At 43.0% G+C, this 144,179-nt stretch overlaps 4 protein-coding genes and 1 pseudogene across 37 annotated transcripts; 1 reads left to right on the top strand and 4 right to left on the bottom strand.

The window, feature by feature from the left end:
* The first annotated feature begins 11,875 nt into the window (after window positions 1-11,875).
* On the top strand, window positions 11,876-43,447 carry LOC139581759 (TNFAIP3-interacting protein 1-like). Of its 30 annotated transcripts, none has more exons than XM_071411867.1 (19): window positions 18,788-18,848; window positions 19,339-19,396; window positions 22,286-22,484; window positions 27,566-27,715; window positions 28,133-28,227; window positions 28,971-29,030; window positions 30,566-30,766; window positions 31,806-31,900; window positions 32,356-32,503; window positions 33,669-33,764; window positions 34,078-34,143; window positions 34,523-34,675; window positions 39,008-39,151; window positions 39,611-39,730; window positions 40,142-40,267; window positions 40,509-40,562; window positions 41,771-41,989; window positions 42,323-42,417; window positions 42,623-43,447. In XM_071411867.1, exons 2-19 carry the CDS (start codon window positions 19,361-19,363, stop codon window positions 42,669-42,671), a joined length of 2,106 nt encoding a protein of 701 aa, XP_071267968.1. In that variant the 5' UTR covers window positions 18,788-18,848; window positions 19,339-19,360; the 3' UTR covers window positions 42,672-43,447. The 30 variants fall into 30 exon arrangements, with proteins under 30 accessions (XP_071267976.1, XP_071267996.1, XP_071267994.1 ...); XM_071411868.1 differs by having other exon boundaries at window positions 18,789-18,848; window positions 41,771-41,983; XM_071411864.1 differs by having other exon boundaries at window positions 18,789-18,848; window positions 42,323-42,507.
* A 1,562-nt stretch (window positions 43,448-45,009) lies between these two features.
* Window positions 45,010-57,840, bottom strand: LOC139581760 (glutathione peroxidase 3-like; annotated as a pseudogene).
* A 13,751-nt stretch (window positions 57,841-71,591) lies between these two features.
* LOC139581758 (E3 ubiquitin-protein ligase synoviolin-like) lies at window positions 71,592-84,826 on the bottom strand. 2 transcript variants are annotated; one of them, XM_071411863.1, is made up of 16 exons: window positions 84,660-84,826; window positions 83,604-83,749; window positions 83,408-83,500; window positions 82,927-83,079; window positions 82,711-82,759; window positions 82,171-82,274; window positions 81,890-82,016; window positions 78,594-78,693; window positions 78,337-78,402; window positions 78,052-78,168; window positions 77,711-77,871; window positions 73,319-73,468; window positions 72,927-73,064; window positions 72,546-72,729; window positions 72,352-72,455; window positions 71,592-71,842 (listed from the first exon to the last, which is right to left on the bottom strand). In XM_071411863.1, the coding sequence occupies exons 2-16, from the start codon at window positions 83,733-83,735 to the stop codon at window positions 71,658-71,660; spliced, it is 1,863 nt and encodes a 620-aa protein (XP_071267964.1). In that variant the 5' UTR covers window positions 83,736-83,749; window positions 84,660-84,826; the 3' UTR covers window positions 71,592-71,657. The 2 variants fall into 2 exon arrangements, with proteins under 2 accessions (XP_071267964.1, XP_071267963.1); XM_071411862.1 differs by lacking the exon at window positions 84,660-84,826 and adding an exon at window positions 84,346-84,632.
* Window positions 84,827-85,237: 411 nt separating this feature from the next.
* On the bottom strand, window positions 85,238-104,470 carry LOC139581757 (mothers against decapentaplegic homolog 5). 3 transcript variants are annotated; one of them, XM_071411860.1, is made up of 9 exons: window positions 104,309-104,470; window positions 99,879-100,197; window positions 99,525-99,722; window positions 99,134-99,349; window positions 97,452-97,730; window positions 95,675-95,776; window positions 90,856-91,077; window positions 86,856-87,112; window positions 85,238-86,548 (listed from the first exon to the last, which is right to left on the bottom strand). In XM_071411860.1, the coding sequence occupies exons 3-9, from the start codon at window positions 99,709-99,711 to the stop codon at window positions 86,405-86,407; spliced, it is 1,407 nt and encodes a 468-aa protein (XP_071267961.1). In that variant the 5' UTR covers window positions 99,712-99,722; window positions 99,879-100,197; window positions 104,309-104,470; the 3' UTR covers window positions 85,238-86,404. The 3 variants fall into 3 exon arrangements, with proteins under 3 accessions (XP_071267961.1, XP_071267960.1, XP_071267962.1); XM_071411859.1 differs by having other exon boundaries at window positions 100,106-100,197; XM_071411861.1 differs by having other exon boundaries at window positions 97,458-97,730; window positions 100,106-100,197.
* An 11,275-nt stretch (window positions 104,471-115,745) lies between these two features.
* On the bottom strand, window positions 115,746-143,563 carry LOC139581756 (transforming growth factor-beta-induced protein ig-h3-like). Of its 2 annotated transcripts, XM_071411857.1 has the most exons (17): window positions 143,374-143,561; window positions 142,967-143,065; window positions 129,905-129,969; window positions 129,496-129,653; window positions 129,036-129,200; window positions 126,821-126,967; window positions 126,412-126,553; window positions 124,572-124,784; window positions 124,020-124,157; window positions 123,668-123,810; window positions 121,587-121,723; window positions 120,913-121,043; window positions 119,345-119,469; window positions 116,960-117,062; window positions 116,776-116,834; window positions 116,586-116,613; window positions 115,746-116,501 (listed from the first exon to the last, which is right to left on the bottom strand). In XM_071411857.1, exons 1-17 carry the CDS (start codon window positions 143,487-143,489, stop codon window positions 116,440-116,442), a joined length of 2,031 nt encoding a protein of 676 aa, XP_071267958.1. In that variant the 5' UTR covers window positions 143,490-143,561; the 3' UTR covers window positions 115,746-116,439. The 2 variants fall into 2 exon arrangements, with proteins under 2 accessions (XP_071267958.1, XP_071267959.1); XM_071411858.1 differs by lacking the exons at window positions 115,746-116,501; window positions 116,586-116,613; window positions 116,776-116,834; window positions 116,960-117,062 and adding an exon at window positions 117,106-117,227 and having other exon boundaries at window positions 143,374-143,563.
* Window positions 143,564-144,179: the final 616 nt, after the last annotated feature.

Raw genomic sequence — 144,179 nt, 5'->3', positions numbered from 1 at the left:
AGTGAGATATACATGGAGGAGGTTTAATATCCTGACCTAGTGAGATATACATAGAGGTTTAATATCCTGACCTAGTGAGATATACATGGAGGTTTAATATCCTGACCTAGTGAGATATACATGGAGGAGGTTTAATATCCTGACCGAGTGAGATATACATGGAGAAGGTTTAATATCCTGACCTAGTGAGATATACATGGAGGAGGTTTAATATCCTGACCTAGTGAGATATACATGGAGGAGGTTTAATACCCTGACCGAGTGAGATATACATGGAGAAGGTTTAATATCCTGACCTAGTGAGATATACATGGAGGAGGTTTAATATCCTGACCTAGTGAGATATACATGGAGGAGGTTTAATACCCTGACCTAGTGAGATATACATGAAGGAGGTTTAATATCCTGACCTAGTGAGATATACATGGCGGAGGCTTAATCAAGCTAGTCACCTTGATTACTTTCTTGTCATTCTCTCTGGCACCAAAAGTTTAAAAAGTGTTGATAGGGGACAGAATGCGGTCGGACCATCACATAATTGGTATACACATTACTCTTACAGAATTTCCACAAGGGCGAGGATATTGGAAATGTATTCAAAGCCTACTGGATGACAAAACATTTTTTAACCAAGACAGAATAATTCATAACTGACTTTTTTCCTACATAACATAGGTACAGCAGATCCCCTTCTTGTAAGGAACGCTTTTAAATGTGCTTTTAGAGGCCTTGCAATGCAACACTCATCTTTAAAACTGTCACGGAATTCTAGGAGTGGTGTAGAGTCAGGCGCAGAGAGCAATACTTCCAATGGGTGCGTTTATTTCGCTTGGTCTAGCCAACAATCAGGCAATGACCATAAATCAAGTATGTCTCCAAAAAAACAGGAAATAACATACAACAAAATTACGCAGGAGGAAAACAACTTCACCACTGACAGTAGGAATAAGCCCGCACAAAAGCAGGCGCGCACTGGAAGTTTAAATAGACAATTGATGAACCAAAATAAGCAACAAGTGAAAACAATCAAGACAAAACCAACAGAAAAGAAAAAGGGATCTGTGGCAGCTAGTAGACCGGTGACGACGACCGCCGAGCGCCGCCCGAACAGGGAGAGGAGCCACCTTCGGTGGAAGTCGTGACAAAAACAAAACAATTTAGGTCAAAAGAACTCAGTCCAGAAATATAGCAACAAAACTGTAACATAGAGGTTCAGAATAAGTTTAGAGCAAAAACAAAAAGAACTGGAAGAACTTATTCAAGAAAGATCCAGTGTAATATATTATAAAAAATAAAGCGAACTGGATGGAAAATGGGTAAAAAATGCACCAAATTATGTTTTGATCTTCCAACATAGAAATGCTAACAAAAATAATTTACAGAAACTCATCCATGATTTACCAAACAATATTTTTTGAAAGAGGAAGCAATCAGTCTCCTCCATTTCCACTAATTGAAGTTACTCGTGTTACTTAATTTAGTGTCAAATGAACAGCTGTACAGAAAGACTCATGTGAAGGACTAATTACAGAGGAGGAACTTATAGATTCAATTAAAGCCTTCAAGTCTGGTAAATCTCCAGGGCTAGATGGGAAGTATATCAAATATTTTTCAATGTACTCAAAGGTTCGCTATTAACATGTTTTAACCACTCCTATAAAAATGGTAGACTATCACATACTCAGCAAGATGGTTAGATTTGACTATGACTGAAACAGGACCCTGGTGGTAAATATAAAGATCCAGTCCACCTAAAAAAAACTGACCCCTTACACTGCGGTGTTGTGATACCAACATCAAGGCAAAATGCATAGAATTAAAAAGGTATTGTCGGATATTATTAATCCTAACCAGACAGGTTTTTTTTACATGGATGATACATTGGAGATAATATAACACAAGTACTGGAAACAATAGAACACTATTCAAAATATGTGAAACCAGGCCTGGTATTCATAGCTGACTTTGAAAAGGTCTTTGATAAAGTATGACTGGAATTTATGTATAAATGCCTGGACTTTTTTTTTTTTTTTTTTGAGAATCTCTTATACAATGAGTTAATGTTATGTATAGTAACCCTAGGTGTTAAATAGTAAATAATGGCTACTTTTCAGAAAGTATTAAACTGTCAAGAGGAGTAAAACAAGGTTGTCCACTATCGGCATATCTATTTCCTATAGCCATCAAAATGCTAGCTATTCAAATCAGATCCAACAACAATATCAAGAGGCTAGAAATCCAAGGCTTAAAATCCAAGGTGTCATTGTACGCTTACGATTCATGTTTTCTTTTAAATCCGCAACTTAGATCCCTCCACAGCCTCATAGAGGATCTAGATACTTGTTCTAACCTCTCTGGATTCAAATCTGATTATGATAAATGCAGCATATTACGTATTGGATCTCTAAAAAAAAAAGTATATTTAAATTACCATGTAGAAATGATCTTACTACAATACATTTTAATAGAAAGTTAGCCAAATTAGATAAGATTTTGCTACCATGGAAAGAACAACACTTGTCTATTTGTGGAAAAATCAACCTGATTAATTCTTTACTCATATCCCAGTTTACCTATTTACTTATGGCTCTGCCTATATAATTAATATGAGTCCGGAGTGCAGACATTTTTAAATATTAAAGCATTGGACCTCTCACTAAAGGCTTCAGTCATACAAAAACTATACTTAAATCCGAACTGGTTCAGCTCCAGCTCAGCCCAGTCCAAGCTCTTCTCTGTTTTGGCACCCCAACGGTGGAACGAGCTTCCCCCCTGAAGCTAGGACAACAGAGTCCTCTGTACTGTATGATGTACTGTATGATGTACGATATGATGTCTGATGTACTGTACAATGTACTGTATGATGTACGATATACTGTATGATGTACAATGTACTGTATGATGTACTGTATGGTATACTGTATGATGTATGATGTACTGTATGATGTACTGTATGGTGTAAGATGTACTGTATGATGTACTGTATGATGTATGATGTACTGTATGATGTACTGTATGATGTATGATGTACTGTATGATGTACTGTATGATGTATGATGTACTGTATGATGTACAATGTACTGTATGATGTACTGTATGATGTACTGTATGGTGTAAGATGTACTGTATGATGTACTGTATGATGTATGATGTACTGTATGATGTACTGTATGATGTGCGATATACTGTATGATGTACAATGTACTGTATGATGTACTGTATGGTGTAAGATGTACTGTATGATGTACTGTATGATGTACTGTATGGTGTAAGATGTACTGTATGATGTACTGTATGATGTACGATATACTGTATGATGTACAATGTACTGTATGATGTACTGTATGGTGTAAGATGTACTGTATGATGTACTGTATGATGTACTGTATGGTGTAAGATGTACTGTATGATGTACTGTATGATGTACTGTATGATGTATGATGTACTGTATGATGTATGATATACTCCATGCTGTATGATGTACTATATTATATACTGTATGATGTACTGTGTGATGTACTGTATGATGTGCTGTTTGATGTACTGAATGATGTATGATGTACTGCATAATATATGATGTACTGTATGATGTACTGCATAATATATGATGTACTGTATGATGTACTGTATGATATATGATGTACTGTATGATTTAAAATATATATATATATTTCACCTTTATTTAACCAGGTAGGCTAGTTGAGAACAAGTTCTCATTTGCAACTGCGACCTGGCCAAGATAAAGCAAAGCAATTCGACAAATACAACAACACAGTTACACATGGAGTAAACAAAACATACAGTCAATAATACAGTAGAAAAATAAGTCTATATACAATGTGAGCAAATGAGGTGAGATAAGGGAGGTAAAGGCAAAAAAAGGCCATGGTGACGAGGTAAATACAATATACCAAGTAAAACACTAGAATAGTAGATTTGCAGTGGAAGAATATGCAAAGTAGAAATATAAATAATGGGGTGCAAAGGAGCAAAATAAATAAATACAGTAGGGGAAGAGGTAGTTGTTTGGGCTAAATTATAGATGGGCTATGTACAGGTGCAGTAATCTGTGAGCTGCTCTGACAGCTGGTGCTTAAAGCTAGTGAGGGAGATAAGTGTTTCCAGTTTCAGAGATTTTTGTAGTTCGTTCCAGTCATTGGCAGCAGAGAACTGGAAGGAAAGACGACCAAAGGAGGAATTGGCTTTGGGGGAGACCAGTGAGATATACCTGCTGGAGCGCGTGCTACGAGTGGGTGCTGCTATGGTGACCAGTGAGCTGAGATAAGGCGGGGCTTTACCTAGCAGAGACTTGTAGATGACCTGGAGCCAGTGGGTTTGGCGGCGAGTATGAAGCGAGGGCCAACCAATGAGAGCGTACAGGTCGCAATGATGGGTAGTGTATGGAGCTTGGGTGACAAAATGGATGGCACTGTGATAGACTAATTGGTGCTTCCTCCGGGATGGAAACGCTAGCCAGGAGTGGTCACCCGGGATTGCGGTTAGCTAGTTGCGAAGATCCAGATGAAAATGTTCAGAGTTTGCGGTAGGAATCCAGGGATATGGAGAGAAATAGGTCCGTTATGCTCTGGTTTGAGTCACGTTGTTCGAACTGGCGAGAGCTTTCCGAGCTAAAGGTTAGCTGATGACCGATAGCATGGTTTGCTAACTGATAGCTGGTAGGTAGTTAGCTGGCTAGCTTGATATACTGTATGATATATAATGTACTGTATGATGTACTGTATGATATACTGTATGATATATGATGTACTGTATGATTTATAATGTACTGTATGATATATAATGTACTGTATGATGTATGATGTACTGTATGATATATGATGTACTGTAATATATATGATGTACTGTAATATATATGATGTACTGTAATATATATGATGTACTGTATGATGTATGTTATACTGGATGATGTATGTTATACTGTATGATATATTGTATGATATACTGTATGTTATACTGTATGTTATACTTTATGATATACTGTATGTTATACTTTATGATATACTGTATGTTATACTGTATGATATACTGTATGTTATACTGTATGTTATACTGTATGATCTACTGTATGATGTATGATGTACTGTATGATATATGATGTACTGTAATATATATGATGTACTGTAATATATATGATGTAATGTATGCTGCATGTTATACTGTATGATGTATGTTATACTGTATGATATACTCTATGTTTTACTGTATGATATAGTGTATGTTATACTTTATTATATACTGTATGTTATACTGTATGTTATACTTTATGATATACTGTATGATATACTGTATGTTATACTGTATGATATACTGTATGTTATACTGTATGTTATAGTTTATGATATACTGTATGTTATACTGTATGATATACTGTATGTTATACTGTATGATATACTGTATGTTATACTGTATGTTATACTGTATGATATACTGTATGTTATACTGTATGATATACTGTATGATGTATGATGTACTGTATGATATATGATGTACTGTAATATATATGATGTACTGTAATATATATGATGTAATGTATGATGTATGTTATACTGTATGATATACTCTATGTTTTACTGTATGATATAGTGTATGTTATACTTTATGATATACTGTATGTTATACTGTATGATATACTGTATGTTATACTGTATGATATACTGTATGTTATACTGTATTATATACTGTATGTTATACTGTATGATATACTGTATGTTATACTGTATGATATACTGTATGTTATACTGTATGTTATACTGTATGATATACTGTATGTTATACTGTATGATATACTGTATGATGTATGATGTACTGTATGATATATGATGTACTGTAATATATATGATGTACTGTAATATATATGATGTAATGTATGATGTATGTTATACTGTATGATATACTCTATGTTTTACTGTATGATATAGTGTATGTTATACTTTATGATATACTGTATGTTATACTGTATGATATACTGTATGATATACTGTATGTTATACTGTATAATATACTGTATGTTATACTGTATGATGTACTGTATGACGTAATGTATGATGTACTGTATGATATACTGTATGATGTATTGTATGATGTATGATATACTGTATGATGTAATGTATGATGTATTCTATGATGTGCTGTATACTGTATGATGTATAATGTACTGTATGATGTATGTTAGACTGTATGTTATACTGTATGTTAGACTGTATGTTATACTGTATGTTATACTGTATGATATACTGTATGTTATACTTTATGATATACTGTATGTTCTCCTTTATGATATACTGTATGTTATACTTTATGATATACTGAATGTTATACTGTATGTTATACTTTATGATATACTGTATGTTATACTTTATGATATACTGTATATTATACTGTATGTTATACTGTATGATGTACTGTATGTTATACTGTATGATGTATGTTATACTGTATGATATACTATATGTTATACTTTATGATATACTGTATGTTATACTGTATGATATACTGTATGTTAGACTGTATGTTATACAGTATGATATACTGTATGTTATACTGTATGATGTATGTTATACTGTATGTTATACTGTATGTTATACTGTATGATGTATGTTATACTTTATGTTATACTGTATGATATACTTTATGTTATACTGTATGATATACTGTATGATGTATTCTATGATGTGCTGTATAATGTGTGATGTTTTTTTTGTTTTATTTCACCTTTATTTAACCAGGTAGAACAAGTTCTCATTTACAACTGCGACCTGGCCAAGAAAAAGCAAAGCAGTGCGACAGAAACAACAACACAGAGTTACACATAAACAAATGTACAGTCAATAACACAATAGAAAAATCTATGTACAGTGTGTGCAAATGTAGAAGATTAAGGAGGTAAGGCAATACATGGGCCATAGAGGGGAAATAATTACAATTTAGCATTAACACTGGAGTGATAGATGTGCAGATGATGAATGTGCAAGTAGAGATTAATTAAATTTTTTAAATGTTTTATTTAACTAGGCAAGTCAGTTAAGAACAAATTGTTTTTACAATGATGGCCTACTCCGGCCAACCCCGGACGACCCTGGGACCATTGTGCGCCGCCCTATGGGACTCCCAATCACAGCCAGATGTGATACAGCCTGGATTCGAACTAGGTGACGCCTCTTGCACTGAGATGCAGTGCCTTAGACCACTGTGCCACTTGGGAGCCCATTGGGGTGGGCTGGGGTGCAGAAGAGCAAGAAGATAAATAACAATATGGGGATAAGGTAGTTGGGTGTGCTATTTACAGATGGGCTGTGTACAGGTACAGTGATCAGTAAACTGCTCTGACAGCTGATGCTTAAAGTTAGAGAGGGAGAAATAAGACTCCAGCTTCAGTGATTTTTGCAATTCGTTCCAGTCATTGGCAGCAGAGAACTGGAAGGAAAGGCAGCCAAAGTAGGTGTTGGCTTTGGGGATGACCAGTGAAATATACCTGCTGGAGCGCGTGCTACAGGTAGGTGTTGCTATGGTGACCAGTGAGCTGAAATAAGGCGGTGCTTTACCTAGCAAAGACTTATAGATGACCTGGAGCCAGTGGGTTTGGCGACAAATATGTAGTGAGGGCCAGCCAACGAGAGCATACAGGTTGCAGTGGTGGGTAGTATATGGGGCTTTGGTAACAAAATGGATGGCACTGTGATAGACTGCATCCAATTTGCTGAGTAGAGTGTTGGAGGCTATTTTGTAAATGACATCGCCGAAGTCAAGGATCGGTAGGATAGTCAGTTTTACGAGTATATGTTTGTCAGCATGAGTAAAAGAGGCTTTGTTGCGAAATAGGAAGCCAATTCTAGATTACATTTTGGATTGGAGATGCTTAATGTGAGTCTGGAAGGAGATATTACAGTCTAACCAGACACCTAGGTATTTGTAGATGTCCACATATTCTAAGTCAGAACCGTACAGGGTAGTGATGCTAGTCGGACGGGCAGGTGCAGGCAACAATCGGTTGAAGAGAATGCATTTAGTTTTACTAGCATTTAAAAGCAATTGGAGGCCACGGAAGGAGTGTTGTCTGGCATTGAAGCTCGTTTGGAGGTTTGTTAACACAGTGTCCAAAGAAGGGCCAGAAGTATACAGAATGGTGTTGTCTGCGTAGAGGTGGATCAGAGAATCACCAGCAGCAAGAGCGACATCAATGATGTATATGGAGAAAAGAGTTGGCCTGAGAAATTAACCCTGTGGCACCCCCATAGAGACTGCCAGAGGTCCGGACAACAGGCCCTCCCGATTTGACACACTTAACTCTATCAGAGAAGTAGTTGGTGAACCAGGCAAGGCAGTCATTTTGAGAAACCAAGGCGGTTGAGTCTGCCGATAAGAATGCGGTGATTGACAGAGTCGAAAGCCTTGGCCAGGTTGATGAAGACGGCTGCACAGTACTGTCTTTTATCGATGGCGGTTATGATATCGTTTAGGACCTTGAGCGTGGCTGAGTTGCACCCATGACCAGCTCGGAAACCAGATTGCATAGTGGAGAAGGTGCGGTGGGATTCAAAATGCTCTGTGATCTGTTTGTTAACTTGGCTTTCAAAGACTTTAGAAAGGCAGGACAGGATGGATATAGTTCTATAACAGTTTGTGTCTAGAGTGTCTCCCCCTTTGAAGAGGGGGATGACTGCGGCAGCATTCCAATTTTTGGGGATCTCAGACGATACGAAAGAGAGGTTGAACAGGCTAGTAATAGGGGTTGCAACAATTTCAGCTGATAATTTTAGGAAGAGAGGGTCCAGATTGTCTAGCCCGGCTGATTTGTAGGGGTCCAGATTTTGTAGCTCTTTCAGAACATCAGCTTTTTGGATTTGGGTGAAGGAGGAGTGGGGGGGGGGGGGGCAAGTTGCTGCAGGGGGATTTCTCGGTGGTGAAAGTGTTTCCGAAGCCTCAGTGCAGTGGGAGGCTGGGAGGAGGTGCTCTTATTCTCCATGGACTTTACAGTGTCCCAAAACTTTTTGGAATTAGTGCTACAGGATGCAAGTTTATGTTTGAAAAAGCTATCCTTAGCTTCCCTAACTGACTGTGTATATTGGTTCCTGACTTCCCTGAAAAGTTGCATATCGCGGGGGCTATTCGATGCTAATGCAGAATGCCACAGGATGTTTTTGTGTTGGTCAATGGCAGTCAAGTCTGGGGTGAACCAAGGGCTATATCTGTTCTTAGTTCAACATTTGAATGGGGCATGCTTATTTAAGATGGTGAGGAAAGCACTTCTAAAGAGGAACCAGGCATCCTCTACTTACAGAATGAGGTCATTCTGAACCCATTACGGACGCAGGCAATGAGGCAGTGATCGCTGAGATCCTGGTTGAAGACAGCAGAGGTGTATTTAGATGGCAAGTTGGTCAGGATGATATCTAAGAGGGTACCCATGGTTACGGATTTAGGGTTGTACCTGGTCGATTCCTTGATCATTTGTGTGAGATTGAGGGCATCTAGCTTAGATTGTAGGATGGCCGGGGTGTTAAGCATATCCCAGTTTAGGTCACCTAACAGTACAAACTCTGAAGATAGATGGGGGGCAATCAATTCACATATGGTGTCCAGGGCACAGCTGGGGGCTATAACAAGTGGCAACAGTGAGAGACTTGTTTCTGGAAAGGTGGATTTTTAAAAGTAGAAGCTCGAATTGTTTGGGCACAGACCTGGATAGTATAACAGTACTCTGCAGGCTATCTCTGCAGTAGATTGCAACTCTGCCCCCTTTGGCAGTTCTATCTTGTCGAAAAATGTTGTAGTTGAGGATGGAAATTTCAGGAGTTTTGGTGGCCTTCCTAAGCCAGGATTCAGACACGGCTAGGACATCAGGGTTGGCGGAGTGTGCTAAAGCAGTGAATAAAACAAACTTAGGGAGGAGGCTTCTGATGTTAACATGCATGAAACCAAGGCTTTACGGTTACAGAAGTCAACAAATGAGAGCGCCTGGGGAATGGGAGTGGTGCTGGGGGCTGCAGGTCCTGGGTTAACTTCTACATCACCAGAGGAACAGAGGAGGAGTAGGATAAGGGTACGGCTAAAGGCTATAAGAACTGGTCGTCTAGTGCGTTCGGAACAGAGAGTAAAAGGGCTGGGGGCTCTATAGTGAAATAAGACAATAATCACTAACCAAAACAGCAATAGACAAGGCATATTGACATTAGGGAGAGGCATGTGTAGCCGAGTGATCATAGGGTCCAATGAGTAGCAATAGGTGAGTCAGGGAGACGATTCAGTAGCCGCTAGTACGCTAGGCGAGCTGGAGACACGGTGATTCAGACAGCTAGCAGGCCGGGGCTAGCAGATGGGCCTTCGGCGAAGTCGCAACGGAAGAGCCTGTTGAAACCAACTCGGACGATTACATCAGCAGACCAGTCGTGATAGATTGGCTGGGCTCCGTGGCGGCAGTAAAGGGTCAAGGCCAATTGGCAAAAGAGGTATTGTAGCCCAATAATTAGCTGGTGGACCTCTTCGGCTAGCCGGGAGATGGGCCTAGCTCGAGGCTAGCTCAAGGCTAACTGGTGCTTGCGTCGGGACAGAGACGTTAACCAGGAGTAGCCACTCGGATTGCAGCTAGCTAGCTGCGATGATCTGGTGTAAAGTTTCAGAGCTTGCAGTAGGAATCCGGAGATGTGGTAGAGAAAGCAGTCCGATATGCTCTGGGTTGATATTGCGCTGTACAGACTGGCAGGTATTGACCGAGCTGAGGCTGGCTGGTGTCCGAGCTAACAGTGAAGACCGCTAGCAGTGGCTAACTGACTACTAGCTAGTAGCTAGTTAGCTGGCTAGCTTCTAATGGGGTTTCCCGGTTCTAAAGTATAAAAATAGCAGATCCGTACCACATTGGGTGAGGCGGGTTGCAGGAGAGTATATCCAGTCCATAGATGGAATGTGAGATTAAAATATATACGAAATATATACGAGAAAAAAATGAGGAAAACTATATTTACACAGGATAGGACAAGACAAAACACACGTCCGACTGCTACGCCATCTTGGGTAGACTTTTTTGTATGATGTACTGTATGTGATGAGCTTTATTTGTGAGTGCAGCTGTTGTCAAGCGTCTCAGAGTTAAAAGCGGAAAGAAGAAAAAAAGGGTTTTGAGAGAGGAGGAAATCCCCTACATCAGGCCAAGAGATCCATGGCAACATGAAGACTGTAGACTGAACCGTGCAGCAGCCCAACACTGCTCATTTAAACTGCACCGTGCAGCAGCCCAACACTGCTCATTTAAACTGCACCGTGCAGCAGCCCAACACTGCTCATTTAAACTGCACCGTGCAGCAGCCCAACACTGCTCATTTAAACTGCACCGTGCAGCAGCCCAACACTGCTCATTTAAACTGCACCGTGCAGCAGCCCAACACTGCTCATTTAAACAAAGACTACATAATTACACAACCTCAAAATTATCCCTATTTCATGTTAATTATTATACATTCATAGATTAAGGTAAATAGTAAGCTTTCTTTGCAATGCATTGTCAGATCATCACCTTGTGTTGCAAAACAAAAAGTCATTTCTGACTGCTGTGAAGTAAGACAATTCTTTTGGATTCTCTTCAAGTCAAATTGTACAGTTTAATATAAATGAGATTAAACTTGGTTATTAGGCCTTATGGACATTAATGGCTATGTTATGTAAACTAAATGTGCACAGATACACATGAGACCTCGGCCATTTAATTTCCATCACACTTTAGTTATGATTCATAAAGAGTACGAGGCAAAAAAAAACACTTAAACTGGACAGTTTTATCTCCATCTCTTCATTTAAAGACTCAATCATTGACACTCTTACTGTCCCCCTGCGCTGCTCTGTTCTCTTCTGTTGAGGCTATGAACTGCATCAGACCCTTTCTCTATGTGGGAATTCCCCATGTCTCTCTAAAAACATTGAAATAGCTTCCCCCCTATTCACCAGTTTCCTTATTAAAAAGCGCCTCTCGGAAAGACGCTCAATGTGTCGGTGAGTTCCTTTGCTTTTTTTCTAAATTGTATATAGAGATTTCATTTTGTTAAATGTTATGAGATAGTTTGTCGAGGTTATAAAGAGTTATGTGTTGAAGCTTTTTGACTCTGACTTGGTCATGCTAAATGAATCATCTAATGTGCTTACATGGGCAAATCAAGTTAGTGAACAAAATGCTATTGATTTGTGAATGATTGCTAACATTAAAAAGGTTAATTTTATCGAGAATATAATTCTTAATATCTCAGACAGATACATCATAAATATAAATATGATACTCTTTCTGTAATCTAAAAATCATGTTTTGATGTCATATAATATATATATTTTTAAACATTTAAATCCATTTATGTGATGTAATATAATCTATTTAACTGATTAGGAGAAGAAGAAAAAATGGCAAAACTTTCTCGAGTCATTATAGGTCATATTTGTTCAAAAACACATCAGAAAATATAACATGACATTTCTGTAATCACTCCAAATTAAAAATGATACAGATTTTACAATGGGTGTGCATTAACAGTACAGCTGAGTTATGAATAACAAACCCTATACTGAACAGTGTACACCATGCAAATATCAGTCAGCTTTTCCAGACTTGCCTTCTATTCAGCACATATCCAATCAAGTTACAGTCCAGATGTGGACTTTTCACAGTATTTTGTGCTTGAGGAGAAGCCAAAAGTGAGCCAAGTATTGCGGCAAATTCGTTGATGTTCATTCCTACACAGAAGAAAATAACTTGATATTAAAAGTATATTCGTTAAAATGTTTTTGTTGAAGTTGAATGACCAATGTGCTCGAGACCCGAATGAGAAATTGACAGTCTTCCCGTGACCCAAATCGTCCTCCAATGATTCAAATTAAGAATAAATAGTACCCACCTCTCACATGCCCAGGGCCCACTTTTGGTCCTGACCCATAGTTTAAGAAATCCTGGGCTAGATCAAGGGCCAGTATCCACTGAGACAGATGAAAAAATATTTCAATGGAGATTGGAGACTTGTGTTAGATCTGTTTCCATCTACTTTATTCTACTCTACTATACTCTACTATACTCTATTCTACTGTATTCTACTCTACTATACTCTATTCTACTGTATTCTACTCCACTGTACTCTATTCTACTGTATTCTGCTCTACCGTACTCTACTATACTCCATTATATTGTATTATACTCTACTGTATTCTACTCCACTGTACTCTACTCTACTGTACTCTATTCTGCTCTACTATACTATATTTACTCTATTATACTCTATTCTACTCCATTCTAATGTATTCAACTCTACTGTTCTCTATTCTACTCTATTATACTGTATTCCAATCCACTGTACTTCATTCTACTCTATTATACTGTATTCTACTATACTGTACTCTGTTCTACTCTATTATACTGCATTCTACTCTACTGTCCTCTATTCTACTGTACTCTATTCTACTCTATTAAACTGTATTCTACTCTACTGTACTATGTTCTACTCTATTCTACTGTATTCTACTCTACAGTACTCTATTCTACTGTACTCTATTCTACTGTAGTCTATTCTACTGTATTCAACTCTACTGTACTCTATTCTACTCTACTGTACTCTATTCTACTCTACTGTACTCTATTATACTGTATTCAACTCTACTGTACTCTATTCTACTCTATTATACTGTATTCTACTCAACTGTACTATATTATACTCTATTATACTGTATTCTACTCAACTGTATTATATTATACTCTATTATACTGTATTCTACTCTACTGTACTATATTCTACTCTAGTATACTGTATTCTACTCAACTGTACTCTATTGTACTCTATTATACTGTATTCTACTCTACTGTACACTATTCTACTCTATTATACTGCATTCTACTATTTTGTCCTCTATTATACTCTATTATACTGTATTCTACTCTACTGTACTCCATTCTACTCTATTATACTGTATTTTACTCTACTGTACTCTATTCTACTGTATTCAATTCTACTGTATTCTATTCTACTCTATTATACTGTATTCTACTCTACTGTACTCTATTCTACTGTATTCTACTCTACTGTAGTCTATTCTACTCTATTATACTGTATTCAACTCTACTGTGGTCTACTCTACTCCACTGTACTATATTATACTGTATTCAACTCTACTGTACTCTATTCTAGTCTATTATACTGTATTCTACTCAACTGTATTATATTATACTCTATTATACTGTATTCTACTCGACTGTACTATATTCTACTCTATTATACTGTATTCTACTCAACTGTACTATATTATACTCTATTATACTGTATTCTACTCAACTGTATTATATTATACTCTATTATACTGTATTCTACTCTACTGTACTATATTCTACTCTAGTATACTGTATTCTACTCAACTGTACTCTATTGTACTCTATTATACTGTATTCTACTCTACTGTACACTATTCTACTCTATTATACTGCATTCTACTATTTTGTCCTCTATTATACTCTATTATACTGTATTCTACTCTACTGTACTCCATTCTACTCTATTATACTGTATTTTACTCTACTGTACTCTATTCTACTGTATTCAATTCTACTGTATTCTATTCTACTCTATTATACTGTATTCTACTCTACTGTACTCTATTCTACTGTATTCTACTCTACTGTAGTCTATTCTACTCTATTATACTGTATTCAACTCTACTGTGGTCTACTCTACTCCACTGTACTATATTATACTGTATTCAACTCTACTGTACTCTATTCTAGTCTATTATACTGTATTCTACTCAACTGTATTATATTATACTCTATTATACTGTATTCTACTCGACTGTACTATATTCTACTCTAGTATACTGTATTCTACTCAACTGTACTCTATTATACTGTATTCTACTCTACTGTCCTCTATTATACTGTATTCTACTCTACTGTACTCCATTCTACTCTATTATACTGTATTTTACTCTACTGTACTCTATTCTACTGTATTCAATTCTACTGTACTCTATTCTACTGTATTCTACTCTACTGTACTCTATTCTACTGTATTCTACTCTACTCTATTCTACTCTACTGTACTCTATTCTACTGTATTCTACTCTACTGTAGTCTATTCTACTCTATTATACTGTATTCAACTCTACTGTGGTCGATTCTACTCTATTCTACTCTACTCTACTGTACTCTATTATACTGTATTCAACTCTACTGTACTCTATTCTAGTCTATTATACTGTATTCTACTCAACTGTATTATATTATACTCTATTATACTGTATTCTACTCGACTGTACTATATTCTACTCTAGTATACTGTATTCTACTCAACTGTACTCTATTCTATTCTACTCTATTATACTGTATTCTACTCTACTGTCATCTATTATACTGTATTCTACTCTACTGTACTCCATTATACTGTATTTTACTCTACTGTACTCTATTCTACTGTATTCAATTCTATTGTACTCTATTCTAGTCTATTATACTGTATTTTACTCTACTGTACTCTATTCTACTATATTCTACTCTACAGTACTTTATTCTACTCTATTCTACTCTACTGTACTCTATTCTACTGTATTCTACTCTACTGTAGTCTATTCTACTCTAGTATACTGTATTCAACTCTACTGTAGTCTATTCTACTCTATTCTACTCTACTGTACTCTATTATACTGTATTCAACTCTACTGTACTCTATTCTAGTCTATTATACTGTATTCTACTCAACTGTATTATATTATACTGTATTCTACTCAACTGGACTCTATTTTACTCTATTATACTGTATTCTACTCTACTGTACTATATTCTACTCTAGTATTTTACTATATTATACTGTATTCTACTCTACTGTACAATATTCTACTCTATTCAAAACCAGCGAGCCGATGTTCAAGATAAGCAATACAACTAAATTATTCCTGATTAGCAAGACAACATTTTGCAGTTTTTTTTTTGGTTTCACAATATAAACATGTTTTGTTGGTTATGTAACACCAAATGTAAAAGTTTTGCAGAGCTAGAAAATGTATGTTTCTGAAAAACAGATTTCATTAAGCTTTAGCTCAGCAGGCTAAAACTGTCTTTAGTTTCAACTGGGTTAGAACTTAGGTTGTCTGCGTGCCGTCCGACTGGGTTTGATGGAAAGGGAACAATAGAAAGATAGCAGAGTGCCACGTTTTAACCATTGTGATGGTTACCTGGCCTGACATGAGTGAACTGTTGTGTCGTCCCCCATACCGGAAACAAAGCTTTTCAGTCTTTGTAGGTCTAAGGTTGGCTCGGAGGGCTGGTTATCTCCAGGGTTGCCTAAGTTACTTTCTAAATGTAATCCGTTACAGTTACCTGTCCAAAATTGTCATCAGTAATGTAACTTTAAAATCGGATTACTTTCAGATTACCTTAAAGAGGCATTAGAAGACAAAAATGATAGATCAAATGCCTTAGGTTTGTCATCATAGTGGTTTCTGTGGTCAGTCTCACTCAGATGGAACAAACTTAAACTTGTGCTTTATTTCAATGCTGAATTGAATGTCATTGGAAAAAAAACATACTTTCGGAATTTAAAAGTAATCCAAGAAGTAATCATCCAGTTTTTCAAAAGTATCTGTAATCAGATTACAACATTTTTGCTGGTAATGTAATTGATTATAGTTACTGTTTTTTGTAATCAGATTACATTACTCCCCAACCCTGAATATGGTGTCCAATGGGTCCTACAGACCATAGAGAATGAGAGAGGCCTCTAGTAGCAAAAATACTGTATTAGCATGGGCATCGCCATTGAGGGCTTCCACCATTTTAATGTAGTCAAATGGGTGGGACTTCCCACTTCCTTGTCTGATCCCTCCTAGTGACACTGTTGGACTCATGTCCAACTGAGTCATCAGGAGAGATCAGCCAATCGTGAAGAAGAAATTGACTACTTCAAAGTCAGTGGAGGCTGGTGAGAGGAGCTATAAGGAGGACAGACTCTGTGTAATGGTAGGAATGGAATTAATGGAATGGATTCAAACATGTGATTTCCATATGTTTGAGACTGTTCCATTTAATTCCATTCCAGCCATTACACAAGAGCCCGTCCTCCTATAGCTCCTTCCACCAGCCTCCACTGGTCAAAATGGAGCCTATGCTGTCACAGACGCTTTAATGGCACATATGCAGAGGTGAGTCATCTATCTAACTCTATGGTAAAGACACAGGTCTGCACTGTGTCTCATTTATTTTAGTCAATAGCAGTTCATGTTTAGGTATTCTTATATTTTCCACAAGATGTCTCTATTGGTTTAGTTGCATCTAGTGTATGGAGGTCATCCATCATGAGATTACTATCTTTGAAAATAACAGAGCAGAGCAGAAGAACACATTTTGTTGATCATAGGCCTATCAGCAGTAGGCCTATGCATTCTGGTGTTGGCACTTGTATCAAGGTTGTCCCAGAGTTCATATGTGCATAGATAGAACATCGTGGAAATAGTCATTCGTCCTGTAGAGCTTTTAAAGGAGTAGTGAAGTCTGTGACTGTACCTCAGCCTCTGCCTAGAGGTGCGGAACTATAAAGGAGTAATGAAGTCTGTGACTGTACTTCAGCCTCTGCCTAGAGGTGCGTAGCTATAAAGGAGTAGTGAAGTCTGTGACTGTACTTCAGCCTCTGCCTAGAGGTGCGGAGCTATAAAGGAGTAGTGAAGTCTGTGACTGTACTTCAGCCTCTGCCTAGAGGTGCGGAGCTATAAAGGAGTATTGAAGTCTGTGACTGTACTTCAGTCTCTGCCTAGAGGTGCGGAGCTATAAAGGAGTAGTGAAGTCTGTGACTGTACTTCAGCCTCTGCCTAGAGGTGCGGAGCTATAAAGGAGTAGTGAAGTCTGTGACTGTACTTCAGCCTCTGCCTAGAGGTGCGGAGCTATAAAGGAGTAGTGAAGTCTGTGACTGTACTTCAGCCTCTGCCTAGAGGTGCGGAGCTATAAAGGAATAGTGAAGTCTGTGACTGTACTTCAGCCTCTGCCTAGAGGTGCGGAGCTTTTAAAGCAGTAGTGAAGTCTGTGACTGTACTTCAGCCTCTGCCTAGAGGTGCGGAGCTATAAAGGAGTAGTGAAGTCTGTGACTGTACTTCAGCCTCTGCCTAGAGGTGAGGAGCTTTTAAAGGAGTAGTGAAGTCTGTGACTGTACTTCAGCCTCTGCCTAGAGGTGCAGAGCTTATAGCTAAAATCCTTAGTTGCTACATATTTTGGTGGACTTATAAATTAATGACATATACCCATTGATTCTTGAAGAATATAATTTATAAACACTTAATGAGATTAGTTCAACAGTCGTACCCCATCTCAACCCGAAATATACATTTGTTTAACACCAATGTTTGTAAACGACATACATTTAAACACACACTGTATAGCCTCATAACATGGTTCAAATCATAATCGTGGTATCATGGACAGTCAGTCCTTAGCATCTATAGCTCTGTCTATGAATTTGAGAGTGGTTTCATGTCTCCAGGTCCATCCCTCAGCTTTTTACCAAACCAGAGGCGGGTGAACGGCTTTGTTATTGTTTCAACTAAGGATTCTAGCTTTAAGATCACCGGTTCAAGCCGTGCTCTGGCTGCAGTCATGCATGCCCCCCAATCTATCCCTGAGCTACCAAGGTTTGGAGCAAAACACTGCACTGTTTCTTTAAAGATTAAACTAGCCTGTGTCAAGCTTCTGCATTGGTCGGCCCGCTTGTCAACCACAACTGTTTACAACATCAAACGACAGCGAGGTGGAATTTCCCAGGTTACAGCAGAGACCACTTCCGCAATTGGTGTCTGGGTAAATCGATGGGAGCCACTGAAGCAGAAAGGTAGCTAACGTAAGCCAAAGATCTCTTTGTTTACCATGAAATTGATAGAAAGTTGGCTAGCTACGTTGTATGGAATCAGACACTGGTTTTGATGCGTAGCAAATGACTAGTTAGTTTGCTATCCAATATATATTTTGTCATGTTAGCTATAATTTGCATGACTTTGTTAGCCAGGTCGTTATCATGTAGAAATACTTTCACTTAGATGTATAACTAACGCGAATTAGCTATCGTTCAAGTAAGCAAAATGTTAGCTTGCTATACAGTCCGATTTGCTACTTTGTTAGCTGACGTTAACTAGCTAATGGTTTTTCGGCATCTTAGCATAGCAACTGAAATGACTAACGTTAGGTAGCTAGCTTCATGGCTAGCCATAATTGTATCGTTAGCTAAGCGAGCAGTGTAACTATCGGATGTCGCTCCTAACAACTGAACCGTGAGAAATGTTGTTCTCGCTTGTCATCTAATCAGTGACTCTTTTCTGGACACGATACTTTAGCCACCTCTTCTTCTAATCAATAATGAACGAAGAAAGAAAGAAAGGCCGAAAAGACAGAGTGAGTTGGGTCATGTTGTGGTGTTGTCGTGACTCTCGGTGGACGTCATCACAACTCATGACAACATCCGGTTTGAATGAGGACGTTTTCTAAAATAATATATTGTCTTTAATTTCATTATTCTATTTTGCAACTGAGATCAACTGCACTAGTTAGTGTTTATCTAATCGTCTGGTTACTACTGTACGATGTCTTTGTTTCTCATCTGTCTGGCTGGAAGTAGAGTTTAATATTGCATGGTCATTTTTCAGGCATTCTCCAGTGTGGCATTTTAATAGCATTTTTACAACGTTGTTATCACTCAATGACTTGACCACATCAGTGTTTGTAAGTTACACATTTAAATTATTGTGTCCTGAAATAGCTTTTACAGAAGTCCCCTTTGATGGTGACATTCAAATGTGACTCTTTGCATTGTAAATGGTTTAGAGTGGGAAATCAAAACAATACTTTTTATGTAACCAAACGTCTCCTCCTACAGCACATTCGGAAAGTATTTAGACCCCTTGACTTTTTCCACATTTTGTTTACGTTACAGCCTTATTCTAAAATAGATTACATTGTTTTTTCCATTATCAATCTACACACAATACCCCATAATGACAGAGCAAAAACTTTTTTTAGAAATCTTTGCAAATGTGTATGAATTTATATATTTTTTTAAAGACTAACATACCACATTTACATAAGTATTCAGACCCTTTACTCAGTACTTTGTTGAAGCACCTTTGGCAACGATTACAGCCTCAAGTCTTCTTGGGTATGATGCTACAAGCTTGGCACACCTGTATTTGGGGAATTTCTCCTATTCTTCTCTGCAGATCCTCTCAAGCTCTGTCAGGTTGGATGGGGAGTGTCGCTGCACAGCTATTTTCAGGTCTCTCCAGAGATGTTCGTTTGGGATCAAGTCCAGGCTCTGACTGGGCCACTCAAGAACATTCAGAGACTTGTCCCAAAGCCACTCTTGCGTTGTCTTGGCTGTGTTCTTAGGGTCGTTGTCCTGTTGGAAGGTGAACCTTCGCCCCCAGTCTGAGGTCCTGAGCGCTCTGGAGCAGGTTTTCATCAGGGAGCTCTCTGTACTTTGCTCCGTTCATCTTTCCCTCGATTCTTACTAGTCTCCCAGTCCCTGCCGCTGAAAAACATCCCCACAGCATGATGCTGCCACCACCATGCTTCACCATAGGATAGTGCCAGGTTTCCTCCAGACGTGACGCTTGGCATTCAGGTCAAAGAGTGCAATCTTGGTTTCATCAGACCAGAGAATCTTGTTTCTTATGGTCTGAGAGTCCTGTAGGTGCCTTTTAGCAAACTCCAAGCGGGACATCATGTGCCTTTTACTGAGGAGTGGCTTCCGTCTGGCCACTCTACCATAAAGGCCTGATTGGTGGAGTGCTGCAAAGATAGTTGTCCTTCTGGAAAGTTCTCCCATCTCCACAGAGGAACTCTGAAGCTCTGTCAGAGTGACAATCGGGTTCTTGGTCACCTCCCTGACCAAGGCCCTTCTCCCCCTATTGCTCAGTTTGGCCGGGTGACCAGCTCTAGGATGAGTCTTGGTGGTTCCAAACTTGTTCCATTTTAACAATGATGGAAGCCACTGTGTTCTTGGAGACCCTTCAATGCTGCAGAAATGTTTTTGTAGCCTTCCCCAGATCTGTGCCTCGACACAATCCTGTCTCTGATCTCTACGGACAATTCCTTCGACCTCATGGTTTGGTTTTTGCTCTGACATGCACTGTCAACTGTGGGACCTTTATATAGACAGGTGTGTGCCTTTCCAAATAATGTCCAATCAATTGAATTTACCACAGGTAGACTCCAAGCAAGTTGTAGAAACATTTCTAGGATGATCAATGGAAACAGGACACACCTGAGCTCAATTTCAAGTCTCATAGCAAATGGTCTGAATACTTATGTAAATAAGGTATTTCTTTTTTTTATTTTAAATTTGCAAATATTTCTAAAAACCTGTTCACTTTGTCATTATGGGGAATTGTGTGTAGATGTATTTAATAACTTTTTTTCTAAATCAATTTTAGAATAAGGCTGTACCGTAACAAAATGTGGAGAAAGTCAAGAGGTCTGAATACTTTCAGAATGCACTCTATGTGAGGGAGTAGGAAGTTGGTACTTCTCCTCCTGTAGGAAGTTGGTACTTCTCCTCCTGTAGGAAGTTGGTACTTCTCCTCCTGTAGGAAGTTGGTACTTCTCCTCCTGTAGGAAGTTGGTACTTCTCCTCCTGTAGGAAGTTGGTACTTCTCCTCCTGTAGGAAGTTGGTACTTCTCCTCCTGTAGGAAGTTGGTACTTCTCCTCCTGTAGGAAGTTGGTACTCCTCCTCCTGTAGGAAGTTGGTACTTCTCCTCCTGTAGGAAGTTGGTACTTCTCCTCCTGTAGGAAGTTGGTACTTCTCCTCCTGTAGGAAGTTGGTACTTCTCCTCCTGTAGGAAGTTGGTACTTCTCCTCCTGTAGGAGGTTGGTACTTCTCCTCCTGTAGGAGGTTGGTACTTCTCCTCCTGTAGGAGGTAGTATGAGGTTTGCATTTTGTAATATCAGGCTAAAGATCATCTCAATGTCTATTAGTTTCCCCCTTAGCCTTGTGTGCTAGAGCTATTGACTTAGCCTGGTCCCAGATCTGTTTGTCAACTGTCAACTCCTTGTCATTCATTGCCATGCCATGGAGTTGACATGATAGCACAAACAGATCTGGGACCAGGCTACTAAAGTCTAGGTCCTCCCATCACAAACAGGGAACATGACATGGGCCTATTTCCCCGTACTGTAACAAAAGTTACTGAGCACAGTCAAAACACATTCCCTAACTGAAACCTCCCACACAGCCCCTCTTTTTCTATTGGTTCTTTCCTATTGACGTTTCTGTTCTGTTGTTCCAGTTCCCAGCACCATGCCTGGTAAGTGAATCAGTGGCGATGGAAGGAAAAGGTCCCTATCGTATCTACGACCCAGGCGGGGGCGAGGCTAAGGCCAGAGAGGCCAGGGAGGAGGGCAGCAGCGTTGGAGAGAGCAGCTATAGACTACTACTGGAAGAGAACAGCGTGCTCAGAGATAGGATGAAGGGACTCAAAAGCTTAGGTCCGTACCTGCTTTTGTGACATATCCTACCCCTCTGGTCTAGATCACCAGCTCTTTATTTTATGATATCTTGTGGACAGAAAACATAGACACAGTGGGGCATCTGGCCAAATTACGCCATATTTTAGTTATGGGTTCATTTTAAATGATTATACTCCATGTAAGACAACATGTCTTTAAACAACAACCCCCCCATCTACCTGTATTATTGTAGGGACTTGTGACATTGCATCCCCCTCATCTACCTGTATTATCGTAGGGACTTGTGACATTGCATCCCCCTCATCTACCTGTATTATCGTAGGGACTTGTGACATTGCATCCCCCTCATCTACCTGTATTATCGTAGGGACTTGTGACATTGCATCCCCCTCATCTACCTGTATTATCGTAGGGACTTGTGACATTGTACCGATGCCACAGTACAGCAGTAGATCTGGGTTAACTACGGTCAAAAGTTTTACAACACCTACTCATTCAAGGGTTTTTCTTTATTTGTACTATTTTCTACATTGTACAATTAATAGTGAAGACATCAACTATGAAATAACACCTATGGAATCATGTAGTAACCAAAAAAGTGTTAAACAAATCAAAATATATTTGAGATTCTTCAAAGTAGCCACCCTTTGCCTTGATGACAGCTTTGCACACTCTCTTGGCATTCTCTCAACCAGCTTCATGAGGTAGTCACATCGAATGCATTTCAATCAACAGGTGTGCTTTCTTAAAAGTTCATTTGTGGAATTTCTTTCCTTAATGCGTTTGAGCCAATCAGTTGTGTTGTGACATGGTAGGGGTGGTATACAGAAGATAGCCCTATTTGGTAAAAGACCAAGGCCATATTATGGCAAGAACACCTCAAATAAGCAAAGAGAAACGACATTCCATCATTACTTTAAGACATGAAGGTCAGTCAATACAGAAAATGTCAAGTTTCTTCAAATGCAGTCGCAAAAAACATCATGCGCTATGATGAAACTGGCTCTCATGAGAACTACAGCAGGAATGGAAGACCCAGAGTTACCTCTGCTGCAGAGGATATGTTCATTAGTTACCAGCGTCTGAAATTGCAGCCCAAATAAATTCTTCACAGGGTTCAAGTAACAGACACATCTCAACATCAACTGTTCAGAGGAGACTGTGTGAATCAGGCCTTCGTGGTTGAATTTCTGCAAAGAAACCACTACTAAAGGACACAATAAGAAGAAGAGACTTGCTTGGGCCAAGAAACACGAGCAATGGACAATAGACTGGTGGAAATCTGTCCTTTTGGTCTGGAGTCCAAATCTGAGATTTTTGGTTCCAACCGCCGTGTCTTTGTGAAACACGCTGTGGGTGAACGGATAATATCTGAATGTGTATTTCCCACCGTGAAGCATGGAGGAGGAGGTGTGATGGTGTCGGGGTGCTTTGCTGGTGATACTGTCAGTGATTTATTTAGAAATAAAGGCACACTTAACCAGCGTGGCTACCACAGCATTCTGCAGCGATATGCCATCCCATCTGGTTTGGCCTTAGTAGGACTATCATTTGTTTTTCAACAGGACATTGACCCAACACACCTCCAGGCTGTGTAAGGGCTATTTTACCGAGAAGGAGAGTGAATGGAGTGCTGCATCAGATGACCTGGCCTCCACAATCCCCCGACCTCAACCAAATTGAGATGGTTTGGGATGAGTCGGACCGCACATTGAAGAAAAAGCATCCAACAAGTGCTCAGCATATGTGGGAACTCTGTTGGAAAAGCATTCCGAGTGAAGCTGGTTGAGAGAATGCCAAGAGTGCAAAGTGGCTATTTTGAAGAATGGCGTCTGGTAGACAAGGGGCGGGTGACTATGTATTTTTGTAAATAACAGCTGATGCACGATATCAGAGAGCTATTGCTCGCCTGAGTATCTCATTATAAGCTGTAGACCACACTACCTACTGAGAGTTTTCATCCGTATTCTTCGTAGCTGTTTACATTCCACCACAATCAGAAGCTGGCACTAAGACAGCAATGAATGAGCTGTATTCCGCCATAAGCAAACAAGATAACGCTCACCAAAGGCGGTACTCCTAGTAGCCGGGAAACTTAATTCCGTTTTACCAAATTTCTATCGGCATGTTAAATGTGCAACCAGAGGAAAATAACTTTGGACTACCTATACTCCACACACAGAGACGCATACAAAGCTCTCCCTCGATTTGTCAAATCTGACCATAATTCTATCCTCCTGATTTCTGCTTACAAGCGAAAATTAAAGCAGGAAGCACCAGTGACCTAGATCAATAAAAAAGTGGTCAGATGAAGCAGATGCTAAGCTACAGGACTGTTTTTCTAGCACAGACTGGAATATGTTCCGGGATTCCTCCGATGGAATTTAGGAGTACACCACTGGAATATGTTCCGGGATTCCTCCGATGGAATTGAGGAGTACACCACATCAGTCATTGGCTTCATCAATAAGTGCATCGACGACGTCGTCCCCACAGTGACCGTACATACATACCCCAACCAGAAGCCATGGATTACAGGCAGCATTCGCACTGAGCTAAAGGCTAGAGCTGCCGCTTTCAAGGAGTTTGACTCTAACCCGGAAGCTTATAAGAAATCCCTCTATGCCCTCTGACGAACCATCAAACAGGCAAAGCGTCAATACAGAACTAAGATCGACTCGTACTACACCGGCTCTGACACTTGTCGGATGTGGCAGGGCTTGCAAACCATTACAGACTACAAGGGAAAGCACAGCCGAGAGCTGCCCAGTGACACGAGCCTACCAGACAAGCTAAACTACTTCTATGCTCGCTTCAAGACAAATAACACTGAAACATGCATGAGAGTACCAGCTGTTCCGGAAGACTGTGTGATCACACTCTCCGCAGCTGACGTGAGTAAAACCTTTTAAACAGGTCAACATTCACAAGGCCACAGGGCCATACGGAATTACCAGGACGTGTACTGCGAGCATGCGCTGACCAACTGGAAAGTGTCTTCGCTGACATTTTCAACCTCTCTCTGTCCAAGTCTGTAATACCAACATGTTTTAAGCACACCACCATTGTGCCCAAGAACACTAAGGTAACCTGCCTAAATGACTACCGACCCGTAGCAGTCATGTCTGTAGCCATGAAGTGCTTTGAAAGGCTGGTCATGGCTCACATCAACACCGTTATCCCAGAAACCTTAGACCCACTCCAATTTGCATACTGCCCCAACAGATCCACAGATGATGCAATCTATATTGCACTCCACACTGCCCTTTCCCACCTGGACAAAAAAACCTATGTGAATGCTATTCGTTGACTACAGCTCAACACTATAGTGCCCTCAAAGCTCATCAATAAGCTAAGGACCCTGGGACTAAACACCTCCCTCTGAAACTGGATCCTGGACTTCCTGACGGGCTGAACCCAGGTGGTAAGGGTAGGTAACAACACATCCTCAACACAGGGTCCCCTCAGGGGTGCGTGCTCAGTCTCCTGTACTTCTTGTTCACTCATGACTGCACGGCCAGGCACGACTCCAACACCATCATTACATTTTCCAATGACACAACAGTGGTAGGCCTGATCAACGACGAGACAGCCTATAGGGAGGAGGTCAGAGACTTGGCTGTGTGGTGCCAGGACAACAATCTCTCCCTCAACGTGATCAAGACAAAGGAGATGATTGTGGACTACAGGAAAAAGAGGACCAAGCATGCCCCCATTCTCATCGACGGGGCTGCAGTGGAGCAGGTTGAGAGCTTCAAGTTCCTTGGTGTCCACATCACTAACATGGTCCAAGCACACCAAGACAGTCGTGAAGAGGGCACGACAAAACCTATTCCCCCTCAGGAGACTGAAAAGATTTGGCATGGGTCCTCAGATCCTCAAAAGGTTCTACAGCTGCACCATCGAGAGCTTCCTGACTGGTTGCATCACTGCCTGGTATGGCAACTGCTCGGCCGCCGACCACAAGGCACTACAGAGGGTAGTGCGAACGGCCCAGTACATCACTGGGGCCAAGCTTCCTGTCAGACTCCAGCCACCCTAGTCATAGACTGTTCTCTCTGCTACCGCACGGCAAGCGGTACCGGAGCGCCAAGTCTAGGTCCAACAGGCTTCTAAACAGCTTCTACCCCCAAGCCATAAGACTCCTGAACATCTAGTCAAATGGTTACCCAGACTATTTGCATTGCCCCCCCCCCCCCCCCCCCCCCTACATCACTGCTACTCTGTCATCTATGCACAGTCACTTTAATAACTCTACCTACATGTACATACTACCTTAACTAACTAACCAGTGCCCCTGCACATTGACTCTGTATTGGTACCCCCCTGTATATATTGTTATTTTACTGCTGCTCTTTAATTACTTGTTACTTTTTTTTCTCCCAATTTCTTTTTAACTGCATTGTTGGTTAGAGGCTCGTAAGTAAGCATTTCACTGTAATGTCTACACCTGTTGTATTCGGCGCATATGACTAATAAAATTTGATTCGATTCACTATTGCTCTACAATGTAGAAAATAGTAAATATAAAGAAAAACCCTTGAATGAGTAGGTGTTTGTAAAACTTTTGACCGGTAGTGTACATGTGATCTGTCTGACAGATCTCAAGACCATACCCCCCGCCCCCTCAACCCTCATCACACTCCTCTGTCGAGATTAGTGTTGTGACCTATACATTATAGCTACATATTCTATTCTCATAGCCTTGTAGGAAGAATGTGGTTAGACCTGATTCCATTCTTGTGTTATGTGCTGTAATGGTTGCAGGGAGTTTCTCTAGTGACTAGTACGTTTTTGTTGAGTTGGTGTGGTCCATTCTTTGGTTATGTGCTGTTTCTCTGTAATGAGTAATGTTCTCAGGGTCGGCATGATTTTAGTTGTTAGTCATCAGAAGCACTAGCTACTGTCTATCCTTCATGTATTATAGGTCATGTAGACTGTGAATAACATATTCAGCTATATGCCACAACCCAAAATGAACAAGTGACTACTTAAAATCAAGATGTTTCTAACCGTCTGTCTGTCTGGTGTGTAGGAGCTGTTTGTTACTACTGTAAATACGGTTGTTGTTACTGATGGTTTGTCTGTCTGGTGTGTAGGAGACCTGTTGGAGGAGTCTCAGTGGGAGGCTTCTAAGTTGCGTCAGCGTGTAGAAGAGCTGGTCAGAGACAACGAGGCCCTGAAGTCTTCTACCTCCAGCTTCGCTACCAGTCTGTGTATGGGAGGACCTGTTCAGACTGAGACACGGGGTATGCGATCAGAGATGGAGTTTCCTACCTGATTATTCATGATTTACAGCAGTATGTTATCCAATGGCCTAGTGCAGTCAAAAACGTGATTGTCCTGTTTTAAAAAAATATATACATTTCCACACTGAGGTTGGCGTAATATTGTGAAAATGATAATGTCATTTTAGTGTAAGAGCTGATTGAAAAGACCACATGACATGTCATGCCTGTTTTGGTGGGACGGAGTTTTGGCCTTGGTGACATCACTAGTTAATAGACCAATAGGAGGTCCTAATCTCTCTCTGTCAATAACAGCTCATTTTCATACCCTTCCCAGACACTCCTAGCAAAATTCTTGCTTGAGAAATTGCCCTTTTGATAAGAAGCTATTTTTAATTTATTTTTGACCCTATAACCGTGGTGTGACTCCTGTTTCAGGTCAAGGGAAGCTTCACCGCCAACCCAGTATGGACCAGAGACCGAGTCAGTCGTGTCTCTCAACGGAGAAGGCCCTACATCATGATCAGCCCAGCGTAAGTAAACAGAGATTTACTTTATAGCTATATAGTACTTTATATTTGATAGATAATGTGCTGGGCTGCTCAGCCTGCTCAATAATAAGTACAGCCTCATATCCTACATCTGAAACATGTCTTTACATGTCCCGTGGTTGTGTGCTTTTTATTAAATTACATTTATTTATAAAGCCCTTCTTACATCAGCTGATATCTCCAAAGTGCTGTACAGAAACCCAGCCTAAAACCCCAAACAGCAAACAATGTAGGTGTAGAAGCTGTCCCAGCAAACGCTAACTGAAAGTAGTTTCATTTTAAACGGTTCACTTATGTTCAACACATTGTAGCTACAAGTGTCAAACCATATTGGTTAACTAAATAGTCGTATTGGTTTACTTAAAAGGATAGTTTGGGATTTTGGCAATGAAGTTCCTTTTTCTTTCCCAGAGTTGGGTGAACTTGTGGATATATTTCTTTTGGGGGGGAGGGCTCTGTGTGTAGTTTTAAGGAAGTTGCTAACTGGCATTAGTGCAGCATGCTAGCTGTTCTCATAGACTTCCAGGCATTGCGCTAATGCTAGTTAGCCTTGTTTCGGGAAACTCCTCTAACTTCCTCCTTACTGGATACAAAGGCATAAAAAAAAGGTATCCATGAGTTCATCTGACTCTGGGGAAGTAGTATAAAGGGCTTCATTGCCAAAATCCTGAAGCATCCCTTTAATACTGACCAGTCTGGATCGTTGTCCTCTTTGGTGCTTGTAGGAAGGTCTGTCCGAGTTTGAAGTGGTGAATATGGAGGAGAAGACCTCTGATACCCAGACGGTAAGTACTAATTTTCACACGAGGCTAGCTAACAATAACGGGGCAAAAAATGGGATGTTTAGAAACGATCCAGGTTCTTTATGTAATAGGTTCAGTTTCATCCATAAAGGTGTGTGTGTGTAGCCTACATTCAGGACCTCAATGCATCTGTTTGTGTCTAGAAGGCTCAAGTTCAGCAAGACTGTACTCTGTGTGTGTGTGTGTGTGTGTGTGTGTGTAGTTATAACTTCTAGTCAACACCGTTAACCTGTTAACCTGAGCGGTTGTTTTTTTATGCCCTGTACAAGGCCAGACAAGACCTATAATATGATCAGAAAATAGAAAGTGACATATCATTTAAAAGCTACACCTCTCCCCCATAAACACCATAAATCATGCTCTATGTTCTTATTCATAGACTATACAATATAGGTCAAGTCACCAAAGATGCAATTGGTGTCATATTTTATTTCAAATCTCTTATTCACCAACATGGGGACAATTGTCAGTTTAGTTTTTTTGGCCATCTCTGTAGTAGACACATTTTTGTTTTTGGACACCTTCATCAGAATTCCTCTGTTACCTTTTCTAACAGTACTAAAACAGATCCTTCGTACCGCCATACTGACTGGACAGGACTGTGTTTGTAGGACTTAAGAGTTCTGAAACCCCAAAAATGTGTTTTTATGAGGGTAGGATACAATATTCATATGTCGTTAGAAAATGCCACCTAGAGTTGAGAGATTTAAAAACCATTGAACGTGGTCGTTATACCTGGTGAATAATCTTAAGAGCAGCTAATTTAATTTCCTTAGCTGTCGGTTGTCTTTTCTCTTCTCTAGTCAACTAACAGCCAGCCAACTAACTCAATACTGGTAGCTAGACATGCGTCAGCACAGGGAATGTCCACCATTATTACTGACCACACACACACACACACACACACACACACACACGCCTGCAGTTAGGGAATGCCTGACAGGGAAGAATGTCAGTCACAGAATATTCCAGACTGATATGGTATAGAATCAAATGACTTGTCACTGATATCATGCATCATCACCCAAATGTATAGGAAAACTGTGACACATTTTCACAAGTCTATAGACGGAGCTTCTTCTAAATGTTTCATCAGCTCGGAGTCCATCTTAATGGGGTTTTGCTTCATTGTACAATATTGCACAACATGTGTATAGTACTGCATTGCATATAGGATATGGAGCGTTACTTGCATGATCGATCAATCGATACAACACGGAGGGATAGTCTTCCTTTGTGTGTGTCAGTCTATCTACAGGCTGTATGATTCAGATGGGATTTGTCATTTATATACATCTAGTGTCCATGAAACTGGAGAACTAGAAATATGTTGCTTTGACATGACTCTGTGTCCAGTCAGTATGGCAGTACAGAGCTTCTGACTGGTGTTTCCCAGGTCCTCTGTTTTACTATTGTTTAACTCAAATCTTATTTATTTTTTTATCTTGATGTCATATTTGTCTAGAAATGTATTGTTTTGGAGGTGCTATATAAATAACGTTTGATTTGATCTCCAGGCTGGTGCAGGAACAGGACAGTTCCCTCAGGAGAACCAGGAGTTAACCAGCCAGCTGCAGCGTCTAGAAAGCTCTTTCAGTATCTTTGCTGAGGCGTCCAACCCCAACCAGCTCCTAGCCCACCTGGGACGCATGGCCGTCGAGTTCCACCACCTCTCCTCCAAGGTCCAGAAGAACGAGCAGAGGACGTCCCTCCTGCAGGTAACTGACAGGGGAGAGAGGCAGGTAGACAGTTGTGTATTTTGTCATTCCTGATGCTGAACCAAATTATGTTGCAAAACCAAGGCAGCGTCTACTCTTCCAAATAGGAAACAAAACACAACAAATAAACACAACAAATAAAATGCCTAACACAATACATCATATAATTCAAAATACAATTTAAAAAATATATTAAAATGTGTGTCTCTTCACAGTCCCCGTCGTGCCATAAGGTGTTCTTTTATCTGTTTTTATTGCCTGCTTGAGTTACCTGGGTTACCAGAGTTCCATGCTACCGCACGGCAAGCGGTACTGGAGAGCCAAGTCTAGGACCAAAAGGCTCCTTACCAGCTTCTGCCCCCAAGCTATAAGAACTGCTGTAAATAGTCCGGCCACCCAGACTATTGCTTATTATGACAGGGGGGACTGGAGCACTAGCATAGCGGTTCACTATGTTGAAGGAGATCATCCTGGAACCACTGTGGTTAGGGAGAATCCCCTCTCTTTTAAAGACTGTTTGTTTCTCCCACAGTAAGTCAAAATTGTCACAAACGGAGGCATTCCTGTCTGTGCAAAGTTTCTTCAGGAACTCCTTTAGGGCAGTGAGGCGGCTGTAATTTTCCGAACCCATTCTATAGTACGGCATCGGGCCAGATATGATTATTCACTTCCCTGTGCCAACAAGGGTGTTCAAGACAATGTTGTAGTCCTTTTACGGTTCCTCAGATTGCCGAAAGCGATTGTCGTTAAAGCCAACGTGAGTGACGATGGTGCCAGTGTTAGAGTAGTTGGCTAGAACAGTGGGCAGAAGGGAATTGATGTCTCGGACACGGGCGCCTGGGTGACACTGGACCTTGGTCAGCCCACAGGCCAAAGTCTCTCACCATCGAGCGTCCTATGATGACTGTGGTCGTGATGGAGTCCGATGGGGAAGGAAAAGGGGGAACAGAACAGGACTGCCTCGGTCAGGGGGGAGGTGTGAGTCTTGGTACAGGAGGAGAGTGCTGTGTTACTAATGCTTGTCCCTCTGTTTGTCTAGACTCTTTGTGAGCAGCTCAGACAAGAGAACAACGAGCTGAGAAAGAAGATGGAGGAGGACCTTCAGTACAGAAACGGAGACGTGGAACTGCTGAGGTGAGTTTTGGTATTTTCTCTGGATTCAGTTTCATCTCTCCAGGGGAGAGAAGGAGTTTACATTTATTATTGTGAATTTTAAACTGAAGGTTGGCTTTATACTGTTTTTCTGCTCCTAAGTCAAGTTTAGTACTTTGTTGAAGTTTATTGAGCTTAAATAAAGGCAATAAACACTTGGTAGTAAATTTATAAGTGGACTTTCACTTTTCTTTTTCACAATGATTCTCTGTCCAGCAACTACAACGCTTCAAGTGAAGTGACAGTTGGTCAAAGTTTTGTTTTTGATGTTTCCTGGAATTGCCCTAATATTCTCCCTACCTCAGTGGGGCTGCAGGGTCTTCCCAGAGGATATGCTAGGGCTCTGCCAAGCTGCACATTACTCTACTAAACACTGCGATACATATTCTAGATATCTCTAGAACTGCATAGTAACACTAACCCTGCTTTCACTGCAGACCAGAGAACCTGAAGCTAAAAGAGCAGGTAACGGGAGCAGGAGAGACCGCAGCAGAGAGCGAGGGGCAACCAGAAGCCAAAGAAGAAGTGGTGAAAGAGGAAACTGCCAGCGTTAGATCCAAGATGGAAGTCAGCACACCACAGAAGGTATGTAAAATCCTTCCCCAGAATGGATGGAATGGCACCTGTCTGATTCAGAGGACATTTAAAAGCTGGGGGAGAGAGAGGGACATGGATCAGCATAGACGTCTAGGAAGCAACAGCATCATTTTAATTTAACACCCTTACTGTTACAGTAAATACTCCAGTTTTAAATACTCTAGTTTCCGTATTGAGTATTGGCAGTATGAGGTCATTGCCAGGCATCGCAGTAGTGGAATAGTTACCATGACTGATGTCTCATCCTAACGTACTGTACAGTATGTCTCATCCTAACGTACTGTACAGTATGTCTCATCCTAACGTACTGTACAGTATGTCTCATCCTAACGTACTGTACAGTATGTCTCATCCTAACGTACTGTACAGTATGTCTCATCCTAACGTACTGTACAGTATGTCTCATCCTAACGTACTGTACAGTATGTCTCATCCTAACGTACTGTACAGTATGTCTCATCCTAACGTACTGTACAGTATGTCTCATCCTAACGTACTGTACAGTATGTCTCATCCTAACGTACTGTACAGTATGTCTCATCCTAACGTACTGTACAGTATGTCTCATCCTAACGTACTGTACAGTATGTCTCATCCTAACGTACTGTACAGTATGTCTCATCCTAACGTACTGTACAGTATGTCTCATCCTAACGTACTGTACAGTATGTCTCATCCTAACGTACTGTACAGTATGTCTCATCCTAACGTACTGTACAGTATGTGGATGTGATTGACTCTAGTACTACTGTAATGTTGCTGTGTGTGAAATCCTTTTTTTATATTGTCACATTGGTCAGTGTAGAATGTCTGAGAGACTTCCCCAAAAAAGCAAGTTGTTTATTTTTATGACACGACTTGTATAAATGGTGATCTGTGCTAGTACGGGGAATATAAGAGCAATGTTTCATATCCTTGTCCTGTTGCAGAGTGGGCTCTGAATGAATTACGTTTCAAATCATTTATTGCGAAATGCATCATTGTGATATTTTGACAGTTAGCTTTTTGAAAGTCCTATGTCTTGAAAATGTGATTGCTGACATATGGGGGGGCACTGTATCAACAGTGGACTAATGAAAACAAATATTTAAAAAAAAAACAGGTTTGGTGTGGATTTTTTTTTTTTTATCATCATCATATCCCTGTCCCACAGCGGAGGGGGAATGCCACAGAGAAAGCCCCTGCCAAGCCCTGTGACCCAGAGGCCTATGAGAAGAAGATCAAGCTTCTAGAGAAGCAGAGGAAAGATGTGAGTCCCTCTCAACGTTACATCAGGTGTCCTCTTGTCACGTAGAAAAAGGTCTTTTGTTATAAATGTGTATGAGTACATCCCAAATGACACCCTATTCCCTTTTTATAGTGCACTAGGTTTGACCTGCGTCCATACATAGTAGTGCACTAGTTTTGACCTGCGTCCATACATAGTAGTGCACTAGTTTTGACCTGCCTCCATACATAGTAGTGCACTTTTTATAGGGAGCCGTTTTGGGACAGTCTGTGCAAAATGTGTACGTGACGTATTGGTTTCAGTCATATTTCTGTTGTGATGATGATGATGACAGGTACTGGACGTGAACAAGCAGTGGGATGTCCAGTGGAACTCTATGAAGTCACAGTTTGAACAGAAGGTATGTTCTATCTCTCACACACACACACACACACTGTGTTCATATAGTAACCTGTGTGTGTGTTGATGGAAAAGTTGCAGTGGTGTGTACTTGGATGGCACCCAGGCTGTGTGTGTGTGAGTCAACCCACATGTTCTAGTGATACATCTGTCAGAAATCCCCTCACCTCTCTGGGTACTCACTGTTCCTGCTGTGGTCCACACACCCACACACTGAGACGCACACACTTTGAGACACACACACCTACACGCCCACACACACTTCCACGGCTCGGAGATTTGGGGCTAACCCTAAACTGCGCCACATCATTCTGCTGAGTCTGAAATGATGATTCTGATCATCCGTCTCGTTGAAAAGACATACTCCCTGTTTTTTTAAGAGTTTGAACCCCCCCGATCAGATCACAGACCTGCGTCAGCGGCTAGCGGACTCCCAGAAGGCCGTGCAGGAGTTAGAGGCGGAGCGAGAACAGAGGCAGCGGGACTACGATAAGAAGCTGCTGCTCGCCAAGTCCAAGATCGAGAACGTACAGGTGAGAACATACAGAAACCTAGTATAGACCCAACAATGTCCTCAAGACGTATACAAACCCAACAACGTACACAACATTTTTGCTGTGTTGGTGAGTGTGGGGTCTTTACTGCTGGGAACAGGTCTGTGTCAGTGTGGAGGAGAACCGCTCCAGCCCACTCAGCCACGGTCCAATGAGTGTTTCTCACCTGTCTGTTGTGACACAATGACTGTATAATGGACTCAAAATAGCTCATTTGAAGCCAAGGAAATCAAATATGTATGTAGACATAACATGCACAGATTAAGCTACTCCAGGAAGTGACGTTGCAGGCTAGCTCAGTGCTGCCCCCTTTCATTGAGTATCTCAAGTTGAAGGCCAACTGGGGTACTGCAGGCTGCAGGTAGTGCTTCTGTGTGCAAAAAAATGTTTTTATTCAAATGTTGGTTCAAGGACATGCATCTGGTGTAATGTAATGTATAACAATCATTGTAAAATTACATTTTGTCACATGCGCTGAATACAACAGGTGTAGACTTTACTGTGAAATGCTTACTTATGAGCCCTTTCCCAACAATGCAGAGTTAAACAGTAATGTCATATATATGTATATGTATGTATGGAGAACCAGTACTGAGTCAATGTGCAGGGATACCAGGTAGTTAAGATAATTGATGTAATATTTGCATGTACAGTGCCTTCAGAGTATTCATACCCCTTGACTTATTCTACATTTTGTTGTTACAGCCGGAATTCAAAATGGATTTAAAAAATCTCACCCATCTACACACAATGGCTCATAATGACAGTGATGCCATGTGTTTAGAAACATTTGTAAATTAACATATTTCATGTATACAGTTGAAGTCGGAAGTTTACATACACCTTAGCCAAATACATTTAAACTCAGTTTTTCACAATTCCTGACATTTAATCCTAGTAAAAATTCCCTGTTTTAGGTCAGTTAGGATCACCACTTTATATTGAGAGAATGTGAAATGTCAGAATAATAGTAGAGAATGATTTATTTCAGCTTTTATTTCTTTCATCACATGCCCAGTGGGTCAGAAGTTTACATACACTCAATTATTATTTGGTAGCATTGCCTTTAAATTGTTTAACTTGGGTCAAACGTTTCGGGTAGCCTTCCACAAGCTTCCCACAATAAGTTGGGTGAATTTTGGCCCATTCCTCCTGACAGAGCTGGTGTAACTGAGTCAGGTTTGTAGGCCTCCTTGCTCACACACACTTTTTCAGTTCTGCCCACACATTTTCTAGAGGATTGAGGTCAGGGCTTTGTGATGGCCACTCCAATACCTTGATTTTGTTGTCCTTAAGCCATTTAGCCACAACTTTGGAAGTATGCTTGGGGTCATTGTCCATTTGGAAGACCCATTTGCGACCAAGCTTTAACTTCCTGACTGATGTCTTGAGTTGTTGCTTCAATATATCCACATAATTTTCCTGCCTCATGATGCCATCTATTTTGTGAAGTGCACCGGTCCCTCCTGCAGCAAAGCACCCCCACAACATGATGCTGCCACCACCGTGCTTCATGGATGGGATGGTGTTCTTTGGCTTGCAAGCCTCCCCATTCTTCCTCCAAACATAACGATTGTCATTATGGCCAAACAGTTCTATTTTTGTTTCATCAGACCAGAGGACATTTCTCCAAAAAGTACGATCTTTGTCCCCATGTGCAGTTGCAAACCGTAGTTTGGCTTTTTTATGGCGGTTTTGGAGCAGTGACTTCTTCCTTGCTGAGCGGCCTTTCAGGTTATGTCGATATAGGACTCGTTTTACTGTGGATGTAGATACTTTTGTACCTGTTTCCTCCAGCATCTTCACAAGGTCCTTTTGCTGTTGCTCTGGGATTGATTTGCACTTTCCGTACTAAAGTACGCTCATCTCTAGGAGACAGAACGCGTCTCCTTCCTGAGCGGTATGACGGCTGCGTGGTCCCATGGTGTTTATACTTGCGTACTATTGTTTGTACAGATGAACGTGGTACCTTCAGGCATTTGGAAATTGCTCCCAAGGATGAACCAGACTTGTGGAGGTCTACAATTTTTTTCTGAGGTCTTGGCTGATTTATTTTGATTTTCCGATGTCAAGCAAAGAGGCACTGAGTTTGAAGGTAGGCCTCGAAATAAATCCACAGGTTACACCTCCAATTGACTCAAATTATGTTATTAGCCTATCAGAAGCTTATAAAGCCATGACATCATTTTCTGGAATTTTCCAAGCTGTTTAAAGGCACAGTTAACATCGTGTATGTAAACCTCTGACCCACTGGAATTGTGATACAGTGAATGATAAGTTAAATAATCTGTCTAAACAATTGTTGGAAAAATGACTTGTGTCATGCACAAAGTAGATGTCCTAACCGACTTGCCAAAACTATAGTTTGTTAACAAGAAATTTTTGGAGTGGGTGAAAAATGAGTTTCAATGACTCCAACCTAAGTGTATGTAAACTTACGTAAATTAGATATAGTTGAAGTCGTAAGTAGTCACACCCCTGAGTCAATACTTTGTAGAAGCACCTTTGGCAGTGATTTAGAATTTTGAGTCTTTCGGGGTAAGTCTAAGAGCTTTCCACACCTGGATTGTGCAACATTTGCCCATTTAAAAAAAAAAAATATATATATATATATTTATTTTATAAATTCCTCAAGCTCGGTCAAATTGGTTGTTGATCATTGCTAGACAACCATTTTCAGGTCTTGCCGTAGATTTAAGTCAAAACTGTACCTCGACCATTCAGGTACATTCACTGCCTTCTTGGTAAACGACTCCAGTGTATATTTGGCCTTGTGTTTTAGGTTATTGTCCTGCTGAAAGGTGAATTCATTTCCCAGTGTCTGTTGGAAAGCAGACCGAATCAGGCTTTCCTCTAGGATTTTGCCTGTGCTTAGCTCCATTACGTTTCTTTTTTATCCTGAAAAACTCCCCAGTCCTTTGACTGACCATTGGCCAACGACAAAAAATCTAAACGTAATCCATTTAAAATTCAGGCAGTAACACAACATGTAGAACAAGTAAATGGGTGTGAATACGTTCTGAAGGGAATGTAGGTACGGGTAAAAGTGACTAGATAATAAACGTGTGTGTGTGTATATATATATATATATATATATATATATATATATATATAGTCTGTGTGTTGGGACTGTCAGTGTAGTATGTGTGAGTAGAGTCCAGTCAGTGTGCATAGAGCCAGTGCAAATAATAAAGGAGCTCAATACAAATAGTCTGGGTAGCCATTTTGATGAACTGTTCAGCAGTCTGATGGCTTGGGGGTAGAAGCTGTTCAGCAGTCTTATGGCTTGGGGGTAGAAGCTGTTCAGCAGTCTAATGGCTTGGGGGTAGAAGCTGTTCAGCAGTCTTATGGCTTCGGGGTAGAAGCTGTTCAGGAGTCTAATGGCTTGGGGGTAGAAGCTGTTCAGGAGTCTAATGGCTTGGGGGTAGAAGCTGTTCAGCAGTCTTATGGCTTGGGGGTAGAAGCTGTTCAGCAGTCTAATGGCTTGGGGGTAGAAGCTGTTCAGCAGTCTAATGGCTTGGGGGTAGAAGCTGTTCAGCAGTCTAATGGCTTGGGGGTAGAAGCTGTTCAGGAGTCTAATGGCTTGGGGGTAGAAGCTGTTCAGCAGTCTTATGGCTTGGGGGTAGAAGCTGTTCAGCAGTCTAATGGCTTGGGGGTAGAAGCTGTTCAGCAGTCTAATGGCTTGGGGGTAGAAGCTGTTCAGCAGTCTAATGGCTTGGGGGTAGAAGCTGTTCAGCAGTCTAATGGCTTGGGGGTAGAAGCTGTTCAGCAGTCTTATGGCTTGGGGGTAGAAGCTGTTCAGCAGTCTAATGGCTTGGGGGTAGAAGCTGTTCAGGAGCATTACCCTCTGTAAAGGTTAAGCGAGGCGTGAGAGAGGGGAACGGGGGGAGGGTAAGAGACTGAAGAGGGTGGAGGAGGGGGAGAGGGTGGAAGGAGGGGAGAGAGAGAAGGAGGGAGAGAGAAGAGAGTGAGGGGAATAAGGAGGTAGAGACAGACATGAGATTAAATGAGAAGTATGTCAACCCTGTGACACATCTTTTCCCATTGACTGAAATGTACTGAGAAAAACATCAGCTATTGTGACATTTGACATTTTTGCAAAAACATGCCAGGATGACTATGATATGATGTTGGTCATTGTTAGGTCACCATCAGATGAACTTTAACCTGACAGTCTCTGACATGTGGAACATTACTCATCAGAATTTCACATCCTTCAGTCTGGTTTAAACTGTGAATGAACTCTGGAAAAAAGTGGAGTTGAAGCAGGTTGTGGTAATGGTTGTGGTAATGTTGTATGAATGTTTTCAGGGGGAGAAGGAGTGTCTGAACTCTGAGACCACAGAGTTGAAGAAGAAGGTTCGTTACCTGCAGGATCAGCTGCTGCCCCTCAGTAAACAGAGAGAGTACCAGGAGAAGGAGATACAACGCCTCAACAGGGTCTCTATCGTCTGCGTGTGTACTGTGTGTGTACTGTGTGTGTGTGTGTGTGTACTGTCTGTGTGTGTGTGTACTGTCTGTGTGTGTGTGTGTACTGTCTGTGTGTGTGTGTGTGTGTGTACTGTCTGTGTGTGTGTGTGTACTGTCTGTGTGTGTGTGTACTGTCTGTGTGTGTGTGTACTGTCTGTGTGTGTGTGTACTGTCTGTGTGTGTGTGTACTGTCTGTGTGTGTGTACTGTCTGTCTGTGTGTACTGTCTGTCTGTGTGTACTGTGTGTGTGTACTGTGTGTGTGTACTGTGTGTGTACTGTGTGTGTACTGTGTGTGTGTGTACTGTGTGTGTGTACTGTGCGTGTGTGTGTGTACTGTGTGTGTGTGTGTACTGCGTGTGTGTACTGCGTGTGTGTACTGTGCGTGTGTACTGCGTGTGTGTGTACTGTGTTCTAATTTACTGTCTCCCTCTGCCACCCTTCAGGCTCTAGAAAAGGCCCTGAACCTGCACCCTCCCCCCTCCTCCCAGCAGCCACCGCGCCAGGGCACCAGTGGTAACCATGACGACAGGCCTAGTGACTTGATAACGGTGTTAAAGGAACAGGTCAGTTAGACACACTTAGTACCTGAGGTAATCATCCTCCTCCCTCGCCAACTTAGTACCCGAGGTGGTAATCATCCTCCTCCCTCGCCAACTTAGTACCCGAGGTGGTAATCATCCTCCTCCCTCGCCAACTTAGTACCCGAGGTGGTAATCATCCTCCTCCCTCGCCAACTTAGTACCCGAGGTGGTAATCATCCTCCTCCCTCGCCAACTTAGTACCCGAGGTGGTAATCATCCTCCCTCACCAACTTAGTACCCGAGGTGGTAATCATCCTCCCTCACCAACTTAGTACCCGAGGTGGTAATCATCCTCCCTCACCAACTTAGTACCCGAGGTAATCATCATCCCATTGCTGTAATCATCATCCCATTGCTGTAATCATCATCCCATTGCTGTATCTACTCTCTCAGGTGAAGATCTTTGAGGAGGACTTTCGGAAAGAGCGGAGCGACAGGGAACGAATGAACGAGGAAAAGGAGGACTTGAGGAGACAGGTGGAGAGGCTGCAAGGTCAGGTGACCAACCTCACCAATCAGGTTAGGAGCTGCTTTCATCTGCTTCCTAAATGACACCCTATTCTCTATGTAGTGCACATACCTATGGGCCCTGGTCAATAGTACACTGTATAGGGAATAGGGTGCCTCTTGGGACGCAGACTGTTTCACAGCACTTTGCATTGAATAGGGAGGTTCTCATCTCCTCCACCTCCCATGTGTGGGTTTTCCTGATGTGTGTTCATCCATTTCTGTTGGTTTGTTCCTCTGTCATCTTGTCCAGGCCCAGAGGGAGAGAGGCAAGCTGGAGAGACTACAGATGCAGCATCATAAACAGGTACTGTAGTCACCGGGCCTCAGTCCCTTCTCATCTCCCGCTATAGACGGGTACTGTAGTCACCGGGCCTCAGTCCCTTCTCATCTCCCGCTATAGACGGGTACTGTAGTCACCGGGCATCGGTCCCTTCTCATCTCCCGCTATAGACGGGTACTGTAGCCACCGGGCCTCAGTCCCTTCTCATCTCCCGCTATAGACGGGTACTGTCGTCACCGGGCCTCGGTCCCTTCTCATCTCCCGCTATAGACGGGTACTGTAGCCATCGGGCCTCAGTCCCTTCTCATCTCCCGCTATAGACGGGTACTGTAGCCATCGGGCCTCAGTCCCTTCTCATCTCCCGCTATAGACGGGTACTGTAGTCACCGGGCATCGGTCCCTTCTCATCTCCCGCTATAGACGGGTACTGTAGTCACCGGGCCGCAGTCCCTTCTCATCTCCCGCTATAGACGGGTACTGTAGTCACCGGGCCTCAGTCCCTTCTCATCTCCCGCTATAGACGGGTACTGTAGTCACCGGGCCGCAGTCCCTTCTCATCTCCCGCTATAGACGGGTACTGTAGTCACCGGGCCTCAGTCCCTTCTCATCTCCCGCTATAGATGGGTACTGTCGTCACCGGGCCTCGGTCCCTTCTCATCTCCCGCTATAGACGGGTACTGTAGCCACCGGGCCTCGGTCCCTTCTCATCTCCCGCTATAGACGGGTACTGTAGCCACCGGGCCTCGGTCCCTTCTCATCTCCCGCTATAGACGGGTACTGTAGTCACCGGGCCTCGGTCCCTTCTCATCTCCCGCTATAGACGGGTACTGTAGTCACTGGGCCAGACAAGACAGGTTTACCACCACAGTCATGTGAAGACAAGCCCTATCAGTCTAGTTCCACATAGCACTTAAAGACATCCCTGAAGTAATGACAGCAATAGGATGGACTTTCTCCTGATTTAGATGTAGTACAAACGGCTGTGTGCTTCACTTCCTGTCTGTTTTGAGGAGCACCAACTAGGACTGTGCTTTACTCCAGTTATATCTCAAACTACTGGAACATTCCTCTGCCTGGCTGAAAACAACCCCCTCTGTATTTCCAGACGTAGATAAACTAGACATGTTGTATAAATCCGAGTGACTGGGCGCTGTGCTTCCTCTACCTGCCTGCTTGCCCTGCCTTACTCTGACCGGGGTTACTGAGGTGTGTGTCCCTGTGTTCCCTGGTAGGGCCAGCAGCAGCAGGAGAGGCGTACCTCAGACCCCCCCTCAGGCACCATGAACGGCCCCCTGAGCCCTCACTACTGTGGTCCCTTTACGCAGGTGGCTCCAGGAGGAGGGCCGGGGCAGGACGTCCGGACAATACACCACCAACCCAGGATACTCAACATCGCAGCGGCCGCTGACAGTGTAGCGCAAACGGGACATGGCGACTTCACACCGGTAAGGGTCCGTATCACAATAGATTTATTAGTGGAAACTGTTTAGCAATGGAAAACGAAAATAAGCGTTTTCTTATTGGACTTTTTCAGGTTGTCTATCCCTATTTTGGTTTGTTTTCTTTCCGTTTTGGTTCCTAGTGAATATGATCCAATCCCAAATGGCCCGCGAGCCACTACCCCTAGATTATAGCTACTGACAGAGAAGCGCTTTCCCCTTGCCACTAAGCAGCTACTTGCTGTTTGGAGGCTTAGGCCGGGTTACCGTAAAGCACTTTGTGACAATTTATGTAACAACGATATGAATAAAATGTGATTCCCGGTGCTGTCATCGTTCCCCCAGCCCAGAGGCTCCAGGTGGGCCAGTGCCGGAGATGGTTCCAGACCACCACCAGAGAACATGGGTACGCTGACACAACAGATGGCTACGAAAAAAAGGTTGCAAACTTCTGGAAAACCTGGTTGGAAGATCACCCGGAATCAGGATGCATAAGCAGGAAATTCTGGATCCTCCAACCAGGATATCTGGTTGGGAAAGTTATCTGAATATTTTTTTATTTTTTTTTGCAAAACTCTCTCTCGTTCTGAGTGGCTGATTGTGTGATTGCTTAGAGTTACACCTTTTCCTCTACTCTGTCTATAGATCAGTCCACCGCAACTGGATTTGGAAGAAGAGAGCGATAGAATATTGACCCTGGAAAGCACTAAGGTCCTCTTTGTTCCCTCACCGTGGAGCCAGCTGGGTGGTAGCAGCATGAATCAGTTTGTTTTCAGTTGACCAGGTGTGATTTGAACTATAATTTTCCTACTGAACTGTAGATATCCTGTTGTAATGTTGTTTATACTTGCCTTTTTATAAGCCTACTTGTGAAACACTGTTTTCGCTCTTCAGAATTATATTATAATTTAGATGTTTCTTCTTTAACCTCATATCTTTTGGGAGATTCAATATCTGCTTCATATGATTCTATGCAGGAACTGAAGTCATTTGTGTGTAATAGGTTGAAATGATCAAAATGTAATATTTAAGACAATATACCTACGTGATTATCGGCTATTGACGATCGGCCCACTGCAAAATATGTAACATTTTTACAAAGCTGTTTTTTTATTTACTCGTAGGGTCAAGGGGTCTATTATCCCATGTCAATAACAACAAATACTACTTGTATTCATTCCAACGATATATAATTGATATAGGTAAATTGCCTTGGAATTGGAATCCATAGAAACCGTAAACGTGGATGTTTTCATTTCTGAGAATGTTTTCAGTACCGTTGGTGTTCTAGAACTGTACTGTAAGTATAACTGTTCATACAGTGATTTGTTACAATACATTAAACTTGGGAAGTGAATTTAGCTGGTATGTCACGCCAAAAAAAAAAAACATGATTGTGGTGATCATTTATTTATAATCTACTGTTTTGATGGTTGCATTGACTGACTAAATGTAAATCACTTGTCTTTAGTAATGCTGTTCTTTCTGTTAGTGTACTCCCAATATATTGTAGCTATTGACGTCGTATGTTGGTTACGGCATACATGCGCACGTACCCTCACAAGAGTACCCGATTCGCCAAAAAATTAGCAATGTAATTTCAATGCAACACCTTTATTTATTTAAATATTTGATAATCGATTGCAATATGTGTTGCTATCCTAAGGTAGACAAGTCCTCAACATATTTACCCCCAAAGCTGTCCAGTCATATGTCTGGAGGATTGGTTCATAGTTCGTAGTATACCCAGGCTTTGTCCCAATAGTCTTGAATGGCTTCCTTCCCTGGCTTCCTTTCCTGGCTTCCTTTCCTGGCTTCCTTTCCTGGCTTCCTTTCCTGACTTCCTTTCCTGACTTCCTTTCCTGACTTCCTTTCCTGACTTCCTTTCATTCCCTAATGCTGACAGTTGATAGCACTACTGTAGGCTGGTTCTGGTTAGCCTACCTGAGCGCTCTGCTAGCAGTCTATGGTCAGTATACTGTAGGAGCTGTAATATGTGAATTTTATATTGAGTTAACAGGGTACGATTGGTCTCCATCATATTGCTTTAACCTGTCCGTCATGTCTTCTTTTTTTTTTTGCATCAGAGGAGAGGAAACAAAGCTTTTTTTTTTAAATAATCTTTTTTTTAAACGGAGACTCGGCTAACCCCCAAGGATCAGTCAGTCAGCGATTTACCTCAGTGATAAACCACCTCAGCCAGACTCCCGGCCCTGGTCAAAAGTCCCTTTTGCTGTTGGGGCCACATCCCTGACTCCGCTGGCTTCTGTCTCAATCCTGTAAGACCAGCAGCTCCATACTAATGCCTATCTATCAACAGTATCTATCCGGCAGAACCTCTGTGATACCGTCAAGAGCCGTTTTGAATTCCAAACCCAGCCTTGTACCTTACCCCCAGGTACTTCTGTTGATCAGAGGATTGGATAGGTGTTGATAAAATGGTGCAGAGTTATTACTATATTGCTTATACTTTACCGATGCTTTGATATCTCCACTAGTGTCTGGAGATTCAAGGGGCGAGGGGTTGGTCACTACCCTAGAGCTCCAATCCTTCTGATGTGTGATTTGGTTTGGTGGTGAACTAGTCTTCTGTATCTCCTGAATCAAAGCTACATAGGATTGCATATGTATGGGTATTATAAACCTTTTGTGTATGTTGCATTCAGACTGGTAAAGATGGGTGTTTTATTCACAATGTTCACTGTAAATCCACTTGGATTTTCAAAGACGTTAGATTCCAGAATGGTCCAATAGTTGAATTGCACTTTGAAAGGAATGTTTTGTTTTTTCCCCCTCTGGCAGTTGTCTTTTTCTAGTTTGGAGTTCTGGAGTTTTGCAGGAGGCAAAAAAAGCACAATACCTTTTTGTATTTGACTGGCTTAATAAACATATCCTAAATGTCTTCGTACATCTTACTCTGGTGGTTGTCATTTTAAAGTTTTTCTTTGTTGACCTAGACATTTTGTGAAAACATTTGAGTGGCCACAAACACCACAGTTCATCATCGTTTACAGGAAGAACTTGGCACGATGTTGCACTGACGTGATTTATTGACATGAATTAGTCAGGCAACAGCAGTGGGTAACCAGGCGTCTGGTCTGGGTGGCAGGACCAGGAGGTAACATGGCTCCCAGGGTTACCAGGCCCAGCCTGAATGCACTGAAGGACTGGCCTGGACCCTAGACTCAGGTTTGGCACCACAGACTCACTGTTTTCAAGCCTCACCTTCATACAACATGCCACCTCCTCTACGACCAGCGACCCTTACCCACTACCACCACAGCCAGCCGTTCATTTGAATTGATTGACATTTCTTCTACAAATCAGTTGAATGATGTTCTATTCTACACATACATGGCTTGTCAGAGGTTTTTTGACAAGGATTGGGAAAAAAGGTGTTGTATGACATTGGTTTCCCTGATCCAGATTAAGCCTACTCTTGGAACACAATGACAGCATACTCATTGGAGAATTTCCATTGAAAGTGCTTTTTAGTCCAGAAAGAAGAGGCTTAATCTGGACACTGGAAACCAGTCCACTGTGTTTTCATGTATCTAAAAGGTAAATCTAATAAATCTGTAGGCTGAATTTGAACTTTCCATCAAGGTTTGGATGAATTCCAATTCAATTCAGGAATTTACTCCACTGAAATGGAATCGTCCCCAGCCCTGATAACACAGGCGGCATTCCAAATGGCACCATGTTCCCAATATAGTGCACTACTTTTGACCAGAGCCCTATGGGCCCCGGTCAATTGGAGAATTTCCAGTAGTGCACTATATTGGGATTAGGGTGCCATTTGGGACACGCAGGCAGTAAAACCTTAGTCAATGTTCTGCTGGGTGGACTGGGAGAAGAGTTGACGGAGGTATTTGAGGATGTCCTCCCGAACCTCAGACACTGGGACCCGGGGGAACCACCTCATCACGGGCTTCCCGTCCGGTCCGACCAGGAACTTCTCAAAATTCCACTTGATGTCGTTGATCTTCAGGGGCTCCCAGAACAGCCTGTTGGTGGGGTTCCCAAAGCTGTCCCCTACCGGCGGGCAGGAGTTCTAGAAGACAGGGTTATAGTGTTAGAACAGTTCTAGAAGACAGGGTTATAGGGTTAGAACAGTTCTAGAAGACAGGGTTAGGGTTCGAACAGTTCTAGAAGACAGGGTTAGAACAGTTCTAGAAGACAGGGTTATAGGGTTAGAACAGTTCTAGAAGACAGGGTTATAGGGTTAGAACAGTTCTAGAAGACAGGGTTAGAACAGTTCTAGAAGACAGGGTTAGAACAGTTCTAGAAGACAGGGTTATAGGGTTAGAACAGTTCTAGAAGACAGGGTTAGAACAGTTCTAGAAGACAGGGTTAGAGGGATAGAACAGTTCTAGAAGACAAGGTTAGAACAGTTCTAGAAGACAGGGTTAGAGGGATAGAACAGTTCTAGAAGACAGGGATAGAACAGTTCTAGAAGACAGGGTTAGAGGGATAGAACAGTTCTAGAAGACAGGGATAGAACAGTTCTAGAAGACAGGGTTAGAACAGTTCTAGAAGACAAGGTTAGAACTACCGTTGGGCAGGTTGTGTTGTCCTATCAGAAGGATGTTACCGGAAGGATCCCAAGTCATACTCTTTTTGGACAGAGTGCATCAGATACATAGGCTAAATATACTGGGACAAAGGGGCTCTGTTTCGCTCGCTAGGACGTTTTTTTCTTGTTCACATTTTTGGTGAAGCATGTCTTCCCTTGGCAACCATGAATACAGCCAGTGTTGTAGGCCTAATGACACCTGCTGAATGTCCATAATAAACCACTTCTCTACTTTCTTAACAACACTATCAGCAAGGCAGGTCCTACAGACTCTAATTTTGTCCCACCTGGACTACTGTTCAGTAGTGTGGTCAGGTGCCACAAAGAGGGATCTTTGTCTCAGAACAGGGCAGCACAGCTGGCCCTTAAATGTACACAGAGAGCTAACATTAATAATACGCATGTGAATCTCTCATGGCTTAAAGTGGAGGAGAGATTGACTTCATCACTACTTGTTTTTGTAAGAAGTGTTGACAAGCTGAATGCACCGAGCTGTCTGTTTAAACTACTAGCACACAGCTCAGACACCCATACATACCCCACAAGACATGCCACCAAAGATATACTCACAATCCCCAAGTCCAGAACAGACTATGGGAGACACACAGTACTACATAGAGCCATGACTACATGGACTATTCCACATCAAGTAACTGATGCAAGCAGTAGAATCAGATCTAAAAACTTATGGAACAGCGGGGACTGTGAAGAAGACACACACACACAGGTACAGACACGCATAAGACACGTACTCGACACACACGTACACATGGATGTTGTATTGTAGATATGTTGTAGTAGAGTAGTGGCATGAGGAAACACACTAAATGTGTTGGGTAAAATGTTATGAAATGTCATGTAATATTTTAAACTGTATATAACTGCCTTAATGTTGCTGGACCCCAGGAAGAGTAGCTGCTGCCTTGGCAGGAACTAATGGGGATCCATAATAAACCCCAGGAAGAGTAGCTGCTGCCTTGGCAGGAACTAATGGGGATCCATAATAAACCCCAGGAAGAGTAGCTGCTGCCTTGGCAGGAACTAATGGGGATCCATAATAAATACAAATACAAATGACCCTGTTTGTAACAGATGTCTCTTTCCATTCATTAAATGGCGCGTGCACAGTGCACTGTTTGGAGGCTGGGATTATTTGGAGTGGACGAACGTGAGCAGCCGGAGGTAACCTACTTTTTGAAGTGATTTGTTTGACAATCAGATGAAAACATAATGACTGGTTGTGTTCATGCCACAATAAAAATGTAATACATTTGTACCATTAAATGGCATGTCTTTACTATTAGACCTATTAAAAACAATGTCTGTACCCAATAGACCCAGTGAATGTCACGGTATAATTCTCACTGTGTAACACAGTTGCAAATGTGTTATAGAGTGATTTTGCCAGCTGTCACATCCACAGTATCTGTCCAATAATTCAGTCAGGATTATAGTGGGAAGTAAGTCGCCCACAAAGTGTTATTGGCTCCGCTGTACACTAGGATGACAACAATCTGTCACTTGTAGGATGGCAGAATTCTGATAACTTTTTTTTTTAAATGTTGAAGTTTTCCAGAAGTCCTGGTTGGAGGTTTTCGGGTTTCTGTAAAACCTGGGAATATTGAGTGCGTTTCCCGATTTTTTTTCAACTCTAATCACTTGCTTACTTTAAGGAAAGTGTAGACTCCTTGTTCTGTGTCTCCGTTCACATCCCCCCTTTGGAATAGCAGGAAGTTTGGAACGAATCCATTTCCTGGTCGGACATGCCTGGAACCCAAGGAGAGAGAGATCCACTTATCACTGGGCTGCCTCCCAAATGGTACTCTATTCCCTATATAGTCCCCTACTTCTGACCAGGGCCCATAAGGCTCTGACCAGGGCCCATAAGGCCCCATAAGGCCCTGACCAGGCCCCATAAGGCTCTGACCAGGCCCCATAAGGCCCTGACCAGGGCCCATAAGGCCCTGACCAGGCCCCATAAGGCTCTGACCAGGCCCCATAAGGCCCTGACCAGGCCCCATAAGGCCCTGACCAGGCTCTGACCAGGCCCCATAAGGTTCTGATCAGGGCCCATAAGGCTCTGACCAGGCCCCATAAGGTTCTGACCAGGGCCCATAAGGCTCTGACCAGGCCCCATAAGGCTCTGACCAGGTTCTGACCAGGCCCCATAAGGCTCTGACCAGGCCCCATAAGGCTCTGGTCAAAAGTAGCACGGTATTTAGGGAATAGGGTGCCATTTGGGACACAACCACTGGCTAGACATGCTTTTGAGAACTTAAAGGACCTTTTTAATGGGTGCGCAAACTCACTAAGCTATTGCCCTAGATAGACAGACTATGTGACACGAACACGAACCACAACACTGTTAAGCCTCTTATGCATACAAACTCTGCTTTTACTAGAGGTTAACAACCCAGGTTATAAACCCAAATATACTGAAGGCAGACACTGGTGAAACCAGGGTTTCTAGTCTGGTGTCTGGTATACATGGGGTTTAAGCTGACCAGGAGTAGAGTCTAAGGTGACCTAGAGGGACCAGATACCATAGGAATGTTGTTTTTTCTTCTCAGAGTGAGCTATAACTTAGGGATCTGTATATCGCTTCTCAGAAACTGATCTCCCGATTCTGGGATGTTTTTCCCAAACTAAATGAAGCTCTGTTGATTGACAGAGGATTTGCCTTTATTGGCATGCAAGACACTTGCATTAGTTTCAGGTTTATTTCACCTTCATAATAAAAACATTGGTAATGTACAGTATATCATATACATTAGACCACTTTATATGTATTTTAATGACTGTTCAATTGTTAACGGGTCTTTGAGATAAACAATACTTACTTTAGAGTGGCCAGAATCTCATGATTGTCTCCTGGCTCCTGTTTTCCAAACTGATTGGAGGGGAACCCGAGAATGGTAAACCCATAATCCTTCATCTCCTCGTGTAGTGCATTCAACTCTGATTAGATAACACACACACGCACACACACACACACACACACACACACACACACACACACACACACACACACACACACACACACACACACACACACACACACACACACACACACACACACACACACACACACACACACACACACAGCTGGATTAAAGGTTTTATAATAGAAAGATGACAACAACAACAAGATCAATCTGATAAACCCTTGGGTAACTTGAGGTCAAAATCAGATTTCTAAACAACGTACAGTAAGTATGGCGTAATACTACAGTTTTCCCTGTTGTGGTCACATATGGACTAGCCTTCGTGTTTGTTGCAGAGCACTCTAGGGGCTCTAGCCTTTGTGTTTGTTGCAGAGCACTCTAGGGGCTCTAGCCTTCGTGTTTGTTGCAGAGCACTCTAGGGGCTCTAGCCTTCGTGTTTGTTGCAGAGCACTCTAGGGGCTCCATTCCTAGGATCAGCTTTAACCGACAGCTGCATTGCGGTTGTTTTGAAATGTGTCGGGAGTTGAAACTGCGTTAGCTCTGTCAAATCCGCAAGCGGCTCCCGGCATTATACCTAAAGCGGACATTGCCATTGGCTGCACAGAGTCGCATTAACAGACTTTGTTTACAAGCTCCAACACTGGAATGTGAGATGTAATCTGCACCTCCATTAGGCTGATAGAAATCCTCATTATTTAGTTTAATGATTTTTCTATTTGAGCCTCATTATTTCTATATAGCCTACACTTCCTCCTTCTGGGTGTGGCTTCGTGACAATGATCACAAGAGCAGCAGCTCACCGATCTGACAGCTCCAACGCAGTTCCCACCTCCAACACAGCCAAAACGTCAGCTTTGCGGGTGACGGCTATCGCCGGTTAACACTCGATCTGATTGAATCTAGGCCTCAGTCAGTCAAGCCTGTTAGTCTATGTATGGACTTGCTCATTGTAAGAGGGATTTACAGGGTTTTGGGGATAAACTAAGTGTGGGTAAAGTTGGGCTGTATCCAGATGTTCATATCGTCGTACCGTTTTCTGTACCATACCAGGGTATACGATAGTATCGAATTTGCACACAAGCGGTGCTATTAAAAAAACAATTTAGGCAACAGGCATGTTGATCCAGGAGGGGATTGAATGTCTGCTATAATAATCAAGAACCTTGATCTTGACATCTAGCAGGTTAGCAAAGCAGATGCATAGCTGGAGCCCTGAGCTGGATATAATAGGATTTGATTATATCTATGATTAGATTTATTAGATTTCTTAGTTATAAGCAGTGGCGTAGCACGCACGCCGGTATCGAAAATCATACAGCCTGGTATTTAGAAATACCCCGGTATAAATGTAACAGTATAACGTCCCCTCGCCCCAACCTCGGGCGCGAACCAGGGACCCTCTGCACACATCAACAACAGTCACCCACGAAGCGTCGTTACCCATCGCTCCACAAAGGCCGCGGCCCTTGCAGAGCAAGGGGCAACACTACTTCTAGGTTTCAGAGCAAGTGACGTAACTGATTGAAACGCTAGTAGCGCGTACCCGCTAACTAGCTATTTCACATCCGTTACACTCACCCCCCTTTCAACCTCCTCCTTTTCCGCAGCAACCAGTGATCCGGGTCAACAGCATCAATGTAACAGTATAACTTTAAACCGTCCCCTCGCCCCGACACGGGCGCGAACCAGGGACCCTCTGCACACATCAACAACAGTCACCCACGAAGCGTCGTTACCCATCGCTCCACAAAGGCCGCTGCCCTTGCAGAGCAAGGGGCAACACTACTTCTAGGTTTCAGAGCAAGTGACGTAACTGATTGAAACGCTAGTAGCGCATACCCGCTAACTAGCTAGCCATTTCACATCCGTTACATAAACGGTATATCGCCCAAGACTAAGCGTGGGGACAGTTTACTGTGAAGCCTCGAGTTAGCCTACTGCAGTTAGCTAACTCCACGGTTAGCCTACTGCAGTTAGCTAACACCACTGTTAGCCTACTGTAGTTAGCTAACTCCACTGTTAGCCTACTGCAGTTTGCTAACTCCACTGTTAGCCTACTGCATTTAGCTAACTCCACTGTTAGCCTACTGCAGTTTGCTAACTCCACTGTTAGCCTACTGCAGTTTGCTAACTCCACTGTTAACCTACTGCAGTTTGCTAACTCCACTGTTAGCCTACTGCAGTTTGCTAACTCCACTGTTAGCCTACTGCATTTAGCTAACTCCACTGTTAGCCTACTGCAGTTTGCTAACTCCACTGTTAGCCTACTGCAGTTTGCTAACTCCACTGTTAGCCTACTGCAGTTAGCTAACTCCACTGTTAGCCTACTGCAGTTAGCTAACTCCCCTGTTAGCCTACTGCAGTTAGCTAACTCCACTGTTAGCCTACTGCAGTTTGCTAACTCCACTGTTAGCCTACTGCAGTTTGCTAACTCCACTGTTAGCCTACTGCAGTTTGCTAACTCCACTGTTAGCCTACTGCAGTTTGCTAACTCCACTGTTAGCCTACTGCAGTTTGCTAACTCCACTGTTAGCCTACTGCAGTTAGCTAACTCCACTGTTAGCCTACTGCAGTTAGCTAACTCCACTGTTAGCCTACTGCAGTTAGCTAACTCCACTGTTAGCCTACTGCAGTTAGCTAACTCCACTGTTAGCCTACTGCAGTTAGCTAACTCCACTGTTAGCCTACTGCATTTAGCTAACTCAACTGTTAGCCTACTGCAGTTTGCTAACTCCACTGTTAGCCTACTGCAGTTTGCTAAGTCCACTGTTAGACTACTGCAGTTAGCTAACTCCACTGTTAGCCTACTGCATTTAGCTAACTCAACTGTTAGCCTACTGCAGTTTGCTAACTCCACTGTTAGCCTACTGCAGTTTGCTAACTCCACTGTTAGCCTACTGCAGTTTGCTAACTCCACTGTTAGCCTACTGCAGTTTGCTAACTCCACTGTTAGCCTACTGCAGTTTGCTAACTCCACTGTTAGCCTACTGCAGTTTGCTAACTCCACTGTTAGCCTACTGCAGTTTGCTAACTCCACTGTTAGCCTACTGCAGTTTGCTAACTCCACTGTTAGCCTACTGCAGTTTGCTAAGTCCACTGTTAGCCTACTGCAGTTTGCTAAGTCCACTGTTAGACTACTGCAGTTTGCTAACTCCACTGTTAGCCTACTGCAGTTTGCTAACTCCACTGTTAGCCTACTGCAGTTTGCTAACTCCACTGTTAGCCTACTGCAGTTTGCTAACTCCACTGTTAGCCTACTGCAGTTTGCTAACTCCACTGTTAGCCTACTGCAGTTTGCTAACTCCACTGTTAGCCTACTGCAGTTTGCTAACTCCACTGTTAGCCTACTGCAGTTTGCTAAGTCCACTGTTAGCCTACTGCAGTTTGCTAACTCCACTGTTAGTATACTGCAGTTTGCTAACTCCACTGTTAGCCTACTGCAGTTTGCTAACTCCACTGTTAGCCTACTGCAGTTTGCTAACTCCACTGTTAGCCTACTGCAGTTTGCTAACTCCACTGTTAGCCTACTGCAGTTTGCTAACTCCACTGTTAGCCTACTGCAGTTTGCTAACTCCACTGTTAGCCTACTGCAGTTAGCTAACTCCACTGTTAGCCTACTGCAGTTTGCTAACTCCACTGTTAGCCTACTGTTACAATGTTAGTCTTAAACCAGACAGTCTTACCCAGGTACTGGAAGGTGAGTCCTCAGTAAGTGGCTACGTTGATGAAGAGGACGGTCTTCCCCATGTACTCACTGAGGGAGACAGAACGACTCCCATTCAGTGTCTTAGCTTTGTAGTTATAGATGGTGCCACCTTTGGATGGGTCACACACCTGAGGATCAACACACACACATTTAAACGGGTTATGCATATTCTCTGCTGTATAGCCATTTTCCCTGAAGTGTGTTTATTTATGCATATACTTTCTTGTGGTGCTATCAGCTGTTTGTCTTAAGAAAATTGGTCAAAGCACATAGAACCAGTTTTCAATCTTCAACAAAAATCGAAATTAATCAATGACATCCAATAGTGATATCTGTCCCTCCTAATTGACCAAGAATGTAGCCACTGGTATTCTACTTGCTTGACATAATGAATCATGTGTATTTATCTGTCTAGGGTACATCTTGGTCAACCGAGTGCCGTCTGTTCTTTCGACCAATAGATTTTTCCATTCATATATATACACACACCCTATGTGTTTTAATTTATATGCACTGAGCTTGTCTGATGCTTTAAACCAGGGGTGTCAAACTCATTCCATGGAGGGCCTAGTGTCTGCTGGTTTTTCCTTTCAATTAAGACTTTATTTTATTTTTATTTTACCGTTATTTTACCAGGTAAGTTGACTGAGAACACGTTCTCATTTGCAGCAACGACCTGGGGAATAGTTACAGGGGAGAGGAGGGGGATGAATGAGCCAATGATAAGACTTAGACAACCAGGTGATTTCCTTACTAATCAGTGACCTTAATTCATCAATCAACCGAAAACCCGCAGACACTTGGCCCTTGACCGAATAACACGCGCTTTCAGCACATTTGATGAAATAATGAACACAAAAATGACTCAAGAGAGAGCCAGAGATCAAGATAACCAGAAAAAGAAAAAGGTATTCCCAACCCCCCCTCCTCCCGCTGCTGCTGGCCTGTCAATACGCTCCTGAAGGTGCGGGTAATAGGCATGTGGAATGCCAATTTACCTTACCATTTAAATCAGTTATGATTTTCATATGCACATTTTCATGGAACAATTTAATTTCAATTCTAATAACGTATTTGTGTTCTATTGCCAACTAGGTAAAATTAGCCTACATAAAGCCAACAAATAAAAACATTGTAAGTAGAAAATATATCCTATAAATCACATTGGCTAAGCATGGGGGTTTGCATAACTATTCACCCCCCCAAAGTCAATACTTTGTACAGCCACCTTTTGCAGCAATTACAGCTGCAAGTCTCTTGGGTATGTCTCTATAAGCTTGGCACATCTAGCCACTGAGATTTTTTCCCCATTATTCAAGACAAAACTGCTCCAGCTCCTTCAAGTTGGATGGGTTCCGCTTGTGTACAGCAATCTTCTCAATTGGATTGAGGTCTGGGCTTTGACTAGGCCATTCCAAGACATTTAAATGTTTCCGCTTAAACCACTCGAGTGTTGCTTTAGCAGTATGCTGAGGGTCATTGTCCTGCTGGAAGGTGAACCTCCATCCCAGTCTCAAATCTATGGAAGACTGAAACAGGTTTCCCTCAAGAATTTCCCTGTATTTAATGTCATACATCATTCCTTCAATTCTGACCAGTTTCCCAATCCTTGCCAATGAAAAACATCCCCACAGCATGATGCTGCCACCACCATGCTTCACTGTAGGGATGGTGTTCTCGGGGTGATGTGAGGTGTTGGGTTTGCGCCAGACATAGCATTTTCCTTGACGGCCAAAAAGCTCAATTTTAGTCTCATCTGACCAGAGTATCTTCTTCCATATGTTTGGGGAGTCTCCAACATGCCTTTTGGCAAACACCAAACATGTTTGCTTATTTTTTTCTGCCCACTCTTCCGTAAAGCCCAGCTCTGTGGAGTGTACGGCTTAAAGTGGTCCTATGGACAGATACTCCAATCTCCGCTGTGGAGCTTTGCCGCTCCTTCAGGGTTATCTTTAGGCTCTCTGTTGCCTCTCTGATTAATGCCCTCCTTGCCTGGTCTGTGAGTTTTGGTGGGCGGCCCTCTTTTGGCAGGGTTGTTGTGGTGCCATATTCTTTCCATTTTTTATTAATGGATTTAATGGTGCTCCGTGGGATGTTCAAAGTTTCTGATCTTTTTTTATAACCCAACCCTTATCTGTCCTCCTCCACAACTTTGTCCCTGACCTGTTTGGAGAACTCCTTGGTCTTCATAGTGCCGCTTGCTTTGTGGTGCCCCTTGCTTAGTTGTGTTGCAGACTCTGGGGCCTTTCAGAACAGGTGTATATATACTGAGATCATGTGACATATCATGTGGCACTTAGATTGCACACAGGTGAACTTTATTTAACTAATTATGTGACTTCTGAAGGTAATTGTTTGTGTATGTACATTACATGAAATCCAAATAAAAATACATTTAAATTACAGGTTGTAATGCAACAAAATAGGAAAAACGCCAAGGTGGGTGAATACTTTTGCAAGGCACTGTAGGTTGTGAGCTCAAAAGTGTCCACAATGACAACGGTAAAGGACTGTACACTATATATATATATATATATATATATATACAAAAGTATGTGGACACCCCTTCAAATGAGTGGATTCTGCTATTTCAGCCACACCCGTTGCTGACAGGTGTAAAAAAAAATGCACACCGCCATGCAATCTCCATAGACAAACATTGGCAGTAGAATGGCCTTACTGAAGAGCTCAGTGACTTTGAACGTGGCACCATCATACAATGCCACCTTTCCAACAAGTCAGTTTGTCAAATTTCTGCCCTGCTAGAGCTGTCCCGGTCAACTGTAAGTGCTGTTATTGTGAAGTGGAAACGTCTAGGAGCAACAACGGCTCAGCCGTGAAGTGGTAGTCCACACAAGCTGCCAGAACGGTACCGCCGAGTGCTGAAGCGCATGTAAAGTTCGCCGCCATTGGACTCCGGAGCAGTGGAAACGCGTTCTCTGGAGTGATGAATCACGCTTCACCATCTGGCAGTCCGACGGATGAATCTGGGTTTGGCGGGTGCTCAGGAGAACGCTACCTGCCTAAATGCATAGTGCCAACTGTAAAGTTTGCCGGAGGAATAATAGTCTGGGGCTGTTTTTCATGGTTTGGGCTAGGACCCTTAGTTCCAGTGAAGGGAAGTCTTAACGCTACAACATACAATTACTTACTAGACGATTCTGTGCTTCCAACTTTGTGGCAACAGTTTGGGGAAGGCCATTTCCTGTTTCGCATGACAATGCCCCCATGCACAAAGCTTGGTCCATACAGAAATGGTTTGTTGAGATCGGTGTGGAAGAACTTGACTGGCCTGCACAGAGCCCTGACCTCAAACTCATCTAACACCTTTGGGATGAATTGGAACGCTGACTGCTCGTGGCTGAATAGAAGCAAGTCCCACCAGTAATGTTCTAATTTCTAGTGGAAAGCCTTCCCAGAAGAGTGGAGGCTGTTATAGCAGCAAAGGGGGGGACCAACTCCATTTTAATGCCCACGATATTGGAATGAGATGTTCGACGAGCAGGTGTCCACATACTTTTGATCATGTAGTGTATATTGAAAGCATTAACATAAATTAAGTAACCAAACAAACATTGTAGATTCACACAATTAAGTTATGAAACAATGAATGCGCGCAAAATGGCGGGAGAGAGCGCACTCTGGAGAGAGACGTGCCTTGTGCATCTCTTAGCCACACTCCCCTTTTTGACTCAACATTTTAAATTATACCCAAGAAACATTACCTTCACACACAGGCTTACTGTAGGCCTGAGGAATGCTCTCACAAACGGTGTCAGGTCTAAAGCAGTAGTCACTTATGGGAAACCAATGCAATTGAGAAACGAATGCAATTTCACTTATTTGATCAATTTTATTAAATTGCTTGGCTACCAAGACAAATAGTCTCGCGGCACGCGTGATTTATGGACTGTTCCATACGCAATGGATTAGTCCACTGAGACAAGGCGCAAATCAGACAGGTAAGGTATCTCATGTATCATGAAAAATAAAATAAATTGCGACTGCTTGACAACAACAAAAAATCTCAGTCGGCCAACAGTTTATTGACCAAATAATCAACTAGTCGACTAAACAGGGTCAGCCCTAATTGTATCTATCGGATGATGTTATTATTATTATTTTTAAACGATTCTCAGGTGGCCAGTGGTTTTCTGGAAACGTCCATTCCACCGACGTGTCACTTACAATGATAGTAAGATAACAGGCGAGTTTTGCGTAATGGTTCGCGTGACGCTCCAAGGATAAATCAATATTTAGTCCCCTGATAGAAATAATCAATTTAACAAAAACCACTGGATTGTGAAATAAACAGAATCATTACTGACCACAACAAAACGATCAAAACAAAGTGCCACCTGTAAAATATTAGCCTTGGTAGCAATTTAGTTCTCCCAACCATATTTTTCAGAGGAAATTCTATTGTGTCAATCGTAATATCACTAGGCTATATAATATATTAATCGATTTACAGAAGGGAAATTACCTGACTGAGTGAGTCGTCTGCAGCGCAGGGCTTTAACAGCCCCAGTAGAACCAGAGGTAGGACCCACAGACTCTCCTGCATGCCCCGCATCGTCACAGTGAGAGGGACCTGTCCGCTCCTTCTCCTTCCCCTGGGACCGAGTTAATCATCTATTCAGTGTGATCTTTCCACGCAGTGACAACAAGCTGACGCACATTTCACTCTCAGCCAATACAAATCCAGAGCCCAGTCTCCAATGTTTGTTTTTTTCTCTCTCACTGGGCTTCGTGTTGTTATTTATCACTTGTATAGTGCCGAAGACGACTGCTTTTTGACAGAGTAGACATCCAGAGAGGTCAGTCACCACACACACTGACAAATGACAAAATAGATATCAAGAGAGGTCAGTGACCACACGCTATTCATAGCAACACATCAGCAGTTATTTTTAGTCTTTTAATCAAAATCTGATGTCTATCATCATCACCATGTTTGATGTGGCAGAAATACATTTACAATTATGATAGAATTGATTAATTCTACTAAATAAGCAACCATAATGTGTTATAGGCCTACCAGAATACAAAATGTCACTAATGTCTAGCCAACAAAAAGAGAAATTATATTTAACTGCCTCCTTCAGTTTTCTGCTGTTACCATGGTGAGCTGAGCCTATTGAACGTTTCTAGAACATCTGTTAGGTATGGGCAAATGTTCTCATTAAACAAAAAAACGATCCAGTCACGGTGATGATTATAGATTGTTTGTATAGAACATTCGTCTGTTATTGCAAGAACATTCTTAAAACACATTTAGTTCGGTTCTTTAAAGGTTCCTATAATGTTTCATTAGGTTGTGGGAACCGTTTGGTGAGAACAATGTGGGGACATCACAAAATATATGTTCCCAAAACACAAAAAACGGTCCAGTTTCTTTTAGGGTGCAAAAACATTCACCTGACAAAAACAGATTATTTACCATGTCAGCTCAGGGATTTGATCTTGCAACCTTTCGGTTACTAGTCCAACGCTCTAACCACTAGGCTACCTGCCGTATTCAATAGGCCAGTGCTGATCTTGGATCACTTTAGCTCGCGAAAACCTTTCTTCTTGGTATGTCGTGTTTTCAGCGGTGACATGCGCCCACGGTTGGCTCCATGTAAACTTTAAAAAAATATATATATATATTTCACCAGTTGAGAACAAGTTCTCATTTACAACTGCGACCTGGCCAAGATAAAGCAAAGCAGTGCGACACAAACAACAACACAGAGTTATGTGACATATCATGATCAAGTCTATATACAGTGTGTGCAAATGGCGTGAGGAGGTAAGGCAATAAATAGGCCATAGTAGCAAAGTAATTACAATTTAGCAGATTAACACTGGAGTGATAGATGAGCAGATGATGATGAGCAGATGATGGTGTGTAAGTGGTGATACTGGTGTGCAAAAGAGCAGCAAAGTAAATAAAAACAATATGGGGATGAGGTAGATTGGCTGGGCTATTTACAGATGGACTATGTACAGCTGCAGCGATCGGTTAGCTGCTCAGATAGCTTCAGCGATTTTTGCAATTCGTTCCAGTCACTGGCAGCAGAGAAATGGAAGGAAAGGCGACCAAAGGAGGTGTTGGCTTTGGGGATGACCAGTGAGATATACCTGCTGGAGCGCGTGCTACGGGTGGGTGTTGTTATCGTGACCAATGAGATAAGAGATAAGATAAGGCGGAGCTTTACCTAGCATAGACTTATAGATGACCTGGAGCCAGTGGGTCTGGCGACGAATATGTAGCGAGGGCCAGCCGACTAGGGCATACAGGTCGCAGTGGTGGGTGGTATAAGGCGCTTTGGTAACAAAACGGATGGCACTGTGATAGACTGCATCCAGTTTGCTGAGTAGAGTAAATTCCCAATCTGGCCCTCAAACCATCATGGTCACCTAATAATCCCCAGTTTACAATTGGCTCATTCATCCCCCTCCTCTCCCCTGTAACTATTCCCCAGGTCGTTGCTGCAAATGAGAATGTGTTCTCAGTCAACTTACCTGGTAAAATAACGGTAAAATAAAAAAAAAATTGGAAGCTATTTTGTAGATGACATCGCCGAAGTCGAGGATCGGTAGGATAGTCAGTTTTACTAGGGTAAGTTTGGCGGCGTGAGTGAAGGAGGCTTTGTAGCGAAATAGAAAGCCGATTCTAGATTTGATTTTGTATTGGAGATGTTTGATATGAGTCTGGAAGGAGAGTTTATAGTCTAGCCAGACACCTAGGTATTTGTAGTTGTCCACATATTCTAGGTCAGAACCGTCCAGAGTAGTGATGGTAGTCGTGCGGGCGGGTGCGGGCAGCGAACGGTTGAAAAGCATGCATTTGGTTTTACTAGCATTTAAGACCAGTTGGAGGCCACGGAAGGAGTTTTGTATGGCATTGAAGCTCGTTTGGAGGTTAGTTAACACAGTGTCCAAAGAAAGAAGGGCTAGATGTATACAGAATGGTGTCGTCTGCATAGAGGTGGATCAGGGAATCACCCGCAGCAAGAGCGACATTGTTGATATATACAGAGAAAAGAGTCGGCTCGAGAATTGAACCCTGTGGCACCCCCATAGAGACTGCCAGAGGTCCGGACAACAGGCCCTCCAATTTGACACACTGAACTCTGTCTGCGAAGTAGTTGGTGAACCAGGCGAGGCAGTCATTTGAGAAACCAAGGCTATTGAGTCTGCCGATAAGAATGCAGTGATTGACAGAGTCGAAAGCCTTGGCCAGGTCGATGAAGACGGCTGCACAGTACTGTCTTTTATCGATGGTGGTTATGATATCGTTTAGTACCTTGAGCGTGGCTGAGGTGCACCCATGACCAGCTCGGAAACCGTATTGCACAACGGAGAAGGTACGGTGGGATTCGAAATGGTCAGTGATCTGTTTGTTAACTTGGCTTTCGAAGACTTTATTTATTTTATTTTTATTTCACCTTTATTTAACCAGGTAGGCTAGTTGAGAACAAGTTCTCATTTGCAACTGCGACCTGGCCAAGATAAAGCATAGCAGTGTGAACAGACAACACAGAGTTACACATGGAGTAAACAATAAACAAGTCAATAACATGGTAGAAAAAAGAGAATCTATATACAATGTGTGCAAAAGGCATGAGGTAGGCAATAAATCGAATAATTACAATTTAGCAGATTAACACTGGAGTGATAAATCATCAGATGATCATGTGCAAGAAGAGATACTGGTACTGGTGTGCAAAAGAGCAGAAAAGTAAATAAATAAAAGCAGTATGGGGGGTGAGGTAGGTAAATTGGGTGGGTAGTTTACAGATGGACTATGTACAGCTGCAGCGATCGGTTAGCTGCTCGGATAGCAGATTTTTAAAGTTGTTGAGGGAGATAAAAGTCTCCAACTTCAGAGATTTTTGCAATTCGTTCCAGTCGCAGGCAGCAGAGAACTGGAAGGAAAGGCGTCCAAATGAGGTTTTGGCTTTAGGGATGATCAGTGAGATACACCTGCTGGAGCGCGTGCTGCGGGTGGGTGTAGCCATCGTGACCAGTGAACTGAGATAAGGCGGCACTTTACCTAGCATAGCCTTGTAGATGACCTGGAGCCAGTGGGTCTGACGACGAACATGTAGCGAGGGCCAGCCGACTAGGGCATACAGGTCGCAGTGGTGGGTCGTATAAGGTGCTTTAGTAACAAAACGAATGGCACTGTGATAAACTGCATCCAGTTTGCTGAGTAGAGTGTTGGAAGCTATTTTGTAGATGACATCGCCGAAGTCGAGGATCGGCAGGATAGTCAGTTTTACTAGGGTAAGTTTGGCGGCGTGAGTGAAGGAGGCTTTGTTGCGGAATAGAAAGCCGATTCTTGATTTAATTTTGGATTGGAGATGTTTGATATGAGTCTGGAAGGAGAGTTTGCAGTCTAGCCAGACACCTAGGTACTTATAGATGTCCACATATTCTAGGTCGGAACCGTCCAGGGTGGTGATGCTAGTCGGGCGTGCGGGTGCAGGCAGCGAACGGTTGAAAAGCATGCATTTGGTTTTACTAGCGTTTAAGAGCAGTTGGAGGCCACGGAAGGAGTGTTGTATGGCATTGAAGCTCGTTTGGAGGTTAGATAGCACAGTGTCCAAGGAAGGGCCGGAAGTATATAGAATGGTGTCGTCTGCGTAGAGGTGGATCAGGGCAGAAAGGCAGGGCAGGATAGATATAGGTCTGTAACAGTTTGGGTCTAGAGTGTTTTAACGTTTAGAAATGTCAATAATCATCGCTTTCAAACTGGTTTCCGAAAGCGTTGATTAATATTGAAATATGCTGATATCCCCTTTATCTTTTCAAAATAATCTTTCAAGTAAAAAAACATGACACCAACTGTAGCAGTTTGGCACAGATCCATACACTGTGTGTGCCTCCAGTTGGCTGGCACACAGGTGGACAGAGCACGCTAATTAGCACTGATGGCTGCCTATGTCTTCGGTAAACAAGTAATGTAACATGGAGTTATCGCTGTGTTGGTACACTAACCCTATAAAGATGTAATTGAACCTTTTGCGAATATGAAAGATACGATCCTTATGTTTCCCGAAACCCACCAATCAGGCCTTTATGGTAGAGTGGCCAGACGGAAGCCACTCCTCAGTAAAAGGCACATAACAGCCCGCTTGGAGTTTGTCAAAAGCCCCCTAAAGACTCTCAGACCATGAGAAACAAGATTCTCTGGTCTGATGAAACCAAGATTGAACTCTTTGGCATGAATGCCAAGCGTCATGTCTGGAGGAAACCTGGCACCATCTCTACGGTGAAGCAAGGTGGTGGCAGCATTATGCTGTGGGGATGTTTATCAGTGGCAGGGACTGGGAGACTAGTCAGGATCGAGGGAAAGATGAACGGAGCAAAGTACAGAGAAATCATTGATGAAAACCTGCTTCAGAGCGCTCAGGACCTCAAATGGGGCGAAGGTTCACCTTCCATCAGGAAAACGACCCTAAGCACACAGCCAAGACCACGCAGGAGTGGCTTCAGGACAAGTCTCTGAATGTCCTTGAGTGGCCCAGCCAGAGCCTGGACTTGAACCCGATCTAACATCTCTGGAGAGAACTGAATATAGTTGTGCAGCGACCTTCCCCATCCAACCTGACAGAGCTGGAGAGGATCTGCAGAGAAGAATGGGAGAAACTCCCCAAATACCAGGTGTGCCAAGTTTGTAGCGTCATGCCCAAGAAGACTCAAGGCTGTAATCGCTGCCAAAGGTGCTTCAACAAAGTACTGAGTAAAGAGTCTTAATACTTATGTAAATGTGATATTTCCGTTTTTTATTTTTAATACATTTGCAAAAATGTCTAAAAACCATTTTTTGCTTTGTCATTATGTGGTATTATGTGTAGATTGATGAGGGGGGGGGGAAACGATTTAATAAATGTTATAATAAGGCTGTAACGTATCAAAATGAGGAAAAAGTCAAGAGGTCTGAATACTTTCCGAATGCTCTGTATCTGAGCCTCAATTATTTATTTGTTTAAGAATATGGTTAAAGAATTATGTGGGATGAACCTGTTATCTCCAGATCTGCAGCAAGATTACAAACCCTCTGCGCCGGGGGTTGGATAGCTGTGGCCTTGTGGATGTTCAGTAAAATAGGCTCAATCGGGACACAAAAAAACACTATTTCTGGAGTTCTTAAAATGTCCACCATCCTCTTCATCTTCTGTGTACTTGTAACACTGTATTTTATGATTGTCTTTCTTCATCGCGTGTTGAAAGTCTTATGACATTTTCTCAATTTTTAAATGGTCCAGTTGTTTTCTTATTTAGTTTTAAGGTTCTGAGTTTGTATTTAAGAATCATATGAATAGACAAGAATACAAGTTATTTAAAGGAAACCCTATTAAACTAAAATCACATTTCATAAGACGTTCAACACGTGATGAAGAAAGGAGTACAGAGATAAGAGAGAGTAAAGGGATCAGAGGAAAAGTCCAAATGTACACACACAGACAGAGAGAAAGAAGAGAAGCATTACCACTCCTTACTGCATCCAGCCAATACTCTCGGGTCGTACATACCGGGTCGTACATACCGGGTCGTACATATAGGCTGAGTACGACAGACAAAGGCTCCTCCAACATGCCTTTTCATTTATTTAAAGCCTCATTTCGCTCCGCCCTTTAACAACGCTCCACCCATGTAAGAGAGAGAACTGCCTTCCCCTTGTTGAGTGAAACGTGAGGAATGGGAGCACAGCAGTTACTCTGTCTGGGACCACCCCACCCCCTCTCCTCCTGCTCCAATCCTCCATGTCTTCACTGTCTGATGAAAACCTCCTCTCCTCCTGCTCCAATCCTCCATGTCTTCACTGTCTGATGAAAACCTCCTCTCCTCCTGCTCCAATCCTCCATGTCTTCACTGTCTGATGAAAACCTCCTCTCCTCCTGCTCCAATCCGCCATGTCTTCACTGTCTGATGAAAACCCCCTCTCCTCCTGCTCCAATCCTCCATGCCTTCACTGTCTGATGAAAACCTCCTCTCCTCCTGCTCCAATCCTCCATGTCTTCACTGTCTGATGAAAACCTCCTCTCCTCCTGCTCCAATCCTCCATGTCTTCACTGTCTGATGAAAACCTCCTCTCCTCCTGCTCCAATCCTCCATGCCTTCACTGTCTGATGAAAACCTCCTCTCCTCCTGCTCCAATCCTCCATGTCTTCACTGTCTGATGAAAACCCCCTCTCCTCCTGCTCCAATCCTCCATGTCTTCACTGTCTGATGAAAACCCCCTCTCCTCCTGCTCCAATCCTCCATGTCTTCACTGTCTGATGAAAACCTCCTCTCCTCCTGCTCCAATCCGCCATGTCTTCACTGTCTGATGAAAACCCCCTCTCCTCCTGCTCCAATCCTCCATGCCTTCACTGTCTGATGAAAACCTCCTCTCCTCCTGCTCCAATCCTCCATGTCTTCACTGTCTGATGAAAACCTCCTCTCCTCCTGCTCCAATCCTCCATGTCTTCACTGTCTGATGAAAACCTCCTCTCCTCCTGCTCCAATCCTCCATGTCTTCACTGTCTGATGAAAACCTCCTCTCCTCCTGCTCCAATCCTCCATGCCTTCACTGTCTGATGAAAACCTCCTCTCCTCCTGCTCCAATCCTCCATGTCTTCACTGTCTGATGAAAACCTCCTCTCCTCCTGCTCCAATCCTCCATGTTTTCACTGTCTGATGAAAACCTCCTCTCCTCCTGCTCCAATCCTCCATGTCTTCACTGTCTGATGAAAACCTCCTCTCCTCCTGCTCCAATCCTCCATGTCTCCACTGTCTGATGAAAACCTCCTCTCCTCCTGCTCCAATCCTCCATGTCTCCACTGTCTGATGAAAACCTCCTCTCCTCCTGCTCCAATCCTCCATGTCTCCACTGTCTGATGAAAACCTCCTCTCCTCCTGCTCCAATCCTCCATGCCTTCACTGTCTGATGAAAACCTCCTCTCCTCCTGCTCCAATCCTCCATGTCTCCACTGTCTGATGAAAACCTCCTCTCCTCCTGCTCCAATCCTCCATGTCTCCACTGTCTGATGAAAACCTCCTCTCCTCCTGCTCCAATCCTCCATGCCTTCACTGTCTGATGAAAACCTCCTCTCCTCCTGCTCCAATCCTCCATGTCTCCACTGTCTGATGAAAACCTCCTCTCCTCCTGCTCCAATCCTCCATGCCTTCACTGTCTGATGAAAACCTCATCTCCAGACCAGAAACTTTTCAGGAAATATTTTCACATTAACGAACGTACAATTATGAAACTTCAGAAGCTATTTTGAATACATTTCTTTGGTCCTAGAGTCATGAAATGTTCAGAATAGATTGAGTTGAGTTTACTGCTTTTAATAAATATAAATTAAAATGGGCAAAAATGGAGATACCAGGTTTAATCAGACAGCGACATGCAAACTGTTCAACCAGCTACAATTGTCAAAGGGATGTGCTTAAAAAATACGCTTCCCTTCCACTGTTTCAGCATAAAACTGGGTCGTGTTCATTAGGCGCCAAATGGAAGAATAGAGACTGAAACAGGGAGAGACTCCCTGGACTTGTCCGATAAGAAACACCCATTTCCATAGCAAAACAAATTAAATTGTTTCCCGTTGTGTGTCCTAATGAACACGACCCTACTCTTTCCAGACCCACTCAGGCATCAGTAATACATGGATGGAGCAGGCAGGGGAAAGCCCAGAGAGACAACAGAACAAAAACCCAGAAGCAGAAGACAGGCAACACTGACTGACGGACCCCTCAGGCATCAGAGAGGCTCATTTAGTTGGAATTTGAAATGCCTTTTTTTTAATGATTAGATTTTAATTTGTGTGTTGTGCCTTTAGCTCCCCACCCCCCAAACAAGAAAATAAAAAAATGAATAAAGATTTGGTCACAACAAAAAAAGAAAGGAATGGAAAAAGTTGTCAATGGTTAAATAGGGTAAAACAACATGATATCATAGGAAAATGTAATCCTGCCATGTTTTTGCGAAATTTTTAAATGTTTTTCTCAATAGATTGCAGTCAATGGGAAAAGATGTCACAGGGATTATCTTTTTCCTGTTTATATCATGTATGTCTGTCTCTCTACCTCATCTTTATCCAACCCTCATTCTCTTCTCTCACCCTCCATCCCCCTCCCTCTCTCTTTCACCATCCCTCCTTCACTCTCTCTCTCTGCCCCCCTTCTCTCTCCTTCCTCTGCCTCCCCCTCCTCTCATCTCTCTCTCACTCTCCCCCTTCTCTCTCTCCCTCCCCTCTCCCACCTCTTGTCTGGCTGTTGACTCTCTCTCCCCTCTCACTCTCTCTTGCTCCTTCCTCCCCTTCCCTCCTTTCCCCTCCTCTCTCTCTCCTCCCCCTCTTTCCCCATCCCTCCTTCACCCTCTCCCCCTCTCTCCACCTCCCTCACTCTTCTCTCTCTCCTCCCCCCTCCATTCTCTCTCCCTCCTTTTGTCCCTGCCTCCCCCTATCTCTCATCTCTCTCGCGCTCTCCCTCCTATCTCTCCCACATATAGGCCGACAGATGGACACAGGCAGACACAGACAAACAGGCTGGCAGGCAGACTGAGCTAAAATGACTAATTTCAGTGAGCTAAGATGCTAATATTTGTTTAAACTCTACATATTTGCCTTCTGTGGGTGTTACTGAGTAGGCTAATCAAGCTCAAGCTCCAATAGTCGATGTTTGTTTGTTTGCGGGATGTCTGTAGACACGGCAGAATTCGCGGGCGGTTTTAAAATAGTATTTTTCCCCCAGCATCTTACAAACACTGTCAGCAGCGCCTCTAGGTGCCTAGTTGAACTACCCCAGCTCGGAGTCGGTTCGTTTCACACCTCAGGCCCTCGGCCTGCGCTGCGAGAGGGCGGAGAGAGATGAATGTGCTGCCAACAGACAAATCCGGGAGGAAAATCCGGTTGGCGCAGGCGAACCTAATGATTCCACTCGTTTGGACAGAGGGCAGGTGCTATTAGAAGTCAGATCAAGAATATAAGCGTTCTGAGCTTTGATCAACGCTGGGAGCAATATTTGGTTGTTAGGGAAAATGGGAATAAAAAGTACATACATGTCTTTAGGAATGTAGTGCAGTAAAAGTTGTCAAATATATAAATAGTAAAGTACTACTTAAGTAGTGCTTTAAAGTATTTTTTACTTAAGTACTTTACACCACTCCCCAGTTGGCGTGTTGTGTGTTCTATGCCAGAGAAATATTCCTCTCGAGGCGCATTTAAAGTTACGAGTTCCAAAGGAAGGGAAACCTGCATTCTGACAAGCAGTCGATGCACAACAATTCATGCAATCGCGGGGAAAACAGACGTTTTGATGACCTTTGTTAAAATGTGGGGTTTCCCAGCTTTCCAATACGTTATTTCTCAACTCCTAAATATGCGCGAACTGCACCATTTTAAACCGGGAGTTTATAGCAGCGTCATTTTTAAGCACGTTAACGTTACCACTTGCAATTGGCTGTGAGTGCCTAGGGGAGAGTGGGGCTAAATGTAACACGGGTCAATTGTAGGGTAACATGGGGTAAAACGCCACCCTACCTCCTGAAAATGTTTTGGGGGAGTGACTTAAAAAATTGTGATGAGACAGGTGACATTTTTCGTTGAGCAAGAGTAATGGCAACCAGGGAAAGTGTTGGGGGGGGGGGGAATGGTGCCATTCAGTGGTTTCTGTGAGAAGTACAGGCAGTGGACCTATTACCCTAACAGGTAGACCTACCTAATATTCACTGTGTTTATGCAGGTCTTTTGGGGGGACATAAATTCATCATTGGGATGCTAACTAGTTAAAAGATTACATTTGGGATCTAGCTAATGATTAGCCCAATAGGATGAACACAGATAGACCACCCCATTACTCAGCCTATTTATTCATAGCTACTATGCTGCATCAGTTAGGCTACAGGAAATGATAGTTCTTGCTAACAGCGTATCTGATCATATGGACCATGCACAGGCTATGGCCAAAATATGTCAATTAAACTTTAACAAAGAATTTTACCAATATGTTATTGGGGTTATTTCTGGAGGTGGAAATGATATTTTAGATGGTTGTCAGCAGCATTTTAATTTCATTCATTTTGGAGTTGAATTGAATGAGTAGTTCCAAGTCAATCAGTACTACGTGGAGATTGGTATGTATCTTCTTCCCCCCAGGGAACAACAGTGTGCCAGACTGCAGTACTAGGAGCAGGTGTAACTGCTCTTTGCTAGTAGAGCATGCTACCACCTGGCTGTCCTCATACTGTCCCAGAATCACATAGTTGAATCCAGACAACATCTCTGACCAGGTGAAGAGCTTCATTCATATAGTTAACATACAACAGTGGAGGCTGGTGGGATGAGCTATAAGAAGGACGGGCGCCCCTAAGTGCTCTCTCTCTCTCTCTCCAGTTGCTGACCACTCACAGCTGCAGACAGTCAATACCTCATTCCAATAGACTGATGCATTTTTGCACAACAACAAAAAAAACTATCAGAACATCCTCACTGAATAGAGTAACTATGCAACTTTTAATCTGATCAACAGATGACTGACATCTCCAAAGGGAGGGGTCTTGTTTTATTTTTTATTCCTTTGATTGGTCACAATGTGTTTGTCAACTGACCGGTGTATTCATTAGCTTGATTGTGCGATTTCATGTCAACTCCTTGTCACGGTCAAATGTTTGGCTTGACAATGAACAACAGAGTTGGCAAGAGGACAAACACTGACACTCAGGCTATAAACTTTCCGTAGTGGAATGAATATCTAAGCTTTTGACAGGACCAAAAGTCTTTTATTTTTTATAGGTATTGTTACCTACTTGCCGGCTAGCTAAAAGGAAGTAACGTCGGTGTGACCACTTCTTTAAGTAATGGAGACAACAGTAGATTAGTTTGTCATTTTCTGTTATTGTACATTGAAGTAAGCAAATTTATTTAAATCAGATATCACCTGTTTTAGCATTTATGGACCAAATACCTTTTCCTTCTCACCGGCATCCATTTTATACATGAATTTTCTAGGGGCTTTATAGCTTAAATGGAATAAACTGAGATCCGTGTTAATCTTGTAATTACAATGCGTCTCAACACATCAAATGTGAATGAAAGTTCTGAAGTGGACCATTTCTTCTAGGTTGGTGCGCCTTTCCTCAATTTAGGGCTGGATTCAATCCATAAAAAATAGCTGAAGATCCGCGTTAAAATGAAGGTAATTTCCGTTTGGGCCGACATACGCAGCATCTACCGTGAAAGCGGTCTCTGCGACTGCGGGAACGTTGCCTTTTGTCAAATCGCGCTACAAAGAGGATCGACAAGTGCTACGGATTGATTGAATAGAGCCCCTACACTACCACTATAGTAATTGTGAAAAATTAAGGAGGGGAAACGGAGGCGATGGGTTTTCCTACCAGCTGAGTACAGTTCGTGTTGGTCTGTCGTTCCTAGAAAGCAGAGATTAATATTCCTGATAGTGAACCCATCCATGTAGTACATCCCAAGAAAGACATGCACGCTGAGCTCTGATAACAGCAACGTTACATTTCAATGGTTTATTCTGCAGTATGTACAGATCATCCCTAGTAAAACTATTTTTACAGTATGTACAGGTTAAATCAACCCACTTTCTTATTAAGTTATAATGCTCACGCCTGCAGCAAAGTCTTGATATCCCAGAGAAAGTATTAAATCGTCCATCACTAGGGACGCTACACCCTATTCCCTAGGTAGTGCACTACTTGACCAGAGACCTATGCACTGCATAGGGAATAGGGTATCATTACAGACAAAGCCAGACTGAAATTTAACATTGCTTCCTTTAACTCAATGGGTCAGACCTCCCTGTAACACAGTCTGACAAGCTGGACAATAAGGAGGATAAATTTTACAGTCAAGGAGGAAAAAAAAGTAACCTTTCACAGTTGGAAGGACAAGTACCAGTGACCTGAGATTTAAAAACACTTCACTTTGTTGTCACTGAACAAGAACTCAGGCCAGGTGTGTATTTGAAGGAGTCCGGTCTCAGGCCAGGTGTGTATTTGAAGGAGTCCGGTCTCAGGCCAGGTGTGTATTTGAAGGAGTCCGGTCTCAGGCCAGGTGTGTATTTGAAGGAGTCCGGTCTCAGGCCAGGTGTGTATTTGAAGGAGTCCGGTCTCAGGCCAGGTGTGTATTTGAAGGAGTCCGGTCTCAGGCCAGGTGTGTATTTGAAGGAGTCCGGTCTCAGGCCAGGTGTGTATTTGAAGGAGTCCGGTCTCAGGCCAGGTGTGTATTTGAAGGAGTCCGGTCTCAGGCCAGGTGTGTATTTGAAGGAGTCCGGTCTCAGGCCAGGTGTGTATTTGAAGGAGTCCGGTCTCAGGCCAGGTGTGTATTTGAAGGAGTCCGGTCTCAGGCCAGGTGTGTATTTGAAGGAGTCCGGTCTCAGGCCAGGTGTGTATTTGAAGGAGTCCGGTCTCAGGCCAGGTGTGTATTTGAAGGAGTCCGGTCTCAGGCCAGGTGTGTATTTGAAGAAGTCGTCCGGTCTCAGGCCAGGTGTATATTTGAAGGAGTCCGGTCTCAGGCCAGGTGTATATTTGAAGGAGTCCGGTCTCAGGCCAGGTGTATATTTGAAGAAGTCGTCCGGTCTCAGGCCAGGTGTGTATTTGAAGGAGTCCGGTCTCAGGCCAGGTGTGTATTTGAAGGAGTCCGGTCTCAGGCCAGGTGTGTATTTGAAGAAGTCGTCCGGTCTCAGGCCAGGTGTGTATTTGAAGAAGGAGTCCGGTCTCAGGCCAGGTGTGTATTTGAAGAAGGAGTCCGGTCTCAGGCCAGGTGTGTATTTGAAGGAGTCCGGTCTCAGGCCAGGTGTGTATTTGAAGAAGGAGTCCGGTCTCAGGCCAGGTGTGTATTTGAAGGAGTCCGGTCTCAGGCCAGGTGTATATTTGAAGGAGTCCGGTCTCAGGCCAGGTGTGTATTTGAAGGAGTCCGGTCTCAGGCCAGGTGTGTATTTGAAGGAGTCCGGTCTCAGGCCAGGTGTGTATTTGAAGGAGTCCGGTCTCAGGCCAGGTGTGTATTTGAAGGAGTCCGGTCTCAGGCCAGGTGTGTATTTGAAGGAGTCCGGTCTCAGGCCAGGTGTGTATTTGAAGGAGTCCGGTCTCAGGCCAGGTGGTATTTGAAGAAGTCCGGTCTCAGGCCAGGTGTGTATTTGAAGAAGTCCGGTCTGTGTGTTGAATATGACTCCTCAGTATTGGGTAAACAGGGGGGGGGGGACAAAACCTGCATATGGATCATAAGATGTCAGGCAGTAGAAAAATAAAATAATCTTGCTTTTATGTGTTCCAACAACAACAAGATGTTCCTTCCTCCTCTCTCTTGGCTGTCTGAGTTTAAACAACACAAAACACAGAGCCAGGAGGGGGGAAAGGAGAGAAATAAAATACAGCCATAATTATTAATTGGTCATCGAATGTATTGATTGATAAGTCAGTTCCCAGAATGCACCAGTAGGCATGTTTTAGTGGTCAGGTGGAGGGGGTGTGGTCTCGAGCTTGCGGAGACGACGGCGCCTCAGCTCTGAAGGGTTGGGCTCTCCGTCTTCCCCGACTTCCTCTCCATCCCTCTGGTCTTCACTGTCGCCCAACGTGGTAGAGTCTGGCTGGGAGAAACCTGTGGCCCCATTCACAGCTTCGGGTTCAGTGGCTGGAGAGAAGAGACAAAGGAGCGAAACTAAAGTGAGAAAATGTGTCTACAGTGTAAAAAAAAATGCTGCTTCAAAATCCCACTAACGGCTAGTCCGGATTCCTAACTGAATAATTCTGTTTCACAATATCCGTCAGTCAATAGGCAGACTTACCTGACAGTCATTCTCCTGGGTTTCTGCACTAGTGGAGACTTAGTGCCTTCGCAAAGTATTCAGACCCCTTGACATTTTCCACTTTTAAAAAAATAAATTAGCAACATATTCTAAAAACCTGTTTTCCACTTTGTCATTACTTTGTCATTACTTTGTCGTTACTTTGTCGTTACTTTGTCGTTACTTTGTCGTTACTTTGTCGTTACTTTGTCGTTACTTTGTCGTTACTTTGTCGTTACTTTGTCGTTACTTTGTCGTTACGTGTAGAAAAACACGTTTTTTCTCCATACATTTTAGAATAAGGCTGTAACATAACAAAATGAGGGGGGGGAAAAAAATCAAGAATGCACTGCACCTGTACTGCTCTGAGAGTCTTTCTCCTGGGTTTCTGCACTAGTGGAGGGAGGAGATGATCCACTGGCCTCGCCAGCAGCGCTGCTGGTTTCAGACTGAGGAGGACTGAGGAGCAAAGGAGCAGCGTGATAATCATATGCTAAACAATAAGGGGGAATGTTGACCCACATAAAAATGAAAACAAGGCATCATTACGTGAGCGTGGCGACGGTAGTGAGGTATTGGTCGATGTTGAGCATGGCAGCGTCCAATAGTGTGTGGATGTTGTGGAGACACTGCAGTCTGGCCTCCAGGCCTCTACGGCCCTCCTGCTCCAGCTCCCTCAGCTCAGCCTCTGACATGGTGGACAGGGCCGGGGGAGGAGGGGGCATGGATGACACTGGGACAAAACACACAGCATAACAAGGTTATTCAAGATGCCAGCCTTACAGATTTGTGAACAGCCCTCCTCCCAGCAACTTGGTAAATAAGAACAAATTTGTTGCTTGAAATGTTGAAAATGGTGGCCCATCTACAGTATATCATGATGGAGGCTTCATTTATAAGTGAAGGAGTAAGAATGACTCTAGCTCTTACCAAACGATGGAGGTGGTGGTGGCATAGTCAGCCATGGAGCTGAGGGGAACGGTGGGGGAGGGAAAGAGGGGAAGGGGAACCCAGGCATAGGGCCTCCTGGAGCAGGAGCAGCACCGACTGTACTGGCCCCAGTGGTGCCTGATTCATACAAAGAGAAATGATGACTTCAATGTTCACAGAATGTTAGGATGGACACTTTAGGGCTGGTCTCCCAGACCCAGAGGAAGTCTAGTCCTGGACCAAAAAGCATGCTCAATTGAGAATCTCTATTGAACGGGCCATTTCGTCATCTAGGTCCGGAGAAACAACCTCTTCAATTGGTTAATAGCTAGCTATTATACTAGAATGTCAAAATGCCAGTCTAAGTACCAGAGAGGAGAAACGACACTCACCAGCTCCCTGAGTCTGAGCTGCCTCTGTGGCCCCTACTGCCTCTGTGGCCCCTGGGGCGCCAGCAGCACCAGCAGGGGGGGCCGCTCCAGGGAAGGGGCCCCAGAAAGGAAACAGCCCTGGGGGGAAGTGGGGCATCATTCCAGGGCCAACTAGAGACAAGAAGGAGACGCATGTCAGTCAGCTGCTTGCTTGGGAGTCAACCCACTTTATATCTCGTAACCTAGGTTCCTATAAGATACCTAGTACATTTACATTTTAGATTTAAGTCATTTAGCAGACGCTCTTATCCAGAGCGACTTACAAATTGGTGCATTCACCTTATGATATCCAGTGGAACAACCACTTTACAATAGTGTATCTAACTCTTTTAAGGGGGGGGGGGATTAGAAGGATTACTAGTAACTTCCTGAAACCATTACTGGGTTAGTATCAGATACCTAGTAACTTCCTGAACCCATTACTGGGTTAGTATCAGATACCTAGTAACTTCCTGAACCCATTACTGGGTTAGTATCAGATACCTAGTAACTTCCTGAACCCATTACTGGGTTAGTATCAGATACCTAGTAACTTCCTGAACCCATTACTGGGTTAGTATCAGATACCTAGTAACTTCCTGAACCCATTACTAGGTTAGTATCAGATACCTAGTAACTTCCTGAACCCATTACTAGGTTAGTGTCAGATACCTAGTAACTTCCTGAAACCATTACTAGGTTAGTATCAGATACCTAGTAACTTCCTGAACCCATTACTGGGTTAGTATCAGATACCTAGTAACTTCCTGAACCCATTACTAGGTTAGTATCAGATACCTAGTAACTTCCTGAACCCATTACTAGGTTAGTGTCAGATACCTAGTAACTTCCTGAACCCATTACTAGGTTAACATCAGATACCGTAAAAGCCTTGGTTTCATGCATGTTAACATTAGAAGTTTGTTCTATTCACTGCCCTAGCACACTCTGCCAACCCGGATGTCCTAGCCGTGTCTGAATCCTGGCTTAGGAAGACCCCCCAAAACCCTGAAATTCCATCCCTAACTATAACATTTTCCGACAAGATAAAACTGCCAAAGGGGGCAGAGTTGCAATCTACTGCAGAGATGGCCTGCAGAGTTCTGTATTACTATCCAGGTCTGTACCCAAACAATTCGAGCTTCTACTTTTAAAAATCCACCTTTCCAGAAACAAGTCTCTTACTGTTGCCGCTTGCTATAGACCACCTTCTGCCACCAGCTGTGCCCTGGACACCATATGCGAATTGATTGCCCCCCATCTATCTTCAGAGCTCGTGCTGTTGGGACATGCTTAACACCCCGGCCATCCTACAATCTAAACTTGATGCTCTCAATCTCTCACAAATTATCAATGAACCCACCAGGTACAACCCCAAATCCGTAAGCACAGGCACCCTCATAGATACCATCCTAACCAACCTGAACTCCAAATACACCTCTGCTGTCTACAACCAGGATCTCAGCGATCACTGCCTCATTGCCTGTAATGGGTCCGCGGTGAAACGACCACCCCTCATCACTGTCAAACACTCCCTAAAACACTTCAGCGAGCAGGCCTTTCTAATCGACCTGGCCCGGGTATCCTGGAATGATATTGACCTCATCCCGTCAGTAGAGGATGCCTGGTCATTCTTTAAAAGTACTTTCCTCACCATCTTAAATAAGCATGCCCCATTCAAGAACTGTAGAACCAGGAACAGATATAGCCCTTGGTTCACTCCAGACCTGACTGCCCTTGACCAGCACAAAAACATCCTGTGGCATACTGCATTAGCATCGAATAGCCCCCGCGATATGCAACTTTTCAGGAAAGTTAGGAACCAATATACACAGGCAGTTTGGAAAGCAAAGGCTAGCTATTTCAAACAGAAATTTGCGTACTGTAGCACAAACTCCAAAAAGTTCTGGGATACTGTAAAGTCCATGGAGAATAAGAGCACCTCCTCCCAGCGGCCCACTGCACTGAGACTAGAAAACACTGTCACCACAGATAAACGCGTGATAATTGAAAACTTCAATAAGCATTTTTCTACGGCTGGCCATGCTTTCCACCTGGCTACCCCTAACCTGGTCAACAGCCCTGCACCCCTCAACAGCCCTGCACTTGCCCAAGCCTCCCCCATTTCTCCTTCACCCAAATCCAGATAGCTGATGTTCTGAAAGAGCTGCAAAATCTGAACCCCTACAAATTATCAGGTCTAGACAATCTGGACCCTCTCTTCCTAAAATTATCCGCCGAAATTGTTGCAACCCCTATTACTAGCTTGTTCAACCTCTTTCGTATCGTCTGAGCTCCCCAAAGATTGGAAAGCTGCCGCGGTCATCCCCCTCTTCAAAGGGGGAGACACTCTAGACCCAAACTGTTATAGAACTATATCCATCCTGCCCTGCCTTTCTAAAATCTTCGAAAGCCAAATTAACAAACAGATCACCGAGCATTTCGAATCCCACCGCACCTTCTCCACTATGCAATCTGGTTTCCGAGCTAGTCATGGATGCAACTCAGCCACGCTCAAGGTCCTAAAAGATATCATAACCGCCATCGATAAAAGACAATACTGTGCAGCCGTCTTCATCAACCTGGCCAAGGCTTTCGACTCAATCACCGCATTCTTATCGGCAGACTCAATAGCCTACTTCTCAGATTGAGTTCAGTGTGTCAAATCGGAGGGCCTGTTGTCCGGACCTCTGGCAGTCTCTATGGGGGTGCCACAGGGTTCATTTCTCAGGCCAACTCTTTTCTCTGTATACATCATTGATGTCGCTCTTGCTGCTGGTGATTCTCTGATCCACCTCTACGCAGACGACACCATTCTGTATACTTCTGGCCCTTCTTTGGACACTGTTAACAAACCTCCAAACGAGCTTCAAAGCCATACACTCCTTCCGTGGCCTCCAATTGCTTTTAAATGCTAGTAAAACTAAATGCATTCTCTTCAACCGATCGCTGCCTGCACCTACCCACCCGTCCAGCATCACTACTCTAGACGGTTCTGACTTAGAATATGTGGACAACTAGAAATACCTAAGTGTCTGGTTAGTCTGTAAACTCTCCTTCCAGACTCACATTTAGCATGTCCAATCCAAAATTAAACCTAGAATCGGCTTCCTATTTCACAACAAAGCATCTTTCACTCATGCTGCTAAACATACCCTTGTAAAACTGACCATCCTACCGATCCTTGACTTCGGCGATGTCATTTATAAAATAGCCTCCGACACTCTACTCAGCAAATTGGATGCAGTCTATCACAGTGCCATCCGTTTTGTCACCAAAGCCCCATATACTACCCACCACTGCGACCTGTATGCTCTCGTTGGCTGGCCCTCGCTTCATATCCGTCGCCAAACCCACTGGCTCCAGGTCATCTACAAGACCCTGCTAGGTAAAGCCCTGCCTTATCTCAGCTCACTGGTCACCATAGCAGCACCCACCCGTAGCACGCGCTCCAGCAGGTATATTTCACTGGTCACTCCCAAAGCCAATTCCTCCTTCGGCCGCCTTTCCTTCCAGTTCTCTGCTGCCAATGACTGGAACGAACTGCAAAAATCACTGACGCTGGAGACTCATATCTCCCTCACTAGCTTTAAGCACCAGCTGTCAGAGCAGCTCACTGCACATAGCCAATCTGTAAATGGCCCATCCAACTACCTCATCACCATGTTATTTATTTTGCTCCTTTGCACCCCAGTATCTCTACTTGCACACTCATCTTCTGCACATCTATCACTCCAGTGTTTAATTTGCCATACTGTAATAATTTCGCCACTACGGCCTGTTTGCCTCACCCCCCTTATCCTACCTCATTTGCACACACTGTATATATACTTTATTGTATTATTGACTGTATGTTTGTTTATTCCATGTGTAACTCGGTGTGGTTGTTTGTGTCGCACTGCTTTGCTTTATCTTGGCCAGGTCGCAGTTGTAAATGAGAACTTGTTCTCAACTGGCCTACCTGGTTAAATACAGGTGAAATAAAAAAATGCACAGTAACTTTTTGAAACCATTACTAGGTTACTATCAGATACACTACATGGCCAAAAGTATGTGAACATCCCTTCAAATTTGTTGATTCGGCTATTTCAGCCTCACCTGTTGCTGACAGGCGTATAAAGTCGAGCACACAGCCATGCAATCTCCATAGACAAACATTGGCAGTAGAATGGCCTTACTGAAGAGCTCAGCGACTTTCAACGTGGCACCGTCATAGGATGTCAGTATGTCAAATTTCTGCCCTGCAAGAGCTGCCCCGGTCAACTGTAAGTGCTGTTATTATAATAAAATAAAATAAATAAAAAGTTTTAAAAATCCATGAAACTACATTTGACGTTAGACAATGGGTGTGTTGTTCTGTGTGGTGCTACCCACCGTTCCCAGGTGGACCAGGGACAGGGGCGTTGGCAGGTGCTGCTGGGGCAGGAGGCTGGGCAGGCGCTGGGGCGGGAGGCTGGTTGGGGTTAGAGGCCCGGAGGACATCCATACGACATGTAGGACACGTCTGCTGTCTCTGGAACCAGGAACGAAGGCAACTGAGATACAAAATGAAGGGAAAAGGTTAGTTAGCTACACTGAGCTGGTGACATAAATGGTGATGAAATGTATTCATATGACTAGTCAAATATATATAAAAAAATACATGCATCGTATTTGCTACTTTCTGATACGTTTCTGTCTAAAACAGAACTAGTGAAGACGTATCCATAAAATACCTTGCGTGGAAGATATGGTTGCAAGGAAGTTTCTTGGCTCCAGTCACCATTTCTTCACGACAGATGATACACACGTTGTCTGAAGCCAGCAGATCTTCAGGAGTGGCATCTGGGTAACTGAAGAGATACACACAGAGTTAATAGACCATGGACTAGTCCACCGATGTTTATATCAAAAAATATTAAAAAATATTCCTAAATAATGAATATGGTAAGAGGAATGATTTTTTTCATTGTTGACACACAAAATAACAAATAAAAAAGACAGATGCATAGCACACTCACAGTGTATTCATGTTGCGGATGGCTCGCCGCGACATTACAGCATCCGTAACAGCTTTCTTGAACTGCCTAAAATAATAGAATCCAGAAATTCAACTGTTCTAATGGTTTACGTCTGCCTCTAATAACAACAAAACAAATAGAGAAGACAATCTGTTGGCCGGGTAACATATGGAGGTCTTCAGAGAGCCCTGGCTTCTAGGTCTAAGAATTTAGAATGGTATCTTTATTTTAGGGTTTAGAGCAGCTGTGTTGCTCACCTCATCGCCAGGTACATGGGCCGGATGGCGAATAGGGGGAAGGTGTGCACCTTTATCATGATGGTCATGAACGCCATGTACAGGACGACCTTGATGAAACCTGGGGGGGAGATTTTAATGTCTTAAACATCCCACTTCAGTGTATGTGTGTGACATACACACACTACCATTCAAAAGTCTGGGGTCACTTGGCAAAAACATTTCTCAGGCTATTCCATGCGAGAAATTGCCAAGAAACTGAAGATCTGGTTCAATGCTGTGTCACAGAACAGCGCAAACTGGCTCTAACCAGAATAGGAGTGGGAGGCCCCGGTGCACAACTGAGCAAGAGGACAAGTACATTAGGGTGTCTAGTTTGAGAAACAGACGCCTCACAAGTCCTCAACTGGCAGCTTCATTAAATAGTACCCACAAAACACCAGTCTCAATGTCAACAGTGAAGAGGCGACTCAGATGCTGGTCTTCTAGGCAGAGTTGCAAAGAAAGCCATATCTCAGGCTGTGTTCTTTTCTATTTATTGGCCAGTCTGAGATATGGCTTTTTCTTTGCAACTCTGCCTAGAAGACCAGAATCCCAGAGTCACCTCTTCACTGTTGACGTTGAGACTAGTGATTTGCTGGTACTATTTAATGAAGCTGCCAGTTGAGGACTTGTGAGGCATCTGTTTCTCAAACTAGACACTAATGTAATTGTCCTCTTGCTCAGTTGTGCACCGGGGCCTCCCACTCCTCTTTCTATTCTGGTTAGAGTTTGTGCTGCTCTGAAGGGAGTAGTACACAGCGATCTTCAGTTTCTTGGCAATTTCTCGCATGGAATAGCCTTCATTTTTCAGAACAAGAATAGACTGACGAGTTTCAGAAGAAAGTTATTTGTTTCTAGGTCATTTTGAGCATGTAATCGAACCCACAAATGTTGAGGCTCCAGATACTCAACTAGTCTAAAGAAGGCCAGTTTTATTGCTTCTTTAAATCAAAACAACAGTTTCCAGCTGTGCCAACATAATTGCAAAAGCATTTTCTAATGATCAATTAGCCTTTTAAAATGATAAACCTGGATTAGCTAACACAACGTGCCATTGGAACACAGGAGTGCTGGTTGCTGATAATGGGCCTCTCTACGCCTATGTAGATATTCCATTAAAAATCAGCCGTTTGCAGCTACAATAGTCATTTACAACATTAACAATGTCTACACTGTATTTCTGATCAATTTGATGTTATTTTAATGGACCAAAAAATGTGTTTTTCTTTAAAAAAATAAGGACATTTCTAAGTGACCCCAAACAGCATGTTCAATGAACATGCTTTTCATTCTCAGAAATGTGGCTTAATGTGGATCCAAGAAACTGGACCTTTAAAGTTGTACAGCAAGTGTAGAGTATATTTATTGATACAGGTATCATACCAGTGTAGAGTATATTTACTGATACAGTTATCATACCAGTGGAGTATATTTAGCGAGACAGGCATCATACCAGTGTAGAGTATATTTACTGTCTCTTTTGACGAACATATCAAGACTGTTTCAAGGACAGCTTTTTTCCATCTACGTAACATTGCAAAAATCAGAAACTTTCTGTCCAACAATGATGCAGAAAAATTAATCCATGCTTTTGTTACTTCTAGGTTAGACTACTGCAATGCTCTACTTTCCAGCTACCCGGATAAAGCACCAAATAAACTTCAGTTAGTGCTAAATACGGCTGCTAGAATCCTGACTAGAACACAAAAATTTGATCATATTACTCCAGTGCTAGCCTCCCTACACTGGCTTCCTGTTAAGGCAAGGGCTGATTTCAAGGTTTTACTGCTAACCTACAAAGCATTACATGGGCTTGCTCCTACCTATCTTTCCGATTTGGTCCTGCCGTACATACCTACACGTACGCTACGGTCACAAGACGCAGGCCTCCTAATTGTCCCTAGAATTTCTAAGCAAACAGCTGGAGGCAGGGCTTTCTCCTATAGAGCTCCATTTTTATGGAATGGTCTGCCTACCCATGTGAGAGACGCAGACTCGGTCTCAACTTTTAAGTCTTTACTGAAGACTCATCTCTTCAGTGGGTCATATGATTGAGTGTAGTCTGGCCCAGGAGTGTGAAGGTGAACGGAAAGGCTCTGGAGCAACGAACCGCCCTTGCTGTCTCTGCCTGGCCGGTTCCCCTCTCTCCACTGGGATTCTCTGCCTCTAACCCTATTACAGGGGCTGAGTCACTGGCTTACTGGTGCTCTTTCATGCCGTCCCTAGGAGGGGTGCGTCACTTGAGTGGGTTGAGTCACTGACGTGATCTTCCTGTCTGGGTTGGCGCCCCCCCTTGGGTTGTGCCGTGGCTATACTCGGCCTTGTCTCAGGATGGTAAGTTGGTGGTTGAAGATATCCCTCTAGTGGTGTGGGGGCTGTGCTTTGGCAAAGTGGGTGGGGTTATATCCTTCCTGTTTGGCCCTGTCCGGGGGTATCATCAGATGGGGCCACAGTGTCTCCTGACCCCTCCTGTCTCAGCCTCCAGTATTTATGCTGCAGTAGTTTATGTGTCGGGGGGCTAGGGTCAGTTTGTTATATCTGGAGTACTTCTCCTGTCTTATCCGGTGTCCTGTGTGAATTTAAGTATGCTCTCTCTAATTCTCTCTTTCTTTCTCTCTCTCGGAGGACCTGAGCCCTAGGACCATGCCTCAGGACTACCTGGCATGATGACTCCTTGCTGTCCCCAGTCCACCTGGCCGTGCTGCTGCTCCAGTTTCAACTGTTCTGCATGCGGCTATGGAACCCTGACCTGTTCACCAGACCTGCTGTTTTCAACTCTCTAGAGACAGCAGGAGCGGTAGAGATACTCTTAATGATCGTCTATGAAAAGCCAACTGACATTTACTCCTGAGGTGCTGACTTGCTGCACCCTCGACAACTACTGTGATTATTATTATTTGACCATGCTGGTCATTTGAACATCTTGGCCATGTTCTGTTATAATCTCCACCCGGTACAGCCATAAGAGGACTGGCCACCCCTCATAGCCTGGTTCCTCTCTAGGTTTCTTCCTAGGTTTTTGCCTTTCTAGGGAGTTTTTCCTAGCCACCGTGCTTCTACACCTGCATTGCTTGCTGTTTGGGGTTTTAGGCTGGGTTTCTGTACATCACTTTGAGATATCAGCTGATGTAAGAAGGGCTATATAAATAAATTTGATTTGATCATACCAGTGTAGAGTATATTTAGCGATACAGGTATCATACCAGTGTAGAGTATATTTAGTGATACAGATATCATACCAGTGTAGAGTATATTTAGCGATACAGGCATCATACCAGTGAAGAGCTCGGTGTAGAGCATGTAGACTGCTTTGTTATCCCAGGGGTTGTCACTCTGGAGGTCGACAGTGTGGAGGGTGTACTTGATGAAGGTGGTGAGCACCATTGTCATCAGGATGGCATACTAAAACAACAAAAGTTATTATTTTGGTAAGAAGAGAAGTGCGCTGAATTATTACCAACTGCTTAGAGTCAAGTCAACAAATATTACTGCATATACCAATAAAGCATCACACATGACTGAAATTCAAAAAATGGCAATGTATAGTTTTACAAACCTCAAATCCAAAGACCAGCTGGACAGAGGCCCCTCGTGTGATGATACTGTGACAGGCATGGTTGACAAACAGGAAGTCCAGGACTCCCAGCAACACCATCAGAGCTAGGTGAGAGATGCAATGATTTAGATAAAAAGACAGTCAGTGGGTTTCTGTCCATTCCTACCAGTCATTTTGACTAAACACACTAGTATAGGCCTTGAGGTTCTTGCCTAGATATGCCAGTTCTGTTATCAAGCTACAAGGTCGATGTTTCAGTTTAAATGGTGTGCATCCAGGACCAGGTGCAGCAGTCTGATATATTTGCATATTAATTTAAGAAACACACTTGGTCCTAAAAACACCAGTTTCACATATCTGTGACTAAATCAGTAACACGCCAATAAGTAGTAACAATTACGGTACTAATATACACTGTAGGGTCTATTAAAAGATAGCATAACACATACTGTACTGTAAACCACCGAAGGGCCCATTACAAGATATTGTAAATTACTGAGTGGGCCTTTAACACCTTGAAGAGATATAACCTATACTCACAGAACACCCTGAAGTGGAAGACCCAGGATATATTAGGACTTCTCTCCATCTGAGTGAGAAGGTGGGAAAATACCATCAGAACAGACAAGACACGTGCTTTCCTTTCACATTCCTTGCCACTTCACGGATGGTAAACATGTTTAGGGTAGAGTAAACTCAATGTCTTAAACTATGAAATATCTATACAAATGTGTTTAACATGTAACAGCCTCTCACAAAGTCCACCCTGTCCTCAGCCAGCCAGTGGAAGCACTTGATGAAGAGCAGCAGGGTGAAGAGGCCTACGAAGCGGGGAGAGAAGTCATCTCTAAACACGGTAAAGGCCAGACACGTCTCTGTGACGGCATACCAGGATCGCTCTATCAGATGCTGAACAGAGAGGAAGGTGAATATTAGTGATAACCTTTTAAACACTATCATACTGACCCAACCTGTACTGGCTTTGACATTTTATTTTCATGTTTTTCCTTTCTGGCATGAGTCTAGTAAATATGGTGAATGTGTGACCAAGACAACACAGCTTGGGTCAGCTCAGCTGTGTGTAGAGGGTATAATGGTTGCAACACAGGCGTAAGCATTAACAGCATTACATTACATAGAAGTCCAGTAGTAGTTCATTGAGCAATACAGATATAGTACCCTAGCAAACCAAACAGGAGGTAAACAAATACTGAAATAATATATCATTGGTCCATACCTCCATTTCTGCAGCTCTCAGCTGTCCGAAGAAGACTTTACGCATGAACTTTCCCAACAAGAACACCAACACAAACGCCTGGATGTACAACACCTGACACAAAGAGGAGAGGGGAGGGAAAGCCCCGTTACAGACCATACATCTGACAAACATATCAAACAAATAGGAGAATGTAGAGAACTAGCGTGTTACTCACTGCCATACTGGGGCTACTCTTGGTGAGGTAGACCACAGTGGGGTAGAACTGGTGTTTGAGCAAGTAGGCATGGGCAATCACTGCGCCAGTCAGAGCCAGACTGGTGGCAGTCACCAGGGCTGCACGCACCATTGTGCGGGCAATATCTACAACGATGTGACAGGAAGACAGGGCAACACCGTCAGGCAATCAGAACTTAGAGCAGGTTAGGACCTTGTCATTTCATAATCCTGGTCGTTGGACAATCCAATTTGGAAATGGTCTAATTGTTTCCTTACAACTCGCTAACAGCCAGTGAATATATGCATGCATGTTGACAGCTGCCTAGGGGCAAGTGTAAACAGAGAGCAATGATTGAACTAGATTGACATCAACAAAAATACATATTCACTCAATTTGATTTAGTCTTAATTTCGCTCAAACTAAACCTGCATTGTTGAAATGCCAAGTTGTGTCTATCAAGCTGGGTAGACGTATCGATTGGCAAGTAAATAAGACAGGCTAGTTTGACATACTAGCACCCTATTCAACTCAGTCACATAAAAGCTAATACTTAACGTTAGCTAGTTAAGAATGCAAGATTATAGTTGAAGGGTTGTGTAAACTAATCTGGCCTGGTAGGGGCTGTTCTTTCTCTGCATATCCAGCTAGTTTAGCTAACTACCTAGCTGTACTACTGTCACTGTAGTGCGAAACTAATTTGGACAACTAGCTAGCTACCTAGCTAACGTTAGCTACTCACGGATTCGATGACGTTTTCGCCACGGAATGCACTTGCTGAGCTTGTTCCAAACGCCTTGATTGGGGCGTTCACTAGGATTACAAAATATGTCGGCTCCCTCAACTATATCACGACCAATTACGTTCCCATTCTTCAAGCATTTCGCTGTCTAGTTTACTAACATTTATACCCCAGTCCCAAAGACGCCTGAGTCTCTCGGATACGTGTTTATCTTTGGCTTGCTCCTCCAAGTAGCCACCTCACTTCCGGGGAATTCCAAACTAGGTAACTAACCAGCAATTCAAAGGGATATGAGTTCGATGGAAACCGATTACCTTAGCTGTGGCGCAACGAAGAAAATCTGTTGAATAGCAAGTTAACTGGCGTAGTATTCCAATATAAATTGTGATACTCAAACTGAAGAATTTATGTCAGTGTTGTAGCTAATAGCTCGCTAACTAACGGTCCTCAATGGGAGTGCATGGGTTTTCACACCGGCATACCCCGGTGGCGTTTTGGCATTGGATTTGTACCCTGGTGACTGTTAATAGACCATCTTTTAGTAGACATGCGGTAAAAAAAATACACGGACCAATAGATGAACAAGCATACATATTTTACCTATGGGGATCTGGCAAGTTGACTTCCTACCACCAATCAAATTATGGGTTTTATTAACCGTAATGATTGTAGTGGCGCAACCCTGACATTTCAGCATCATAAAAGTACACACCAATGCATGTTTTTTTTTTTTTTTTTAAATAAAGAGGGCACAAAATGGTTCATTAATAGAATCACTTGAACTAATATGTTGACATTGAGAACTTTCAAAAATAAAGTTATCTGATGAGAAGTGTGATGTTCCTAGCTTGTCACCTGTTCAAAGCATTGAGTAAAGTAATCCACCATATCATATTTGTTAGACATACTTTATTTAAGGCAGTAAATCAGTGTTTTTTTTCTAGCGATAGAAACTATAAAAAGTTAACATTTTGTTATGAGATCTGGGTCTAATAGTGAACATAATGATATCTATACCTTAAGATGGCAAGAAAGGAAAGTTATCAGAGTAAAATCACAAGTAGTTTGACTGTGGTAAAGGCAGAGTAGTGATACATCATTTTCTTTTAACTGAAACATACAGAAAGAAAATCATTACCAAACATTGAAACATTTGTTATGCAAAATCAGAAACATTTAAGGTACATGCTTTCCAGTCCTACTACTCTCAATAGAAGAAGCACATGGTTGGTAGTGATGACTCAGAGCAGTAGTTTGTCCAATATTTTGTGCCGCTACTCTGAATATTCTTCTGTCGGTTTCACGTCTATCTTCTGCTCTTTCTCAACATAATTCTGCTGCTCTGGGTTCAAAATCCCTTCTGCTGTCAGATAGTGGAAACAGTTCAGCCTTTGAAGACCTGCTTTTGCTCATTAAACAATGCAAAACAATTATAAAGTTACGTTTGGGAAAAAAAAATGTGAAAGAATCTCCCAGCCTGGCGGGCCGCCTTTAGGACACTGAAGAGATGGGGTTGAGAGTCTGGTCTGTGGGGTGGGGGGGGTAACCATTAGGACACTGAAGAGATGGGGTTGAGAGTCTGGTCTGTGGGGTGGGGGGGTAACCATTAGGACACTGAAGAGATGGGATTGAGAGTCTGGTCTGTGGGGTGGGGGGGGGTAACCATTAGGACACTGAAGAGATGGGATTGAGAGTCTGGTCTGTGGGGTGGGGGGGGGTAACCATTAGGACACTGAAGAGATGGGGGTTGAGAGTCTGATCTGTGGGTTGGGGGGGTAACCATTAGGACACTGAAGAGATGGGGTTGAGAGTCTGGTCTGTGGGGTGGGGGGGGGTAACCATTAGGACACTGAAGAGATGGGATTGAGAGTCTGGTCTGTGGGGTGGGGGGGGTAACCATTAGGACACTGAAGAGATGGGGGTTGAGAGTCTGATCTGGCGGGGGCCACCATTAGGACACTGAAGAGATGGGATTGAGAGTCTGGTCTGTGGGGTGGGGGGGTAACCATTAGGACACTGAAGAGATGGGGTTGAGAGTCTGATCTGACAGGGGCCACCATTAGGACACTGAAGAGATGGGGTTGAGAGGAGAGCCCATTTGTGTCAGCACTTTATCCAGCCACTGCAGAGGGCCGTGAAGATGAACTTCTATCCAACAGGGGGTACTGGTGACATCTTGTCGGTGATACTCAGCTCCCCAGCCCTGTGGAGAGGGAGAAAGAGATAAAGCTGGGTCATATTCACGAAAGGAAGTAAATGGACAGAAAAGGAATGAAACAGCAAATTGTCCAATAAGAAATCCTCATTTTCCATTGCACAATGTGTATGCTACAATGTGCCCTAATGTTATTCTCAACACTGCAGATTTGCTCTCCCAATGAAATTAAGTTAAGTTAATTGTCATTTCCACAAAAACTTTTTTTTTAAATCAATGGTCAAGATGATAAAAGCAGTGAATTGTACATAGTACTGAAACTAAACGTTCAAATCAAAATGTAATTGTATATCACCTTTACAAAGCTCATGCGGATGGTGCACATCTTGGTCAGTTCGTAGACAGCCTCAAAGCCATGGTTCACAGACTGGGCCAGTAGCTGAGCAAATTCCTGGTTGTTAAAGATCTTCAGACTGCAGCCACTAGGGATCTTACACACCGTTGTGGGGTGGAAACCATGGTGGTAGTTACAGTTACGACTCTGAACGAAGATACTGGTGTCACTCAGACACTCTGCATACACCTCACCTCCTACATAGTACAGGTGGACCCCTGAGGAAAGAAAGAACGAGTTACACAACCCTGAACAAAGATACTGGTGTCACTCAGACACTCTGCATACACCTCACCTCCTACATAGTACAGGTGGACCCCTGAGGAAAGAAAGAACGAGTTACACAACCCTGAACAAAGATACTGGTGTCACTCAGACACTCTGCATACACCTCCAACAGTACAGGTGGACCACTGGGGGGACAGAGAGAACAAGTAAAAAAAGCTAAATACTAGTGTTTCAAGCTCCTACAGTAATACCTAGCTAAATGCTAGTGTTTCTAGCTCCGTTCAAATATTTCTTATTGAGCACACACAAGAATGGTGTATAGGTATAAGACAGGTATACAATTCTTATCTAAACATAAAAGAGCAGACAGAAACAAATAGACCCAGAGTTCTGGGTACAAAACAACAGTAGAGTAATGACACCTAGCTAAATGCTAGTGTTTCTAGCTCCAACAGTAGAGTAATGACACCTAGCTAAATGCTAGTGTTTCTCGCTCCAACAGTAGAGTAATGACACCTAGCTAAATGCTAGTGTTTCTAGCTCCAACAGTAGAGTAATGACACCTAGCTAAATGCTAGTGTTTCTAGCTCCAACAGTAGAGTAATGACACCTAGCTAAATGCTAGTGTTTCTAGCTCCAACAGTAGAGTAATGACACCTAGCTAAATGCTAGTGTTTCTCGCTCCAACAGTAGAGTAATGACACCTAGCTAAATGCTAGTGTTTCTCGCTCCAACAGTAGAGTAATGACACCTAGCTAAATGCTAGTGTTTCTAGCTCCAACAGTAGAGTAATGACACCTAGCTAAATGCTAGTGTTTCTAGCTCCAACAGTAGAGTAATGACACCTAGCTAAATGCTAGTGTTTCTAGCTCCAACAGTAGAGTAATGACACCTAGCTAAATGCTAGTGTTTCTAGCTCCAACAGTAGAGTAATGACACCTAGCTAAATGCTAGTGTTTCTAGCTCCAACAGTAGAGTAATGACACCTAGCTAAATGCTAGTGTTTCTAGCTCCAACAGTAGAGTAATGACACCTAGCTAAATGCTAGTGTTTCTAGCTCCAACAGTAGAGTAATGACACCTAGCTAAATGCTAGTGTTTCTAGCTCCAACAGTAGAGTAATGACACCTAGCTAAATGCTAGTGTTTCTAGCTCCAACAGTAGAGTAATGACACCTAGCTAAATGCTAGTGTTTCTCGCTCCAACAGTAGAGTAATGACACCTAGCTAAATGCTAGTGTTTCTAGCTCCAACAGTAGAGTAATGACACCTAGCTAAATGCTAGTGTTTCTCGCTCCAACAGTAGAGTAATGACACCTAGCTAAATGCTAGTGTTTCTAGCTCCAACAGTAGAGTAATGACACCTAGCTAAATGCTAGTGTTTCTAGCTCCAACAGTAGAGTAATGACACCTAGCTAAATGCTAGTGTTTCTAGCTCCAACAGTAGAGTAATGACACCTAGCTAAATGCTAGTGTTTCTAGCTCCAACAGTAGAGTAATGACACCTAGCTAAATGCTAGTGTTTCTAGCTCCAACAGTAGAGTAATGACACCTAGCTAAATGCTAGTGTTTCTAGCTCCAACAGTAGAGTAATGACACCTAGCTAAATGCTAGTGTTTCTAGCTCCAACAGTAGAGTAATGACACCTAGCTAAATGCTAGTGTTTCTAGCTCCAACAGTAGAGTAATGACACCTAGCTAAATGCTAGTGTTTCTAGCTCCAACAGTAGAGTAATGACACCTAGCTAAATGCTAGTGTTTCTAGCTCCAACAGTAGAGTAATGACACCTAGCTAAATGCTAGTGTTTCTAGCTCCAACAGTAGAGTAATGACACCTAGCTAAATGCTAGTGTTTCTAGCTCCAACAGTAGAGTAATGACACCTAGCTAAATGCTAGTGTTTCTAGCTCCAACAGTAGAGTAATGACACCTAGCTAAATGCTACGCTCCAACAGTAGAGTAATGACACCTAGCTAAATGCTAGTGTTTCTAGCTCCAACAGTAGAGTAATGACACCTAGCTAAATGCTAGTGTTTCTAGCTCCAACAGTAGAGTAATGACACCTAGCTAAATGCTAGTGTTTCTAGCTCCAACAGTAGAGTAATGACACCTAGCTAAATGCTAGTGTTTCTCGCTCCAACAGTAGAGTAATGACACCTAGCTAAATGCTAGTGTTTCTAGCTCCAACAGTAGAGTAATGACACCTAGCTAAATGCTAGTGTTTCTAGCTCCAACAGTAGAGTAATGACACCTAGCTAAATGCTAGTGTTTCTAGCTCCAACAGTAGAGTAATGACACCTAGCTAAATGCTAGTGTTTCTCGCTCCAACAGTAGAGTAATGACACCTAGCTAAATGCTAGTGTTTCTAGCTCCAACAGTAGAGTAATGACACCTAGCTAAATGCTAGTGTTTCTAGCTCCAACAGTAGAGTAATGACACCTAGCTAAATGCTAGTGTTTCTAGCTCCAACAGTAGAGTAATGACACCTAGCTAAATGCTAGTGTTTCTCACTCCAACAGTAGAGTAATGACACCTAGCTAAATGCTAGTGTTTCTAGCTCCAACAGTAATACCTAGCTAAATGCTAGTGTTTCTAGCTCCAACAGTAGAGTAATGACACCTAGCTAAATGCTAGTGTTTCTAGCTCCAACAGTAGAGTAATGACACCTAGCTAAATGCTAGTGTTTCTCGCTCCAACAGTAGAGTAATGACACCTAGCTAAATGCTAGTGTTTCTAGCTCCAACAGTAGAGTAATGACACCTAGCTAAATGCTAGTGTTTCTCGCTCCAACAGTAGAGTAATGACACCTAGCTAAATGCTAGTGTTTCTCGCTCCAACAGTAGAGTAATGACACCTAGCTAAATGCTAGTGTTTCTCGCTCCAACAGTAGAGTAATGACACCTAGCTAAATGCTAGTGTTTCTAGCTCCAACAGTAGAGTAATGACACCTAGCTAAATGCTAGTGTTTCTAGCTCCAACAGTAGAGTAATGACACCTAGCTAAATGCTAGTGTTTCTAGCTCCAACAGTAGAGTAATGACACCTAGCTAAATGCTAGTGTTTCTAGCTCCAACAGTAGAGTAATGACACCTAGCTAAATGCTAGTGTTTCTCGCTCCAACAGTAGAGTAATGACACCTAGCTAAATGCTAGTGTTTCTAGCTCCAACAGTAGAGTAATGACACCTAGCTAAATGCTAGTGTTTCTAGCTCCAACAGTAGAGTAATGACACCTAGCTAAATGCTAGTGTTTCTAGCTCCAACAGTAGAGTAATGACACCTAGCTAAATGCTAGTGTTTCTAGCTCCAACAGTAGAGTAATGACACCTAGCTAAATGCTAGTGTTTCTAGCTCCAACAGTAGAGTAATGACACCTAGCTAAATGCTAGTGTTTCTAGCTCCAACAGTAGAGTAATGACACCTAGCTAAATGCTAGTGTTTCTAGCTCCAACAGTAGAGTAATGACACCTAGCTAAATGCTAGTGTTTCTAGCTCCAACAGTAGAGTAATGACACCTAGCTAAATGCTAGTGTTTCTCGCTCCAACAGTAGAGTAATGACACCTAGCTAAATGCTAGTGTTTCTAGCTCCAACAGTAATACCTTAAACATCCATAAATTAAGAACGGCATGATTCAACAGAACATCATGCATGTTTTTCACCATTCCTTCCCCACACTTTCTCTGAACCTCATATCCACTTTCAACTAATCTATTCATCTCAATGTGTTGCCCTGCTCACCTTTGCCGATGTGGCGGCGCGTGTTCTCTATGGTCGAGTTGCGGTTGACGTTGGAGAGCAACCCCAGGCAGAAGCGGTTCTTGTTGTTGGAGGGGTCGGTGAAGCCGTCCACCAGAACGCTGGTAGAAGAGGCATGGTAGGCCTCACCCACTCTGTTGTTCAACTCATAGTACACAATACTGCACCAGTGGCTCGGTTCCTCATACTCCACTGGCTGCACATCTACAGGGACAAGGTGGAGCAGAGGTTATTCAACACAAAACGGCACCAGTGGCTAGGTTTCTCATACTCCACATCTACAGGGAGAAGGTGGAGAGGAGGTTCAATTCATAGTACACAATACTGCACCAGTGGCTCAGTTCCTCAAACTCCACATCTACAGGGGTCCTTCTGTGTTGTAAAGGAAAAGGGATGCTTAATCTTGAAAATGTACAATTTAATTTGATCAATTCATGAACGATGTGGTGCATTTGTTGTGCTCATGGTTCCTACTCTCACGACAATTACGCCTGACAAGGCCAATGAAATCCACACCTCGCTGGGAGCCCAGCCTTCCACAGGTGATAAGCGTGAGGCTCGTATTCATTACTTAAATTATTCCGCTCGGTGTGAACACGAACGAGTCACGCCATTTAAAAACACACTGGAAAACGAGACAGTCTTACGTATAAACGACAAAGCCTAATGTAGCAGGAACAATTTTCACCTGCATGTAGAGTATTTATATTAAGTTCATCAAAATATTATATTCTCATTCTAAAAGGGAAGGAATTAGAAGATGTTACCTCTCTATTCAAGGCTCATATGCATTGCTCTTATGCCCTCTCCTGGTATGAACTGGTACTGGTCTTGTGTCAAGTTCACCGTTGCCGCCATATTTTTATTTATTTTTTATTTTATTTTACCGTTATTTTACCAGGTAAGTTGACTGAGAACACGTTCTCATTTGCAGCAACGACCTGGGGAATAGTTACAGGGGAGAGGAGGGGGATGAATGAGCCAATTGTAAACTGGGGATTAATTAGGTGACCGTGATGGTTGAGGGCCAGATTGGGAATTTAGCCAGGACACCGGGGTTAACACCCCTACTCTTACGATAAGTGCCATGGGATCTTTAATGACCTCAGAGAGTCAGGACACCCATATTTGAGTTCCCTTTCATTTATGATTATGGCAAAGATGGTACATAGAAAGTTGAGCTCTTTCTTTGATACGAGGTTGAAGTCTCTAATTTTGAACAAAATCAAACGGCTATATCTTGTAATTTAAAATAGTACGGTGGCCAATAACTGCCGATAATACAGGATGTATTTTTTTTTTGCTAAAACGTTCATCAAAAAGTTCATAGTCGTAGTATTTCCACTGAAATGTCAAACATGCTAATTGCTAACCTGTTAGCTACCATTTTTACGACACCAACAATCACAAAACATTGATATCTTGTGATCAAGATTGGTCAAATATTAATTAAACGCTGTTGAATATGCCGATAATACGGGGTGAAACGCTATCTGTATAAAGTTCCTTTTGAATGTTTGAATGTCAGTCCTGCAAAGTAGCGACAGTCAAGAATCAAGGGGTTACACTAACACGCCCTATGAATTAAAAGACTCGCATTTGTTATTTTGTACAGTGCCTTCAGAAAGTTGAGACCCCTTGACTTTTCCCACATTTTGTTACATATCCTCAGCAATCTACATACAATACCCCATAATGACAAAGCGAAAACAGAAATAACTTATTTATATAAGTATTCAGACCCTTTGCTATGAGAGACTTGAAATTGAGCTCAGGTGCATCCTGTTTCCATTGGAGTCCACCTGTGGTAAATTAAATTGATTGGACATGCTTTGGAAAGGCACACACCTGTCTATATAAGTTGATAGTGCATGTCAGAGCAAAAACCAAGCCATGAGGTCGAAGGAATTGTCTGTAGAGTCAGACAGGATTGTGTCAAGGCACAGATCTGGGGAAGGGCACAATTTTTTTTTATTTTTATGGAGCATTGAAGATCCCCAAGAACACAGTGGCCTCCATTCTTAAATGGAAGTTTGGAACCACCAAGACTCTTCCTAGAGCTGGCTGCTATAGGAAGAGCAATCGGGGGAGGTGACCAAGAACCTGATGGTCACTGACAGAGCTCCTCTATGGAAATGGAAGAAACTTCCAGAAGGACAACCATTACTGCGGCACACCGCATAAGCAGGCCTTTATGGTAGAGTGGCCAGGCGGAAGCCACTCCTCAGGAAAAGACAGCCCGCTTGGGTTCGCCAAAAGGCAACTAAAGGACTCTTAGAGCCTGAGAAACAAGATTCTCTGGTCTGACGAATCCAAGATTGAACTCTTTGGCCTGAAAGCCAATCGTCACGTCTGGAGGAACCCTGGCACCATCCCGACGCCGAAGCACGGTGGTGGCAGCATCATCATGCTGTGGGGATATTTTTTCAACGACAGTGAGACTAGTCAGAATCGAGGCAAAGATGAACAGAGAAAGGTACAGCGAGATCCTTGATGAACTCCTGAGCGGTCTGGAGCAGGTTTTTAGACTGGAGCGAAGGGTCACCTTCCAACAGGACAACGACCCTAAGCACACAGCCAAGACAATGTAGGAGTGGCTTTGGGATAAGTCTCTGAATGTCCTTGAGTGGCTCAGCCAGAGCCTGGACTTGAACCCGATCGAACATCTCTGGAGAGACCTGAAAATAGCTGTGCAGCAACGCTCCCCATCCAACCTGACAGAGCTTGAGATGATCTGCAGAGAAACCCCCCAAATACAGGTGCCAAGCTTGTAGCGTCATACCCAAGAAGACTCGATGCTGTGATCGCTGCCAAAAGGTGCTTCAACAAAGTACTGAGTAAAGGGTCTGAATACCTGTGATCTCAGTTTATTTGTATAAAATAGCAAAAAAAAGCTAAACAGTTTTTGCTTTGTAATTATGGGCTAGTGTGTAGATTGATTGGGGAGGGGGGGGTACGATTTAATACATTTTAGAATAAGGCTGTAACGTTAAAAAAATGTGGTCTGAATACTTTGAAGGCACTGCATGTCTCGGCATATGCTCAGGCTGCCCTCGCGCCAATCAGTTTGTGCGCGAGACTAGGGCACAGCTGGCACTGTTTCCCTTACTAGTCCGCAACGCAGGTTCTCTTGACAACCGTGTAGTCACTTCCTCTCCTGGGTGCCCGTACCTCAGCTGAGTCTAAGTTGAAGGATGCGGCGATGGTTTGGGTTGTTGGTCTGGTCGCAGCTCCTGTGAGCTCTGTCATCGGTTATGAGAGGCTACTCAGAGAGAGGGCAACCAGGTTCTGTGAGTATCCCCCCACCACCTGTGTCTGCCTTGGTTAAGCACCGCTTGCCTCTTCCCAGAAGGGTCTGGGTCCAACCTCTGTGATCCGGTCCTACGTAGACTTGAGACCAAGCTAGCTAACAAGCGCTGCATAGCGTGCTAGCCAGTTTAGCCAACTTTCTGAGGCGAGCTAGTTACTGCTAGCTATTCCGGCTTCCTAATGGTGAAATTGCTAGGGTAGCCCACTTGTTTTTTTTTAATCACTTGGTTATTCTAAACGAGCCGTGCTGCAGTCAGAGGATAGCTAACCTAGCTTAGAATCCTTATCATGGCTAACGTCAGCTAGCATGCATAACAGCTAGCATGCCACAGATAATCGAGTTGGGGACCTCCACATGCTATCCGTACACCCTTCCTGTACTTAGTTTGCCCCGGGAGACTAAGGTGTCCAAATGCAGCCTTCGCCCCAAAAGTCATGGCTATGTCCTACAGGTCCTTAGCTTTGAGCTATTTTCCACACCCTCCTTCTCCTTCTCCTTCTGAAGAATAACAGAGGTTGCATGTCCTGTGTCCGGTGCGAGCTTTATGCACATACATTCAACGGACCCAGGATAAACAGTTATGTGACCAGCTGTGTGTCTGTTATGCTAATCCAGCTGGCAGCAGGGCACTCCCTAAGCAGCGTTTCTCCCACTGGATTTTGGAGGCTATCTCCCTGGCATACAGCAGCAAAGGTTAAAGGTTACCTAGCGGTGTATGTGCCCACTCCACCAGAAGTCTGGCAGCGTCTTGGGCAGTTGTTTAAAGAGTTGACTATAGGAGATGAGTTGGGCATCACCACACACGTCCTCAAGGTTATCGCCTGAGTATCACTGCCCTCAGTGTAGTCCATTGTGCTTACGGCTGGGAAAGGGGAAAGGTCACTAAGCAGCGCTCCGTGTGCTCAATAACCAGACTGCCACATCTTGTTGGGTCAGGTATGGATGGTTTGCCATGGGCCGTTTCATTTAGTATCCGTTGGGGTCGGCTTGGGGAGTGAATATATTTCTCCAAGGTATGTTGTAGCGAAGTACACTGACTGAAAGGGAACAAAACGTTATGACTTAACTACTGTTCCCTGAAGGAGGGAAACAAGATACAACACTTGTTTGGCCATTTTCAGACCCATTTCTGGGCTCGGGGAAGAACGGTATTAAATTGAAAGAATTAATCCGAGCCAGGATTAAGGCGGGCTTCCAGCGAGGCGCGGATTTCATTGGCCTTGTCATGAGTGATTGTAGATCCTTCAGACGTCACAAGAGTGTGACTCACCAGAGTAACGTACCTCGTTTCCCTCCTTCAGGGAACAGTAGTTAGTCATAACGTTACGATTTCAATTTGTATTGACTGCTATGTGATCAGGACGACGCAGCCAATTAGGCTAAATCAGTTCCAATGAATGACGGATAATGTCTGAAAGCAGGAATTCCTGTGATCAGAAAAAATAAATAAAGTCATCCCTGTTAAATAAAGTGTAAAGTCCGACTCCTCACCCCCACTAGGCATGTTCCTGGGGCCGATGCTGCTGGTCTCCATGGACCCCTCCTGTCCCATCTGCTCATCGGGGGGCATGTAAGCCGGGGGTGGGGTATCAGCTGGAAGGGAAGACCACAATGGACGGATAGTTAGGAGACCAGCTGCTGCGGATGACAAATGGCTGTCCACACACTTACAGCGGACGGACACACAAGAAGAGTCTAACGCATGCATGCCCACAGTCACACACACTCCGACAACTCCCAAGAGGAGTTAAAAACCCATCCACCACCACAGGATCTTTCTCTACCCGGAAACAGGTGTAGGGTTTCACACATCCGTCACATGGAACACTAATGTATGGCTCTATGGACAGTCCCATTTGTTTTGTATTACACAACCACTTATGGAGGACAGAAATTGAGAAAGTGGGGAGTGGGTGTGGGGACAATTGGTAATGTGTTTTTTTAATGAGAAGGCTAGTCTTCCTACAGACCAAACATTTACAGGTTACCACGTTGCTTAGAGGGTGGCCAGATTTCTCTGGAGATGTATTCGTATTTCTGAAAAATAACACGGCTTCCCAACGTGACAACTCAATCAACACTGCTTTTCATCCTGTTACACCACATAGAAGTGATAGCACTAGCACTGCAGTGTTTCATACCCAGGGGCAATTCACCACAGAAGCAGTGGTGTACAGTACTTAAGTAAAAATACTAATTAAGTTGTTTTTTGGGGGGGTATCTGTACTACTATTTAACTTTTACTTCACTACATCTCTAAAGAAAATGATGTACTTTTTACATTCTCCCTGACACCCAAAAGTACGTTACATTTTGAATGCTTAGCAGGACAAACAATGGTCCAACTCACACTAAACAGAACATCCCTGGTCATCCCTACTGCCTCTGATCTGGCAGACTCACTAAACACAAATTATTTGTTTTTAAATTATGTTTGAGTGTGACCCTGGTTATCTGTAAATAAATAAAAAAGAAAAGTGTCCCGTCTGCTTTGCTTAATATAAGGAATGTTAAATTATCCGTACTTTTACTTTTGATACTTAAGTATATTTAAAACCCAAATACTTTTACTCAAGTAGTATTTTATTGGATGATTTTCACTTGAGTCCTTTTCTATTAAGGTATCTTTACTTTTACTCAAGTAGGAGTATGAAGTACATTTTCCACCACTGCATAGAAGTGAAAGCACCTCCAGTGATTCAATTCAAATTCAATAAAAACAATTAAAAGACAAAGGCTCCAGCCTCTTTTCTGCACTGCCATTCTGCCTGCCTGACTACAACAGCCCATCAATCTGTTGTGGATAAGTGCAGCAGCAAACCTCACTGGCTGGGGATATATTCACCAGAACAGGAGCTGGAGGTCAGACCTATGCTGTGTCCAGCGATGGGCGCACTGACTGACGCTCACCAGTCACCCTGATGCAGACCTTTGGTATACACTTTAGTCGCCATTTTTGACTGTCCCCCTGGCTGGCAGAAGACCCTGGTTTGTATCATCAGAAATTGTTAGAAAATCAAACCAAATTGTTCTCCACAGATTTCTAATCCCATTTTTCATTAAAGAAAAAAGAATACTTATTTTAAATGGCAATATTACTTCCCTTTTACATTTTCACAGAGGCCAAAGGCAGTGTGAGACCAGGTGATGTGTACAAGTGTGAAAACCCAGTGTGAATACATGACATATGCTGTTAGCCTATTATATTGTAATAGCAGCTATCAATAAACACATAAGTGCATGATAAAGGATAGGAGTGTATACTGACATCTACCTGGAAGCTGGAAAGGGCTGGAGGGTCCAGAGCTGGCAGGAGAGTTGGGGTAGGTGCCCACCCCTCCGCTGGAGGCTGGGGAGGGAGGGTAAGGGGAGTTGGGGGAGATCGGGAAGGAGGTGACGCTGCCCCCACTGTGCTGCTGGAAGGACTCTGGGAAGGTGGCGTTCACAGGCATGTGGGGCTCGTTGTGAGTCATGTTCCTGAACTGGACCAGGAGGCTGTGTTGGGGGTTGAACTCACTGTGGCGAGGCACCAACACCGGAGGCAGCACTGGTGGAGAAGAGATTTAAATAAATATACATATTGATTTGAAGCACTCAACAACAAAAAAAAGGAACCTTGGGACACTGTAGTATTTCATTTGAAACCATTGAAAACATAGGCACTACACACTAATAATGGACTCTTCTCATGACCTGTTGTCATTGGTGGCTGTGGTGCATGTGGTGCATGTCCAACTGCACAATATTTACATGTCAATACCAGTTGTTTTTTTCCATTTCATTCTAAAAACATGCCAATATGATGCAGATCCTACTGATCAGGTCATCTGTAACTGCTCTGCGCCGACATGTGACCAACAGCTTTGTTTTTACCAATTCAAGGGCAGATATCACGTCACTCGGACGAGACAACACATCCATCTCTAGGGTAGCAGCCAGATAGCCCCCATATTGTTTTGAGGATATCACCTTGAGACATATTTCTTGGAAATCAAAATAGTATAAATAGTCAAGGATGCAGTACTCTCCTTCAATTGGTTAAATGGTCAGGATGCAGTACTCTCCTTCAATTGGTTAAATGGTCAGGATGCAGTACTCTCCTTCAATTGGTTAAATGGTCAGGATGCAGTACTCTCCTTCAATTGGTTAATTAGTCATGATGCAGTACTCTCCTTCAATTGGTTAATTAGTCATGATGCAGTACTCTCCTTCAATTGGTTAAATAGTCATGATGCAGTACTCTCCTTCAATTGGTTAAATAGTCAGGATGCAGTACTCTCCTTCAATTGGTTAAATAGTCATTATGCAGTACTCTCCTTCAATTGGTTAATTAGTCATGATGCAGTACTCTCCTTCAATTGGTTAAATGGTCAGGATGCAGTACTCTCCTTCAATTGGTTAAATGGTCAGGATGCAGTACTCTCCTTCAATTGGTTAAATGGTCAGGATGCAGTACTCTCCTTCAATTGGTTAAATGGTCATGATGCAGTACTCTCCTTCAATTGGTTAAATAGTCATGATGCAGTACTCTCCTTCAATTGGTTAAATAGTCATGATGCAGTACTCTCCTTCAATTGGTTAATTAGTCATGATGCAGTACTCTCCTTCAATTGGTTAATTAGTCATGATGCAGTACTCTCCTTCAATTGGTTAATTAGTCATGATGCAGTACTCTCCTTCAATTGGTTAAATAGTCATGATGCAGTACTCTCCTTCAATTGGTTAAATGGTCAGGATGCAGTATTCTCCTTCAAGTGGTTAAACGGTAACTTAAGTGAGATTCTCCTTACTGTGTCATGTTCAGTCCCTGCAGAAGGACGTGCGCAACAGCCACAAAACCCATCACGTATAGGCTAGGTCTTTCAATGCATTGGATCAATACTATAGTAGGAACAAACACGATTTAGATGCCAGTATGCACTAGCTACAAGCTAGTTAGTGGTTACGTACCTGGGCTCTCTACTCTCTTGTAGTGGTAGGGGTTAATGCAGACCTCCTTCTGCTTGGAGCCAAAGGGGTATTCACACACCTCCAGAGGTTTGAGCTCATGGTGAGACTGTAGGTCAGGCCACCTCCACACTCTGCAGTAGATAACGTGGGGGAGACCCTTCCTGTGGGACACCTGGAGACGACCGTCCAGAGACCGAGGGATGGTCACACACTTACCTGGCAGGGCAGGAGATAGAGAGACGGGTTAGGGAAGGTTCGAAAATATCTGGACCAAGTATGATGCTGCTATAAAGTAATCTAGCAGACTCTCTGATCCAAAGAGACAGTGTCTCTCTCACACCTGGACCAAGTATGATGCTGCACACAGTACACTACAGGCAGGGACACTCACTGGGCTGTCCTGGGCTGCTGAGGGCTTTCTCCAGGTCCTCCATGGCTCCCTTCTTCTTCTTCAGTTTCTTGACCAGGGCGTCAACAGCCTTCTCAGCCCATTTCTCCTCCTCGTCCCCCTGCTTCCACCCCAGCAGACGCTTCACAGCTGGACTGGTGAAGGAGAAGAGGCTGGACATAGAGGTCATGGTGCTGCTGTCTGTGGTGAGAAGGAGTGGAGGGAGGGAGAGAGAAATTTACCAGAAAGTTAGGTGATTGACGAGTCCTCTTCTTGGATCACAGTCAACAGGGAGGGAGAATGTGTGTGTGTGTGTGTGGTGGGGGGGGTGGAGAGAGGAGGCTTAGCCTTGCACACCAAGGACAGGAAATAGAGGCAGGACGCAGGCAGGACACAGCTGCTCAGGAAAGGAAAGCCTGCCGTGAGGTGGGATGTACCCTGGCACTGGGTCACAACCAACCCCACTGAGGGGAGTGCAGTTTGGGGAACAAGTCCAGCTGAAATCCCACCTCTCTGGGACACAACAGCCCAGAGGATTTACAAACGTAGCTAGTCAATAGGCAGATATAAATAGGAAAAAGGACCTATTCTCTCCTCTTCTCCCTCTCGTTCTGAGTCTCTGGTTTAGTCCATATGATGTGGTGGCCAGCGCCTGGGTTAAGGTCTAGTGTGGAACCTGGAGGAGAAAAGATTAGAAGCTGTTAGAAATATATTGCAAAACAGAATCTTTAGGTTAGGTGACATCTAGGACTGGGACGATAACAATATCACCATACGCCTTAGTATCGTGGCAAGGAAACAAAACACAAAGTGTATTAACATCGACCTGGCCAAGGCTTTCGACTCTGTCAATCACCGCATTCTTATTGGCAGACTCAACCGCCTTGGTTTCTCAAAATGACTGCCTTGCCTGGTTCACCAACTACTTCTCTGATAGAGTTAAGTGTGTCAAATCGGAGGGCCTGTTGTCCGGACCTCTGGCAGTCTCTATGGAGGTGCCACAGGGTTCAATTCTCAGGCCGACACTTCTCTGTACACATCAATGATGTCGCTCTTGCTGCTGGTGATTCTCTGATCCACCTCTACGCAGACGACACCATTCTGTATACTTCTGGCCCTTCTTTGGACACTGTGCTAACAAACCTCCAGACGAGCTTCAATGCCATACAACACTCCTTCCGTGACCTCCAACTGCTCTTAAATGCAAGTAAAACTAAATGCATGCTCTTAAACCAAGCACTGCCCGCACCTGCCCACCCGTCTAGCATCACCATTCTGACTTCGAATGCATGGACAACTAGCTAGGTGTCTGGTTAGACTGTAAACTCTCATTCGACTCACATTTAGCATCTCAAATCGAAAATTAAATGTAGAGTCGGCTTCCTATTTCGCAATAAAGCCTCCTTCACTCATGCTGCCAAACATACCCTCGTAAAACTGACTATCCTACCGATCCTTGACTTGAGGCTACTTTGTAAATGACATCGCCCACACTCTACTCAGCAAATTGGATGCAGTCTATCACAGTGCCATCCGTTTTGTCACCAAAGCCCCATATACTACCCACCACTACGACGTGTAAGCTCTCATAGGCTGGCCCTCGCGTCATATTCGGCACCAAACCCACTGGCTCCAGGTCATCTATAAGTCTTTGCTAGGTAAAGCTCCGCTTTATCTCAGCTCCACTGGTCACCATTGCAGCACCCACCCGTAGCACGCGCTCCAGCAGGTATATTTCACTGGTCATCCCCAAAGCCTATTCCTCCTTTGGCCGCCTTTCCTTCCAGTTCTCTGCTGCCAATAACTGGAACGAACTGCAAAAATCACTGAAGCCTTATATCTCCCTCTCTAACTTTAAGCATCAGCTGTCAGAGCAGCTCACAGATCACTGCACATAGCCCATCCAACTACCTCATCCCCATATTGTAATATATATATTTTTTCCTCCTTTGCACCCCAGTATCTCTACTTGCACATTCATCTTCTGCACATCTATCACTCCAGTGTTAAATTGCTAAATTGTAATTACTTCGCCACTACAGCCTATTTATTGCCTTACCTCATTTGCCCACACTGTATATAGACTTTTCTATTGTGTTATTGACTGTATATTTATTCCTGTTTGTTTATTCCATGTGTAACTCTGTGTTGTTTGTCTCACTGCTTTGCTTTATCTTGGCCAGGTCGCAGTTGTAAATGAGAACATGTTCTCAACCGGCCTACCTGGTTAAATAAAGGTGAAATAAAAATAAATAAAAGCAATGTCATCTAGAGCAGTGGTTCCCAAACTGTGGGTCGCGTCACCTTATTTTTAAATGAACTCAGTCTGGCTTGAAACTTACTCTTGAAAGTTGTAATAGTAAAAATGCACAAGGTGCCATTTCAAAAATTGGGTAGTGCATCATCAGTTCCTTTTGTCATGCTAGTCATTGCAAACCTTGAGAGCTTTTTTATAAAATTGTCAAATGCCCATGTTAAGTTTATTTAACCCATAGATTGTCGGGAATTTTTTTGTCACTCAAATATCACATGAATATACATGAGATATGCCGAAATGTATAGAATTACAAGAATATGTGCTTTAAAACTGCAACATTTTCTTTGCGCCCCTTGACTAAATGTGTAGAATAGCAGGAAATAAGCTTTAAACCTGCTACATTCTCCCAACCAACAAGAGGGGTGTGAACTGTTTGTGTCATGAACAGTGCTTGTTGCCATAGAAATAGACTTGGAGCACACGGGGGCCTTGAGTGAAAATGTTTGGAAACCCCTGATCTAGAATCACATGTATTTATCTACCACGCTATAGCACACAATATTTCACATACAGCAGGTTTTTAAAAGATCAAAGAGTATGGTATGCTTGAGATACAGTTATCTTCACAGCACTAGTGACATCTGTAAGCAACAGCCTCACAATGCCCCAATCTGGGCGATGTATGGATGGGATAGACAGACAGACAGCCTGACGGACAGAGACCTCTGGGTAGGCAGGCAGACAGATCTCTGGGTGGACAGGCAGGGGGAAACCGGCTGATAGACAGGCAGACATATCTGGGTGGACAGGCAGGCAGACAGACCTCTGGGTGAACAGAGGCAGAAAGAACACAGGCATGGCCGCACAGCTGTTGAAAACAGCCCTAGCAGAGGATGTGAGGTCACTGAAAGCTGCTTCCTCTCCCATCCTTTCCCATCATATCCCTCCCTTACGGCACACAGCTGTCCAACAGCACCAGGCAGTTTACCGCTTCATTGGTACAATAGGGAAAAAGCACTAATGGAGCTCTATAGGCAATACAATATACCCTACACTTCAGTCACCAAAGGAAAAAAAAATTAGCTTTGCATTCGTCATGATTAAGTGAGATGACAGGGCATACAAGGAGAACAAAAATGTAGCAGAGGCTAGGTAGGCCATTTACTGACTCTAAAGATGCACGTAGGCCTGTTTCAACCACAAAGATATGGATAACTGGGCTATAAGCTAGGTGGGTAAGCAAGCATGACCAAATAATATGCGGGTTTCTGTGAGGCTGTAATGCCATGTGAGCGATGACAGCAATACAATAACTTTAATGACAGGAAACGTGCACAGATCCCCAGAGTCCAGCAACTGATCACACCTCAGTATTTTCCTGCCTGGCTGTCCTGTAGCAGGGTCAGGAAGCAACACAAACAGTGTCTGGCTGGAGAGACCATAGCAGTCACCATGGGTACCAGGTTTTGAGAGTGCCTCAATTCAGTAAACATTGGGCAGAAAAACAGAATGTTGTTGAGATGAAGTTTAGCGAAAAGTATCGCAACATTCAACGTAGAGAAAATATAAATCACGTTGAGACAATTCTGACATGGCATGCTCTGGCTACACGGTGAAAGTGAAAAGACAAAGGATGATTCAGGTAACTAAACATGAGATGTCTCCCCACCCAAGGTGATACTCAAGAGGATATTGCCTAATTGCCACAAAGGATGATCATTTGACACCAGAAACCCACACTGACATCTTTACTGCAGGATGATAAATCAAAAACTACTTGACCCATAATCACAACCATTATACCACTGAAGCTTGAAACGAGGACAAAAGACATGTCCCGATTCCCATAGAAACAACTTCGTAAACGTAACTAGTTACACTGAACAATGTGACAAAGTAGCTAACGTTAACTTCCAAGGTACACAATCACATGGAATGACTAGCTAGCTCGAAAGTATAGGTAACTAAAATCCCACTTGATGTTTATACACAGTTAGCTAGCCATGTCTTGTGTCAGATACCTATAATTATGTATGTAGCTATGTGATTAGTTATGGCTATGAAGAGTGGAAAATATATAAACTCATCCAATTTCGCTAAAGTGAACTTAGCTAACTATGTTTGTTAGCTAAGCCTAGCCAAGTAACGTTAGCTACCGTTAAAGCTAACGTTAGCTTGCTCAACACGCTACAAGTTAATTAACTAGCTTAGCTAGACAGTTGGTTATCGTTGTTGAACCGAATTGATGTTACAATCAAAGTTATTTGTGTGGTTTCACATGGCTGAGGTTAACACGTCCTATTTTGACCACAAATCTCGTTTTTATCCCACCCCAAGACTAGCTAGCTACCTCTTCCCTCTCCACCATTCCAGAGATAACTTTTGCAATCACTTCTCTAGCTAACTGGCTAGCTACACCCCCTCTGGAAAAGTACCCAAGCCTAACTTCACTGATTAAAACTTGGTAATTTGGTAGCCTTCCCATGGAAACATGCTTATCTAGTAGATAAACTATAATTTCGTCGCATACCTTTGAATAATTGAGGCAGGCTGGTCGCTTCCTTATTATTTTTTTCTCTATTTAAAGCAGTCCGACAATAAGCTGTTTTTTAATTTTCGACTTTTTTCCACCAATGCCTGTTTCCCCCACTCTCCCGACTCCTCTGTCCTGGCGTCAAGACTGGGAGGCGGAGCGCATATCCCTCCGCTAAATGAGCGATTTTACTCTGTTCTTCATCTTTTTACACTTTGTCACAGTCTTCTTCAAATGAGAGCTATTCCACGTTAAAAGAGTGATGCTGAGACTCAGATTTCTCACTTAAAAATGTATGTCAAACAAAAAACAATAATTGCAACCATTACAACTCTATGCACAAGGACTACTTTATACAATTTCCATAGAACATTTTACTAAAACATTTACTTGAAGAATCGCGCAGATGCATGGGAACAGAATGAGTTTGTACTGTTTGTGCCATAATTCTGTTCCCAAACTCTGTTTCCGCACTGTTCTTCAAGTAAATATTAATACTTTACTACATTTGTAAAGCGCTTTTCATTATAAAGGACAATCTGAAAGTGTATAAAATAAAATATATATAAAATTAAAAAAAATACAAATAAAATGTGTTTTTGTATAAGTTTCTGTGGAAATTATTAAAAGCAGTCCTTGTTCATAGAGTTGTATGGTTGGGTTAACTTTGCAATCATTTCTCTTTGTTTGACATTTTAAAGTGAAAAATCTGAGTCTCAGAATCACTCTGTTATCGTGGAATTGCCCATGAGCGGTTTGTAAAGAAATATGTTGTAAATAAAAATCATCATAATCGTACATCGTGGTCCGATGAAGCGGACGCTAAGCCATAGGACTGTTTCGCTAGCAGACTGGAATATGTTCTGGGTTTCATCTGATAACATTGAGGAGTTTACCACACTTTCATTAAAAAGTGCATCGACGATGTCACCCCCACAGTTATTTTTTTAATTTCACCTTCATTTAACCAGGTAGGCTAGTTGAGAACAAGTTCTCATTTACAACTGCGACCTGGCCAAGATAAAGCAAAGCAGCGCGACAAACAGAGTTACACATGGAACAGACAAACATGCAGTCAATAATACAATAGAAAAAGTCTATATACAGTGTTTGAAAATGAGGTAGGATAAGGGAGGTAAGGCAATAAATAGGCCATAGTCAAATCAAATCAAATGTTATTTGTCACATACACATGGTTAGCAGATGTTAATGCGAGTGTAGCGAAATGCTTGTGCTTCTAGTTCCGACAATGCAGTAATAACCAACAAGTAATCTAACCTAACAATTCCACAACTACTACCTTATACACACAAGTGTAAAGGGATAAAGAATATGTACATAAAGATATATGAATGAGTGATGGTACAGAACGGCATAGGCAAGATGCAGTAGATGTATAGAGTACAGTATATACATATGAGATGAGTAATGTAGGGTATGTAAACATAAAGTGGCATAGTTTAAAGTGGCTAGTGATACATGTATTACATAAAGATGGCAAGATGCAGTAGATGATATAGAGTACAGTATATACATATACATATGAGATGAGTAATGTAGGGTATGTAAACATTATATTAAGTGGCATTGTTTAAAGTGGCTAGTGGTACATTTTTACATAATTTCCATCAATTCCCATTATTAAAGTGGCTGGAGTTGAGTCAGTATGTTGGCAGCGGCCGCTAAATGTTAGTGGTGGCTGTTTAACAGTCTGATGGCCTTGAGATAGAAGCTGTTTTTCAGTCTCTCGGTCCCTGCTTTGATGCACCTGTACTGACCTCGCCTTCTGGATGATAGCGGGGTGAACAGGCAGTGGCTTGGGTGGTTGTTGTCCTTGATGATCTTTATGGCCTTCCTGTGACATCGGGTGGTGTAGGTGTCCTGGAGGGCAGGTAGTTTGCCCCCGGTGATGCGTTGTGCAGACCTCACTACCCTCTGGAGAGCCTTACGGTTGTGGGCGGAGCAGTTGCCGTACCAGGCGGTGATACAGCCCGACAGGATGCTCTCGATTGTGCATCTGTAGAAGTTTGTGAGTGCTTTTGGTGACAAGCCGAATTTCTTCAGCCTCCTGAGGTTGAAGAGGCGCTGCTGCGCCTTCTTCACAACGCTGTCTGTGTGGGTGGACCAATTCAGTTTGTCCGTGATGTGTACACCGAGGAACTTAAAACTTTCCACCTTCTCCACTACTGTCCCGTCGATGTGGATAGGGGGGTGCTCCCTCTGCTGTTTCCTGAAGTCCACAATCATCTCCTTTGTTTTGTTGACGTTGAGTGTGAGGTTATTTTCCTGACACCACACTCCGAGGGCCCTCACCTCCTCCCTGTAGGCCGTCTCGTCGTTGTTGGTAATCAAGCCTACCACTGTAGTGTCATCCGCAAACTTGATGATTGAGTTGGAGGCGTGCATGGCCACGCAGTCGTGGGTGAACAGGGAGTACAGGAGAGGGCTCAGAACGCACCCTTGTGGGGCCCCAGTGTTGAGGATCAGCGGGGTGGAGATGTTGTTACCTACCCTCACCACCTGGGGGCGGCCCGTCAGGAAGTCCAGGACCCAGTTGCACAGGGCGGGGTCGAGACCCAGGCGCTCGAGCTTGATGACGAGTTTGGAGGGTACTATGGTGTTAAATGCTGAGCTGTAGTCGATGAACAGCATTCTCACATAGGTATTCCTCTTGTCCAGATGGGTTAGGGCAGTGTGCAGTGTGGTTGCGATTGCGTCGTCTGTGGACCTATTGGGTCGGTAAGCAAATTGGAGTGGGTCTAGGGTGTCCGGTAGGGTCGAGGTGATATGGTCCTTGACTAGTCTCTCAAAGCACTTCATGATGACGGAAGTGAGTGCTACGGGGCGGTAGTCGTTTAGCTCAGTTACCTTAGCTTTCTTGGGAACAGGAACAATGGTGGCCCTCTTGAAGCATGTGGGGACAGCAGACTGGGATAAGGATTGATTGAATATGTCCGTAAACACACCAGCCAGCTGGTCTGCGCATGCTCTGAGGACGCGGCTGGGAATGCCGTCTGGGCCTGCAGCCTTGCGAGGGTTAACACGTTTAAATGTTTTACTCACCTCGGCTGCAGTGAAGGAGAGCCCGCAGGTTTTGGTAGCGGGCCGTGTCAGTGGCACTGTATTGTCCTCAAAGCGAGCAAAAAAGTTATTTAGCCTGTCTGGGAGCAAGACATCCTGGTCCGCGACGGGGCTGGTTTTCTTTTTGTAATCCGTGATTGACTGTAGACCCTGCCACATACCTCTTGTGTCTGAGCTGTTGAATTGCGACTCTATTTTGTCTCTATACTGGGACTTAGCTTGTTTGATTGCCTTGCGGAGAGAATAGCTACACTGTTTGTATTCGGTCATGTTTCCGGTCACCTTGCCCTGGTTAAAAGCAGTGGTTCGCGCTTTCAGTTTCTGGTTTGGGAATGTTTTAATCGTTGCTGTGGGTACGACATCGTCAATGCACTTTCTAATGAACTCGTTCACCGAATCAGCGTATTCGTCAATATTGTTGTTGGACGCAATGCGGAACATATTCCAATCCGCGTGATCGAAGCAGTCTTGAAGCGTGGAATCAGATTGGTCGGACCAGCGTTGAACAGACCTGAGCGAGGGAGCTTGTTGTTTTAGTTTCTGTTTGTAGGCTGGAAGCAACAAAATGGAGTCGTGGTCAGCTTTTCCGAAAGGAGGGCGGGGGAGGGCCTTATATGCGTCGCGGAAGTTAGTATAACAATGATCCAAGGTTTTACCAGCCCTGGTAGCACAATCGATATGCTGATAGAATTTAGGGAGTTTTGTTTTCAGATTAGCCTTGTTAAAATCCCCAGCTACGATGAATGCAGCCTCAGGGTGTGTGGTTTCCAGTTTACAAAGAGTCAGATAAAGTTCGTTCAGGGCCATCGATGTGTCTGCTTGGGGGGGAATATATACGGCTGTGATTATAATCGAAGAGAATTCCCTTGGTAGATAATGCGGTCGACATTTGATTGTGAGGAATTCTAGATCAGGTGAACAGAATGACTTGAGTTCCTGTATGTTGTTATGATCACACCACGTCTCGTTAATCATAAGGCATACACCCCCGCCCCTCTTCTTACCAGAAAGATGTATGTTTCTGTCGGCGCGATGCGTGAAGAAACCAGCTGGCTGCACCGACTCCGTTAGCGTCTCTTGAGTTAGCCATGTTTCCGTGAAGCAGAGAACGTTACAATCTCTGATGTCTCTCTGGAATGTTACCCTTGCTTGGATTTCATCAACCTTATTGTCAAGAGATTGGACATTGGCGAGTAGTATGCTAGGGAGTGGAGCGCGATGTGCCCGTCTCCAAAGCCTGACCAGGAGACCGCTACGTTTGCCCCTTTTACGGCGTCGCATAGGGTCGCCGGCTGGGATCAGATCCATTGTATTGGGTGGAAGGCAAAACACTGGATCCGTTTCGGGAAAGTCATATTCCTGGTCGTAACGATGGTGAGTTGACGTTGCTCTTATATTCAGTAGTTCCTCCCGACTGTATGTAATGAAACCTAAGATTACCTGGGGTACCAATGTAAGGAATAACACATAAAAAAACAAAATACTGCATATTTTCCAAGGAACGCGAAGCGAGGCGGCCATCTCGGTCGGCGCCGGAAGTAAAAGTGGCAGAATAACTACAATCTAGCAATTAAAACACTGGTGTGATAGATGTGCAGAAAATGAGTGTGCAAGTAGAGATACTGGGGTGCAAAGGAGCAAAATAAATAAAATAACAGTATGGGAGATGAGGTAGTTGGATGGGCTATTTACAGATGGGCTATGTACAGGTGCAGTGACTATGCACCACAACCAGAAGCCATGGATTACAGGCAACATCCGCACTGAGCTAAAGGCTAGAGCTGCCACTTTCAAGGAGCGGGATATTAATCCAGACACTTATAAGAAACCCAGATATGACTGCTGACGAGCCGTCAAACAAGCAGTGTGTCAATACAAGACTAAGATCGAATCCTACGACACCAGCTCTGACACTCCACAGATGTGGCAGGGCTTGCAAACTATCACGGATTACAAAGGGAAACCCAGCCGCAAGCTTTCCAGCGACGCTAGCCTACCAGACAAACGAAATGCCTTCTATGCTTGCTTTACGGCAAAGCAGCTGTTCTGGACGACTGTGTGATCTTGCTCTCGGTAGCCGATGTGAGTAAGACCTTTAAACAGGTTAACATTCACAAGGCCGCAGGGCCAGATGGAATACCAGGACGCGTACTCAAAGCATGCGCTGACCTGGGATGATGGCAAGTGTCTTCACTAACATTTAAAACCTATCCCTGACCCGGTCTGTAATACCAACTTGTTTTAAGCAGACCACCATAGTCCCCAAGAACACCAACAGTCATTTAGGCAGGTTATCGCCCCGTAGCACTCACATCTATATCCAAGAAATGCATTGAAAGGCTGGTCATGGCTCACATCAACACCATCATCCCAGTCACCCTGGACCCATTCCAATTTGCATTCTGCCCCAACAGATGACGCAATCTCTATTGCACTCCACACTGCCTTCACCCACCTGGACAAAGGAACACCATAGTCCCCTCCAAGCGCATCACCAAGCTCAGGACCCTGGGACGGAACACCTCCCTCTGCAACTGGATCATGGACTTCCTGACAGGCCACCCCCAGGCGGTGAGGGTAGGCAACAATTTATACACCACGCTGACCATTAACATGGGGGCCCCTCAGGGGTGTGTGCTTATACTCCTGTACTCCCTGTTCACCCCCGACTGTGTGGCCGCGCACGACTCAAACACCATCGTCAAGTTTACTGATGACACGACAGTGGTAGGACTGATTAACGACGACAATGAGGCAGCCTATAGGGAGGAGGTCAGAAACCTGAGCGTGTGGTGCCAGGACAACAACCTCTCCGTCAACAAACCAAAGGAACCTTTTTGTGGACTACAGGAAACGGAGGGGTGAGCACGCCCCCCATTCACATCAATAGAACTGTGGTGGAGCAGGTAAAACGCTTCAAGATCCTCAGTGTACACATCACTAAGGAATTAACATGGTCCACACACACCCATCCACAAAGTTGCGAACAGGGCACGACAGCACCTCTTCCCCCTCGGGAGGCTGAAAAGATTTGACACGGGCCCTCATATACTCAAAAAGTTATACAGCTGGACCATTAAGAGCATCTTGGCTGGTTGCATCACCGCTTGATACGGCAACTGCAAGACACCCTCAGAGGGTTGTGAGTACGGCCCAGTACATCACTTGGGCCGAACTCCCTGCCATCCAGGACCTCTATACCAGGCGGTGTCAGAGGAAGAACCAAAAAAATGGTCAAAGTCTCCAGCCACCCAAACCATAAACTGTTCCCTCTGTTACCGCACGGCAAGCGGTACCAGTACACCAAGTCTGGAACCAAGAGGGCCCTGAACAGCTTCTACCCCCAAGCCATAAGTATGCTAAACAAGACTGCTAAATAGCTAATTAAATGGCTACCTGGACTACCTGTATTGACCTCTCTTGCACTGACTCAGCGCACACACACACACACACACACACACACACACACACACACACACACACACACACACACACACACACACACACACACACACACACACACACACACACACACACACACACACACACACACACACACTCCACTCCACTCCACTACACTCCACTACACTCCACTCGACACACTAACACCATACTCACCACCACTGCTGTCTATTAACTATCCTGTTCTCTAGTCACTTTACCCCTACCTATATGTACACACCAGTGACGGCTGGTGGGAGGAGCTATAAGAGGACAGGCTCCTTGTAATGTCTGGAATGGAATAAATTGAACGGAGTCAAACACATCATACATATGGAAAGTGTTCCATTGATTCCATTCCAGCCATTACAATGAGCCCGTCCTCCAATAGCTCCTCCAGTCAGCCTCCACTGATACATACGGTAGATACCTCAATGACCTCTTACCTGTGCACATCGACTCGTTACTGATGTTCATTTTTAATCATTAGTCACTGTGTATTTATTCCTTGTGTCACAATTTAAATGTTTTTTTTTTTTATATCTTTAATTTGTGGGAAAAGGACCTGTAAGTAATCATTTACACTTTAAGTCTACACTAGTGGTGCCTAACCATTTTCGGTTAATGTACCACTAAGTACATTTTTCTCTACCCGGAGTAACCCCGGAGTACCCCCTCGTGTGCATTTTACCAGTAGGCCTATGGTCTCATGAGTCTCATCAAGTACCCCCTGTGGATAGGCCATGTACACACCAGGGGTCCTAGTACCTCTAATTGGGAAACACTGGTAAACCTGTTGTTTACGAAGCATGTGACAAATAACATTTGAGTTGATAAAAATGAGGAAGCAATAGATTTTTATTCAAGAATAGGGCTAGCTACAATAAATGGTGAATTGCATTGCTTTTCATGTTTGACTATATATATTTTATACATACATGCAATAGTCTCCATTCATTGTAACAGTATATAGTTTAGCTTGGCTACATTGTAATAATCTTTCGAGCTTTGAATTCTAGGGTTGTGCTTCGGCTCTGGTACGTCACACAAGTTGGCTCCAGTCTGTCTGGGGTTCACTTCACGAGAGAGAGGCGACCAATGGAAAGTGTGTCCCGCAGTAACGTTGCTATCCCTACCAAATGAATTACTTGTGTTCCCGCGACAAACACGTTTTCCAGCTGCTATCTTTTCTATGGCACTTGTCTTTTCACCTTAGAATTAAATTATGAAGTCATGTGTGGACAAGTTAGAATCACGTGAAACCGCTTACACAACCCCACAACAAACTGCAACAAACGCAATTGAACAACCACCGATCAAAAAACAGAGTTGGTGAGGTGTGCGCAGCTCGTCTGTGTTTTTTCAGTTGTGGTTTGTCTGATTCGACACGTCCAATCGGCGTATGTTCATCACTATTCTTGTGGCGTTTGTTAAGACAGTGGCTACAGCCGCTCCAAAAGATGCAACTGGAAGGACCCGCCACTAGTGGGCAGTCTTCCTTCACACTTAACAAGTTCTTTTTTTGATGAGACAAGCTGAAAGACAGACAGGAAGGAGCAGGCCGACAGACAGCGACAGACAGGAAGGAGCAGGCCGACAGACAGGAAGGAGCAGGCCGACAGACAGCGACAGACAGGAAGGAGCAGGCCGACAGACAGCGACAGACAGGAAGGAGCAGGCCGACAGACAGGAAGGAAGGAGGAGGCAGACAGACGGACAGACAGATAGAGAAATTCCCAGCAATATATTAGACATTGCAACATGACTTGCCTAGTTAAATAAAGGTTAAATAAAAATAATAAAACACTGGATAATTGAAGTTATAAAAACTAAGTATATAGATGAATTAATTTTTTAATCAGATAATGGACAGTTAATTATTTTTTATTGAACCTTTATTTAACTAGGCAAGTCAGTTAAGAATTTTTATTTTATTTACAACGACGGACTACACCGGCCAAACCCGGACGACGCTGGGCCAATTGTGCGCCGCCTTATGGGACTCCCAATCACGGCTGGATGTGATGCAGCCTGAAGTGTGGTGTTGTCTCTCAAATCAAATTAAACTTTATTCGTCACATGCGACGAATACAACATGTGTAGACCTTACCGTGAAATGCTTACTTACAAGCTCTTAACTAACAGTGCAGTTCAAGCAGAGTTAAGAAAATATTTACCAAATAAACAAAAGTTTTAAAAAATTATAATAATACAAAGTAACACAATCACATAACAATAACGAGGCTATATATATACAGGACACACATCTCTTGTCCTGATGTGTGTTTTGTCCTATATATATTTTATTTTATTTATTTATTTATTCCCAGCCCCCCTCCCCGCAGGAGGTTTTTTGCCTTTTGGTAGGCCTTCATTGTAAATAATAATTTGTTCTTATTAACTGACTTGCCTAGTTAAATAAAGGTTACATTAAATAAAAAATTAAATAAAGAGAGACATAAGACAACAACAATGTTACAGCTGTAACCTATGGGAGAACCATGTATCCACTGTCTCCTCAGAATGAAAAGCAGTACGGTAATGCTTTTGGGGAGACGGAGGAAACCAACCCCCTACAACGGGTTTAGAATTTCAACAGGCGGAAACAGAACTGCGAGGGAAGGCGCTCCTGGATCAGAATGTAAGTACACAGCAATGTCAATAACAGATGGAAGGGACAGGGTGATACTGTATTTCAAGACCTGATGTACAGAAAACCTATTTTGACTTGTGGTTTTCACTCATTTCCTTTATCACTCCTTTAAGTTCGATTCTTTCATTAAAGGCTTAAAATAGGCCTACAGTTTACTCTAAGTCCTCATTTATTTACTTAGCCTATAGGCTATTCTTTTAGCCTATAAGTTCCATACTCTACGAATCACCCATAGACAGATACTCTCCCTTTGATGAAAGGAAATTAATTGGTTTGTAGATCTTTATTGACAGCTCTCACATTTAACGCAGGAGATACAATACCCGTTTGATCTGTTCCCCAAATTCCCAGCCGCAACTTGGGTGTTCTCTTGACATAAGTGGGCCACTGTAGGTCAAGCCTGGTCATGTTAATGGGTGTATCAGGGGGGCAACAGATGGACCACAGGTCAACCATCGTATAGGGGCTGGAGGCCTTCTGTTCTGGTGAGAAACATCTGCCACTATCAATACAGAGAGAAAGACATAATCTTATGTAACAAGGATCTGTTTGTGCTCTCTTGCCAACTTTTATGATCATCAATATGGTCATCAAAATGACCTTTAGGAGTTGGAAATAGAGCACAAACTGATCTTGGACCAGTGTATAGAAAAATGTAGGTACAACTGGTGAATGTTAGGTCAAGACACCCTCTTCGCTGATGTCGTGAAACATCCTGCTCTGTCAGAGATGAGTGATCATTGTTGGAATTACAACTTTAATATAGAAAGAACAAAGCTCTCAGGCTAGGCTTAGTAGGCTACCTGTCTTTCCTCTCCTAGTATGGGTAACAGCTGTGTTCAGGGATGAAAGTGTTATGGCTAGGTGTCTTGAAGAAGTGTTAAAGCCACAGGAACACGACCAGTAGAGGAATACATGAGGTGAAAGTAGTACTAAAACCAATGTGTTTTTAATAGTACCACATGTGTTCCATATTACAGGGCAATAACGGGCGCTAGGCAGACTTCCTCATAGTCCAGGAGGGCACAGTTAAGATAAAGAAGGAATGAAACAGAGGATTGAACTTAAACAATGGGTACATTGACATAGAAACCCTCTGAACCTGCATGACTTTTGCATTTAAAATGGTGTGCCAATCTACCATGTCTTGCTGAAACAATATACTATAGGCTACTAGTAGCATGTAAATAACTACATGACATCCAGCAACAACATTAAGTCACTACATGTTTGGTTACTGATGTAATAGTAAGGATGTAACAATAGGACTCTTCCTGACTTTCTTTGCTCCATCTGTTACCTTGAGCAACAAGTCTCTTATAAAATCAGAACTCTGACATTAGAGAGAGTTCCAGAATTCGGTGGGAATTCCAGAACTCGAATAAGTGCCGTGACCTTTGCCTTCTCCATAATCTGTCTCACAATATTTAGACTTGTTAAATAGTTTCTTGGCATCCAGACCAGTCAGTGGCCTTCAGTTCCTGACCAGGGCTCCTAGTCAGTGGTCTCTCTGCCCCCTGTAGCTCCAACAGCTTGGTAGTGTCTGCTCCAGAGTGTAAAACACTTTTGGAATGTTTCATTCATTGTTCCGGATCATTTTCCGGGAGGCCTGCCAACTGGGAGCTGGCTATTACACGCATATATCTGTCTCTCTCCCTTTCTCTCTCGCTCTACCTTACAACATTCTTATACACTGCCCTTCTCCCGAGGCTCAACTAAGAAACTGGAACTCACAGTAAGGGTTCCTATGTTCTAATTTCTTGACAGATAACAATTCTTACTTTTCCCCCCTCCAGAGAAAATACATACATAAACTTCAAAAAGATTTGAAAACTTAACATTAAAGTCAATGGTAGTGAGTGGTGAATTGAAAGTATTGGTCTTGGATTCAAGTATTATTGAAATCACAATCACATGGATGGGGGAAAAAATGTCCTTTTCAGTTCCTGTACACTGAGGTGTTGACTTTGTTCTACAGAAGGATCTGTGAGGGTGGTTTTCAGCAGGAGTTAGTTTAATTCAAACAGAAGGAAGACATTGTTCTCAGACATTGGATAGGCTACGTCCCAAACGGCACCCTATTCCCTGTACAGTACACTGCCTTTGACCAGAGCCCTAGTAGTACACTATAAAGGGAATAGGATGCCATTTGGAACGCAGATAATATGATATAATATACACAATTGCCATGCCAATATCTTGAAACACTGACGTGTTGTCATGGATAGAAGTTTAAGAAATCCAAACAAATTCTGGGTCTACAAAATGAACATTTTATTTTTGAAATGTGCGACCATTGCTCTTTGGTTTCCACACAAAAAATATATTGCTACAGTATGTTACACATGGAAAGCATGTGACTTGACTGTGGGTGCATTATTGTTTTCAACAGGTTTAATGACAACAACAAAAGTGAAAGAGAATGAGAACTCAAGAGGCCATGACTTCAACCTTAATTTGCGTGTACACGAATAGCTTTTCCGTTCCAGCCTAAACATGCGAAACATGCTACATCTATCATATCCAAACAAAATACAGTATACATTTCTCCCCCCAAAAAATCTGCTCTGCGTTTACATTTAAAAACAGAAGTCACGTGTGAACATTCAAAACACTTTGATCAAAATACAGTATATGTAGTCATAGCTAGTTGCTGTTTTTCTGGTTAACCATTTTCACATTAAAGAAAACAGACAAGTAATTCTATTCAATTCAAATCTTTGGTTTTTGGTATATGAAAACAATTATATAACATATTCCACTAAGCGATATCCCATCTCTGTCTTCATCTAATGCTTCGTTATTATTGATAATCTTTGACAAAATTAGATCGATAAGACTCCCTTGTAGAGTTCCAGATAAGAATATATTCCATAAACAAAAGGAACAATCCCCTGATTTTGTGTTGATGTACTGTAGGCAATTATGTTTTTTTTCTCCTCTTAAATTTGTTTTACTGGACGCGAGTCATCGTCCTGCTGGAGAGACTTTTCCTGACCTTCTGGAAGAGATCATCTGAAACAAAACAAAGATCATAACAACCTTTAACACCAGTTCAACAACAGAGACTGTGAGAGATATAGATCAGAGAGTAGTTACCATTTTTGACTCCGATTCTTGAGTCCGTCTGTGAAGAAAGGAATACAACAATATTTAGATACTAATTTACAAATACAAAAACACATTTTTAAGATAATGAACATTCACATAGCTCCGGATTTACAACAACGGTCATCTTATAAGACAGTCGAAAGAGATGTGATAAGTTAACCGTCTATAAATGTCTTACTCTCATGGAAGAGGCAGTCCTGATGGGGTCATCAGCCTGTTCCCTGTCAACCTTAGGAGCTGGAGGAGAGAGAGAGAACGAGACAGAGTTGGAATGACAATTGGAGGATAATACAATGCGTTAAAAAACAGTCATGTGAAATGGTTTATTCAGTATTCATGGACAGTAAAGCGATTGTTCTTACGCAGTGGCTTTATGATGGCTCCCACAGCGTGGACAACTCCATTGGTGGCCATCAAGTCGGCTTCAACCACTGGGACCTTGTTGATGTACACGGTCTGGTTCTTCTGAAGGAGAAAAAACATACACGTCATTTATAAGATGATACTTCATATTTTCATAACAGGGGTTCAAGACAATCAAGTCATGTTGAAAGAATGGATATCAATGCATTGTACACACATGATGTAAGCAATAGAAGTACACAACAAAATAAGTACCTCTTTTCTCCACTGAAAACAAAATCATCAATAAAAAGAAAAACATGTACATGTCAGTACTGATATTACATGGTAGTACATGTTAGTACATGTTTGTACTGATATTACATGTTAGTACGTGTTTGTACTGATATTACATGGTAGTACATGTTAGTACATGTTTGTACTGATATTACATGGTAGTACATGTTTGTACTGATATTACATGGTAGTACATGTTAGTACATGTTTGTACTGATATTACATGGTAGTACATGTTAGTACATGTTTGTACTGATATTACATGGTAGTACATGTCAGTACTGATATTACATGGTAGTACATGTTTGTACTGATATTACATGGTAGTACATGTCTGTACTGATATTACATGGTAGTACATGTCAGTACTGATATTACATGGTAGTACATGTCAGTACTGATATTACATGGTAGTACATGTCTGTACTGATATTACATGGTAGTACATGTCAGTACTGATATTACATGGTAGTACATGTCAGTACTGATATTACATGGTAGTACATGTCAGTACTGATATTACATGGTAGTACATGTCAGTACTGATATTACATGGTAGTACATGTCAGTACTGATATTACATGGTAGTACATGTCAGTACTGATATTACATGGTAGTACATGTTAGTAGTATCAATATCAAACGTGTGTTATAGGATCACATAGTTACAGGATCACATGTGTTCTAGGATCATGTGTTCTAGGATCAAATTGTTCTTGGATCATGTGTTCTAGGATCATATTGTTCCAGGATCATGTGTTCTAGGATCATATTGTTCCAGGATCATGTGTTCTAGGATCATATTGTTCTAAGATCAAATTGTTCCAGGATCATGTGTTCTAGGATCATGTGTTCTAGGATCATGTGTTCTAGGATCATATTGTTCCAGGATCATGTGTTCTAGGATCATATTGTTCCAGGATCATGTGTTCTAGGATCATATTGTTCTAAGATCAAATTGTTCCAGGATCATGTGTTCTAGGATCATATTGTTCCAGGATCATGTGTTCTAGGATCATATTGTTCCAGGATCATGTGTTCTAGGATCATATTGTTCTAAGATCAAATTGTTCCAGGATCATGTGTTCTAGGATCATGTGTTCTAGGATCATGTGTTCTAGGATCATATTGTTCCAGGATCATGTGTTCTAGGATCACATAGTTACAGGATCACATGTGTTCTAGGATCATGTGTTCTAGGATCAAATTGTTCTTGGATCATGTGTTCTAGGATCATATTGTTCCAGGATCATGTGTTCTAGGATCATATTGTTCCAGGATCATGTGTTCTAGGATCATATTGTTCTAAGATCAAATTGTTCCAGGATCATGTGTTCTAGGATCATGTGTTCTAGGATCATATTGTTCCAGGATCATGTGTTCTAGGATCATATTGTTCCAGGATCATGTGTTCTAGGATCATATTGTTCTAAGATCAAATTGTTCCAGGATCATGTGTTCTAGGATCATGTGTTCCAGGATAATATTGTTCCAGAATCATGTGTTCTAGGATCATGTGTTCTAGGATAATATTGTTCCGGGATCATGTGTTCTAGGATCATGTGTTCTAGGATCAAATTGTTCTCGGATCATGTGTTCTAGGATCAAATTGTTCTAGGATCAAATTGTTTTAGGATCAAATTGTTCTAGGATCATGTGTTCTAGGATCAAATTGTTCTAGGATCATGTGTTCTAGGATCATGTGTTCTAGGATCAAATTGTTCTAGGATCATGTGTTCTAGGATCAAATTGTTCTAGGATCAAATTGTTCTAGGATCATGTGTTCTAGGATCAAATTGTTCTCGGATCATGTGTTCTAGGATCAAATTGTTCTAAGATCAAATTGTTCTAGGATCAAATTGTTCTAGGATCATGTGTTCTAGGATCAAATTGTTCTAGGATCATGTGTTCTAGGATCATGTGTTCTAGGATCAAATTGTTCTAGGACCAAATTGTTCTAGGATCATGTGTTCTAGGATCAAATTGTTCTAGGATCAAATTGTTCTAGGATCATGTGTTCTAGGATCAAATTGTTCTAGGATCATGTGTTCTAGGATCAAATTGTTCTAGGATCATATTGTTCCAGGATCAAACAGTCACTACTGTACCATGTTCAGCTCCAGCTTGTCTCCCTGCAGAGGCTTCAGTCTGGTATGGGAGCCCACTCCTCCACTGACCAGAATCTCCTTAGCCATGTGGTACTTCAACACACTGGCCAGCTCCTTGGGGTTGCCTAGACAACAAGCTGATATTAGCACACCTACTGGATCATGTTGTATCTCTATGGTCTAGACGTTTACAAACAGAGGAATTAGGAAAACTACCAGTCCGCATTAAAACACTGAAGAATGAATATTTGCTTAAAAAGTGAAAAGGAATTGGTTGTGCAAGATACAACACGGAACTGATGAGTTATTAAGGTACTTGGCATACACTTTAGCATTACAGCTACATTCTTATTGCTGTGGCCATGTGATTGAACATGAAGTTATTCAACATGATGCTAACGTTATTTTTTATAAACGTGTCCTGCTCATCTAAACAGTTGTTTTTTGCGAAACGGTTAGAGCAATCATTAACAAACAGCAGTGGGTTATTCGTTTTTATAAATGATTTTATATACCCAAACGAGTGTAATTGTAGCTGCAGTATACTGTAGGTAGGTCATACTGTAACTGAACAACTGGCTCCAGTTAACCACAGCTGTTTGCTATTCATACGTGTGCTAGCATCCAAGATGCATTCCATTGCGTCATCATTTCCTGGGTGTAGATGGGTTATTAGGTTCATTCAAATAGTTCTGTCTGTCTGCCGAACATATTCTCACCGTGGGACAAATGAGGTTGTCCTTAGGTGCCATTGACTTTTTTATTTGCTGGAAAAGTGCTTTGTTTTACAAAGCCAGTCGTGAAACATGTTCACAGTTTGGTTAAGGCAGGATGCCAGTCTCCCAAATACACTACATATGGCATGCACTACATATGGCATGCACTACATATGGCATGCACTACATATGGCATACACCACATATGGCATACACTACATATGGCATACACTACATATGGCATGCACCACATATGGCATACACTACATATGGCATGCACTACATATGACATACACTACATATGGCATACACCACATATGACATACACTACATATGGCATGCACTACATATGGCATACACCACATATGGCATACACTACATATGGCATGCACTACATATGGCATGCACTACATATGGCATACACTACATATGGCATGCACCACATATGACATACACTACATATGGCATGCACTACATATGGCATACACCACATATGGCATACACCACATATGGCATGCACTACATATGGCATACACCACATATGGCATACACTACATATGGCATGCACCACATATGGCATACACTACATATGACATACACTACATATGGCATACACTACATATGACATGCACTACATATGGCATGCACTACATATGGCATACACTACATATGGCATACACCACATATGGCATACACCACATATGGCATGCATGTGATAGAGCACATATGGCAGAGAGTTGTCTGTTATAATTATCCTAGTCTTACATTACCAGACCTCAACCCTGTGTTCTTGTTTGAGACTGGTTTTGTTTGAGAAAAACTAGAATGTCTGGAGCCAGGGCATGTCCTTACTCATGAGTTTGTTGAGGTCAGCCTTTGGCAAGGCGCTGAAAGCATCGTTGGTGGGAGCGAACACGGTATGAGGACCGGCCTGGTTCATCAGCTCTGTCAAGCCAGCCGTCTGGATGGCACCGACCAACAGACTGGAAAAAAGAAGGGAACACACACTTAGAAAGACCATCCTCAAGAGGAAGAACGAAGACTTGACAGCTGACTGATATCCAACACACACAGTTTTAAAAAAAAACATCTTCAGAGGAAGAAACAGAACTTGACAGTTGACTAATAGGGAAGTTTAAAAAAAGCATTGATGAGTTGTGGTTTCTGATGTGCCAAATTTACCGAACATGTATCAGTTGAATCATGGCAGAACAGATCACTGGTAGTGAGAAACATACAGAGTAAACAGAAAAGAGCCAGGTCTCTGAACGTGGGTGGAGATGAAGCAGCATATTGCCTTTCAGTTCTGGATAAAACATTAGACGTTTGGAGGGACTTCTCAGGATGTCTAGCTACAGAACACACGCTGTGGAACGTAGGCAGAAGCTACTATCTTTTTATTTGCTCATATGCTACATGTCTGTTCTTGCTCTTATGAAAATTGAATTATATTGCCTCAAGATATTATTGAGGACAAACTTGGTAATCCTTTTCATTGAATCATTCACTGATTCATTGACTCTCACCTGAATCGGTTATCAGCCTTCAGGACATCCATGATGGTGCCCATTGGGGGAGTCAGGACCTTGTCGACTGTGAACATGCTACCGAAACGGCCGATCTTGTCGTGGGCAACGATACAGGAGTTCTCTATGCACAGGCTCTGTTATTTTGAGAGAGAGAGAGAGAGAGAGAGCGGTTTGTTCTACCCGTCACCATGACAACATCCCAAATAGCATCTTATTATTTATATAGGGCATAGTTTCACTGATCGAATCAACGCAGTACTAGCTACCTTCAATGTAACATATCGAAAGAAAATGAACTATGCAAAACTAACTGTGCAAGATATTTTATTGTAGGCAGAGCGCATTAGAGTATGATTCTATTGCATTGACAGGCACGACTCAGGCCAGTAATCGGTGCGCCATAACCAATCAGAGCTGCAGCAGGCCTATAGGCAAATATCCATTGCTATATATGGATCTGTGCCATTCACATTGAACTGGACTGTGTTTACAGCATGAGCGCTTGTTTTGAGATCAAAGCTGCATGTAGCCACCTGTGCACATTTGTTCATATCCTTTGCTAATTGGTGAGTTATTAGCCCAGTTATAGTTCATTTCTAGTCAACATTGGTGGAGTGGTTGTTTCCTACAAGAGCACAAAACATATGCATTTCTAAACATCTTTGAAAAGCCAGTCAGGTAAAGAGCTTTTTTTTTAATGTCTTAAATGGACAGTGTTGTAATTTGAGACAGGCTTGAATAAGCTTAGTAGCGAATAGACAGTGGCGGGCAATATGTGTCTGTTTCTCTCTAATAATGGTATGAGAATAATAATGAATTTTATTTTGTAAAGTGGTTTCTTTCATCACACAACACAACATTTTCAGTCACCTCCTTTTCAAAAGTCTCATGGAATGTAGGCCAACATTGAACACCACACATTTCCTGCTATGACAGAACAGCTATTTCCATGTTAAAATGTTATGTGATGCATTTTCTCCATTGTTTTTGATGGTAGACCACTCTGGTAGTCCTACATTATGTTCAAATAGCCACAGTAGCCTACTTGACCACTGTTAAAACTGTAACTTAAAGTAGATACAGCCTCAGAGTTCACAGTAAACGCTTGCCGGAAGTTGCACAGAATTTTCACAATGCGCTCAGCAGACTTGAAATGTGCTCAGTGTCCCCCCAAAAATTAAGAGGGAACATTACCTTTGACCAGAGCCATATGGGCCCTGGTCAAAAGTAGTGCACTATATAGGGAATAGGGTGCCATATGGGCCCTGGTCAAAAGTAGTGCACTATATAGGGAATAGGGTGCCATTAGGGACGCACTTGGCTTCCTTCCTGTCTGCCCTTTACTCTGAAATGATGGCTCGCAAGTGGTCTCTCTGTGGAAAAAAGCTTATTGTGGTCGTCTGGAAATTCCATTACAAAGCAGAAATGTGAGAGCTGCTGCCCGAACAACCTTCGTCTGCCACCCAGGAGAGAACAGAGCAGAGCTGTGAAAAACGGTGTGAAACAACATTCTGGATAACTATTCTACAGTATTGTGTCATTGGATCAAAACATGTTTCGGGGGTAAAAGTCCACTAAAATCAGGCTGCCTCCTTCTGTCACTCATTTGGAGAAAATTATGACCAGCCATAAACTGTTCATTGTTAATATGAAAACAGCACAATAATGTTTTGTATAGTTTGGGATAGTGTATTCAGGATAATCTATGTAATGAGTTAACCCTTAGGAAGAGGGTAATCTATATAATGAGTTAACCCTTAGGAAGAGGGTAATCTATATAATGAGTTAACCTTTAGGAAGAGGGTAATCTCTGTAATGAGTTAACCCTTAGGAAGAGGGTAATCTCTGTAATGAGTTAACCCTTAGGAAGAGGGTAATCTATATAATGAGTTAACCCTTAGGAAGAGGGTAATCTATATAATGAGTTAACCCTTAGGAAGAGGGTAATCTCTGTAATGAGTCGTCTTTTTGCAGAAGAACACCTGTATTCAGACTCTCTTAATTCAGCTCAATTGATCAATCTGCACCTCTGCTTTTATACCATCTGATGCCAGCTGTAGGTCCTACAGGGTACTTACGTTACGGTAGACGAACACTCGGAGTTTGGTTCCTCCCAGAGTCTCTAGCTCTTGTCCGTAGTACAGTGACCCGGAAGACAGCTGCTCCTTCAGGATGTGGTTCTTCAACAGCTTCTTCAGGTCACCGGTCATTGTCACACCCTCTGTTAACAATAGATACAGAATGTATCAGATTGAGTCAATGAAATGGGTCAAGAATCGTGGCTCAAGTCACTGCTGTTTGTTAGCACAGAGAGAGGGGAGAGGGAGGGAGGGATACAGAGAGAGGGAGAGAGAGAGAGAGGGACAGAGATGGATGGTGATGGGGAGAGAAAAAGATGGAGAGAGAGAGAGCGCCATCGATCGATGTTACCTTTGAAAGCTTCATTCTGAGGGGTCAGGATGGTCAGAGCCTCTGAGCCAGAAAGGTGGGAGCCAAGACCAGCATCAACAAACAGCTTGGTCGCTGTGGTAACGGCGGATCCCTGGGCCAGCTCCAACAAAGTCTTAGCTTAAAAAGAGATCAGTACATAAATGAACATTTCTCATTGAACAGAGAGACTCTTCATTAGTAGGCTTGAGGTCTTGTCTCAACATGAACCATTGAGTTGAATCTACTTCATATTCAGTGCAGTAGCATTCCAGACAGACAGACTCAGACTCGACTTTCAACTCCTATGCCAGTCAGAGACCTTTTCAGACGTGACTCATCATTACTAATAATCTCATAAAAGAAGGCAGGGATTCATTGGTTTGGATTGGAGGCTTACATTTGGCGTTGACGCAACTCTCAATTTAAGTCTCTGGTTTTCAATACCTGTCTGAGATGAGCTTGTTAATGTAATAATCATGACATTAAGGAGGCAGAGGTCCAATAGTTTGACTCCAAGTCATATACAGACGGCTGTCTATTGGTCTGAATTACCTGAGTCTGGGATGAGGAGCTCGTTGATGTAGTGGATGACTCCGTTGGTCCCCAGCTGATCTTTCTTCTGGATGATGGCCTTCCCGTTGAGGGTCATGTCAGTCCCATCACAGCCCACCTCCAGAACAGTCCCCTGTAGGGTCTCCAGAGGAGTGCCAGATGTGATGGACTCTGCACACTGCATGTTCTTCAGGATGTGGTAGTTCAGCAGGTCTGGATGGAGAGTTCAGACACAAGTAGAACTTACTTCACGTTAATAAGTCATTGGGTTTCCGTCTCCAATATCTATCTCCCCGTTCTATATCCAATATCTATCTCCCCATTCTATATCCAATATCTATCTCCCCATTCTATATCCAATATCTATCTCCCCATTCTATATCCAATATCTATCTCCCCGTTCTATATCCAATATCTATCTCCCCATTCTATATCCAATATCTATCTCCCCATTCTATATCCAATATCTATCTCCCCATTCTATATCCAATATCTATCTCCCCGTTCTATATCCAATATCTATCTCCCCGTTCTATATCCAATATCTATCTCCCCGTTCTATATCCAATATCTATCTCCCTGTTCTATATCCAATATCTATCTCCCTGTTCTATATCCAATATCTATCTCCCTGTTCTATATCCAATATCTATCTCCCCGTTCTATATCCAATATCTATCTCCCCGTTCTATATCCGATATCTATCTCCCTGTTCTATATCCAATATCTATCTCCCTGTTCTATATCCAATATCTATCTCCCCGTTCTATATCCAATATCTATCTCCCCGTTCTATATCCAATATCTATCTCCCTGTTCTATATCCAATATCTATCTCCCCGTTCTATATCCAATATCTATCTCCCCGTTCTATATCCAATATCTATCTCCCCATTCTATATCCAATATCTATCTCCCTGTTCTATATCCAATATCTATCTCCCCGTTCTATATCCAATATCTATCTCCCTGTTCTATATCCAATATCTATCGCCCCGTTCTATATCCAATATCTATCTCCCTGTTCTATATCCAATATCTATCTCCCCGTTCTATATCCAATATCTATCTCCCCGTTCTATATCCAATATCTATCTCCCCGTTCTATATCCAATATCTATCTCCCTGTTCTATATCCAATATCTATCTCCCTGTTCTATATCCAATATCTATCTCCCCGTTCTATATCCAATATCTATCTCCCCGTTCTATATCCAATATCTATCACCCCATTCTATATCCAATATCTATCTCCCCATTCTATATCCAATATCTATCTCCCTGTTCTATATCCAATATCTATCTCCCCGTTCTATATCCAATATCTATCTCCCCGTTCTATATCCAATATCTATCACCCCATTCTATATCCAATATCTATCTCCCCATTCTATATCCAATATCTATCTCCCTGTTCTATATCCAATATCTATCTCCCCGTTCTATATCCAATATCTATCTCCCCGTTCTATATCCAATATCTATCTCCCTGTTCTATATCCAATATCTATCTCCCTGTTCTATATCCAATATCTATCTCCCTGTTCTATATCCAATATCTAGCTCCCCATTCTATATCCAATATCTATCACCCCATTCTATATCCAATATCTATCTCCCCATTCTATATCCAATATCTATCTCCCTGTTCTATATCCAATATCTATCTCCCCGTTCTATATCCAATATCTATCGCCCTGTTCTATATCCAATATCTATCTCCCCGTTCTATATCCAATATCTATCTCCCCGTTCTATATCCAATATCTATCTCCCTGTTCTATATCCAATATCTATCTCCCTGTTCTATATCCAACTGTCCTTAAAAAAAAGAATTCACCTTTCAGAGCCACGGGGTCTCCCAGGATCCTGTTGAGCATTTCAGGGGGGATCTTCTCGAAGGCTTCGTTGGTTGGAGCGAACACCGTGTAGTGACCATCGCTCTCCAGCATTTGGGTCAGACCAGCAGCAGCAACAGCAGTCTAAAACGCAGAGAATCAACACACTGAATCAACACACTGAATCGACACACTGAATCAACACAGCTTTTCTCTACATGATTCAAATTGCACATACAATACAAAAGACTGAGACCGCGTCAATGATCAGTGAATGTACCATTCCGATAGCTGACACAACATTGCATAGCATATGTTCAACATGTCGAAAATGGTAAGAGAGTTCTAGTGTGATAGGCTGTTCTGTGAATGAATGAATGAAGCGACAAACTGTTAAAGTCGTTTACTTACACGAAGAGTCTCCAGATCATCATCGGTGTCGATGAAAGTGTGCACGTCGTTGGTAACCGCGGTGATGACTCTGTCCACGACGTGCACGATGCCGTTGGTCGCATGCTGGTCTGTTTTCACCAGACGAGCGCAGTTCACTGTTACAATCTGCAATGACGAGAAACAATTAAAGAAAAGTTGTCTCATGAGTTAGCTTGTTTTTGATTAATGGTCAACATGTGACCAATTGAAAAATTATCAAAATCGTACTGTAAATATTTTTTAACTGACGACATATCTGCTCATGTCTCTTTTGTCGTTGAGCTGTCTCTCTAGAGGTTCCAACTTGCTTGGTCCCAGATGACCTATGTCATACTGCACAAACAGATCTGGGACCAGGCCAGGTCACAACATCATATACAGTGGGGAGAACAAGTATTTGATACACTGACAATTTTGCAGGTTTTCCTACTTACAAAGCATGTAGAGGTCTGTAATTTTTATCATATGTACACTTCAACTGTGAGAGACGGAATCTAAAACAAAAATCCAGAAAATCACATTGTATGATTTTTAAGTAATTAATTTGCATTTTATTGCATGACATAAGTATTTGATACATCAGAAAAGCAGAACTGAATATTTGGTACAGAAACCTTAGTTTGCAATTACAGAGATCATACGTTTCCTGTAGTTCTTGACCAGGTTTGCACACACTGCAGCAGGGATTTTGGCCCACTCCTCCATACAGACCTTCTCCAGATCCTTCAGGTTTCGGGGCTGTCGCTGGGCAATACGGACTTTCGGCTCCCTCCAAAGATTTTCTATTGGGTTCAGGTCTGGAGACTGGCTAGGCCACTCCAGGACCTTGAGATGCTTCTTACGGAGCCACTCCTTAGTTGCCCTGGCTGTGTGTTTCGGGTCGTTGTCATGCTGGAAGACCCAGCCACGACCCATCTTCAATGCTCTTACTGAGGGAAGGAGGTTGTTGGTCAAGATCTCGCGATACATGGCCCCGTCCATCCTCCCCTCAATACGGTGCAGTCGTCCTGTCCCCTTTGCAGAAAAGCATCCCCAAAGAATGATGTTTCCACCTCCATGCTTCACGGTTGGGATGGTGTTCTTGGGGTTGTACTCATCCTTCTATTCCTCCAAACACGGCGAGTGGAGTTTAGAGCAAAAAGCTCTATTTTTGTCTCATCAGACCACATGACCTTCTCCCATTCCTCCTCTGGATCATCCAGATGGTCATTGGCAAACTTCAGACGGGCCTGGACATGCGCTGGCTTGAGCAGGGGGACCTTGCGTGCGCTGCAGGATTTTAATCCATGACGGCGTAGTGTGTTACTAATGGTTTTCTTTGAGACTGTGGTCCCAGCTCTCTTCAGGTCATTGACCAGGTCCTGCCGTGTAGTTCTGGGCTGATCCCTCACATTCCTCATGATCATTGATGCCCCACGAGGTGAGATCTTGCATGGAGCCCCAGACCGAGGGTGATTGACCGTCATCTTGAACTTCTTCCATTTTCTAATAATTGTGCCAACAGTTGTTGCCTTCTCACCAAGCTGCTTGGCTATTGTCCTGTAGCCCATCCCAGCCTTGTACAGGTCTACAATTTATCCCTGATGTCCTTACACAGCTCTCTGGTCTTGGCCATTGTGGAGAGGTTGGAGTCTGTTTGATTGAGTGTGTGGACAGGTGTCTTTTATACAGGTAACGAGTTCAAACAGGTGCAGTTAATACAGGTAATGAGTGGAGAACAGGAGGGCTTCTTAAAGAAAAACTAACAGGTCTGTGAGAGCCGGAATTCTTACTGGTTGGTAGGTGATCAAATACTTATGTCATGCAATAAAATGCAAATTAATTACTTAAAAATCATACAATGTGATTTTCTGGATTTTTGTTTTAGATTCCGTCTCTCACAGTTGAAGTGTACCTATGATAAAAATGACAGACCTCTACATGCTTTGTAAGTAGGAAAACCTGCAAAATCGGCAGTGTATCAAATACTTGTTCTCCCCACTGTACCTTCCAATCACAGGAGGCTGGTGAGGGTAGGATGGCTGACCGAAATGAAGTGAATGGAATGGTATCAAACAGATGGAAAACCCCCTGTGTTTGATGTGTCAATACCATTACAGCCATTACTATGAGCCCGTCCTCCCCAATTAAGGTGCCACCAGCCACCGGTGCTTCCAATATAATGCAACATTAACATTGGACAGATGCTACTCACTCCGTTGGGGTAGTGGTGGATGTGAACGTTGAAGTCTTGGTACATGGAGGGGAAGGCAGATCCATGCTTCAGGTCCTCAGAGGTCAAACGACGGTTCACCATGTGGTAGTGGAGTGCGTTGAGCAGCTCAATATTCACGTTGCTCACCAGAGCGTCCAGGATTTCCTACAACCGTAAAAACCAGAGTCCTATTTTCATCAGAACAACGATCAGTCACAAGTTAACCATTCGTACCATTACATATACTGACAAAAGACTTGGTTGTAGAATCTACTGCTCCTAAAAAAAAACGTTAGATACGCTACCATGGCTGATTAGGCTGATAACACGTAGTCTGAGGTCAGAATAATACAATATCTCTAGATGCAACAGGATTGGGGTGAATTATACTTCATTTCCAGTTCTCTCTCCGTGTATCCCTCTCCTGTGAAGGGAGAGTGTCTCCTCCTGACACACTCACATTGGGTAGGGCCGCCCAGGCCTGGTTGCTGGGAGCGAAAAAGGTGAAGCTTCCTGGTCCCTCGATCTCCTCCCTCAGCTGAGCCCTCTCTGAGTACATCTTAGTGGTGGCGGCTCCAACCACACCCAGCGTGTTGTAGATGTTCACTAACGGCAGGGCTGGGGGGAAAAAATGTAAAGTCTTAACCATCATATGGGGGAAATGTATGAAATTCAAATGGTTGATTTGATGGATGTATATTTGACAATCAAAGTAGGATGCCATATTTTGTTTGACTGGTCTCTTGTCTAAAAATGATTATCCCAAATTGGTCATGACATGAATTGATGACTAGCTGTTGCATTATATGGATAGTAAGTGACTGAGCTATAACTTGATTTGCAGGCTAATAAAGCAGATTTCTTCTTACCAGCAGGACAACCCTTCTCTCCTGGAAGCTTCTCATAACCAGGGCAACACTCATAGCTGATCACCCTGTTGACCAATAAGAACACGTGTTAAGGATGACTGCAGCCAATCAGAGATGAAAACAACAGGTCAGTTTCTCCTTACCCTTTCAAGTCAAAAGACTCTAGCCTTGTTTCCAGATCTTGTTTGTGTTGTCTTGCCACAAACAGATCTGTGACCAGGCCACAAAAGATTGAGCAATGTGTCTTAGGTTAAATGATACAGCCACATGCTATACACATTGTTCTGTCATTTTGTGCATTTGAGACATTTCCACAATAAATCTGAACTGGGCTCAGCTGGTCCTGGAAGGTCATAAAAAGCTAATTTCCTCAGAGAGAGAGAGAGGGAGGGAGCAGAGGAATCCACAGACCCAGGGTTGGCCAAGGGAAACTCCTGTTAGGGGACTAAGAGAGCGATACTGAAACACAGGCCAGTAAAAACAAAGAGAGAGCGGCCAAGCGAAGGTGTACCGGATAAAAATGTGAACCTTAAAGTTAAGTCAAAAATAAGTGGTCTATATCCACGAAAAGGAAGGTTTTAACTAGCTACATTCGGTGGCAAGTTCTTCATACAACCAGAAAATAATGAATGAAGAATGCTAGTTCATTGTGTAAATATTTGTATTGCTAATCAAACAGTGGCACACGTAGGTTATAGTGAGGAAAAACACAGTGGCAACATTTAACAATACATAACACAGTCAAAAAAGACAAGGCAAAAGGTGTGGAAAGCTACGCAAAAAATGATTTGGCATCTTTACGACCCCCCTGCAGACCCTACATCCCAACTCGAGTACTCCGTTCTGCCAGCTCTGGTCTCTTGGCCCTCCCACCCCTACGGGGGGGCGTCAGATCCCATTCATCCCAGTCAAAGCTCTTCAGCAGAGTTCCTGCCCAAGCTATTTTAAAGATGAATGCACTAACTGTAAGTCGCTTTGGATAATAGTCTGCTAAATGACTAAAATGTAAAAAGGAGGACCAACTCTGAGTCCTAACATTGATGAAAGTCAATGGAAAACTACCTGAGCCAGACACATCTATACCCACTTGTCACGTCAACCCTAGTTAACTCCACCATCCCCTTCAAGCATAATGAACTATACTGTAAAAGCTGTTAAAGACCAAGTGAGGATCTGAGCAATTAGCTACTGTTAAACTCCTAGGGAGAGGGTAGTTGGTAGCTCAGAAACATGGTTAGGGGACAATCCTAACATTCAGCGAGGGTGGGTGGGTGGTGGGGGGGTTGTTTATGGGGAAACCCTGTAAAACACAGTAGCCTGGAAACCAAACCAGTCAGATTTTCAAAACAGATGGTAACTCAACTTCGATGTGTTCTCCACAAGCATAAACAAAGATGGTAGCTATGGATTTCAGACAAAATAAACAGTAAAGTCGCATAATTCAAATACAGTGTACATTGAGACTTCCAAGTGTTGAGGAAAGCTATCCACCAGACAGAAGTATTAAAGAAGAGAGTGAACGTCCATTTGACTTTATGGGTTCCATGATGAAATTAGCATGCTAGATAGATTTGAATTTCCCACACAGCCATCTCTCTCTCTGGCTTTCTATTCATAGGTACTATACCAAAAAATTTGTTTTTGTCACGCCCTGGCCTTAGTTATCTTTGTTTTCTTTATTATTTTAGTTAGGTCAGGGTGTGACATGGGGGATGTAGGTGTTTTTGTCATGTCTAGGGATTTTGTATGTTTATGGGGTTTTGTCTAGTCTAGGTGTTTGTATGTCTATGGCTGCCTAGATTGGTTCTCAATTAGAGATAGCTGTTTATCATTGTCTCTGATTGGGAACCATATTTAGGCAGCCATATTCATTGGGTATGTCGTGGGTGATTGTCTATGTCATTACGTAAGTTGCCTGTGTCTGCACTTGTCGTAGTATAGCTTCACGGTCGTTTGTTGTTTTGTAAGTCTGTTTAAGTATTCTTCGTTACGTTATAATAAATAGAAGAATGTATTTATATCACGCTGCGCCTTGGTCCTCTCTTCAACCATACGACGAACGTGACATTTTTTTTTCATAAAAAAAAACAAAAATGTTCCTTTCCCAGACAAATAAAACAAGATGTAATTTGTAGTAAAAGTGAGCGTGTATAAAGCTTTACAGACCAGTTAGCTCTGGGATTCACCTTTAGTCAAATTTTACTACTTCAAAACATAGTGTGATTGCTGAGAAAAACAGAAGAACCAATGCATTGGTGTTGAGAGTGGGGCTTTAAAGGTAGCTAGGGGCTGTTGGGTGGTAGCTAGGGGCTGTTGGGTGGTAGCTAAGGGCTGTTGGGTGGTAGCTAGGGGCTGTTGGGTGGTAGCTAAGGGCTGTTGGGTGGTAGCTAAGGGCTGTTGGGTGGTAGCTAAGGGCTGTTGGGTGGTAGCTAAGGGCTGTTGGGTGGTAGCTAAGGGCTGTTGGGTGGTAGCTAAGGGCTGTTGGGTGGTAGCTAGGGGCTGTTGGGTGGTAGCTAAGGGCTGTTGGGTGGTAGCTAAGGGCTGTTGGGTGGTAGCTAAGGGCTGTTGGGTGGTAGTGCTCTATCAAATCATAGACTTAATTATAACATAATAACACACAAAAATACGAGCCTTAGGTCATTAATATGGTCGAATCCGGAAACTATCATCTCGAAAACAAAACATTTATTCTTTCAGTGAAATACGGAACCGTTCCGTATTTTATCTAACGGGTGGCATCCATCAGTCTAAATATTCCTGTTACATTGCACAACCTTCAATGTTATGTCATAATTACGTAAAATTCTGGCAAATTAGTTCGCAATGAGCCAGGCGGCCCAAACTGTTGCATATACCCTGACTCTGCATGCAATGAACGCAAGAGAAGTGACACAATTTCACCTGGTTAATATTTCCTGCTAAACTGGATTTATTTTAGCTAAATATGCAGGTTTAAAATATATACTTCTGTGTATTGATTTTAAGAAAGGCATTGATGTTTATGGTTAGGTACACGTTGGAGCCACGACAGTCCTTTTTCGCGAATGCGCACTGCACTGATTATATGCAACGCAGGACACGCTAGATAAACTAGTAATATCATCAACCATGTGTAGTTAGTTATAACTAGTGATTATGATTGATTGATTGATTGTTTTTTATAAGATAAGTTTAATGCTCACTAGCAACTTACCTTGGCTTCTTACTGCATTTGCGTAACAGGCGGGCTCCTCGTGAGGCAGGTGGTTAGATCGTTGGACTAGTTAACCTAAGGTTGCAAGATTGAATCCCTGAGCTGACAAGGTAAAAATCTGTCGTTCTGCCCCTGAACAAGGCAGTTAACCCACCGTTCCTAGGCCGTCATTGAAAATAAGAATGTGTTCTTAACTGACTTTCCTAGTTAAATAAAGGTGAAAAAAATAAAATCGGCATCCAAAATTACCGATTGTTATGAAAACTTGAAATCGGCCCTAATTAATCGGCCATTTCGATTAATCGGTCAACCTCTAGTTGGGAGGTAGCTATGGGCTGTTGTTAGGGTTATTGGTGACTCAGAGTTATGAGGTCTCCCCTCAAGTGACCTGTAACCTCTAGCACCAGCAGCACCATGTCCCCATGGCCTGCATTCTAACCCATTACCTGTTAAGCCCAGTTGTCACTCACAGTCACACAGACAGGGATTGTTCAGTTCAGCTCAATGAAAGCTGCTAACACACCTCAGTGTTCAAAACTCCCCTCCATCCAGACCTGGGTTCAAATACTATTTGAAATAACTTTTTTTTAAATTCAGTGTTTTTTTGTTTGTTGCTTGCCTGGCCTAACAGGCCAATAGAATAGTCCCAAAAAAGCAACCCCGTGCTCATTTGGCACCCCAGACAGGCTAGAGAGAAAATTATACAAGTATAATAAATATTCTGAATAGTATTTTAAAAAGTCAGCTCCCTCTTTCCATGGATGTCTGTGTCTGTAAATGTAATTAAATCCAAACTGATAAAAAAGCTTTTTGGAACCTTTGTTGACACAAGCCCAGGTATGTCCTTTTGAACGCAACTCTCAAACTCCCAGCCCCAGCCCTCTCAAATTGACACTTTAGGTCTAGCTTGCTATGGAAAAAGTACATTTTCCTGGCTCCCTTATGAATGATTAGTGTGTGTTTAGGGATGGAAGTCCCTCAACAGTGCCCTCTAAAGCCATCATTTCCTCCAAACATCCAGCGCCCACAGCAAAGTTTCACTTCCTCTTCAACTTTCATGAGATTTCCAATGAAAGAAACACTGTTGTGAATCGCCAGCAAACGTCTCCCGTTACATAGTCATCAAGTTCGTGTCTGTGGTTCAATTTTCTACAGGAAACATCTAGATAATTTCACAATACTTATCAAGGGAGATCAAATAACAAGAAAAAGCTGGGAACAGAAGACACCACACACACACACACACACACACACACACACACACACACACACACACACACACACACACACACACACACACACACACACACACACACACACACACACACACACACACACACACACACACACACACACACACACAAAATAGCAAATACATGTTTTCTTAGCACACCCATTCCCAAGGCAGTATAATGGTGCAATGGTCAACACATGGCTTTCCCGTGCCATGCAAAACCTACAACACAATCTCAGAGGAATGTTAGACAGAGCAATAACCAATACCATCTTGCCCCCTGCAGGGAGGTTAACATTGACGTCAATCAAACCACCGCTACTGTGGAAGGCTGTCAGTGCCTTTACTGCCCAAGGTCCAGGACAGGGCCAATCTGGAAGATTGGTGTTGGTAACCTGAGTTGTCCTTTTACACTCAGAGGTGGTCGAGCTATTTAACACTACCCGGACTGATTGATTAGAGAGACACAAGGTATCCATTATCTACTGTGTAACTACCTAGCTAACCCAGAATATATCTCCCCAAACTAACTACCTAGCTAAGCCAGTATTTATCTCGTCCAAGCTAACTACCTAGCTAACCCAGAATTGATCTCCCCCAAACTAACTACCTAGCTAACCCAGCATTTATCTCATCCAAGCTAACTACCTAGCTAACCCAGGATATATCTCCCCCAAACTAACTACCTAGCTAACCCAGCATTTATCTCATCCAAGCTAACTACCTAGCTAACCCAGAATTGATCTCCCCCAAACTAACTACCTAGCTAACCCAGCATTTATCTCATCCAAGCTAACTACCTAGCTAACCCAGCATGTCTCTCCCCCAATCTCACTACCTAGCTAACCCAGCATTTATCTCCCCCAAACAAACTACCTAGCTAACCCAGCATTTATCTAGTCCAAACAAACTACCTAGCTAACCAAGCATTTATCTCCCCAAACTAACTACCTAGCTAACCCAGAATTGATCTCCCCCAAACTAACTACCTAGCTAAACCACCATGTATCTCCCCCAAACTAACTACCTAGCTAACCCAGCATTTATCTCCCCCAAACTAAGTACCCAGCATTTATCTCCCCCAAACGAATTACCTAGCTAACCCAGCATTTATCTTGTCCAAACTAACTACCTAGCATATACGACACCATTCTGTATACTTCTGGCCCTTCTTTGGACACTGTGTTAACAACCCTCCAGACGAGCTTCAATGCCATACAACTCTCCTTCCGTGGCCTCCAATTGCTCTTAAATACAAGTAAAACTAAATGCATGCTCTTCAACCGATCGCTGCCTGCACCTGCCCGCCCGTCCAACATCACTACTCTGGACGGTTCTGACTTAGAATATGTGGACAACTACAAAGACCTAGATGTCTGGTTAGACTGTAAACTCTCCTTCCAGACTCACATCAAACATCTCCAATCCAAAGTTAAATCTAGAATTGGCTTCCTATTTCGCAACAAAGCATCCTTCACTCATGCTGGCAAACATACCCTTGTAAAACTGACCATCCTACCGATCCTCGACTTCGGCGATGTCATTTACAAAAGAGCCTCCTACTCAATAAATTGGATGCAGTCTATCACAGTGCCATCCATTTTGTCACCAAAGCCCCATATACTACCCATCATTGCGACCTGTACGCTCTCGTTGGCTGGCCCTCGCTTCATACTCGTCGCCAAACCCACTGGCTCCAGGTCATCTACAAGACCCTGCTAGGTAAAGCCCCACCTTATCTCAGCTTGCTGGTCACCATAGCAGCACCCACCTGTAGCACGCGCTCCAGCAGGTATATCTCTCTGGTCACCCCCAAAACCAATTCTTCCTTTGGCCGCCTCTCCTTCCAGTTCTCTGCTGCCAATGACTGGAATGAGCTACAAAAATCACTGAAACTGGAAACACTTATCTCCCTCACTAGCTTTAAGCACCAGCTGTCAGAGCAGCTCACAGATTACTGCACCTGTACATAGCCCATCTATAATTTAGCCCAAACAACTACCTCTTCCCCTACTGTATTTATTTATTTTGCTCCTTTGCACCCCATTATTTCTATCTCTACTTTGCACATTCTTCCACTGCAAATCTACCATTCCAGTGTTTTACTTGCTATATTGTATTTACTTCACCACCATGGCCTTTTTTTTGCCTTTACCTCCCTTATCTCACCTCATTTGCTCACATTGTAGATAGACTTATTTTTCTACTGTATTATTGACTGTATGTTTGTTTTACTCCATGTGTAACTCTGTGTTGTTGTATGTGTCGAACTGCTTTGCTTTATCTTGGCCAGGTCGCAGTTGTAAATGAGAACTTGTTCTCAACTTGCCTACCTGGTTAAATAAAGGTGAAATAAAAAATGTATAAAAATAAATATCTCCCCCAAACAAACTACCTAGCTAACCCATCCTGTATCTCCCCCAAACTAACTACCTAGCTAACCCAGCATTTATCTCATCCAAATTAACTACCTAGCTAACCCAGGATTTATTTTGTCCAAACTAACTACCTAGCTAACCCAGGATTTATTTTGTCCAAACCAACTACCTAGCTAACCCAGGAATGTATTTTGTCCAAACCAACTACCTAGCTAACCCAGGAATTTATTTTGTCCAAACTAACTACCTAGCTAACCCAGGAATGTATTTTGTCCAAACTAACACTGAAACTTCCCATCGTTGTTGATGTCACAAAAAGAGAAGAGGATACATCAACAAAGTTGATGACTCAATGATTCCTGGATGAGTCATTTCCTAATGCTGAGAACCACACTAACAGGATTGTGTCTAACTCATGAGCTTAACAAGAAGATCAAAAACTAACGGAAACCAATTTCCATTACTGTTACTACTAATATATTCATTTGTCAGCCATTCTTTTGAAACTAAATAATATATATCCTATTTATATATAGTACTAGTCAAAAGTTTGGACAAACCTACTCATTCCAGGGTTTTTATTTATTTTTACTATTTTCTACATTGTAGAATAATAGTGAAGACATCAAAACTATGAAATAACACATGTAGTAACAAAATAAGTGTTGAACAAATAAAAATATATTATAGATAGCCCTATTTGGTAAAATACTAAGTCCATATTATGGCAAGAACAGCTCAAATAAGCAAAGAGAAACGACAGTCCATAATTACTTTAAGACATGAAGGTCAGTCAATCCGGAAAATGTCAAGAACTTTGACAGTTTCATTAGAGTTACCAGACACATCTCAGAGGAGGAGACTGCGTAAATCAGGCCTTCATGGTCGAATTGCTGCAAAGAAACTACTACTAAAGGACACCGATAAGAAGAAGAGACTTGCTTGGTCCAAGAAACACGAGCAATGGACATTTTTGGTTCCAACCGCCGTGTCTTTGTGAGACACAGAGTAGGTGGAAGGATGATCTCTGCATGTGTGGTTCCCACCGTGAAGCATGGAGGAGGAGGTGTGGAGGTGCTTTGCTGGTGACACTGTCAATGATTTATTTAGAATTCAAGGCACACTTAACCACCATGGCTACCACAGCATTCTGCAGTGATATACCATCCCATCTGGTTTGCGCTTAGTGGGACTATCATCTGTTTTTCAACAGGACAATTACCCAAAACACACCTCCAGGCTGTGTAAGGGCTATTTGAGATGAGTGCTGCATCAGATGACCTGGCCTCCACAATCACCCAACCTCAACCCAATTGAGATGGTTTGGGATGAGTTGGATCGCAGAGTGAAGGAAAAGCAGCCAACAAGTGCTCAGCATATGTGGGAACTCCTTCAAGACTGTTGGAAAAGCATTCCAGGTGAAGCTGGTTGAGAGAATGCCGAGAGTGTGCAAAGCTGTCCTCAAGGCAAAGGGTGGCTACTTTGAAGAATCTCAAATATAAAATATAGTTTGATTTGTTTACCACTTTTTGGGTTACTCCATGATTCCATGTGTTATTTCATAGTTTGGATGTCTTCACTATTATTCTACAATGTAGAAAATAGTAAAAATAAAGACATGCCCTTGAATGAGTAGGTGTGTCCAAACTTTTGACTGGTAGTGTATACATATTATCAGTAAGGTAGTCAAATAAAATGGTTTAGAAATAGTTGTCCCTGCTCCATGTTGTCTACCACAGCTAGACTAGAGACTACTACAGCTAGACCAGAGACTACTACAGCTAGACCAGAGACTACTACAGCTAGACCAGAGACTACTACAGCTAGACTACAGCTAGACCAGAGAATACTGCAGCTAGACCAGAGACTACCACAGCTAGACTAGAGACTACTACAGCTAGACTACAGCTAGACCAGAGAATACTACAGCTAGACCAGAGACTACTGCAGCTAGACTACAGCTAGACCAGAGACTACTACAGCTAGACTAGAGACTACTACAGCTAGTCTACAGCTAGACTAGAGACTACTACAGCTAGACTAGAGACTACTACAGCTAGACTAGAGACTACTACAGCTAGACTACAGCTAGACTAGAGACTACTACAGCTAGACCAGAGACTACTACAGCTAGACTAGAGACTACTACAGCTAGACTACAGCTAGACTAGAGACTACTACAGCTAGACTAGAGACTACTACAGCTAGACTAGAGACTACTACAGCTAGACCAGAGACTACTACAGCTAGACTAGAGACTATTACAGCTAGACTAGAGACTACCACAGCTAGACCAGAGACTACTACAGCTAGACCAGAGACTACTACAGCTAGACTAGAGACTACTACAGCTAGACTAGAGACTACTACAGCTAGACTAGAGACTACTACAGCTAGACTAGAGACTACTACAGCTAGACTAGAGACTACTACAGCTAGACCAGAGACTACTACAGCTAGACTAGAGACTACTACAGCTAGACTACAGCTAGACTAGAGACTACTACAGCTAGACTAGAGACTACTACACCTAGACTACAGCTAGACTAGAGACTACTACAGCTAGACCAGAGACTACTACAGCTAGACTAGAGACTACTACAGCTAGACTACAGCTACACTAGAGACTACTACAGCTAGACTAGAGACTACTACACCTAGACTACAGCTAGACCAGAGACTACTACAGCTAGACTAGAGACTACTACAGCTAGACCAGAGACTACTACAGCTAGACTAGAGACTACTACAGCTAGACTACAGCTAGACTAGAGACTACTACAGCTAGACCAGAGACTACTACAGCTAGACTAGAGACTACTACAGCTAGACTACAGCTAGACTAGAGACTACTACAGCTAGACTAGAGACTAATACAGCTGAACGTTTTAAACACTGGACCATTAAGTCATTAACACCTTTAACAGGATATTTTCTCTCCCAGGACTGTTGGGACGTTTTGCATTATAACAGACCTAACATCCCAAATGGCACCCTATTCCCTATATAGTGCACTACTTTTGACCAGATCCCTATGGGGCTCGATCAAAAGTAATAGAGCTCTGGTCAAAAGTAGTGCACTCTATAGGGAATAGGGTGCCATTGGCCATAGGGCTCTGATCAAAAGTAGTGCACTATATAGGGAATAGGGTGCCATTTAGGATGCACACTCTCTTTCCTTTACACTGACATCAGACTGTCCTGGCAGGACCCAACGACTGCAGGAGAAGTTCTCATAAAAGGATGAAGAAAAAAACTTCCCACTTCAACATGGAGCTAGCTGCTTGCCAACTGAACCGATCTTAACAAGGTTAATCCTAGCAGATGATTGAAAACAGACCTCACTGCATGTCACTTTTTCAACAGCGAGTTATTATGGTTAGCGACTTAAATAGTTGGGCTACTGTTTCAGGAAGGAATTTCACTTATGTGCTCCTTATAACTGTCACCTTCATCATGCTTACTCTCTCTGAAGGTTTAGACGTTAAGCAAGCTGGTGTTTTGGACTGGAAAATGTACCAACTTAGCATAGCTCACTCAGGCAAATCAGTTCCTTCTCACTGTACATCATCTATCTCTATTCTATGGTTACGTTCCAAATGGGCTCTGGTCAACAGTAGTGCACTAACCTACGGGCCCTGGTCAACAGTAGTGCACTAACCTATGGGCTCTGGTCAACAGTAGTGCACTACCCTATGGGCTCTGGTCTATAGTAGTGCACTACCCTATGGGCCCTGGTCAAAAGTAGTGCACTAACCTATGGGCCCTGGTCAACAGTAGTGCACTACCCTATGGGCCCTGGTCTACAGTAGTGCACTACCCTATGGGCCCTGGTCAAAAGTAGTGCACTAACCTATGGGCCCTGGTCAACAGTAGTGCACTACCCTATGGGCCCTGGTCTACAGTAGTGCACTACCCTATTGGCTCTGGTCAACAGTAGTGCACTACCCTATGGGACCTGGTCAACAGTAGTGCACTACCCTATGGGCCCTGGTCAACAGTAGTGCACTACCCTATGGGCCCTGGTCAACAGTAGTGCACTACCCTATGGGCCCTGGTCAACAGTAGTGCACTACCCTATGGGCCTCTGGTCAACAGTAGTGCACTACCCTATGGGCCCTGGTCAACAGTAGTGCACTACCCTATGGGCCCTGGTCAACAGTAGTGCACTACCCTATGGGCCCTGGTCAACAGTAGTGCACTACCCTATGGGCCCTGGTCAACAGTAGTGCACTACCCTATGGGCCCTGGTCAACAGTAGTGCACTACCCTATGGGCCCTGGTCAACAGTAGTGCACTACCCTATGGGCCCTGGTCAACAGTAGTGCACTACCCTATGGGCCCTGGTCAACAGTAGTGCACTACCCTATGGGCCCTGGTCAACAGTAGTGCACTACCCTATGGGCCCTGGTCAACAGTAGTGCACTACCCTATGGGCCCTGGTCAACAGTAGTGCACTACCCTATGGGCCCTGGTCAACAGTAGTGCACTACCCTATGGGCCCTGGTCAACAGTAGTGCACTACCCTATGGGCCCTGGTCAACAGTAGTGCACTACCCTATGGGCCCTGGTCAACAGTAGTGCACTACCCTATGGGCCTCTGGTCAACAGTAGTGCACTACCCTATGGGCCCTGGTCAACAGTAGTGCACTACCCTATGGGCCCTGGTCAACAGTAGTGCACTACCCTATGGGCCCTGGTCAACAGTAGTGCACTACCCTATGGGCCCTGGTCAACAGTAGTACACTAACCTATGGGCCCTGGTCAACAGTAGTGCACTACCATATGAGCCCTGGTCAACAGTAGTTCACTACCCTATGGGCCCTGGTAAACAGTAGTGCACTACTCTATGGGCCCTGGTCAACAGTAGTGCACTACTCTATGGGCCCTGGTCAACAGTAGTGCACTACCCTATGAGCCCTGGTCAACAGTAGTGCACTACCCTATGGGCCCTGGTCAACAGTAGTGCACTACCCTATGGGCCCTGGTCAACAGTAGTGCACTACCCTATGGGCCCTGGTCTACAGTAGTTCACTACCCTATGGGCCCTGGTCAACAGTAGTGCACTAACCTATTGGCTCTGGTCAACAGTAGTGCACTACCCTATTGTCCCTGGTCAACAGTAGTGCACTATTGTCTCTGGTCAACAGTAGTGCACTACCCTATTGTCCCTGGTCAACAGTAGTGCACTACCCTGGTCTACAGTAGTGCACTACCCTATTGGCTCTGGTCAACAGTAGTGCACTACCCTATTGTCACTGGTCAACAGTAGTGCACTACTCTATGGGCCCTGGTCAACAGTAGTGCACTACTCTATGGGCCCTGGTCAACAGTAGTGCACTACCCTATGAGCCCTGGTCAACAGTAGTGCACTACCCTATGGGCCCTGGTCAACAGTAGTGCACTACCCTATGGGCCCTGGTCAACAGTAGTGCACTACCCTATGGGCCCTGGTCTACAGTAGTTCACTACCCTATGGGCCCTGGTCAACAGTAGTGCACTAACCTATTGGCTCTGGTCAACAGTAGTGCACTACCCTATTGTCCCTGGTCAACAGTAGTGCACTATTGTCTCTGGTCAACAGTAGTGCACTACCCTATTGTCCCTGGTCAACAGTAGTGCACTACCCTGGTCTACAGTAGTGCACTACCCTATTGGCTCTGGTCAACAGTAGTGCACTACCCTATTGTCACTGGTCAACAGTAGTGCACTATTGTCTCTGGTCAACAGTGGTGCACTACCCTATGGGCCCTGGTCAACAGTAGTGCACTACCCTATTGTCTCTGGTCAACAGTAGTGCACTATACAAGGAATAGGGTGCAATTTGGGATGCAGTTGTCATGGTAGAACTCAGTTAGTCTGTGGGTTTCTGTCTTTAGCCATGCTGCTTTCAGCAGAGTAGAGGTGAAGGTTAAATGTTTCAGCTACTTTTCGTTCAGCTTGACAATCTTAGTTGGGAGTTCTTCTTCAATAAACCCACACGAAAGGAAAATTCCTTATTTACCCCAGTGGAAAACTTACTTAAAATATATCGTTTTCATATCTAAATCAAGATATGCTCAGCACAAATGACAAAAAAAAAGTTTTCAGATCTTCCTTCCTTAATGATGGCCTGTTTATCCATGCACACTATATGTATAGTCTACACTAGTAGGCTATAATACCAATATATTAACGCAGCATGTTTTAATAAATCAACTCACTGTCAACCATTCAAATTAACATGCATGTGAATAACATGTTTATATTACACTTACGTTGGCTTGCCGCAGATCTTGCGATGGTACCATTGCTTGCAGTTGGTGAAATATTTCTTGTCGGTCCCCTGTATCTTTTGCATCGCGCACACATTGGGTCTAAAAGAGATGAGAGAATATTTCATTCAGTTTTATTTTTTTACCGGCACATTACAGTAGACACTTTGAGTTTGCCTATCACTTATATCGAATTACCGGTTCACTTTACTTCAAGCAGTTGTGAAATACAACACAGTATGCCATTAAAAATCAGTAGCTCTAGAAGTCTATATATTTTATAGCATAAAACATAAATCATGCTTTGTAATTATACGAACAAAAGTTATTTGCTTTTGCCCTTTGAAATTGCAGAACGCAGAACTTTCTATGCGCACATTATCATTGGAATAATAACGTATGCGCCTTACCCATGCTGTCTACCTCTTATCCTGCTGTGCTGAAGAACTGATTGATAGGGTGACTTTGCAAAACAAATCGTTGCAATCAAGGTGAGCGCCAAAGTCAATAAAGTTAAGTGCTGCATCTTGGCCTTTTCCCCTTATTCTGTTGGCCTCCGAACTCCCGACAAGTCGGAGAACGGTGCGACCAGGAATATATAGTGAAGGACTCAACCGTTATAGGGAGGGGCGTGGGGAGTGAGCCAAGACACTTCAGCACACACATAAATAAAAAAATGACAATTAAAACTAACCGAGTCGATCTTTTTTTTTTTTTTTTTGTACCGCAAATACAGTAATGATATGGAAAGAAAATATGTCGAATAGATTTAAACGAAAATAGATTAATTCATGTGAACAAATATATTTTTGAGATATCATTATTTGTCATCAAATTAATCCCAAATGCAATGCCATCCCTCGCCTGAGACATGAAGACTTGTATCAGCTCCTCAAACTGATGCCTGGGCTTTAGCTCAGTTGCCTAACACATGACCCTGGTTTAAACCCGGTCAGCCACACATGAAGGTTATTTCACCTTCTGAGGCAGCCCAGCCTCACCAACATCCACTGTAGAGAGTATCATAGCCAGGACATATATTTTACCGCAGAACGTCTCAGTTTGACCTCAACAAAGTTGATTTAGTCATTGGCCTGGACTGGGAACCCTGGACTGGGAACTCTGACAAAACTCCTTTTTGTTAATACATCTGTCTCACCCACACCCAGAGTGTTTCAGCAGGGATTATTCAATTGTTAACTGTTTCATTAGGTTT

This window comes from Salvelinus alpinus, chromosome 7, assembly GCF_045679555.1.
Source record: "Salvelinus alpinus chromosome 7, SLU_Salpinus.1, whole genome shotgun sequence".
Lineage (NCBI taxonomy): Eukaryota > Metazoa > Chordata > Actinopteri > Salmoniformes > Salmonidae > Salvelinus > Salvelinus alpinus.
This window is presented reverse-complemented; position numbering and strand designations above follow the sequence as displayed.

Excerpts from the sequence above, each read along its gene's own strand:
- LOC139581759 (XM_071411864.1), top strand. The coding sequence starts at position 19,361 with ATGAACGAAGAAAGAAAGAAAGGCCGAAAAGACAGA. Across the intron at positions 29,031-30,565 it reads AGACCTCTGATACCCAGACG|GCTGGTGCAGGAACAGGACA; the intron begins GTAAGTACTAAT and ends TTTGATCTCCAG. Across the intron at positions 40,563-41,770 it reads AGATGCAGCATCATAAACAG|GGCCAGCAGCAGCAGGAGAG; the intron begins GTACTGTAGTCA and ends GTTCCCTGGTAG.
- LOC139581756 (XM_071411857.1), bottom strand. The coding sequence starts at position 143,489 with ATGCAGCACTTAACTTTATTGACTTTGGCGCTCACCTTGATTGCAACG. Across the intron at positions 143,066-143,373 it reads ATAAGAGGTAGACAGCATGG|ACCCAATGTGTGCGCGATGC; the intron begins GTAAGGCGCATA and ends CATCTCTTTTAG. Across the intron at positions 116,502-116,585 it reads AAGAATCGGAGTCAAAAATG|ATGATCTCTTCCAGAAGGTC; the intron begins GTAACTACTCTC and ends GTTTTGTTTCAG.
- LOC139581757 (XM_071411860.1), bottom strand. The coding sequence starts at position 99,711 with ATGACCTCTATGTCCAGCCTCTTCTCCTTCACCAGTCCAGCTGTGAAG. Across the intron at positions 97,731-99,133 it reads CAAGAGAGTAGAGAGCCCAG|TGCTGCCTCCGGTGTTGGTG; the intron begins GTACGTAACCAC and ends CTTCTCCACCAG. Across the intron at positions 87,113-90,855 it reads GCGCCGCCACATCGGCAAAG|GGGTCCACCTGTACTATGTA; the intron begins GTGAGCAGGGCA and ends TTCTTTCCTCAG.
- LOC139581758 (XM_071411863.1), bottom strand. The coding sequence starts at position 83,735 with ATGGTGCGTGCAGCCCTGGTGACTGCCACCAGTCTGGCTCTGACTGGC. Across the intron at positions 83,501-83,603 it reads AGAGTAGCCCCAGTATGGCA|GTGTTGTACATCCAGGCGTT; the intron begins GTGAGTAACACG and ends TCTTTGTGTCAG. Across the intron at positions 71,843-72,351 it reads AGACTCTCAGAGCAGTACAG|CCACTGAACCCGAAGCTGTG; the intron begins GTGCAGTGCATT and ends TCTTCTCTCCAG.